Here is a 144,179-nt window from a genome sequence, read left to right as displayed (position 1 = left end):
ATTTAGTCATGTCCGACTCTTCATGACCCCATGGACCAGAGCACGCCAGGCACCCCTGTCTTCCGCTGCCACCCGCAGCTTGGTCAGACTCATGTTTGTCACTTCAAGAACACTGTCCAACCATCTCATCCTCTGTCGTTCCCTTCTCCTTGTGCTTTCCATCTTTCCCAACATCAGGGTCTTTTCCAGGGAGTCTTCTCTTCTCATGAGGTGGCCAAAGTATTGGAGCCTCAGCTTCAGGATCTGTCCTTCCAGTGAGCACCCAGGGCTAATTTCCTTAAGAATGGATGCGTTTGATCTTCTTGCAGTCCATGGGACTCTCAAGAGTCTCCTCCAGCACCATAATTCAAAAGCATCAATTCTTCGGCGATCAGCCTTCTTTATGGTCCAGCTGTGGATAGATGGATAGTGTCATTATATAGTTTGGTCACTAGGTGGCACTGGACTGAGTAGTGTCTGGGTGGAGTCAGGAGTTTCCTGTGCTTGTTCTGCTCTTTTTGGAGAGAGACAATAAAGTTCTCATCTAGCTTCTTGGTTAGTGTGTCCTCTAAGTGTTCCATAGGGATTGAACCTAGAAGATACAAAATAATCTGCTCTTCCAGCGAGCAATGTCCCTTCCTATATGAACTGTGTGCAAGAGAAGCAATGGAGACTAATTCCCAGGATTTATTCATATAGATTGTAGAATAATAGAGTATATTTATACATAACTCAGATGGTTGCAGTGAATTAGCAGGAGCGTCCTGTGGAGCATAAGAAACCCACAACGTAGACTCTAGTCCAGCAAAGTTTATGTCATAATAAATGTAAGGAGCTTCAAGACTTCTAGTTGCTGTCATTGGCTAGAATTATAGGATTGGTGGTGCTGGGGAAAACTGACCATCCTCTGCCAAAACTGTATAGAATCATAGAGTTGGAAGAGACCACAAGGGCCATCGAGTCCAACCCCCTGCCAAGCAGGAAACACCATCAGAGCACTCCTGACATATGGTTGTCAAGCCTCTGCTTAAAGACCTCCAAAGAAGGAGACTCCACCACACTCCTTGGCAGCAAATTCCACTGTCAAACAGCTCTTACTGTCAGGAAGTTCTTCCTAATGTTTAGGTGGAATCTTCTTTCTTGTAGTTTGGATCCATTGCTCTGTGTCCGCTTCTCTGGAGCAGCAAAAAACAACCTTTCTCCCTCCTCTATGTGACATCCTTTTATATATTTGAACATGGCTATCATATCACCCCTTAACCTCCTCTTCTCCAGGCTAAACATGCCCAGCTCCCTTAGCCGTTCCTCATAAGGCATCGTTTCCAGGCCTTTGACCATTTTGGTTGCCCTCCTCTGGACACGTTCCAGTTTGTCAGTGTCCTTCTTGAACTGTGGTGCCCAGAACTGGACACAGTACTCCAGGTGAGGTCTGACCAGAGCAGAATACAGTGGCACTATTACTTCCCTTGATCTAGATGCTATACTCCTATTGATGCAGCCCAGAATTGCATTGGCTTTTTTAGCTGCCGCGTCACACTGTTGTAATTCAAGATGAGGAGAACTGCTCTTTTGGATTATGAACAATCTCAGTTTCTAATATACGGTACCTCTTAACCTTTGCTGTGTAGATAATTCCTCGCAAAGGTCTGTGAAACTCATTACATCTTTTTTTGTTGAGACATCACAGCAAGCTTCTTTGACTTGACTTGATCCCACCAGTTCGAGAAAGGAAGGCTTTCCAGACCTTATCTTTAAAGTGGCTTCTTTACAAATCCCCAGCTAATGCCTTAAAATACAAGAACAAGAGTGGTGAACAATGTGTGTCTTAGCCAATGCAGAGAAAAGCCTTATGAGAAAACACAGTTAAGAGCATTATATACTACTTGTGGGTGTGGGGGGAAAACCTCTTCAGAATCTGTCAGTAGAAAGAAAAGGTTCTGGTCTTATAGGAAAGCAATCAAAAACACCATTTACAGGTGACACTCATGTGAACTTCTGTATAATTCCTACCCTGAATTCCTTATAAAGATGCCCACAAGATGACCAATACTCCACATTGATATGGTGAACATTGGCTTGGATCTTAAGGTAAGCTAACTCAAGGAGGCTCGTGAAAGGAAAGTTAATATTAGGCAGGCACCTTCACTACGCATGCCAAAATGTTTATATTTCAACAAGTCCATCCAGAAACATATATACTTATTTTTTTTCACATTTGCCAATTTTATCTGTATTTCTATTGAAGATTGTTTTGTTATTTATTTGTTATTTATTGATATTATTATTATTATTATTATTATTATTATTATTATTATTATTTATACCCCACCCATCTGGCTGGGCTTCCCCAGCCACTCTGGGCGGCTTCCAAAAAAATATTAAAATACTGTAATACATCAAACATTAAAAGCTTCTAAAAATCTGGTAGTTGTTGTTCTCTTTGACATCTGGTAGGAGGGCGTTCCACAGGGCAGGTGCCACTACCGAGAAGGCCCTCTGCCTGGTTCCCTGTAACTCAGCTTCTCGCAGTGAGGGAACTGCCAGAAGGCCCTCGGCGCTGGACCTCAGTGTCCGGGTAGAATGATGGGGGTGGAGACGCTCCTTCAGATATACTGGACTGAGGCCATTTAGGGCTTTAAAGGTCAGCACCAACACTTTGAATTGTGCTCAGAAACGTACTGGGAGCCAATGTAGGTCTTTCAAGACTGGTGTTATATGGTCTCGGCGGCCGCTCCCAGTCACCAGTCTGGCTGCCGCATTCTGGATTAGTTGTAGTTTCCGGGTCACCTTCAAAGGTAGCCCCACGTAGAGTGCATTGCAGTAGTCCAAGCGGGAGATAACCAGAGCATGCACCACTCTGGCGAGAGTGGGGTCTGGCAGGTAGGGTCTCATCCTGCATACCAATGCATAGGGTCAGTCTGAGGAGTTTGAGGCGGTGCATGTTTTAGTACAAAGCACCTAGAGCAGAGATATCTCGTAATCAAAAAGATTATTTCGCTGTTGCTTCATGTGTGAAGGGTGGTATAGAAATTTAATAAATAAATAAATGCTGGCTCCACTGAAGTGTGTTATTGTCATGCGGAGGAAAAACTTAAACACGTTGCAAGATTCCCAAACAGTGGACCAGAGGCCATTGTACTTCATCCAGCAGAGCTTTAGTGCTACTGAAGGCAAATGAGCATAATGGTCACAACTCCAATACATTCAGGATTGGCACTGTCCATAAGAAATCCAGTTGCAGTAGACTTAACTTAAACGTAAAGGGACCCCTGACCATTAGGTCCAGTCGTTACCGACTCTGGGGTTGCGGCGCTCATCTTGCTTATTGGCTGAGGGAGCCGGTGTTTGTCTGCAGGCAGCTTCTGGGTCATGTGGCCAGCATGACTAAGGTACTTCTGGCAAACCAGAGCAGCGCACAGAAACACCGTTTACCTTCCCGCCGGAGCGGTACCTATTTATCTACTTGCACTATGACGTGCTTTCGAACTGCTAGGTTGGCAGAAGCTGGGACCAAACAACAGGAGCTCACCCCGTCGCGGGGATTCGAACCACCGACCTTCTGATTGGCAAGTCCTAGGCTCTGTGGTTTAACCCACAGCGCCACCCATGTCCCTAACTTAAACTTACAGTAACTTATAATAAGACTAAAACCTTGACACTAAGCAATACAGAACATCACACCAGAGCAAAGAGATAGAAAGAGCAAGTGTGAATACGCAGGCTCTTTCTGGCCTTACTATTATAGCCAGCATTACCTTGACAGAAAGAGATAACAGAACCAGTTTAGACCAGCTGTAGTCAGCTTCCCCGAAAAAATAACCCAAACATCAGAAACCTTCTGCTGGTTTCTTTCACACAGAAACCTTCCAGAACCCTCTTGATCTAAGCAGAACAAGAAAGATCACTGCACATCAGATCAATACTTTCTGCACTAAGAAATGCAAACTGCCAGTTACATGAGTAAGAGGAGCCAACAGTGAACTGTGACATACTGTAAACTCCTCTGAATAAGTGTTCTATGTTTATTTTAACAGACTGACAAAAATGGATAGACTCTCCGGGTTGCCTTATTGTTTCTCTCTCCAAGTGCCAAGCTATAGCTGGCATCCAGGTGTTGCAAACAGTTCCTACATATTTTACAGGGGCTCACCAGGTAGGTGGCCTGCCTACCAGTCAAAGGGAATTCAACAGCCATAAGATGAAGAGTGCCCATTCTGTGTAAACTCTCATGCTTCCTATTCCTCAGGCAGTGGTAGAAAGCTCTGAGCAACCTTGGCAGAGTGATTTGCCTTCGGAGAAAGAGTGCCCAGGGGACTTTTGCCGCTTTTGATTGAACTGTTTATCTGCAAACCTTCGAGCTGATCAGGTGCAAAGAAGCAGGCATGTTCGAAGTTTCATAGCAGAAAGCATGCGTCCATCACCATCTGTGTGTTATTGAATACCATAAACACTTTTTTTGATGTATAAGGGTTTATGCATGCAGATAAAAGGGGTGTTCTGGTTTATTTTGAGTGTGTTTGTCTTGCACCTGCTACTAGTTAAGCATGTGAGAGGGAGTCAGCCAGTGGCGTAGCGTGGGGGTGCAGGGGGGCCAGCTGCACCGGGCGCAACATCTGGGGGGGGCGCGCTCGCACTCGCAGCTCTCTGCCCCTACCTGGCTCACTCACTCTCTCTCACTGCAGTGCTGGCTGTGCGAATCCGAGCCGAGCCACCGGGTTGCCGCCCACTGTGGAGGGGGGGTGCCAGGCGTGTGGTGCGGTGCGGAGAGAGAGCGAGGGACTATCTGGGGGAGGGACAGTGCAGCGGGGGGTGCAAATTACTTGCCTTACCCCGGGTGCTGACAACCCACGCTATGCCACTGGAGTCAGCAAACATGTGAGAGTGACTCAGCACAATCTTAAGTCTGAAGCAAGTTTGCTGTTGACCCCGGCCCTTGGCTAGAGTCTAGTCTGTGTTGGAACCCTGCAAGGATGCCGCTGGAAGGACTGTACTGTCATACCTCAGGTTACAGCCGCTTCAGGTTGCATTTTTTCGGGTTGCGAACCGCCAAAACCTGGAAGTACCGTAACGGGTTACTTCTGGGTTTCGGCGGTCGTGCATGCCATGCGCAGAAGCGCCGAATCGTGCTTTGCACATGCGCAGAAGCACTGAATCACAAACCATGCGCGCGCAGATGCAGGTTGCGAACACTGCGGGTTGCGATCACGCACGGATCGCGTTCGCAACCCGAGCATCCGCTGTATATTACAACTGTATGTAACCTATAAGCTGTGGGGCTGCTTTCTGCTATCAGTAAAGGCACTGACCCTACCTAGAACTGTCTGGTGTTTTTCTGTTCCATTGCCACACTTCACTGGCGTGTTGAAGAGGAAATGTGCAAACACCCCGAGATTGAGAGCATGCTTAACTGATTTGCAGAAACAAGCCCACAGGCAGAAGGTATTAGTCCCCCAAACATGAGTCTGGAGCACTTTCTCTGGACAAAGCTGCTTTTAAACCCCTCCTTTGGCAGGCGGCAGGGACTTGTTTTTCCATGTGCTCAGAACAGCCAACTGTTATTTAGTGTGTCCATGGTCTACTCGTGAGACGCTGCCAATCTAGGGATTAGATTTTGGTTACAATAACACAGCTGCACTCACTGCAATATAACCTACCTTCCAAAATATATTATGGTAGATGGAAGCTGCACTTGCTAGCATGGTAATGAACTGTCTTGCAGCAGCAAAAATCACTACTGCAGGAAGGCGATTGCTCCACCTTCAGAATAATTATTTCATGTGATGTGAACGATTGGCATATCAGTGAAATCAACTTCTTATTCAAGGCTTCACGAGGGCTACATGTCTGGTGACCCTTTTATTCAACATAAGCCTTAGTTCACAATGTTTTGGAAGAATAAATTCTGATAAACTAACACATAGTGGGTGGCATCTAATAAAGTTTTACTCAGAATAGATCTATTGAAATTAATGGGCCTACCTTAGTCATGTCCATTAATTTCAATGGGTCTACTCTGAGTAAAACTTCATTGAATGCCACCCCATGCTGTGTTCTCTCTCTTGTAGCAGAATTAAGGAATTTGCAGTAAATATTTATAACAAAAGGGGGGGGGAGCAGTAGCTGCACTCAGCATTCCAAAGAACTGCCGAGTATTTCCCAGGACAGACAAAATTATGATTTTTGTTGTTGTTTTTTTGGACACCTCCCTGCATCTTCTTGAAATGGAGAAGCTCAAATCAGTAATTTCGGCCACTGAGAGACTTGTGAGGAAAGTGCCATAAGCAATCTCCGTTGGGCTTTCTCTGTAGATAAAGAGATAGATCAGAATCTGTTGCTACGACCACAGCGTAATGTGGACACCTGCTTAGCTTGGTTAACACACAAAACCTATTGGTCATGGTAATTTGAATTCAATTAAACTGCCTCCATTCCTAGTCCTTCAGGGAATCTGCCTGTTTTGAAAGCTTTTAGCTCACTAGATCGCTTAATCACAGACCATCTGCATACTCTGCCTGAAGTAGAATGCCTTCCATATCATCACAGAAATAATCACAACAAACTAGATTTCTAAATGTAACAAGGGCTCTTGCTCTCTCAGGGGTGTGTGGGTTTAAAGCACACATCACTACTCAAAATAGACCAGGGGTCAGCAATCTTTTTCAGGCATGGGCCAGTCCACCGTCCCTTAGACCATGTGGTGGGCTGGACTATATGGGGGGGGGGGTAAACGAATTCTTATGTCCCACAAATAACCCAGAGATGCATTTTAAATAAAAGCACACATTCTACTCATGTAAAAACACCAGGCAGGCCCCACAAATAACCCAGAGATGCATTTGAAATAAATGGACACATTCTACTCAAGTAATAACACGCTGATTCCCGGACCGTCCACAGGCCGGATTGAGAAGGCGATTGGGCCGCATCCGGCCCCCAGGCCTTAGGTTGCCTACCCCTGAAATAGACCACGTCCCCTGGAAATCACCTCAACTTGGGGGAAAGAGGGAAATGAGACATTACAAGCTGGTTGCAGCTTGGCTCCAATTTCATCTTTCTCTCTTAAAGCACATACCAGAAAGCATTTTGAGGGAACAATTTACAGGTGAAAGGAGGGGCCTAATCCTTTCCTCACCTGCCCTGGCAAATGCCTCTGGTTGTAAAATCCAGTGATGTGACCTCATTTAATGCCACAGGTACCTGAGAGCAGCAGGATCTGGCTTTCTTTTACACCTGGATGATGTGCCAAGTAGAACACAGCCTACGTGCTCGGTCCATGCCTTTCAATTCAAAATTATATGTGCATAAAATAAAAACCACTATATAGAATGGTAAGGGACCATAATGACCATTAGGTATTGGGGGTTAATTCTCAGCTCCTTATTTAATTATTGCTGTACTTCATATTGATCAGGGTAGTGAAAGGGGGAACAAGTAAGGGGTTAAAAGGGTAGAAAACTCACTGTATACCGCGACGAAGTTCAAATTCTTGGCTCTTATTCCAGCGATTAGACACTTAGAAATCATAGGTAGTTATGAACTAGGCTAAGGTCAAGGAGCCAAGTTCAAAGTCTGCTGGTCGATCCACACAAGAGAAGCAAAAAACCTGAAGGTCAGGAAGGGAGGTTCAGGGTCAATCCAAGTAGCCAAGTCCAAAGTCCCACAGTCAGGATACAGTCCAGAGTCAAACCCAAAGCAATCTTGTGGAGGTCTAGAAGCAGCCAAGGTCTATCAACATGGGCAGTTGAGCCCACACAGCACCTCAGCTCTGCTTCTGTTTTGTCCTTTGCCTGCTGGTTGCAGCTTCTGGGCTTGATGAGGCAGGTGACCCTCACCTGTGGTGAGCCTACTCCAGCTAAGGAATCACCACCCAGAGCTAGCGAGCCACACCTGGCAGGCTAGGGAGATGGGCTGTCTCAGCCTGTCTCAGCCTCCTGGAATACCATTGCCTACTGCTCCCTACGCCCCAGAGCCCACCACGTTTGTGGAGGCAGGGGTCCCTCTGGCTCTGGTGATGGGCCCTGCCACTCTTGTTCCTCTGCACTGACCCTCACCACCTCATCATCCTCTATCACCCCATGAGTACTTCCCTATCCCCAGCTTGCCCCAGTGTGTCCCAGTCCCGGCTACACCCCTTACTGGGATCCTCTTCCTCCTCCCTGTTGCTCTTCCGGTTCACGACAAGTGCCAGCATATCTGAAATGATATGTCACCTTTTATATAGCCAACCGATCACTGTGTTCTGTAAGGGGAGGGCCTCCTGCAGATACCACCCTATCTTCTGAGGAAAAGCAGTATATAAATGAAAAGCGTCCTTTAGTGTGACAGCATCTACCCTTTGGAACTCCCTCCCACTTGATTGTCAGACAGGCATCATCTGTGTTGTCTTTGTGGTGCCTACCTTTCTAAGTGAAGGCTTTCATCACAGTTAGTATTTGTGTCGAATTTAACATCATTTTGATCTATGAAATTGCTTCATTGGGTTTTTCATGCTCCGCTGTGGATGTTTTTATGGTCTTTACTCTTTGTCGTGAAATTGTTTTGAGATGCTTGATAGGAGGCGGTTCATAAATGAAATAAATAAAATAAATAACACATTTCTGGAATAAGTGTCTTAAGGAGTGCCAATAAACTGTTCATATTTACCAGGTACCCAGTAAAGAACACTCCACGGCAGGTGATTTATATAAGATTTGGGACAAAATCCAGATGCTTGAACTAAGCAATACAGAAGCCTGTTTCTTGGCAAATGCCCTTATGACCATCTGGCAGAAGCTGCTGCTGCAAAGGAGATGCTGGCCTTGACAGAGCATTGATATAACTCGTTGTGATTGTTTCTGTGCTCTTGATGAAACAGGGACTGTTATTTTACAAGGTTTCCCTCTCCCCACTTGATTAGATGACCACAGATGAAGTGAATCCCATCAGAAACCTGAAGCTTTTCTTTCAGGGATTAAAGGGACAGAAGTTCCAAACAAGATGATTAAGGACTCAGTTGCATTAGTCAAAAAAATAGTGTTTTGAATGGGTTATAAACATGTAACACCAGGTGGCGCTGGAGAGCACACACAAAAACTAAGCAATTTTCCATAGCGTTTTTTCTTTAGTTATAACGATTTAATTTCTGACTTATTTATAGTGGGGGTTTTCCTGTGTGTAGATCCACCCTAAGTTGTTTGTGTATGTTACAGCTGCAGTTAGGACTCTCTAGTGGGGAAAGAAGCAGAAATTCCCCACTAAAGAAGAATGGATAAGTAAGGTGATGGATTATGCAGAATTGGCAGAGTTGATTGCTAAAATAAGAGAGAACTAATAACGAAAGTTTTGTTGAAGAATTGAAACCCTTTTCAGATTATTTAAAGAAATATTATATAACTAACACGTGGTCAGGATTTGAGCTATGAGCAACAGAATGGATTAAAGATTCTAATAGGTTTGTTAAGGTTTAAGAGATAGAAGATGGGGTGCAGCACTGGGAAAGAAACAAAAACCCCATGGGAAAGGGGGTGGGAAGTCGGGAAAAGGTTTTTGTTATGTATCGAAATTCCTGTGTGAAATTTTGGAAAACTTAATTTAAAAAACTTCACATGCAGAGAAATTACCGTATTTTTTGCTCTATAAGACTCCCTTTTTCCCTCCTAAAAAGTAAGGGGAAATGTGTGTGCGTCTTATGGGGTGAATGCAGGCTGCGCAGCTGTCCCAGAAGCCAGAACAGCAAGAGGGATTGCTGCTTTCACTGTGAAACGATCCCTCTTGCTGTTCTGGCTTCTGAGATTCAGAATATTTTTTTTCTTGTTTTCCTCCTCCAAAAACTAGGTGCGTCTTGTGGTCCGGTGCGTCTTATAGAGCGGAAAATACGGTAAGTGAATCCCGTCAGGCCCTTTGCTCTCTGGTGACAAAGTCTTATCTCCATGATTAACTAAAACCTGTGTAATTGCAGCATTGCGAGAAAACGTACAACTTCAATTAGGACAGAATCAGTGTCAAACAACACTGCCCACTAATTGGCCACCAGAGTCTATCCCGGGCCAGACTTGAACCTGAGTCCATGAATCCCAAAATGAAAGGCCTCAAGCACTTGAAACAAAAGAAGAATTCTCACTAGCTTTGTTGTTTGTTTTTATAGCATTTCCCTCTTCCCGAGCCTCCAGATTTAGGGTGACCTAATGTACAGGCAGCAGTATCTGTATGCCCCCCACCCCACCCCTCAGGATGAATCAAACTCATGACCTCTGGCACCAGAAAGACCAGTCCCTGTTCTGCGAGAGCAACAGCTTTAGCAACACACTCCATAGAGAGAAGCAATTAATTAGCAGAACAGATGGGAGATTCAGACTAAGTAGCTAGGGCCACACAAGGTCATCTCCCAGTGGAACGGACTCAGCCTTTTACCCTTCTGAGATAAAATGAACTCTTTACAGGCTTCTGTGCGTAGATCATTCAGAGAAGGCTCTTGAGAGCTAAAAAGGCACACACCAAATTCTGCACACACTTCTACACCTCAACAGCCACTCAGCTGATGTTACAAAGGCCAATTGGGTGGACTCCCTTGTGTATGCTCTCTTCTTCTTCTTCTTCTTCTTCTTCTTCTTCTTCTTCTTCTTCTCAGCAATTTCAGAAAAATTAACTAATCCATTCCATAGTTAGAAGTACCTTTGAAACATAAGTTATTGTGAAAGGATGTTTCAGATCTAGATCATTTCTACAAGTTTGTTGCCCCATCTCATAAAGCATAAAGTAAAGGGAAAAACAGAGTCCAGACTGCATGGATAGAAGAGGAAGAGGAAGAGGAAGAGGAAGAGGAAGAAGAAGAAGAAGAAGAAGAAGAAGAAGAAGAAGAAGAAGAAGAAGAAGACGACCCATTGGCACCTGCTCTACAGCAGGTGAATGACCCTGGGATCTACAGATGAAGGGTGAGAGCTGGACCATAAAGAAGGCTGATGGCTGAAGAATTGATGCTTTTGAATTATGGTGCTGGAGGAGACTCTTGAGAGTCCCATGGACTGCAAGAAGATCAAACCTATCCATTCTGAAGGAAATCAGATCCTGAAGCTGAGACTCCAATACTTTGGCCACCTCATGAGAAGAGAAGACTCCCTGGAAAAGACCCTGATGTTGGGAAAGATGGAAGGCACAAGGAGAAGGGGACGACAGAGGACGAGATGGTTGGATAGTGTTCTCGAAGCTACCAGCATGAGTTTGACCAAACTGCGGGAAGCAGTGGAAGACAGGAGTGCCTGGCATGCTCTGGTCCATGGGGTCACGAAGAGTCGGACACGACTAAACAACAACAAGCCTAGATCTGCTCGATGCAAAGTTTGTCAGCTTTTCGCGAGTCTTTGTCCTACTACTGAGGCTGAACAGCCCAGTGAGTGTTTGGCTCCAAGCCCAAGGTCACCCAGCAGCTGCATGTGGAAGAGCGGGGAAGTGAACCCAGTTCACCGGATTACGAGTCCACCGCTCTTAACCACTACACCATGCTGGAAGCCAACACTAAGTTAACGGGACTTCTTTGTCTTAGAAAGTGGTGGGGCATCTATGTACCTACAGATCTTCTTGGATTATAAATCCCATAAACCCTGGCCACTGACCAAAGGTATCCCACTCTGGTAAAAAGTTAGCCCTGTTTGCCTAGAGAGGATTTCATTTTACTTTTATTTTATTTTTTAAAGCATTCTGAAGATTTGATGGATATTATGTTTGGAGAGCTGTTTACCACAGCCTCACATTTTGAACTCCAAAATGCAAAACTAGTAACAGTTACAGCCGCTTCCCTGTTTGTGAATCCCATATGGCTCAGCCTCATCAACGACCATATGGCGGCAGCAAGATCTGCTGTCCAAAAGCTGCCATGGGATGCCTTGCAGGTTAGTTATGGTCCTTCTTTTTAAAAATTAAATAATTATTATAACAGTATTCCTGTCAGGTGGCAGTGACCTGCCTCTGAGAGTCTCCATCTGGATGTCAACATGTTCCGGCCTTTTAATTCCCGAGGCTTGTAAAGTAAATTAAATTTTACATGTAGTTTTCATCCCTATTGTATGCATATATTCAACAAAGGCCTCTCTTCTGAGACCAGGAAACATTCTCAGGGATGCAGCCTCATCGACCAAGACATTTCTTTGTTTTAAAAGCTATTTTGTGATCTTCCAAGTCTGCCACATTGCATTCAAGCTTCTCAGGCACCAGCCCCCCACCCCCCAAAAATAAAGAGGCAGTTTTAATTAAAAAGAACCGCATGGATACACATTATGCAGCCCAAAGAATCCCCCTTCATGGTTATATTTGTTTTCCTGTTACAGCCAGTTAAAATTAAATTAATAGGAATTGGCAGTTTTTAATTTTAATTTATTGGTTATATTTTTATCTCCTCACCTTTCCCGCATACCCCTAAGGTTCAGTCATCCGCCACTAGGGACCGAGACTTTACTGTGGCCGGCCCTGTGGAACTCCCTGCCACTAGAAGTTCGGCAGCAACCACCCCTCCCTCCCTTCAGATGTCTTTTGAAAACTTTATGTGTTCAGACAAGCCTTCCTTTACAACATGGTTACTTTTCTTTAAATGTATCACTATTTATTGATATTGTTGTTTTATTGACATTTTTAGAGGTGTTTTTCTGGATCTTTTCTCGATTTTATATGCTGTTCTCCACCTTGCTATATTTTTGAAATTAAAGTATATTATAAGTTCATAAATGAAATAAAGGATTTGGATGTGGCGTACAGTCATTACTCCATTTTGTCGTGACAACAGCCCTGTGAGGTGGAGCGATAATGACTGGCCCAAAGGAGCTAGCACAAAATGTACAAAAATGTATCAAACAAATGTTGGAAATGTGAGGACTGTAAGGGGTCATTTTATTATATGTGGTGGACCTGCAGGAAGGCAAAGGCCTTTGGGGACATGATCTATAATGAAATTAAGGGGGGGAGAATTAAAAGTGACTTTTCCCAAGAGCCCAGAATCTTTCCTGCTGGGGATACTGAACAGCAAAATCCCAAAAGAATCCTCAACGGTATTTCTGTATGTGACTAGAAAAGGATGCACAGAAATGGAAGGAGGACACCCTCAAAGGAAGAAGAATGGTCGATGGAAATCTTGGCATAAGCAGAGATGGCAAAACTGACAGCACTGATGAAAGATACAAATGTAGAACCTTTTAAAGAAGACCGGAAACCCTTTCTTGTCTATATGAAGAGTTACGTCCCTTATGCGAAGACCACAGTGGGGTTGGAAGTGTAAGAAAATAGCAGGACATATTAAGAAACGTGCTCAAGAGGATGAAATTAGATCAGACCGGAGCTTAAAGCTCAATTGTATGTAATTTGGGTTATAAACATCAATGTCAGGTGAGCGGGAAGTCACGAGTTTTGTTGAACTGGAATATAACCGTTGAGTAACACATGTAACTTTCTATATGGAAAAAAGAATAAAATATTATTATTTTGAAAGAACCCTAACATTAGGAGGCAAATAACATAGAGAAGTGGGACGCGGGTGGCGCTGTGGGTAAAAGCCTCAGCGCCTAGGGCTTGCCGATCGAAAGGTCGGCGGTTCGAATCCCCGCGGCAGGGTGCACTCCCATTGTTTGGTCCCAGCGCCTGCCAACCTAGCAGTTCGAAAGCACCTCCGGGTGCAAGTAGATAAATAGGGACCGCTTACTGGCGGGAAGGTAAACGGCGTTTCCGTGTGCAGCTTTGTCACGCTGGCCCCGTGACCCGGAAGTGTCTCCGGACAGCACTGGCCCCCAGCCTCTTAAGTGAGATGGGCGCACAACCCTAGAGTCTGTCAAGACTGGCCCGTACAGGCAGGGGTACCTTTACATTTTAACATAGATAAATGAAGAACCTAGACAATATGTGACAGAAAGCAGGAAAGACACTTTGGAGTCTCTCTCTCTCTCTCTCTCTCTCTCTCTCTCTCTCACACACACACACACACACACACCCCTCTATATGAATTCATGCCTGAGGGCTGTCTAAAACCCATGCAGGACAACAATACGATGCTACTGCCACGAAAAGATAAGTTCTTGCAACACATGTACATTGTTAGGAGGTGAAGGCCTCGAATCCATTACAGCAAAGTGCTATTGTCCAGGCCTGTCAGGCGCTGGCAGCTGAGTAATTATTTGGAGGACAACAGAGCCTGCTTCAGACAAAAGCCATATAGGCAGAGCGGTGTTCTCGCAGTGCTGGCTGTCGTCTCATTCTAGCCTCATTCATTTCACAGGCATTGGCATGAATGTCCATTCAAGGTATGGCTGCTGGCCTAAAGCATTCTCGGAAAGAAACCGACAGCAGGGGACGTCAAGGGGTTAGAACCGAAGGCGGAACGAATGTTGGGGAAAGCGTGCTAAAAACAGGCTTTCGGTCGGCATTGCTAAGCTTTTGCACCGGTTTGGCAGCTGACGTCTCAGAGCATCGACACTTTGCACCATAATCCTAAAGTAACATTCTCGCCTGGCCAAAAGATAGGCGAACCTGTTTGCTTGCCTGCGTCCACCAGCTCCACTTTGCTTTCTCCTGAATTGTATTCGGCCTGCAGGCTACAGCCAGCGTTTTGCAGAGAAGCGACAACCACCTGATTACATGGCTACAAAACCGACATAGAAACATTGTCCCTATTTGACTGTTTTCTCCAACAGCAGCCAACTGGTTCAATAAAGGACAACATTTTTCGGAGAAAATGCAACTTACATTGTACAGTGGTACCTCGGGTTAAGAACTTAATTTGTCCGGAGGTTCATTCTTTTTTTCTTTTTTTTAAATAATATTTATTAGAAGTTTTATAGTTACAAAAAAAAAGTATGAGAGGGGAAAAAAGCAATAAAAAATTTAACAAACAATACATCGAAAATAAAAAGAAAGAACAATACATCAAAACAACAAGAAAAAACAAAAACATTTAAAAAACACATCCAATTTCCATATCTTTATCTTTCATTTACTTATTTCCTCGACTTCCTCACACCTCCCTTTTTTGTATTCTAGTTCAAATTAGCTAATTCAGCAAATCCTTTCCCTCTTTCTCAATTTTTTGTTCTATAATTTATCTTAACACAATCTAACTTTAAACTTTCCACTTTAGCCCATTAACAATCAGTTTTTGCTTAATTCTTTATAACATTTCTGCTAAAACCATATAACTTCATTCCAGTATTCTTCTAACATTCACCGGAGGTTCATTCTTAATCTGAAACTGTTCTTAACCTGAGGTACCACTTTAGCTAATGGGGCCTCCCGCCACCGCTGCGCAATTTCTGTTCCAATCCTGAAGCAAAGTTCTTCACCCGAGGTACTATTTTTGGGTTAGAGGAGTCTGTAACCTGAAGCGTCTGTAAGCCAAGGTACCACTGTATTCTTAAAGTATCTAGACCTCATGACCTGTCTCAAGAGGAAAAGGAACACTTTTTGGAAGACTGTCGGTTGCTTAACCCTCAAGCCAGCAGTGGCGTAGCGTGGGGGGTGCGGGGGGGCCGGCCGCACTGGGCGCAACATGGGGGGGGGGCGCTCGCACTCGCAGCTCTCTGCCCCTACCTGGCTCAATCACTCTCTCTCACTGCAGTGCTGGCTGTGCGAATCCGATCCGAGCCGCCGGGTCGCCGCCCACTGTGGAGGGGAGGGTGCCAGGCATGCGGTGCGGTGCGGAGAGAGAGCGAGGGACTATCTGGGGGAGGGACAGTGCAGCGAGGGGGGGCGCAAATTACTTGCCTTGCCCCGGGTTAGGGGGTGCAAATTACTTGCCTTGCCCCGGGTGCTGACAACCCACGCTACGCCACTGCAAGCCAGAGGCACTTTTAGGGTAGTGCGACTGGTTTGGGCCACCAGAGGGAGCCACAACAATGCTGTAGGAGAGAGCGCAAGAGGCACGCTGAATTTTAGTGTCGCACAGGGCACCGCTGAAATTTGAGAGCCTGGAGTTTGCCACTGCTCCAGCTTAGCCTGCCAGTGTAAAATATGGAAATGGTTCCTGGAATCTCCAAGCAGGGCTGGGAATGCCCCTTGTTTGGAACCATGGAGAGCATAGCTGTCAACTTTCAAATTTGAAAATAAGGAATCAGCAGCCTCACCTATCCCAGGGACAGTCTACGGGATATCTAACAATCCGGGGTAGCAGCGGGAAGCAGCGGGAAATGGCGCTGGAATAAGGTAATTTAGCGCAAAAAAGGGAAGGTTGACAGCTATGATGGAGAGCCTGCTACCAGTCAATAATAATAATAATAATAATAATAATAATAATACACCGCCCATCTGGCTGAGTTTCCCCAGCCACTCTGGGCAGCTTACAGCACATATAAAAACACAGGAAAACTTCAAACATTAAAAACTTCCCGATACAGTCAGTGTGGACAATACTGAGCTATGTGGAACCAAGCATGAAGAATCTCGCAAAACCTTGTCTTAGGCCCTTTCCTGCCAGCCTCACGCTGCAACAGGGAGGAAAATGTCTGTCTTTCCCCCTTTGGGGCGGGGGGTCAATCAGTTTTTCTCAATATTGCTTGCTGGACTAGGAGGAGAAAAAGGCCTTCCATTTACTTTCAGACGTTTTCGCTCTTCTCCCTCCGTCATGGCGGCTGTGCCTGAAGGTCTTTGCAAGGCGTGGGGACGCTTCTTCAGTCCAAGGGCCGCACTCGCTTCTGGGAAACCTTTTGAGGGCCACGTGCCTGGGGTGGGTGGGGCCAAGAGGCATAGGTGCCAGGTAGTCCTGGTGAGGCCCGTCAACAGCTGTGGGGAGGCCTGACAGGACCCACCACTATGAGCCCCAGCCCCTAGGGAATCAGCCCCATCCCAATGTACAGTAGTACCTTGGTTCTCAAACTTAATCCGTTCCAGAGGTCCGTTCCAAAACCAAAGCGTTCCCAATACCAAGGCGCGCTTTCCCATAGAAAGTAATGCAAAACGGATTAATCCGTTCCAGGCTTTTAAAAACAACCACTAAAATAGCAATTTAACATGAATTTTGCTATCTAATGAGACCACAGATCCATAAAATGAAAGCAATAATCAATGTACTGTACTAGGCTTTGGGGGAAAGTGAACATCATAACCATTCGGAGAGTTTCCATGAAATGCTAGAGAGAAAGTAGAGTTTTCTCCCCGGAAATCAAAATGGGAGCCGCATTCATAAACACTAAGCCTACGATAGAAAAGCAATTTCAGCCTCAGAAATACCCAGCTAGAAAAGCAAGTTTTCTTTTCCTTTGTCAAGGGCTCCATCTGCCGGACGTAACAGAGAACTGAGAGTGAACTGCACCAGCAAGAAACCATCAGATAAATCGAGACATAAAGGTAAAGGTAAAGGTACCCCTGCCCGTACGGGCCAGTCTTGCCAGACTCTAGGGTTGTGCGCTCATCTCACTCTAGAGGCCGGGAGCCAGCGCTGTCCGCAGACACTTCCGGGTCACGTGGCCAGCGTGACAAGCTGCATCTGGCGAGCCAGCACAGCACACAGAACACTGTTTACCTTCCCGCTAGTAAGCGGTCCCTATTTATCTACTTGCACCCGAAGGTGCTTTCGAACTGCTAGGTTGGCAGGCGCTGGGACCGAGCAACGGGAGCGCACCCCGCCGCGGGGATTTGAACCGCTGACCTTTCAATCGGCAAGTCCGAGGTGCTGAGGCTTTAACCCACAGCACCACCCGCGTCCCCTAATCAAGAGCTAGCCTTCACCAATAGCAAGGGCAATCGCTGTGCTACAACTCCTACTCTGACCACTTATCCTTGTCCCACCACCAGTCCCTGGACTCTGAGCCTTCTTCCCTTCGGGTTTCCCCAGCTAGTGCCTGACACCATTCCTCTGTGCCCAGCCAAACCTTGACAACTGATACAGAATAAGTGGGAGAAAATGGCAAGTGTGCATGAAGTGTGTGGGGGGGGGGAGCGGTTCAGGGTCTGTCTTCCTGGATCTGGCCCCCTTTTGTTCTAGACCTTGGTATTCAGAAACATTTATCTAGAATCACAGAATTGTAGCGTTGGAAGGGACAAGCAGGATCATCTAGTTTCAACCCCCTGCAATGCAGGAATCTTTTGCCCACTACCCTGTGATTAAGAGACACATCCTCTACCTTCAGAGCTATCCTTCATTAACAGGACAGTAATCAAAGCAACAGGGACGCGGGTGGCGCTGCGGGTTAAACCACTGAGCCTAGGACTTGCCGATCAGAAGGTCGGCGGTTCGAATCCCCGCGACGGGGTGAGCTCCCGTTGCTCGGTCCCTGCTCCTGCCCACCTAGCATCACGAAAGCACGTCAAGTGCAAGTAGATAAATAGGTACCGCTCTGCCAGGAAGGTAGACGGCGTTTCCGTGCGCTGCTCTGGTTCGCCAGAAGCGGCTTAGTCATGCTGGCCACATGACCTGGAAGCTGTATGACGGCTCCCTCGGCCAGTAAAGCGAGATGAGCGCCACAACCCCAGAGTCGGCCACGACTGGACCTAATGGTCAGGGGTCCCTTTACCTTTACCAATCAAAGCAACAGGGACGTGGGTGGCGCTGTGGGTTAAACCACACAGCCTAGGACTTGCTGATCAGAAGGTCGGCGGTTCGAATCCCCGCGACGGGGTGAGCTCCCGTTGCTCAGTCCCTGCTCCTGCCAACCTAGCAGTTCGAAAGCACGTCAAAGTGCAAGTAGATAAATAGGTACCGCTCCAGTGGGAAGGTAGACGGCGTTTCCGTGCGCTGCTCTGGTTCGCCAGAAGCGGCTTAGTCATGCTGGCCACATGACCCGGAAGCTGTACGCCGGCTCCCTCAGCCAATAAAGTGAGATGAGCGCCGCAACCCCAGAGTCAGCCACAACTAGATCTAATGGTCAGGGGTCCCTTTACCTTTTTAATCAAAGCAACACTGAAGCCTCTCTCATTTTCTAGCAGTTTTCTTTCTAGCTTTGGTCCATTCTCCCAAGTGTTCCTTTTCTATCCATCACCAAACATCCAAATACAGCATCCAGCAAATTATACGTTTCAGAGCCAGAAGAACTTCTATATCACATGCTGCTCCTTTTGTCTGGCATACCAGCCCTTTGAGAATTAAAAGTGACAATCTTGCAGGCACTTAGAAATAAATGTCAATGGAATTATTGCTCGGCTGAATCTTTATTCATTTATTTATGTGATAGGGCAGTGGCAGTTTTATTTTTGATAAAGCGGGGTTGTCTTCCCCTCTCCCTACCTCACATTTAGGAAGCAATAATCTCCAAGGAGTAATGCCAGGGTTATTAAGAGTGTTTACGCAGAACCACCCTTTTCCCCAAAGCCCGCACAGCAAGAACTGGCAAATGGCAACTGGAATCTTAACCGTGCAAAAGAAAACATTCTTTTATCTCACCCGCTAAAGACTCGTTTCAGTTGTTTACAGCATCGATTAACGCCAGAAATTAATGGCGTCATGGGGAAAAGAAAAGGCCACTTGCCTAATTACTTAGACTTTGATCTCTTCTGCTTGGTGTTGTCAATTGTCTTCAGATGCCTCTTCAAATTTATATTTTAAAGTGCAGTAATAATACATCATACCAAAGTGCTTACTTGTGAATGTCTGCCATGGTTCATATATTTGCTAGAGCGGGGGGGGGGGGGCATCGTTGCACTCTCCCCTCCACCATTCAGATCCAAATGTGGAAGAAGAATGGCCCCTGTTATTTCAGTCTGTAGGTAGCATTTTTGAGCACAGTGCGGCACATTAAAACATGAGAAAGTGGGGGGTTTAATTAGGGATGTGCGTGCATCAAATTCGGCTGAATGCTGAATCCAGAACCAGGCCAATTCAGGGGAATCTTGGCTTCAGCCAGGTTGGTGGAAACATCCCTGGATCAACCCTGTTGTATCAGGAGTCGTAGAGCAACTCCAGGAATGTCAGGGAGAGCAGCATGTTGGGTGGGAAGAAGCTTTGGCTGCCCAACATTCACACACGCAGACAAACTGAGAAAGATTGGGGGAAACTGCAGGATTAACTGTGATCACCATCATTGTGTCTGGGGCTTCCTCTTCTGCCTTTTACAGAAACCTAGTGCACAGTCTAAACCACTGAGCCTCTTGGGCTTGCCGATCAGAAGGTCAGCGGTTTGAATCCCCGCGACAGGGTGAGCTCCCGTTATTTGGTCCCAGCTCCTGCCATCCTAGCAGTTTGAAAGCACGTCAAAGTGCAAGTAGATAAATAGGTACCACTCCGGCGGGGAGGTAAACAGCGTTTCCGTGGGCTGCTCTGGTTTTGCCAGAAGTGGCTTAGTCATACTGGCCACATGACCCGGAAAAACTGTCTGCGGACAAACGTCAGCTCCCTTGGCCTGTAAAGCGAGATGAGCGCCGCAACCCCAGAGTCGTCTGCAACTGGACTTAACTGCCAGGGGTCCTTTACCTTTTTAGCGCACAGAAATTAAGCAAGAAAAGCTTGATCTGGTTATCTTATGTGTAGCAGGATCTTGTTAAAGGCACAGAAGCAGAGCCAGTAGATGCTAACCCATGCCACCTAATTTACAGACTACTGCATGGTTAATCCTTGAGATTTTGCACCTCTCCAAAGATTGAGGTGTGGTTGTCAGCTAAAAATAGAATACCAGAAATGCACATCAAAATGCTTATTTTTAGAAATGCATTATGAGACTATATACTTTTAGAATTCATGTTTTGTCGTTAGAAAACAAGTTTAGCACAAAAGATGCAGAAACAGGACAGAATAGATTTATAAAGGAGCATGTGCAAAATTGACACAGTCTGAAAACAGACTGATGTGTCCACCCCAGTGTCAAAACTGTCAAAGAAGCATGCCTGCTGAGTTTCATTAACCAAGGGCTTGTTTGATTCCCTCCCGTTTCTTTTAATCAAAAGTGGAGCTTCTGTAACCATCAGCATTAATGATTATACTACTTTCTCTTTGCAGGGAGCAAAGAGACTGGTGGGACAGCTTTATATCAAGGTTCAAAACCCCACTCTTGAGTACATAGTCAAGATTGTTAGTGCAGTCCTATAAATCAGGGCAAAGAACTGTGGGATTGCTGTCCTGTTTGTTTGTTTGTTTGTTTGTTTGTTTGCTTGCTTGCTTGTTTGTTTGTTTGTTTGTTAAATTTGTATGCCACACTTCATCTGTTAGATCTGAGGGAGGTTCACAAAAACAAAAAAGCACAGAATTAGACCCACAAGACCTCTCCATTTGGCCCACCAAACCATTTCATCCAGATCACGTCCACATGTTTTACACCTGATGTCATATGAACAGCCTGCTGGATCAGGCCAATGGCCCATCTAGGCCAGCATCCTGTTTCCACAGTGGCCAACCAGGTGCCAGTGGGAAGCCCACAAGAGAAGAGGAGTTTGGATTTGATATCCCGCTTTATCCCTACCCTAAGGAGTCTCAAAGCGGCTAACATTCTCCTTTCCCTTCCTCCCCCACAACAAACACTCTGTGAGGTGAGAGGGGCTGAGAGACTTCAGAGAAGTGTGACTGGCCCAAGGTCACCCAGCAGCTGCATGTGGAGGAGCGGGGAAGCGAACCCGGTTCACCAGGTTACGAGTCTACCACTCTTAACCACTACACCACACTGGCTCTCAACACAAGAGCACTCCCCACTCCTGTTATTTCCAGTAACTGTAGGGCTGCCATACGTCTGGATCTTCCCAGACATTACTGGGATTTCAAAGGTGGAATTGATATCTCGGGGGTGGGGTCCGAAAGGTAGTGCTTTGTCCAGGATCTTAGGCAAGTCAAATGAAAAATCACAGGTTTTGTTAAAAATCACAGGCTGTTGTTTTTTTAAAAAAAAATCTACAATTTTGGTGGTTTCCTTAGAAAAAGCTGAACAATTTTGGGGTGTTCCTAAAAAATAAAAAAGAGGCTCAGCACCCCTAAGCAACTGGTAATATGTGGCACAAGATGTGGGGATCAGACAAAAGCAGGTTTGCAGAGATCACCAGGCAGTGGTGCCATAAGATACCACTCTGGAAAGGGATTGTTGCAAAGGACAATCTAGTGAACCTTTGTGAACCTGGCTAGTGGAAGGGTGGTGGAGATAACAGCCTGGCCGACCTACCAGATCCAAGACTACAGCCCTGCTATATGTGTTTATGCAAATGTTGTGTTCACTGGAGCTTATGCTCAAGTAAATGTGCAGAGAATTGCACCCTAAAAAAAGAGTGTATTTTAAGAACCTTTATTGACTGGCAGTCTCCGTTGATAAGAGTGACTATACTTACTATGACAACGACAGTGCTACTGAGAAATTATCCCATCTGATCTGAAACCTTCTTTGAGAGGTGTCGCAACTGAGCCTGTAGAAATTCTTTTTCACAGCAAAAGACTAAGTTTTATAAATTGCTTCAATGGTTCAGAAGCGTCTAAAGCCGAGATTTGTGTCTTCACCAAAGCAAGCTTGCTACCCTCCTGTTTAGCTGAATCCTCCTTTCAATTATGAAAAGGTGGTCGCCACCAGCTCATACATTTTTAGACCCAGTCTTAACATCCAAATTGTTGCACTGTTCTGTGCGTTTTAGAAGGGGGAGCAAAAACAACATATTGCATTGTGAAATCGCCCTGCTCAGGGTTCCAGACAGCCACACTATTTTCCAAGATAATCCGTTCCGCCAGCACCTTCCCCATCTGACAGTCCACATTCTGTAGCCTCATTGCGACAGTCTGGAAACCCCTCTCTACAAATTAGGGTTTCCCCCCCAAGGTTTCTGTACTTCTACAAACCTCAGGGTTCTCTTAAGACTGCCACTACTCTGTTGTGCATAAATGGCCTTTTTGCTACACTCAGAGAATGAGCTCACTAGCTAGGCAGAGTTAGCAGGGGCTTCAGGAATCAAGAGAAGCATTGGCTGGCTGGCTGGCTTCATGGTTTTCTCCCCGTGATTTTTGCTTAGCGTTCACACACACATCACAACGTGGGGAAAACCAGCTCAGCTCTCCCCGGCTGCAGGGACCAGCGAATCACAAGAGCAGGCGCCAGCAAAAACGAGGGGTGCAGACAACTTGGAACTGCAAGCAGTGGTGTAGTCGTAATTTTTGAGGAGCAGAAGCCTGCTATAACAGAACCCACTAATATACCCCGAAATGGTTGGATATATGATCCCACAGAAAGAGAAAACAGTGTGCGGCATAATATATATTTATCAGGATCAAGTCACATGACTTTTTTCTATGCTAATCTGACGCAATATATAGTAAAACATGAAAGCCCCATTATCACCTCACTCACTTCCCAGAGCTAAGGGTTCTTCTGTTGTAACAGATTTTACATATGTATAGTTAATTCATTAAAAATATATATATATATACGTTTTAAGTGGGCCTTATTTTTATCTGTAAGCCACCTTGAGCCCTGCCAAGGTAAAAGGCAGGATATAAATAAATATATTACAATAATATTCAGTTGCCCTGGCCCTTCGGCAGGTGGTATCATTCCAGCTTAGCAGTGTTCAATTTGGATAAAAAAGTCTTATTATTTTTCAAAGTACGTGAATAGCAGATCTATTCACATGCATGGCATTGCCACTGCCAGTTATACCATGCCCACTTGTTACAGCTGGTAATGAAGGTGGCTCCCTGTTACTTGCCTTAAATTGAGAGTCTCAAACCTGTTAAAGAGGGCAGGATCACATCCAAATTAGAGACAGAATGAGCACGTAGGCAAGGCAAACGAAGGGCTGTGCAAAAGGACAGAGTCAGGTTTAGCTCTGGTTCCTTAAGTCTTTTGTCTGCCTAGTTCCGCCAGGAGTTAAACAGCCCAAGAGAATGGCAGAGTCCTTTCTGGGCTGCCGGTGATACAAAGCACATTAGTCAATAATTGATTATACGAAAAGTCTTTTCCTCCTCTGCGCTATGAAAAGTCTCAATAGGGTGCTTCTTGAAGGACAACAGAATGCAGCTTGAGATCCAGACTGGCTGCAGCCCTGAACATGAGAACGTGCATTCGGCTTGCACAACTATGCCCTTTCAAAATTACCATGGCACAAAGCCGCCCACATCCTTGGATCATTCACAGGTCTGAGAACTTTCATAAGCAGCTGAACTCTGCAGCAGACATCTAATCCACACTTAATTAAGGCAAGGCAGCTAGGAATCCTCTCTTAATACTGGAAGCAGAATTTCCATTTCAGGTCCATCCTAGCTTTCAAAGCTTTATTCCCCCACAGAGCAGGCATGGAAAATACACCATCACAAAAATCTCGTTCTTTATATTCTTGCTATACGAAGATGGGGCCGTTATCAGCTGTAAATTATCTTGTTTAGTCGTTCCACTTTCATAACCCAGGGTGAATAATTCTCTCTCCTCCCAGTCCTTTGCGTGACCAGGCAGCGACAGCCCCAGTCCCCAGGGATCATAAGAACGGAATAAAGACTGGCAACGTGTTATGGAATTAAAATTAGGCCACAACTTTTATTAAACTTCCGAATGTAGGAAGACCTTGGCTTAGGCCTTGGGTGTGTACCCCTCCCAGCCCCCCAGCTGGGGGAACTGGGGAACATCAGGGTGAATGGGATATGGCGGTGCCCTGTGAGACACGTGAACCTCCAAATAACAACACTGACAGGCAGGCCAGCCCGTTTGCCATTAAGTTCCCTGGTAACTGTAGCACCGCGTGAGACCCCGCAAAGGGCACCCATAATGTAAAGTGTGAGTGCTCATTAAAGGTAAAGGTAAAGGTACCTCTGCCCGTACGGGCCAGTCTTGACAGACTCTAGGGTTGTGCGCCCATCTCACTTAAGAGGCCGGGGGCCAGCGCTGTCCGGAGACACTTCCGGGTCACGGGGCCAGCGTGACATCGCTGCTCTGGCGAGCCAGAGTCGCACACGAAAACGCCGTTTACCTTCCCGCTAGTAAGCGGTCCCTATTTATCTACTTGCACCCGGGAGTGCTTTCGAACTGCTAGGTTGACAGGCGCTGGGACTGAGCAGCGGGAGCGCACCCCGCCGCGGGGATTCAAGCCGCCAACCTTTCAATCGGCAAGCCCTAGGCGCTGAGGCTTTTACCCACAGCGCCACCCGGTCCCTCATTATAGATGTGCAAAATGCTGATACTTTGTGCAGACCTTCAGGGGCCACACTTAAAAGTTTTTTGCATGAAGGACAAAACTTACACGTCTTGATGGAAAAAAGTCACTTTGGCAATGCCTACTAATCAAGCGGAACCTTTTTTTATGCAGAAATAGCCAAGTATGTGAAGTCCCATTAATAGCTTTCTGAAACAAAAGCTTAGAAGCAGCATTAGTCTAGATAAACTGACACGGAATGCCGCTTGCGGGCCAAATAGACCATTGTCTGTATGTTTTCAAGATAAGCAAATATGGCTGTTTCATCATGGAAAACAGGTGTTTTTCATTCTTAACTAAGATGAGGGGTAGAGTTTAATTTTGGCACCAAAAGGAACACTCGGTGTATGGAGCTATCTCTCCTCTGCTTTAAGTTCATAGAATCATAGAATCCTAGAGTTGGAAGAGACCACAAGGGCCATCGAGTCCAACCCCCTGCCAAGCAGGAAACACCATCAGAGCACTCCTGACATATGGTTGTCAAGCCTCTGCTTAAAGACCTCCAAAGAAGGAGACTCCACCACACTCCTTGGCAGCAAATTCCACTGTCGAACAGCTCTTACTGTCAGGAGGTTCTTCCTAATGTGGTTTTTTTTTTTTTTTTCCTGACTCAAACCCTTTTTTATATAAAAAAAGCAATGTAATGAGTGGAATCACAAGAGGTGCGTGGATCAGATGCGACTCCAGAGAGGCTGAAGATCAACCTGGCTCTCTCACGCTGTCTCTCTCTCTCTCACACGCACACAGACACACACACCTGTGGGGCAGAACGTCAGCCCAGCGCCCCCAACTGGCTGGGCTGTTGCATTGTTTGGGAAAGAACTGTCCTTTTGGCTCATCACTTAAGTGCCTGGGAATCCCCAGAATCAATAAATACAGTGCCCCGCATGGTCCACCCGTCTCCGGGACCCAGAGAGATGCAGTCACCCCCCCCCCCGGAGCTCCCGGCCGGTGTGGGGTGGGCCCAGTCCATAGAGGGAGGCTGCATCAGTGGGAGATGTCTCCCTCCAGCCCGCCGCAGCAGGGGGCCTGACCCCCACATAGGGGGACGGTGCTGTCCCGGGTCTGCCCCTCCATGTCCATGTCGAGAAGGGTCTGCCGGGCCCCCTTGGCGGGCTCACCCAGCGAGGAAGAGGAGGGCCCCCCCCTGCGTCCGGACAAAGGAGACCAGCTTCCAGGGGTCGATGCGGTGGTGCCCTGGTGCCAGGCGAGGCCGGGGGGCAAAGGCCAGGGTCCGGGGGCGCTCCACCTGCGACAGGGAGGCGTTGGGGTGCTCTGTGGCCTTGCGGTGGGCTGGGACTTAGGTGGAATCTTCTTTCTTGTAGTTTGGATCCATTGCTCCGTGTCCGCTTCTCTGGAGCAGCAGAAAACAACCTTTCTCCCTCCTCTATGTGACATCCTTTTATATATTTGAACATGGCTATCATATCACCCCTTAACCTCCTCTTCTCCAGGCTAAACATGCCCAGCTCCCTTAGCCGTTCCTCATAAGGCATCGTTTCCAGGCCTTTGACCATTTTGGTTGCCCTCCTCTGGACACGTTCCAGTTTGTCAGTGTCCTTCTTGAACTGTGGTGCCCAGAACTGGACACAGTACTCCAGGTGAGGTCTGACCAGAGCAGAATACAGTGGCACTATTACTTCATATTTCTTCTAGGTTGAGCTGGTACAAGTATTGAGCTGGGCTGGCAAGTTCCTGGAAAGATGGAGCAGGTAACTAAAATCAGGGAGGGGTGAATATTCACCCACACACGCTTTTCAATGCACTAAAGCAAACTCCCTGTGTACTCTATTTTGGACATGACTACGTCAGGCACATGAAGAACAAGCCTAGCTCTACAGGTCAGGCTTCCCAAACTGTGGTCTGCAGATCACCAGTAGTCCATAAACCCGATTCATTTGGTCCACAGTGTGTCTCTAAAAATACAATTAAAAACCATACAGCATCTACAACAGAGAGGAAAGAAATATTAAGTGGTCTGCCAAGCCTCTAAGCATTTTTCAAGTGGTCCATGGGGAGAAATGCCTGGGAACCACTGATCTAGCTTGTTTGTGAGAAGTGTGAACTGTCCCATTCTCAAAGTTCAAACATCAAAATCTAGTGGAAAGTATTTATACTGTTAATTATCATTCATGTTTTTAATTCCATTGCTAGAAGTAATCAGGAATGTACCGTATTTTTCGCTCTATAAGATGCACCAGACCACAAGACGCACCTAGCTTTTGGAGGAGGAAAACAAGAAAAAAAAATTCTGAATCTCAGAAGCCAGAACAGCAAGAGGGATCGCTGCGCAGTGAAGGCAGCAATCCCTCTTGCTGTTCTGGCTTCTGTGATAGCTGCGCAGCCTGCATTCGCTCCATAAGATGCACACACATTTCCCCTTACTTTTTAGAAGAGAAAAAGTGAGTCTTATAGAGCAAAAAATACGGTAAATCCATGTTGGCTTGATTAAGACCCATAGCATTTACAACTCTACTATACACAGCATCCTTCCTCAAAGTTCCCAAAATGAGCTTTCCCCACCGGAGGCTATTCCGTAAAGAGAGAGAGAGAGAAGACTGTTTAACAGACAGACACCACCAAGGAAGATATTCCTGAGTTTTTGTTTAATTTTTCAGGGTTACAATCTAGAACAGTAAAAACAAGGGATGAAAAGTTAGAGAGACAAAAAGAGTGCTGGCAAATTTGCAGCGGAGACCTGGCAACAGGCTTTGATTCCTCCCACCCCGTGAAACTGAAGATGGAGAAGGAACAAAGGTGAAGCTCTGGATGAGTTGTGTCGCAATCAGCCACTTCTATGCTCCGTATGAATTTCCATCCATTTCCATGCTCTAGCTGAATCTACCCATGTGGACCTGTTTCCTTTGTAAGTAGTAACCAGAGTTGCTGGGGAAATTGGAACTTTGTTCTGGAAACATGAAAAATTGGTTTCTCTAGAGTGAACATCAATTTGATTGATTGATTGATTGATTTGATTGATTGGTCAGTCTTCTTATTTCTCCCTGCATATCACAACATTATCAGGGATACAGACAGTCAAAACCAGGGACGGCTCAATACATTTTGGCACCTGAGGTGAAAAACAAAATGGCGTCATCCTGCCCACCTGGGAGGTAAAGGTGAGCAAAGTTCTACAAGGGAACAAGCGGGGAATAAATATCTACATCAGGAACAAAAGGGGGAGGGAAGATCTGTATTGAGGAAAAGCGAGGGAATCAACTCAACCTTACTCAAAGTGGGAATCAAAGGCCTTAATGGGGGAGAAAGGGGCCTGCTCTGAATCACACCAGGCAGGTACAGACCCCAGAAGGCAGCCCCTGGTATTTCCTCCATAGTGGTGGGAAGAGATCTCCTATTTACTGAGGCCACTTCTATTCATCAGATTCAGCCTCCAAAGACCATGCTGCAGCCATCTGCTGCCCTGCAGATACTGCCATCTGAGGCAGTTGCTTCCCTTTGCCTCATAGGTGGGCTGGCCCTGGTCATAATTCAGTTAAAGGTAGAAGCTGGAGCCTGACGTGAAGGAGAAAGAAGCGAGTGAGCAGGGCAGGGCAGATGGCAAACTTCCCAGCAATTTTACCGAATCCGGCAGCCCCAGTGGCTTTAGATGCTAATGTTGCAAACCCCCGGGGCTGGAATGTATGCAACCTCAGAATTTAAAGTTTCCTGGTTGAAGTGACAGACTCACTGCTAAAGTTGAAGCAGGAAATACTCGTATTGTTTTTTCTCTCATGGGCTGTACAGAGCAACAACTTAAATATGATGTTCCAAAGAAAGTATGAGAAATTAAAGATTTGAATTGCATAATATTGGAAATAGAAATATCTGTTGCAGCATAGATTTGTGGACTGACTGTGTTTGATACCATATCTAAAAGAAAAGGAATCTGGTTCTTATATGTTCCAACACTTCACTATTTATAAGGGGATAAAATTTCTTAGGCTATGAAAATAATTCACATCCTATTAGCACAATATCCTATTAACTTTTCTCATATTTTCTATTAACGTGCCCAGAATATTATATTTTTATGCGTGTGTATTTGTGTATATCTATATATATCTATATATATCTAAATACACTTGAAACAAGGTTCCCCCATACACAACACGTACAGGGAGAACCATCCCAGTCCGTCAACAGTAAAGGATACGAATGCTTTAAATCTACAAAGAAAAATATAACACCAAGGCTGAATTCAATAGCCAGGATCCAAAGAACACGCAGCTCATTCTAGATTCCAAGGCAGCTTTTTGCTTATGATTCTCAAACAGCCCATTGTGCCCCGTGGCAGGCCTGGGAAACTGGATCTAGCTGAAGGCAGGGTCCTTAATAACCAAGTCACTGACAGGTGGGCAGGGAATTTCAAAGAAAGGAACTAAGAGTGCTCTCTACATGAGCTCCCAATGCTTCGTTTATAGCCTGGTTTGAATTCAAGCCAGAGATACAAAGGAACAATGTCCCTGCAAAGGAAGAATTGAGAGCACACTCCCCTTATTTGTCTTCCTTTTCGCCATAGCTTCTGCTTTAGCCGAGTTTCCTGCGTTACAGGGGAGTGGACTCCCTAAAAACTCCACATCCTACAATGGTATTATTGTAGTTGCTGCTTGAACTCGCCCTTGCCTGACATCATATACAACATCAGACCAGGGGAAGGTGGTCGTGGTTTTGCTCCAAAAAACCTGGTAGGTTAAGCTCTGAAGCCTGGCAGATCTAACTAGACCAGAAAGCCGGAGGTTCCCTATCACTGCCCCTAGGCCAGCTGCCTTTGTAAATCGAGGACACTTTCCAAAAGGAAATACAGTGGTACCTTGGAAGTTGAAGGGAATCCATTACAGAAGTCCATTCAACTTCTAAAGTGTTTGGAAAGCAAGGCAGGGCTTATGATTGGCTGCAGGAAACTCCTGCAGCCAATCGGAAGCCACATTGGCCGTTCAGGTTCCAAAGAATGTTTGCAAACCAGAACAGTCACTTCCGGGTTTGCGCTGTTCGGGAGCCCAAATGTTCAAGTCGCAAGGCGTTCGTCAACCAAGGTACGACTGTACTAACATTTACTCTTTTAGGTAAAAAAATGCCATTGGGCACACACATTCACAAGTCCTCATGCACACTTAAAAGTAGTTCTTAGGATCCTGACCAGTATGTAAACTTATTAAAACATGTGGACGGATTACAAACAGAACCAATATTATCCATTTAAGTTAACAGTTCAACAAGGACTTTGCAGGTAGCATTTTCAAAGTGAGTTGTATTTAAAATATGCCTCCACCACCACGACGTGGTGTCTTAACTCCAAAGAAAAGGTGCAGGTGTAGAAGTTGGAAGCATTCAGAGAACTAGATGAACATTAAGGCAGCCTTTTGGTGCACACAGACGTACCAAAAAGAAAACAAGAACAAAAATCGCATTTTCATGGGCCAGAAACTGAAGAAGTTGCCTCAACCGGAGTCAGACCCACAGTGCAGCTAGCTCAGTACTGAACACAATGACTACCAGGAGATGCTCTGGGTTGGACCTGGTACCTCCTGCGTCCAAAGTAGATGCTCTACCATGAAGCTATGACCAGCCCAGCTTCCTTCTGCATCTGGAGAGCCAGTGACAAATGTGCTAACCAGAAAACTGAAGGCCAATTCAGTCCTCCGCCAAAATATTTCAAGGTTGGGTTCCCAAGGTTGCTCAAACAGGCTGTTCACCACCACTCCTGCCCCAAGTATTTTTTTTAAAAAAACAGCTGTAGAAAGAAGGAAGTGGGCCACATAACATCACAGGAAACTAGCCAATCAGTTTGGGGGCACAGCAGGCTTTGTCTTCATACAGGAATAATGGATTTCCCCTGAGCTCAGTCCTTAAGAGTATATGATAAGTGTGCTTTTACAGTGGGCTCATTAAGTACACCTGGGTGCACCTTTTACGAGTCTTTGTTGCTAGCTTCAGCCTTGCGCTGGCTCAGAAAGTGGCGTTCAAGATTGATGGTCACCTCCCTCTGGAGGTTCCTGCTGCTGTTTTTCCCCGCTGTGTGGATCCACAGGTGCTGAAGAACTTGCTGGGCGGTGTAGCGCTTCTGGGGGTCAATCACAAGGAGTCTGCTGATCAGGTCCTTTGCAGCTGTCGGGGGCAAGAACAAAGCAGTGAGCGTGAGTTGTTTGGAAGAAACTGGAGAAATGGGGAGACAGTTAACAGTCAGTATATTATAATAATAATAATTTATTATTTGTACCCCGCCCATCTGGCTGGGTCTCCCCAGCCACTCTGGGTGGCTTACAACAAAGATTAAAAATACATTAAAATGTCACACATTAAAAACTTCCATGAACAGGGCTGTCTTTAGATGTCTTCTAAATGTCAGGTACCGGTAGTTGTTTATCTCTTTGACATCTGATGGGAGGGCGTTCCACAGGGCGGGCGCCACTACCAAGAAGGCCCTCTGCCTGGTTCCCTGTAGCTTTGCTTCTTGTAGTGAGGGAAACAGCCAGAAGGCCCTCGGCACTGGACCTCAGTGTCCGGGCAGAATGATGGGGGTGGAGACCAGTAGGTCTAATTCAGGCATCCCCAAACTCGGCCCTCCAGATGTTTTGGGACGACAACTCCCATTATCCCTAGCTAGCTAACAGGACCAGTGGTCAGGGATGATGGGAGTTGTCGTCCCAAAACAGCTGGAGGGCCGAGCTTGGGGATGCCTGGTCTAATTCATCAAAATATTCAACAGATACGGTGGCTTCAAACTCTACCAGACTTGCAGGCAGATCATAGGAGAGGCTTTTGCTGCCCATGGCAATGTTAAGAGTAGTTCTCGAGGCAATTTTAAATACAGCATTTTCTTATCAGATCTAACCAAACTCATAACGCTAAAGTTTAATGGTATGTGCCAAAAAGACCAATGAAACTAAATTCTGCACTTCTCGAGAAAGACGGAGGCCAACAACATAAATCACAGAACTCTCCAACACACACAGTCCTGGCTATCAACTCCCCAGTCTGCTTTTAGGAAACTTACCAGCCGAAATGTTGTCCCAGTATGGTGAGAGGAATTCATAATGCCCAAGTTGTATGATTCGAAACAGCTCCTCTTGATCTCTTTCATGACTCCGGAAGGGGGGGAATCCACAAAGCAAAATATAGAGTATAATGCCAGTGGCCCACATGTCCACTTCTAGTCCATAGCCTATGGGAGCAGAAAGATAAATCCAGAATCTTTAACATATGCAACTAGTTTATAAGGAACAGCCGCTTTCATTAAAAAATGTAAACGAAATATTGGAGTAAAATGAAAAATTTCATTTCAAATGGCAGAGAGATTACACTGTGCACATACATGCCTAGTTAGACGTAAGCTACATTGGTCTTCAATGGGACTTACTCAAATGTAAGGGTGCACAGTTGTCAGGGACTGGGCAGAGGAGGAATGACCCTTCCAGGGAGGAGGAAGAGGAAGACAGTATAGATTTACAACAGGGGTTTGAGGGAGGTGGCAGCTCAGAGGCAGATGAGGGGGAAAGCTGGGCAATCATGGGAGAGCCAGAGCAACACCTGGCTGGCACGTTGTCATTCGAAAGCATTCCAGACCCTCCATCTCCCAGAACCTGGCAAGCCTTGAAAGTAGGAGAGCAAAGAGCTCAAAGACAGAGGGCACGTAGCAGCACCCGTAGAGGCAGTGATGATGATGACAAATGAGGAAGAGGGAGAGACGGGGGGTGGAGATTCACTCAGGACAACGCCATTATCCAAGAGGCTGGGTTTTTATCCAAGAGGCTGGGTTCTATAGCCTCTCTCTGTAAAGACTGAAGTAAAAAAGGACGGTAAGAAACTTTTATTGTCTTTATACTTTCCTGGCCAACCAGCCGGGAGCCGATGACAGCATCCTGACAATAGTAGTGCAGTCTGTGTGTGTCTTAATCTTTTTAAGCTTGGGAATCCCCATTAAACTTTCTCTAGCTTTTCTATCAACTCCCATTCCCGGGACAGCACCAATAAGAAGAAGAGGAGGAGTTTGGACTTGATATCCCACTTTATCACTACCCGAAGGAGTCTCAGAGCGGCTAGCAATCCCCCACAACAAACACTCTGTGAGGTGAGTGAGGCTGAGAGACTTCAGAGAAGTGTGACTTAGCCCAAGGTCACCCAGCAGCTGCATGTGGAGGAGCGGGGACGCGAACCCGGTTCACCAGTTTACGAGTCCACCGCTCTTAACCACTACACCACCACACCACACAATGACCTGTTCTATAAGTAAACATGCACAAAAATTGTGTGCAAACAATCTGCTGGTGCTATATTGAAAGATTCACTAATACCAACACCACCTTTAGCAAAGAAATAGGATGTGCAGGGAATCATCGTAAGAATAAGCAGCAGTTTTTTAAGCTCTCTTTTTTCCAAATCACATTAGGATGATGGAGCAGTCAGGGTGTGCTGTCACTTCCCCGGAAAGGGGGGGGGGGGGAATCCAGTGACTGCATTCTTCCAAGATGCAATCCACCCTGGACTTTGCTAGAAAGCAAGAAAGGTATGACCTGCTTCAGGTTTCTACCCTTTCTTAGAACATCACAACCTAAGCTTTCATACTACAAAGCCAAGAGGGAAGATTGCCCTACAGCTTACAGAGCAGTGGTTTTCAAACAGATTTTCAAAAGAAACCCAGCATGGCCTGCCCATCAAATCTAACAGTATTAAGGATCTGAATATGGAGAACTGGGATACATAAAAAGGTAAAAAGAAGTTAGTGGTGATCCCAATATCCTAGAGCATGTTTATCTGCCCTGTACAAGCTCTCATCCAGAAGACAGCAAACTGCTGGGGGAAAAAATATATTTCTTGTTCAATACTGCCTCTAACAAGTATTTGAATCATAGGACAATGCACTAGGTTGCTTGGAGCATATTAAAAGAGTTAAACTTTATATTCACCAGTCTCAGCCAGTATTTCAGGAGCAACGTAAGTTGGAGTTCCACACACGGTGAATATGGGTTTGGTCACCTGTTTTGCAAGGCCAAAATCGGCTAGTTTCAATGTGGTAGTTTTGTCTGGATTACGCTGGACCTGTGCAGAAACGGAAAAAAAAATTCAGAACAAGCTGCACCTTAAGAATATAAGAAAACAAATAACTTTCGCCTTAACACAAACTTAACACGGGCATTCCAAATGAAGAGCAACATTTATTTCTACATGACATGCAGGTGGGAAAAAGCACATCATATATAGCTAGCTGTCACTTGTGAGTTTTGCCTTGCCACATACTGCGATGTCATGAAGTGGTTATAAATATCTTTGCTGGTTCACAAAAAGTCCACAGATACGATTCCCCCCTGCCCATTTATTATTATTATTATTATTATTATTATTATTATTATTATTAACACTGACCCTGTAGTTTAAGTAAGCGACTATACTTCATCAGGCCTTTCCAAGCGGGGGTTTTAATACCTTGGACAGTGTTCTGGAGCAATGATCATAGCTTAGTCCTACATAGGAAAGCTTTGTATATGAAAAGGTCCCAGATTCAGTCTCTGGACTCCAGATAAAAAGCATATTGGAGAGAACATCTCCCTAGGATTCTGTGGAGATTAATTTCAGTCAGAGTAGGCTATAATGAGCTGCTAGATGAATCATTTGTACAAGGTAGGCCCTTGTAACTGTTATGAGAATTTTAACATCTTATATATAAAATAGATATTCATAAATGTACTAAGCAAACACAAATATGTAAACCACCTGTCTGAAACCCACAGAAAAGTCCTGAAACCATTTTCTCTCTCCCAAAATGACCTCAAATATTTCTCTGCAAGGTCGAAGGAAATGGGAAATCTCCCCATTGTCTCTTTCACAAATCCTGTCTTAAGGGCACATTTAAGATATGAATAGGGTGTGAGCCTGTGACCTGGATTCAGAACTGAGTAACAAAAGAGTGGCCAAAACCCAGATAATGCAATCAGGTAACTTGCCAGACAGTAGATAAACAATGCACTCAGATTTCTGTTGTAGACCGCCTTTTCTGTGATGTAGGTATGATGTATCGGGGGGTCTTGGGCTACCCCCCTTCTGTGATGGATGGATGGATGATGTTTCTGGGGGTGGTGTTGGACTCCAGGGCAGGCAATTAAAAATGTCTATATAAGGGCTTGTGCGCATGGCTTGGGGTTCCTCCTCCTCTCTCCTGTGCGTGGGGGATCACCCTGTTGCAACAGTTAATAAAGATCAGGCTTACTAGCTGCTTTGCTTCTCAATATTCTCTGGTTGGTCTTGTGTTATTTTCTCCTACCGATAGAGAACCTACAAAAGGACTCTATATGGGCTCTTGGGTATCCCATAAGGGAAAAGGAGCAGGTTTTTTTACTTATATCATAACTATATCTCAAATGACAGAATTATATTCCAAATTACAGTATGAATTTATGTGCAAGTCTTTACAGTAACCTGGTTAGCAGGTCACTAGTGATTTCAGGGAAAGAACAAGTGCCCACGGCTGCACACTTCAAATCTTTGCATTTCTCTATGCTGTATCTCTTTACAACACAAGATGGCAATACTACATTATTATTTCAAAACATTTGCAGGAACTAGACTCCCTCTATATTCCCAGGCCTGCATAAAACCAATGGAACAGCACAAAGCCTTGTCAATACAGTGGTACCTCGGGTTACAAACGCTTCAGGTTACATACGCTTCAGGTTACAGACTCAGAAATAGTACCTCGGGTTAAGAACTTTGCTTCAGGATGAGAACAGAAATCATGCTCCGGTGGCGCGGCGGCGGCAGGAGGCCCCATTAGCTAAAGTGGTGCTTCAGGTTAAGAACAGTTTCAGGTTAAGAACAGACCTCCAGAACGAATTAAGTTCTTAACCTGAGGTACCACTGTATTCTTTTCTCTATAACCGCTTAAGCTTTTATTAGCACCTAGGTGTAATCTCCATTTCCAAGCTTGCTATTGTCAAAGAAGCTGAAGTGTGCTTATGTAATGCAAATTAATCTCAAGTGTGGAAGGTGGTGGATTCTCCTTCCTTGGAGGATTTTAAGCAGAGGTGGCCATCTGTCCTGGATGAATTTAGTTGAATTTCCTGCATTGCAGGGGGTGGGTCTAGACGACCCTCAGGGTTCCCTTCCAACTCTACATTTCTATGATTCTATAACTGGCAATGTGTTTCATCCTTTGCATTCTCTTTTGCACAATTTTGCGTGGGCAAGGGGCTGAAATGCTATGCAAAAGCATTATCAGAACGATTATTAATCAGGTGGTGTCGGGTGATTCAAATTCAAAGGAAGAATCAGGCAATCTAGACGGAAGGAGGGACTTTAACTAGCAAATATATTCATATAACGGAGAGAAGAACTACAGGCAAATGCCTCATCAGAAACAACTGGTTCCACTTGTCAACCTCTGCCCATCTACCCACATATCCATGCCCACTCCCATCACGGATGGACTTCAAATACCTAGGCCTTCCCAGTTCTACACCAAGGGTGCTTTTTCTGGGATGAGGCAGGCTGCTGGTGGTGGTCCTTGCCTCCTGTCTTCCTTTTCCTGGTCGCCAACCGCACATCCATCTTCGCTGCTAATCACTAGAAAGGCCCCACCACCTCAATTTACCTATGTGGCTGTTTTCAGCAGAGGGGAGGGAGAAGCCAGCCTAGACGAGAGCTGGAGACTACCAGAATCTGCCTGCTCTGTCTCCTGTCACAACAAACAGTTAAATCAACACTTCTTAACTCAGATGCATCAAGTATGTGTTTTGGATATGGGACGTTCAGGTTTCTGGTTCGCTAGGAAGGTTTTCTGTCCGAGGGAGGCTATAAATCTGCTATTTATTGTTTTAGCTTCCTTGAATTTTCAAGCCTGGGTACAGAAAATCAATCTCAGAGAAAGGGGGTGGAAGAAGAAGTACGGCTGCGAGTTTGAGAGGAGATATGTGGGAGGAAAAGAGATGTAATCACTGAACTTCAGTATCACAGACTAAAAAGAAAGAGACAAAAACAAATGAGGTACCAGTACATAAGGTATCTGTTCTAGTCAGTATATTTTTCCTTGCAAGAACGAGCTATTCTCTTATGAAACCTGTGGATTTTTCGTTAAAGAACAAAAGCAAAGCCAGGGAGCCACACAAAAGCTGTTTAATGTGCCTATTTACCTTTAAGTTAAACCTTTAAACACCACCAAGGGCCTTCTAGTGGTTCCCTCACTGCAAGAAGGGCCTTCTGAGTAGTGGCACCCACCTTGTGGAACGCCCACCCATCAGATGTCAAGGAGATGAATAACTGCATAACTTTTGGAAGACATCTGATGGCAGCCCTGTAGAGGGAAGCTTTTTAATGTATGTTTTATGTTTCTATATACAGTGGAACCTCTACTTACCACCATAATCTGTTCCAGCGGCTCGTCCTTTAGGTGAAATGGGTCGCTGGTAGAAGCGCCGTTATGCGCCTGAGCAGATGGCGGCAGCTGTTTCTGCGCGTGCGTGTATCGCGGCAAACCTGGTATTTACTTCCGGGTTTGCCACAGTTCACGACTTGGATCGGGCCCAAGTAGAGACAGCCGTAAGTAGAGGTTCTATGCAAGTAGAGGTTCTACTGTATGTTGGAAGCCGCCCAGAGTGACCGGGCAACCCAGTTAGATGGGCAAGGTACAAACAATAAAATCGTTGTTGTTGATGTTGTTGTTCTTTAAATTTCTATGTTGCCCTTCATCAGAGGATGGCAGGGTGATTTACAATATAAGAACACAAATACCGTATTTTTTGCTCTGTAAGACTCACTTTTTCCCTCCTAAAAAGTAAGGGGAAATGTGTGTGCGTCTTATGGAGTGAATGCAGGCTGCGCAGCTATCCCAGAAGCCAGAACAGCAAGAGGGATTGCTGCTTTCACTGCGCAGCGATCCCTCTTGCTGTTCTGGCTTCTGGGATTCAGAATATTTTTTTTCTTGTTTTCCTTCTCCAAAAACTAGGTGTGTCTTGTGGTCTGGTGCGTCTTACAGAGCGAAAAACACGGTATATGTAATATGGTAACAAACAAAAACTGTACCCCCAGCATCTAGTATAGCTAGGCAAGACCTAGAATAATGTGCTCTGAGGGAGTCTTCACATTATAGGGCCTGAAGACTTAAGAATCTCTCCATATGTGCACAAACTAGAGAGAACCACAGCTGGTCAGAAGCTCCATGCAGCATATACCCATATCAAACAGGTATTTATAGCAAGCTTGTAATAACTTGCCTGACTAACAGAGAAAGGTACAAGTTACCTACCAATGAGAGGGCACAGAGGAGGTTTTGTATACTGAAAGAGGGTTGATTATTGTTAATTTTCAAGGTGTCACTATAGCTGACACTAATTAGCAACAGAAGCATGGATAGGCAGGCCAGTAAGGGTTTTGTGGGATAGTAGTTTTTGTGGACTTATTTGCAAGGGTGGTTTATAAGCACTGCACATTGCATTTTTAGTACCATCAACGTACAACTCTGAGTGCAAAATGGTGTCAGTTGTGTCCCAAGCAAGGATATTAGAAGTTATTCTGCGGCTCTCATTCCAGAAATAGCATCCTAACGTTCACACCCTACAGTGTATATCCATTTCCTGAAAATTAGTATTTTTGTCCAAAAAGAGCATACCCAACAAGTACAACCCCTCGGTTGTATTATTATTATTATTGATTGCTTGATTGAATTTATATACCACCCTAGACCCAGAGGTCTCAGGGCGGTTCACAGAACTAAATCAGAATATAATACCACAAAATATATAATCAAAATAAAAACAACAACCCCATAGACACCGCCCCGCCCCCCTCCCAGCACATTTCCCAATACTTACCAGAAGATTTTCTGGCTTAAGATCTCTGTGGACAATGTTCTTGCCGTGAATATAGACGAGAGCTTCGCACAGATCAGTTATCATGAGAGCAGCATCACGTTCTGTGAATTTCACACTCTCGATTATGGCATCAAACAGGTCCCCACCGGGAACGTACTCCAAGATTAAGTATATTTCTGCATTGGTTTCAAATACTTCAATCAAACTGACAATGTTTGGATGGGAAAGGCTCCTTATGATCAGTATTTCATTTTCAAGCATGTCTTCCTTCCCTTTCAGCTTGGACTTATCGATGATTTTCATAGCATAGTTCTGATTAGTGCTGCGGTGATGACACTCCATCACAACAGCAAAGTTCCCGTCTCCAATGGTTCTGCCAATCTCATAGCTCTTCTCCACATCTGCTCTGCTTGAGACATCATGTCTCAGCTTCGCGTCACTGGCCCTACGCGTCTTGTTAATCTCTTTGATGACTTTATGTTCTTCCTCCTTTTCATGCCTAATCAGTTCACCCTCACTATGACCTGCTTTGTCTTCTCCTCCATTAGCTTCCTCCTTCGGTTTCCGTACCTCTTCCCTATTCCCCTGAATCTTCAATGGCTTTTCAGTATCTGTCCGAGAACCCTTGATCAACCAACAGCTTTGGTTCACCCTAGAACATTTCCGGTGCTCCTTCTTCAATTCATAGGCATCTCCTACTATGGTACGCTGACTTTCAATGGGTTTCATCTTTCCCAGTTCTTCATCATGATTCTTATGGCTTTCCAGAGTTTGCTCTCTGTCAACGCTCCTTTTTTGCTTCTCCGAGTCTTTTTTGGCGTGGCTGAGAGGGGCTGTCCAGGTACTTTGACAAGCAGCATCGTTCCATGTAATTTTGCCCTCTTCCGCGGAGCTTTCTGACAATTTCCTGCAATTTCTCAATTTCACTGGCCTTTCTACATGATATCTCTGACACGTTCTCATACTCAAGTCCCTGCTCTCAAATGGAAGATCAGCCTGTCTTTCCTTCTGCAATTTTTGCCTGAGTTCCCTTTCTCTTTGGCACTTTTCACACCTCACCATCATGTCCGAACTCTTTTCTGCTTCACTTTCAAGGCATTTCTCTTGATTAAAATATCTCTCGCATTCTCTCGCTTTTCTAGATGGCTTTGCATCTTGCTCTTCATTCCAGTTATCTCTGACCCACCTCTTTTTGGTCCTCACCTTCTCCTCTTGCCTGACCTTGGTCTGAACTTTCACTTCATGCCTATTAATTAGTTTAGGAGATATGGCATCCAGACAGTTCTTGGCAGCTATGGGCTCAAGGCTCTTTTCCAGTTTGGAAGACTTTTCATACAGCCTGTTTTTGGGTTTCTGAGTTTGTTCCCAGTTTTGTGTGGTTCCGGTGCGGGGTGCATAGGGGTTGTCAGGGAAAAGCTCTTGGATAGCAGCCTCCAGGTTCTTCGGGGTTAGCTGTTCCTTTCCCATAGCTATAAAGGCATCGCCTTCTCTAAAGAAGTCAGAAACGCTTCGGATTTCCCTTCCCTTCAAATTATACAGTTTTCTCACGCGGTCATTCTTCCAGCGTGGAAACCCAAGGGCTTCTGAGATGTCAGCGATCAGTTGTTCAAATGTCTGGACAGATCGGCGATTTAGGAGCAGCGTTATCTTCCTCACTGTGTGCCCACAAGGTTTTACGACAGTGACAATCCTCGGCTTCACTGGGCTGTTCTCGGAATGAATTGTGTGGAAACCAGTCCGGGAATTAATAAACGGGGAGCTGAAACAGTTTGTACCAAAGAACGGCTTCCCAAAACTTCCACGGCCAATTGGTGGGCAAGTGCCTTGTAGTCTTCTCTCCGTTATGCAGTTTAAAGAGTGGTCAAAAAATCCTCGAGGTTCTGCAAAAAAAAAAAGAAAGCTGTTCAACTTTTGTTCCCCATGAACTTCTAGCGAACATTTTCTGCAAGTTGGGTGGGCCTAATACACAAACTCTAAGACTGCTAACTGTTCACTGATCCCTATTAGCATATTCATATCACTTAACATGTCCCTTTATATCAGGAATACGTTTGCCCAGTTTGGAACCCCAATTTTCAAGGGAGATATTGACATGTGTTGTCTCGCACCCAAAATAGACTGTGAGGCATTTGAATGGCACAGAGAGATCCAAAATATGTATTAGAAAGCCAACGGTGTGAATTTAAAGTCTATTTCCAAGTGTTTGTGCCATGTTGAGCTTGGTGGGTTTTTTGGCTAACTGTCATTGGAATATTTTCCGGTGGAGAAAAACACACTATAAAACCAAGTACCATGGATCTGAACAAACAAAAGTTGTCCACGGAGGACTTTTGGAACACTTGTAAGTTAAAACCCAGTGGCCACAACACGGCAATTGGAAGTTTAGGGAAACAAAACAAGTAAACACACATTTCAGTACCCTGTTCTACTTTTTAAGGCTATTGGTGGGAGGCAGCCCTCGAGACCTGCTGATTTTTCCCCAGCAGCCTACATCAATATAGAAAAGATATTTCTCCCAAGAAAAGGAGTCAATTCAAACAAAGCATCCGCTCCCAAAATAAAAGGCAGGAAGGGAATTCAAACTCTTCTAAAATAGAAACCAGCATGTTTTTGGATTTCAAAGAATGTCATCTCTAACTCAGAAGTTCTTACAGACAAGGTCACTGCAAATATCACAATCCCCTCTATGGAAACAACGCAAAGAAAAGTGATAAAGCCATTTTTCTACCACAGCATGACTTTGGTGCTGCAATAAAAATACAACTTAGTCATTCTGGCCTATGATTTATAAAAGTGCTATTTTTCTAGAAAAAGAGGTGCTGGAAATCCCTTGTTCTTTTATAATGGCAATGGCACCTACCTGAGAGGGGCCGGAACTGAGTTTCAGCAAGTTCTGGCTAAAAAAAGCCCCGGCTATAAGCATATAGAGTAGTTCTTCCAACTCCAGAGATACTATAGTTGTAAAGTTAGGACCTGAACCTGGACCAACTGATTGCTTCCAGTCATTTCTCTCCTTTCCTAATCTAGTGGAAACTCTTGCCCTCCAACAGTCAACAGGCTAGCTACATATACAACTGAAACACCCATTATTTGAGCTGGAAGCACCGAGTGCCTCTGAAACCCCAGTCCTTAATAACCTTTGACAACGTCCTAAGTCAATAACATCTTTACATTGAACCTTAATGGACAAGACAGCTTGACCTCAATGAAAAGAGAGACGATTGGTCAAATGGAATATCAGGCACCTGGAAAGCAATGCTAGCATCCATGAGATTGATCTCTCTGGGTATCAGGCTGGGCCTTATGCAGCGAAGAGTCATATTCAGAGCTTACCAAACCCCACAATGGCTTTCCCAAAAAGATATGAAGCACAGGCAATGTTGCCCATGTGCTACCCACTTAGAGATCACATGTGGTCCTGCCCTAAAATTACAGACTTTGGGGCAGAGACTGTCAGCCATTTTAATATATCTCAGACAAATATCTGAGGTTCGAGGACATCAATATCTTGTGAAATTATATTCCAAACCTATGGAACCTGATGGAGGGACAAAAGGCCACTATGGTGGATAAGCATTCCGGCACTGGAAAAAACAATCATCCTCTTCAATTGCACAGTGATCAGAGACTATGACTACCCTAGCTCCATACGAGAAAGTAACTTTTCAAAAATGGAACCAGGAAGGGAAATTCTTATACAGTGGTACTTCGGGTTACAGACGCTTCAGGTTACAGACACTTCAGGTTACAAACTCTGCTAACCCAGAAATAGTACCTCGTGTTAAGAACTTTGCTTCAGGATGAGAACAGAAATTGTGTGGTGGCGGTGTGGCGGCAGCAGGAGGCCCCATTAGGTAAAGTGGTGCCTCAGGTTAAGAACAGTTTCAGGTTAAGAATGGACCTCCAGAATGAATTAAGTTCTTAACCCGAGGTACCACTGTATATGATATATTTACATAAGGTTGCATAAAAGGTGTTCTGTTAAATTGTGATTGCCAACTGAGGGTCCCCAAACCTCTTGTTTCAGTATATTAAAAATGTAAATTCTAAAAATTGATGCTGTGAAGGACTATGTAATTGGTCAAACCTGCCAAACAGGTCTTCGTTTGTTATGTAAAAAAAAAGTGGCCAAGCACAAGAGACTTAGGGACGTGGGACCTAATGGTCAGGGGTCCCTTTACCTTTGCCTTTTACAAGAGACTTGTTGGAGACCCTTCTGGCGGGGAGAGCAATTTGGAAATTGGCTGTAGAATGTGCAAACTCAGTGTCTGCTTGAAAGAAGAAGTTTAAATTAAGCTGAGAGAAGACATACAGAAAAAGGTGGACTGTTTTATGCAATGATCCTACAGGAGCTTGTGGTTTCACTCAGAATTTGAAGAGGGAGCAGTGAATTTAGGGCACTTGCTTGTGTTAAGTGGTATATATTCCCCTATGCTCAGCCTGTATATATATGTGTATATAAATCACCAACACAAACACTAGCAAGTCTCCTCCAGTGACCTCGTTCCAAGGGAATAGGACCTGCGTACACTGTGCCCCTTGAGTTCTCATCATTTGGAGAACTGGGACACATGCAAAATATTATGAACCCAGCTGTATGTCAGTATTAGTCCTGATCAGAACACACTCCCATTTAAAAGGGCTAAGGACAAAGGTTTAAGAACATTGCCCATGTGGGTAATGCTACATTTTCACAATAGCACACACACAAAAACCAGTAGCCTCTTTGTTTGTAAAGATATATCTGAGAGTGTTTCTGTAATGCCTGGAGACGTTTGAAGCCAGGGAAGTCTGTGTAACTTTGCTTGAGAGATACATTGACTGGTTTAATAAATAAATTATTTGAATGTAAGTTGTTGAACACACTGCTCTACAGGGAGGGTGAGGTTTTACTGTCTCTCATAAATCATTGCCCCTACATATGACTAAAAGAATAAATGGTGTCAAGCAGCAAAACCTATGGAATAGATGATGCAAAATCAGAAAATTCAAGCAAATCCATGTGTGCGTTTTACATTAGCTGCAGAATTTGGCTTCTCTTCCCAAACGAAATTTGTTAGTGTACTGTATATGTTTTTTGTTGAGGGGGATACATGCAAAAAACCTAAGAACTCGTGAACATGGTTCTCAAAGGAGGAATACTTTATCCCTCACAGTCTAGGCATAACACCCGTTATTTGAATTACATACCCCAACTTTAATATGTGCTAAGTCAATACATGAACCCTCCTCAGATTTTCAGTGTAGTCTGAACAAAAGTGCATGGGCTGGAGAAGAGGAATGTGGCAGCAAGACTCCACCTCACACCTAAGCATGTAAATTTAAAAATCTGAAGAGAACCTGTGAGCACACAAGTCAATGCAAGTAGGGACCTCTATACACAATTGGGAGCTCTGACTTTCACCAAGTTCCCAATTACAGTGGTACCTCGGGTTAAGTACTTAATTCGTTCCGGAGGTCCGTACTTAACCTGAAACTGTTCTTAACCTGAAGCACCACTTTAGCTAATGGGGCCTCCTGCTCCTGCTGTGCTGTTCAGGCTGCAAGACTGTCCCCACTTGCCTTCAAATAAGACACATGGAAATTCACGGGACTCACTTCTGAGTAAGACATAGGCAGAATTATATTGTCAAAGGGAGACCATCTGGCTTTGAGTGAACAACTTTGAGTGAACAATCTCTTTGCCCTGGAAGAAAGTGATATGCCAAACTATATTGGGTGCACAATATTTTCTAATACAGTGGTACCTTGGGTTAAGTACTTAGTTCGTTCTGGAGGTCTGTTCTTAACCTGAAACTGTTCTTAACCTGAAGCACCACTTTAGCTAATGGGGCCTCCTGCTCCTGCTGTGCTGCCAGAACACGATTTCTGTTCTTATCCTGAAGCAAAGTTCTTAACCTGAAGCACTATTTCTGGGTTAGCAGAGTCTGTAACCTGAAGCGTATGTAACCTGAAGCGTATGCAACCCGAGGTACCACTGTACGCAGAGAAGTCCGAATGTACAGTCTTAGGGGTGAAGCTTCTTCATCCTGCGTGTTCATTGTATGTATGTTAAAAGGTCCCAAAGAGGGCCTTATATTTAGGCCAAAAATACCAGTTCACCTAGGCTTGCCAACGTTTCTCACAAAGAGTATAAAAAGTTTGAAAGACATACCCAACAGACAGAGGAAGCCTTACAAACAGGAAGACACTCTGGGCATTGCCTTCATGACTTATCTGAACCACTTGAGACTCCTGCTCAAATACACGCAAAAATTCTACCAGGTACTGGGGTGCCATTGGGGGGACCGGGGAGGCCGAGGCACCCCAAAAAATTCAAGCGGGGGGGGGCAGGTCCCGCATAGCTGCGGTAGGCCCTCCAAGCAGTTCCCATCGGGCCTTCCTGTGGCCACAATGGACCCTGCTGGTCCCCCTTCCAATGCATGACATCACACATGTGCAACAAGCCCCCCAAAAGTTGGGTGGAACCCAGCACATGTGCTGGGGCACAAGGATAACTATTTTGAGCCCGACATGCCATTTTGTTTTTAAAACAGTGAAGCCAGTCCTTTATATTCCTGCTCCAATTCATTGAAGGTGGGGTCAGGGGAAGAGAGGCTTTGTTAGATTCAGAGGTGGGGAGGGGGAATTTCTATTACTAATAGTTTCTCAAGTAGAAAAACCCTTCAAAACACATTCTTATTATGCAGAAGGCCTTTGAAAGACCATAGCTACCAAAAACTACGTTTGAATTTATGTCACCAGTGATCCATTATTTATTTCATTATCATGCAAAAGACCTTTCATCGGCTAATTTACGAGGCTGATGACTAAATTGCAACTGCCTTTGATTCTTGCCCCTTCCCCAACTAAAGTCAGTGCATTTAATCCCAACGATACTAAAATTATAGTACACAAAGGTATGCACTGTGACAGACCCTCAAATCACTGCATACAAGTATGTGTAAAAGCAGGCTAAAGGAAGGACACACTGGCATATGTATGCCTCAGCTGAGCACAGTTCAGAACAGCCCTTTGTACGACATGGCTCCCTTGCGTAAACGTACACAGGTTTGCAATGCGCAAGTAGCCATTATCTGTAAGGTGTAACTTGAGTCTTTTAGAACTGTATTGGCTTCGATCTCTTGTTCCTTAAAGTAAATTATTCACAACGGCAACTTGCAAGGCCAATGTACACTGTGCGTGCACGAGACTGTACAGAAAGGGGGAGCAAAGAAGGCAGGGCACTACACAGCAAGTGTATTGAATTAGTCAGATGGAAACAAAATGTGACCACAGGCATCCTTTTACAGCACGTGAATTTCACACTGGCATTGTTTACCGGCACCTTGGAAATGGAATCCTGCCTTCTTACCCCAGGTCAGCAAGCAGAAATAAAAGCCAGCAATGAGGGATTTAAGGAAGCAGAAATTAAGGTTTTAAATTTTTAAATTTAATATAAAATTATTAAAATGGAGGGAAATGCACACAGGAGCAAATCTGAGAGCTCAAATATACTTTTATCCATCTAAGAATGCCCTATTTAGTATGCAGATACAGAATTAGTACAACTGGCTTTGCGGTGGCTTGTGAACACAACCAAGACATCAAGATTTCACGCAATGTGGGGCTTCCCACCTAACCCACAGTTTTCCAAGATCCAATTTAAGATAGAGACTTCCCTGCATGTATTTACTTACCTAAGCTAACCATTCTGCAATGGATAAATCCAGATTTGTCCAGGGTCTGGAAGGAGAGGGAAACCATCTGTGTTGAGAGCTTGAGAGGTTGCTAGTATAACCTGAGACTAACTCCTGTCTGAAGAAGAGTTCATTGTAACCTGAACCTGCCAAAACAGTTCAATTCACTGCTTCAGTCTTGTCTCTTGTAGCTCTGTACCAATTTAATGCTGGGTGTCAATCAAATTTAAGAAACCGCAGCAGACCAGAGAGTTGCATCCACTTCCTTAACTGTGATTAAAGCAGAAGGTGGAAGCGCATCTGCTCTAACTGTGGTTAAGGCTGCCCAAGGGCAAATGCAGATGTACCAATTTGCCACATGGCTGATGCTGCAGAGCAAAATCCCATCTTTAGCCTTCCTCTCTGTCCTGTATATTTCAGCAGACATCTCCTCGGTCTGCAATAAAGTCTAGACTACATTTACATTTTATGTTATTACTGAAACAGGAAAGCATAACTGAATGTTACAAATGCTAGAAATAAGCCAATATTTAAACCTTTCAACACACACACGGACGCACACACACCCATGTGCAACACTAATCTGAAATATTATTAAACTTCTAATCTGAAAACCTGGTTCTTTAAAGACAACTCTACTCACAAGACTCTATAGTTCAGGGAATATACCTCCTCTGCTCTTTTATCATGTGTCCTGGATCGCTAATGCAGATGACCAGTTTACAAGTGGTTAACCCCCAAGCCTTGAGCACTTTTCAGAATGCAAGTGAGGCAGGGGAAAAACTCACGTGACCAAGCAAATTCCATGGTTGCCAGACTGCTTACAGTGGTACCTCAGGTTACATACGCTTCAGGTTACAGTGTCCGCTAACCCAGAAATAGTGCTTCAGGTTAAGAACTTTGCTTCAGGATGAGAACAGAAATCGTGCTCCGGCGGCATAGCAGGAGGCCCCATTAGCTAAAGTGGTGCTTCAGGTTAAGAACAGTTTCACGTTAAGTACGGACCTCCGGAACGAATTAAGTACTTAACCCGAGGTACCACTGTATTTTGGCCACAAGCTTGCTGCGTAACCAGTATAGCTCAAAATCCTTGTTTAAGAATCTTAGGGTGGAAATTTGATCTGCACAGGTAGTGAACATGTGATTCTGCGGCCCATTCAAGATTTCTTGTTAAGAGAGTCCCAACTACATCACCCTTAAGAGACCAAAGCAAGGCATTCTTGTAATACCTGCTGAGAACCGAAGTGTAACTCCCAAAATAAATTTGTTTCTAAGTGGACTAAGTGGTTAAATACTGGAGATACAGATCAAACACCGCTAACAAGGCAGCTTACAAAGGGAAATCAATGTTATGCATTAACTTGCAAAGCGGTCTTAATACGCCCCCAGATCTATCAGCTCCTTATGCCCTGAACAAGACCGACTTAATTTTATACGACCAGGACAAGTAATTGATCATTTCTGCAGGGTGAACAGATTTTATCTAGATCCATAGAGACAGTCTGAATAAAAACATCTGCCAATATTGAAAACAGGCTTTAACGTTAACATATTTTTACACAAAAAGAACACGTTTGTTAAACAGAAATATTCATATTATAAGAAAACTATAGATTGTGCCTTCTACCCAAACAGATGACATTTTCCAGTTTTAAGGGCTTTTCAGCGGCAGCCCCTCAACGATGGAATGCGTCCCATAGCGAAGTTCCCCAACTGTTGCCTTCTTAGCACTAAGCTAAGATTCTTCTGTTCTCCAGGGTCTTTTAAGAACTGGATTCTGAAGTTCCCATGATACAGCTGGCAGTTTTGATGTACACATTTCATAGGTGTTCTTCGCCAGATTTAGGATAGTGAAAGTGGTTCGCACACAAAGGGCACCAAGCCAAGGAGGTGCAAAATAATAAAATAAAATAAAAAACAACACCTATATTTATCTGGGTACCTATCGATATGATCCTTTTTAAAAGCAACTGGACCAAAAGGAATTGTTGTGAAAATAAGAAATATTGGTGGGGGAGGCAGGACATGCCAAATTTTGTCTTCTCAGGACGCCATATTACCAAAGTCTGTCCCTGCGGGCGTTTTCAGTTCTGTGCTGTACACAGTATTATACTGAGCTTGTTTTATTGTGCTGGGTTTGTATCTATCTCTTAACTTTGTGGTTTTATTGTTGCTAGACCTCAGAATTCTGCAAATAAGCTGCTTGAGTGACAGATCATTTTCACAAGGATTACTGAAAGCCTCCTTTATGCGTATAGGTAATTGCTCACATTAGCGCCATAATTGGACTAAATAAAATTATACTAGGGACAGAAGGAAGTCAGGAAATGTTCTATTTTAATTTACAGTGAAGCAAATTATTCCTAGGTAAGATAAACAACTTTCAGACACCACAGACTGTATATAATTCAATATACTATTTAAGTAAAGGGAACACAGAAAGCCTGCCTTGAGTCAGACTGCCTCTCTGGCTTCGGGGCTTTGGGTTTTTTTTGTTAAAACAGGAGCAGGTTCTAAGTGAGTCTGTTCAACACCCTGCATTGTTCTATGGCTAATTACATTTAAAGGTTGATATAGACCACCCCTCAAGGGATACAAAAATTATTCAGAGATCACAAATGTTAAGTGAGAGATGGGGGGGCGCTAAGTGGCATAATCTTGCTCTTGTGACGCCAGTGGCAGTCAGTTTGTGATTTTATTTTTATTTTATTTTACTGACTTCCATAATTTTCTATTACGTTGGTGGCAGTTAGCAAGAAACAAGCACAAAGTCTGTTGAGTTAAAATGCCCAGGTTAAGCAAAATGCAGAGAACCAACGGGCCCCAATTGCTGTGCCAATAGCACGTTCTAGCAATCACATTCATTCCTCAGTGTTTGCAGAATATGGCTACATATGCATATGCAGAAAGGCACAAGCCCTTACTTCATATTTATTTATACCTTTAATCATAAGGTGTGGGGAAAGACCCCATAACGGAGAACATATTGTGCATGCAATACATTTGGTTTCCGTCATCTCCGGGTAGAGTGGAGACAGACAAGATGCTGGAGTTGGTACTAGGCATCATTCTAAACCTAGCACCTGTTTGGCTTATCTCTGCACATCTAAGGTAATGGCCAAGCCACCACTATTTATTCTGAAAGCTTTCCTCCACTTTTTTATCAGCCCTTGTAAACAAGGTCAGATGCTAGTTAAGGCACAGTTATTTTGGAATAGGATGCATGGGATGCTCCTTCTGAGGTACAGTGGTGCCTTGCAAGACGAAATTAATCCGTTCTGCGAGTCTCTTCGTCTTGCGGTTTTTTCGTCTTGCGAAGCACGGCTATTAGCGGCTTAGCGGCTATTAGGGGCTTAGCGGCTATTAACAGCTTAGCGGCTTAGCGGCTATTAACGGCTTAGCGGCTTTAAGAAAAAGGAAACAAACTCGCAAGACGTTTTGTCTAGCGAAGCAAGCCCATAGGGAAATTCGTCTTGCGGAACGACTCAAAAAACGGAAAACTCTTTCGTCTAGCGAGTTTTTCGTCTTGCGGGGCACCACTGTAATTTGGTCATTCACTCTGCACTCAGCTCTCACGTGTGGCTCTTAGAAGCTGTCAGCATGCGACAGTGGTCACATCCTGGGAACGGCTTCCACTGGCCAGCTAAACCAGGTGAGCGTAGCCGATGGGTCTCAAACCCTTGGTGAGTCAGGGACTTTCCCTGAATGCAAAGACAGGCTCTGGAGAATGAACAGACCAAGAGGGTTCAATGGTCAAGAAGGTGGTTTCTGCACGTTATAGAGGGAAGTGAGGGGCAGGTGGGGCTCATCAACCTGGGAAGGGAGTCCATCTAGGAGAAGGAAAACTCTGATCCTAAGCCTCCGCTGCCTTGTGGGATATATTTGGGAGGAGAAGAAGAGGCTAAGGTGAAAGTAAAGGGACCCCTGACCATTAGGTCCAGTCACGGACGACTCTGGGGTTGTGGCGCTCATCTCGCTTTATTGGCCGAGGGAGCCGGCGTACAGCTTCCAGGTCATGTGGCCAGCATGACTAAGCCGCTTCTGGCGAACCAGAGGAAACGCTGTTTACCTTTCCGTCCGAGCAGTACCTATTTATCTACTTGCACTGGTGTGCTTTCGAACTGCTAGGTTGGCAGGAGCTGGGACAGAGCAGCGGGAGCTCACTCCATCATGAGGATTCGAACCGCCAACCTTCCAATCGGCAAGCCCAAAGAGGCTAAGTGATTTAGACCACAGCACCTCCCTAAAGTCTATAGGAGCAGTACAATGTCTCACTGAGCTGCTCTTTAAATAGTACTATGCTCTGAAGAAGGTATTTTATGGCTTCTTTGCTCTTGGATATGGAGCACACACACAAAAAGAATCATAGAATTGTAGAGTTAGCAGGGACCCTGAGGATCAGGGACCCCTGACCATTAGGTCCAGTCGTGGCCGACTCTGGGATTGCGTCGCTCGTCTTGTTTTACTGGCCGAGGGAGCCGGCGTACAGCTTCCGGGTCATGTGGCCAGCATGACTAAGCCACTTCAGGCGAAACCAGAGCAGCACACGGAAACACCGTTTACCTTCCCGCCGGAGCGGTACCTATTTATCTACTTGCACTTTGACGTGCTTTCAAACTGCTAGGTTGGCAGGAGCAGGGACCGAGCAACGGGAGTTCACCCAATCACGGGGATTCGAACCGCCAACTTTCTGATCAGCAAGTCCTAGGCTCTGTGGTTTAACCCACAGCGCCATCCGCGTCCCAACACAGACAGATGCCAACAACAAATTTTGGAATAAGAGATCATGTAAAAAGCCATCTGCAAACTGATCTACTACAACTTCTTTTTCTTCAGATTTCCCTCTGTCTGCCTCAACAAATCTCAAGCACCCTCCTACTCAATCCATTATGAGTGAATTGCCATTCCTTGCATAGCTTTTTCTGAGAACAAAAAAGGAATGTGTTGGTATATTTGAAAAGGCAAGTACCTTGCTGAGAGAGGGGGGGCAGGGAGAGAGAGAGAGAGGTGAAAACAGTGGCAACTCCCACCAACAAAAGCAGGACACAAAGTAAATATCCGGGCTTGTAACTAGAAATTGAGTTGACTGGGTCATCAAACTTCAGTGCAAAACAGCAAGGGTAATTTTTTTATATTTAAAGGTAATTTTTAGACTCACAGCTGTCCATGGAGGCACAGGTCAAATCTGTATCCAGGGCAGCTGTTTACCAGCTCCATCTGGTACATAGGCTGAGACCCTACTTGCCCGCGGACTGTCTCCCCAGAGTGGTGCATGCTCTGGTTATCTCCCGCTTGGACTACTGCAATGCGCTCTACGTGGGGCTACCTTTGAAGGTGACCCGGAAACTACAACTAATCCAGAATGCGGCAGCCAGACTGGTGACTGGGAGCGGCTGCCAAGACCATATAACACCGGTCTTGAAAGACCTACATCGGCTCCCAATACGTTTCCGAGCACAATTCAAAGTGTTCGTGCTGACCTTTAAAGCCCTAAACGGCCTTGGTCCAGTATATCTGAAGGAGCGTCTCCACCCCCATCGTTCTGCCCGGACACTGAGGTCCAGCTCCGAGGGCCTTCTGGTGGTTCCCTCACTGCGAGAGGCCAAGTTACAGGGAACCAGGCAGAGGGCCTTCTCGGTAGTGGCACCCGCCCTGTGGAATGCCCTCCCATCAGATGTCAAAGCGATAAACAACTACCTGACATTCAGAAGACATCTGAAGGCAGCCCTGTTCAGGGAAGTTTTTAATATGAGACATTTTAGTTTATTTTTCATCTCTGTTGGAAGCCGCCCAGAGTGGCTGGGGAAACCCAGCCAGATGGGCGGGGTACAAATAATAAATTATTATTATATTATTATTATTATTAAACATTTTGATTCAAAACCACTTTAAACCATTGCTAATCATCCCAGTCTTTTCACATGCATCAGAAACAGCCAGGAACAATGGGGTGGCCAACTGCCTTGAGTGTCCGGTCATTTGTTCTTCCAGAAACATAAGAACAAGACACCCCCCCCCCCCTGAAATCAAAAGGAAGAGACCTAGACCACCTCTAAGCTTGGAGTCTAGGGGTGGAACCCCAAAGCTTTCCACCCCTTCAAGCTACAACTGAAGCTCATTATACAGTCGCAAAAGTGGATCATTTCTAAGATTCTGATAAGTTTGTGGACTCTAATCCACAAAAAACCTATGCCATACAACAGTTCTTCTTTGTTGTTAATTGAACTGTCTCAAGAGAAAGGACTCCATCTGACTGAACCAGAATCCGTCTTCCTGTCCCACATGCCAATTTCTTCTTCCATTTGTTCTAACCATAGTTTCAAGTGGTGATTGATAAGGCAGCTATGGTCAGTTCCCAAGCCCAAGTCTTGGTTTACACTGCTATTTCAAACCATGGTTTCAAATTGCGTTTTGAAGACTAACACTAATTACTGTTTGTCCAATTCAGCTATTATGGCATTGTTAAAAGAAAACCCAGAAGGGGGAAGCACCCAGTGGTGTAGCGTGGGGGGTGCAGGGGGGGCCGGCCGCACTGGGCGCAACATCTGGGGGGGGGGGGGCGCTCGCACTCGCAGCTCTCTGCCCCTACCTGGCTCATTCACTCTCTCTCACTGCAGTGCTGGCTGTGCGAATCCGATCCGAGCCACCGGGTCGCCGCCCACTGTGGAGGGGAGGGTGCCAGGCGTGCGGTGCAGTGCGGAGAGAGAGCGAGGGACTATCTGGGGGAGAGATAGCGAGGGACTATCTGGGGGAGGGACAGTGCAGCGGGGGGGGGCGCAAATTACTTGCCTTGCCCCGGGTGCTGACAACCCACGCTACGCCACTGGAAGCACCAAACCATTATTAGCTTGATGGATCATAACATAGACCCTGAATACAGCCACATCTCTCTCTTGTGGCGAGGAACCCATCCCTTGCTAATTGGCACTATACTTAAATTTTAACATGACACCAAAGTAAATTTCCATAGTTCCTCTTATTATTAAGTACACATTTCTTGTAATGGACTGAAAGAGGATAGCTTTTAGAAAGGAGATGTCTTTCTAAAAAGGGAGCATTTTCCCCCTTTAACTCATAGCTCTGAAGTCAAGAGCAAAAATATTCGCACAGCATAAACACCATATTAAAAGGAAGCATATTAACTGTTCACATTGGTTCTTTCAGGGTGACATCTATCGAATAATGAAAAAGTTATGCATTTCTTTATGAAGTGTTCGACGGAAATAAAAGACTCATGTTAACTATCCGCCCACTGCACTAACACAATCCATGCAGCTTGATTCTTTAATGTTCAGGCATCTATTTATAATATTTTAAGCTTCCACCCTCTCCCTACGTCACAGTATCGAGCTTAGCATGTATACACCATACGCACAAGTTGCTAAGGGGCAACTGGCTCCAAAAGAGAGATTCCTTATCGACTTTTGGAGGACTATGGCAGAAACTAAAACACAACGTTGTCAGCGTTGAGAGATCCAGGCAGAAGTTCTGCAGGCTAAGGCTGCTCGCTCCCAGACTGCACATCGTAGCCGCCTTCCCTTTCCCTTTGGTCCCTGTGTACTCCTTTCCAGTCATTCAACATTTAAAACCTAGGCAACCTGAAAGCGAAAGCCAAAACTAACAACCTAAGCTTCTTCCAAAGGCAGATATGCATGACTGACAAAATACACAGCTGGAGCTCTAGCACCTTCACAAAGTCTGCTGTTTGCTTGTTTCTCAAGCAACTAGAACTCATTCATCTTATGCAGAGTGGAAATATGCCCCCTCCTTCCCCTCCAAAAATGACTGTAGAGTCCCAAACCTGTTCTCATTTAAGTAAACTATGGCATTTTCTGTTCTCATTTGAAACTACTGAATTTTAGAAGTCATGCTTTAAAAACATAAAAATGATTATTTTCAGCAGAATTGAAACCAGTGTTAGAAATATGAAAGCTAGGAGCTAAATGGCACCTTAAACCTAGGTTATGGGCGCAACAAGGGAATGTCTAGGCACACTTTTTAATATCAAAAATATAAATCTGAAAATGAATGAACTGCAGCTAAAATATTATGTTCATTTTCCACGTAGTCTAGTCCTTCCCCTGCCCACGCCCTTTATATTCTTAAGAGGGTCTCTTCTCCAGTCTTCAGAGAGTAGCTAGAAGTGGACAGGCAGAAAAAGGTCCTCCTTTCCTTCCACTCTGCAGTTTTAATCTGAAATCTTAGCCGCAGTGCTGCGCCCAGAACTCAGAAACTGCTTGTGCAAATTCTCTGTCGCAAAATGCACCTAGAACAATGGGAGTTTCAAACACTGATTGAAACATCAAGATAGCCTTGATTTTCCCTATAACGCTAAAACAACTTGGATTTTTGAAAGGTTTGGTTGTTTTTCCAATCCACCAAATTCCTGCAAATTGAATGACACCTGTCTGAGTTTTATCAAAAGTCTTTGCTTTGTTCTTTCTTAACAAAAAAGGATGGATAGCAGTATGCACTCAACCAACAGTATACACAAACCAGATTCTATTTTTCCTACAATAAATTATTTGCTCATTTGCTAAAAGGGTTGTTAACATGAACTCCAATGAACTCCCATCACAGGCCATGGGAATGTGTACCATGAAGACAAGCCAAAACAACTTTTTTTAAAAAGTTGTTTTTCATAAGTGTTTTTTTTGTAGAACACATCAATACAGTGGTCCAATTCTCATATCACAATAAAACATACAGTCGTTTGCAAATTCACATTAAAAGGTATTTAAAATCTATGTGTTCGCCCGCCCTGCTAAAAAGTTCTCACTCTGCTCTTCTCCCAAAACCTGGCTTGTGATGTCTGAACCCTGGCTCATGGTTTGTTTCTCTTCAAGCTACAAGCAGTAAACCAAGAACAAACTGCTGGTTACCAGTCATGGTTTGCTTAGAGAGAAACAAACCATGAGTCAAGGTTTAGATATCACAAGAAGTCAGAGTGGCTGTTTCTTGGTGACACAGCAAGAAGGGAGGACTAGAGTGAGAACTTCTGAGCAGCATTTACTAGCACTAGGCACATTCATATTAAAATAATAACTTTAAACTGTAGTTTAATGTGACATGTGAACTGGGCCAAGTGTCCCTGGCTCAGATTTGCCACACACAAAAAAGAGTTTTAATACAGCTGTTGAATTCAAAACTAGGCAAATGAGAATACTGCAATGTTTTTCACTGAATGCAAACTTAACTAAAAAAAAAAAAAAGTCTCTAATATTCACCTCATTCTCCTACCACAATTATTTCACCCTCCACAGCTATAGCCGACTTCAAGATTCTCTATTAAGAATCATTAAGAAGCACAAAGCTGAACACAACCACCATCATCAATATCCATTTTAACATGCAAGCAGCTGGAGGCAACATAAAAAGGACCAGCCTCTTCACCACTTTGCTGATAGATCCATGAGATATATCCATCCCACACAAACTACATTCACTATCCTGAAAAGATGGAGACCTAGGCCTGCATTTCTGACAGAAACAGTCCCTGCCCTTCACATGAGAACAACTTTGCCACCAATGCAATGGCTTTCAGGCAATGACCCTCTAATGAGAAATAAACTCTATTTTACTGTATTTTTTGTTTCTATGGAAGCCGCCCAGAGTGGCTGGGGAAACCCAGCCAGATGGGCGGGGTACAAATAAATAATAATAATAATAATAATAATTAGACAGAGCAGGATCCTGCAGCAAGCTCTGATTTGTGCCTCTCCCAGCCTATACCTAGTTAGTAAGGTTGAATATTCCCAAACAAAGGGTCCTCATTGATTCACACTTTGCAGAAGGGCCATCGCTTAGTAACAGAGCATCTGCTTGGCAGGTAGAAGGTCAGCCATTGTAGAAAGGGCCTGCCAGTGTTGCTAGGTAGATCAAGGCAGCGTCTTATCAAGATTGGGCAAGTAGCATAGTTTGGAGGGGAAGAGCTTCCTGGCTTCAACAAGTCTTAGAAATTTTACCTTATCCTGCGCCTATCACCTGGAAGCAGAATAAGCAGCAGGTAGAGAAACAGTGACCCAAAAAAACAGCAGCCACATAGTCTACTGATGCATTTTAAATTTTTATAAAGCAGGAAAACATATAAAGGATCTCCATAACACTTAATTTGTGTAAAGCGACTCCTGAGAGTGGAATCTGGCGCAACAAGAGATGTGGCTTTCTGGAACTGGCAAGACTCATCTGGTCTGGCATCCTTTTGCAAAAATCCCAACAGGTGGCGCTACCCCTATCGGCCATTAAGTCACCGAGGGACCACAAAGTCCATCTTCTGCCCATGCTCCTAATTTTGACAACTACTGTATCTGATCATCCACTAACAGCCACCTGGGGAAGAAAGTCAGAGTTATGAACCGACATGCTTTCAAGAATCAGGGAGCACTGGGAAGGTTCTTTTGTTCCTCCTATCCCAGGATACTAGAGATCCCAGGACCAAAAAGATAGAAAACTTTTTTCCAATACCCATCCCAGCCAATGAAAGGAAGCGGACATTTAGTTCACATCACAATTTGCTGTTGTTGCTGCTGTTTTGCAACTGCACCATACTTTTCACGGGCAATAAATGGAGAAATGACAGCAGGACAGTGTGCTCACTTCTTGCTAGCACAGGAGTCAACTTGTGGGGGCCAAGGTCCCTTTACCCCCCCCAATAAAATATTTGAGGGGGCTACCCGCCCCCCAAGTTGATGGGCATTGCCATTCAAATAGTGTGTGTGTGCTGCATCATGCAATCGATTATGCCCCAACCCCCAATACTCTATTCAAGCTGACACTCCTGCTAGCTAGCTATCCCACGTTGGGCAAAAATATTCGTCCACTGGAGGGGGTTGGACTAGATGACCCTTGTGGGTCCTTCCAACTCTACAATTCTCTGATTCTGTTAACTACAGTGGTACCTCGGGTTACAGACGCTTCAGGTTACAGACTCCACTAACCTAGAAATAGTACCTCGGGTTAAGAACTTTGCTTCAGGATGAGAACAGAAATCACGCAGCAGCGGCATAGCGGAAGCGGGAGGCCCCATTAGCTAAAGTGGTACCTCAGGTTAAGAACAGTTTCAGGTTAAGAACGGACCTCCGGAACGAAATAAGTTCTTAACCCGAGGTCCCTCTGTATTGTGGTACCGCCTGCATTGAAACAAGCTCTGCCCAGGATAGAAATCAGTCGATACCCAGCTAGGCATTGCCTTTTCCGGAGAAGATTCTCCCAGTGACTCAGAAGACAGCCTTACATACTGGATCGTTTCTCACCAGCGGATCTACCGGGTATTCCCCCACCTGCTGAAACCAAGGATCCTCTTTTTAAAAAAAACCTCCACCACGCACCTCCCCCCCACCTGAGGTAACACAGAATGAGGGCAGATAAATGTGGGGGTGTCAATAAGGAGGCTGATAAGGGGGGTATGGGGTAAAGAGTAGAAGAGGGTAGTAGGAGGGGTGGGGTTCGGGGTAGAGGGGAGGAGGAGAGTGGGGTAGGGTGGGGTTAGCAGGAGGGGTGGGTGGGGGTAAGGTGGGGTAGGAGGAGAGGTGGGGTAGGGTGAGGGTAGAGGGTAAGAGGGGGTGGAGGTAGGGGTAGGGGTGGGGGTAGGACAGGGGGTGGAGGTAGGATGGGGGTGGAGGGTAGGAGGAAGTGTGGGGTAAGGGATAGGGTGCGGGTAGAGGGCAGAGGAGGGGTGGGGTGGGGGTAGTCTGGGTAGAGAGGGGGGGGTAGAGTGGGGTCTCCAAGGGATCCTGCGCGGGCGGGCGAGGCTTTCACACGTTTCCCCTCGTCACGTTTCCCTCTCCCGTCTCAAGTTGGGGCAGCCAAACTCCCGCCGAGGGGAGCGCGCGAAAAACTCACGCAGCAGATATAAAACCGGGAGAGGGGGAGGCTGGCAAAGGAAACGGGGCGCGGGGGGGGGGTCCCATAGGGGCGGGGAGGCAAAGGGGTCGCCCCCGCTGCCCTGCTGAGGAAACGGGGCGCGGGGGGCGTTTTTTCCCGCGGCGCGAGGCGGGCAGCACTCACCGGGATGGTGGCGGGCGCAGGGGCAGCCGCAGGAGGGCGCCGGCCCGGCGGCGGGGCGCAAGGGGGGCGGCGGCGCGGCGGCAGGCATGGTCCCCTCCGTCGCTCTCCTCCTCCTCCGTCTCCTCGCGCTCTGGCGGCAGACGCGGGCACGAGATGGCGAGGCGGCGCCTCTTCCGCCCAGAGGGCTGCGCCGTTCCCCGCGGAGGCGGCGCCCCGCCCGGCGGCGTCGGTTTCCCGGGAGGCTGCCTGGCTGCCTCCTGCCGCTCTCTGCCTTCGACGCCCGGCTCCGAAATCTCACCCAGCCTCTCGCTGGGGTTCTTTGCGCAGGATGCTGTCGCCACCCTGCCGGAATTCCAACAGGTGAAGCTTTCCTCCTCTGGCATCGCCAGGAAAAGCTGCCCTTCTGCACCTGTTGAATGTCTGCCTGCCTACCGCGCAGGCACACACCCAGATTGCAGCAGCGCTCCAAGGCACTCAGCATAGCCCCGTCGGCACAGCAGGAGACTCTTAATCTCCAGGTCGTGGGTTCGAGCCCGACGGTGGACAATAAATTCCGACACAGGAGGTCGGTGTTTCCCAAATTTGGGTCTCCGGCTGCTTGGGGACTACAACTCCCATCATCCCTAGCTAGCAGAAGCATGATGGGAATTGACAGCGGGAGACCCAAGTTTGGGAAGCCCTGATGACTCTTGTGGCCCCTTTATGAATGTGCCCAAGTAAGACTGTGAATGTAACCAGTGATGAATAATTTCGAGCAGTAGGGTTGCTGTCGTTTCCTTTCCGTTCCTGTCGCTTGGGTCCTCAACAGCTTGTGTGGCAGGCAGAAATTAAACAGGTCTGAAGCACAGCTTTTCCCAGTGCCTGAGCGACTGAGCTGTTTGCTTTCAGGAGCAACTGTTCCTATTTCCCTTATTCCCTTTCATGGGAGTAGCACTATGACAACCCTGTGTTTTGAGCCATTGCTCGGCCAGGCAGTCTTATTTTAATGCCAAGACTCAATATCACCTAGCTCCTGGGACACAGTTCACCTTACAGCATTTCCACCTTGTGACTGGCCAATAATTAATTTGAAACATCTCTCACCTGCCCTTCAACAAAACATACTCCAGGGCTGTGTGAAATAATATAGACAATGCATTAACTAACAGTTAACAATAAAACACTTAAAATTAGCAACAGCTGGTAAAATTAAAGGCAGCTGGTAAAAACTGCACAGTCGACTGAGACAGACCCTGGTGCTGAAATGAGTGTGATATAAATGCCAGGTGTACTCCTTGGACGAAAGCAATCCAAAGCTGAGGTGCCACCACTGAAAAGTCCACTCCTTTATGATTGCATCGTGGCACACGTCTGAGTTGGCCGGCGCTTGAAGCAGCAGGACTTCAGTGGCATATCTTCAGACATGGGCAGGTCGGTCTAGTCTCCCCACCATTGTGCAACTTACTATTAAGTTGCTGCGAACTTAACTTCTTGGTTGTCTGCCTGTCGTGTTGCCAACATGGCAAACACAGCAGAGCGGGAAGACCCCGTGCTTTTTCTTCCCCCTTGCCCTCTTATTTTTCTGTAGCTGCCCTGCCATTTTGAAATGCCAGACTCAAAGACTCACAGAACACCTCAGAAATCCTCTATGGTGAATATGAGTGAATAAAATAAACCTTTTTCTGATGAAAAGTGCTTGCTTGCATTTGACCTATAGGCAAGCACTTCAGGGCCGGTCCTCTTAGTAGGCAGAGTCAAGCAGCTGCCTCAGGCACTGGATTTTGGGTGTCACGAATGGGCAGCAAATGGTTGGTTATTTAATTTCCTGTTGCTTTGTTTTGACTACTATGGAGGTGTAAGGTTGTTGTTTCCCTCCCTCAAATGTCAAAATGACTGGACTGACGTTGAGTACTAGGCCCACGGACTCGCACGGGTGTTGTGCTGTTCCGTCTCAAGAAGCGGCAAAATGGCTTGACCCGGCTTGGGTGATGAAAGGACCTTAAACTTCGCCCGTCCATCAGTTTAATCTGGCTAAAAATCTGTGAATTGTACAGCCTGAGTGGCAGATGATGGTAAGGGGGGTTCAAGCCTTATTCTCCACCACCCTGCTGTTTCTCCCTCACTTAGATCTCACCCCTTTCTGAAGCCACAATCCAGGACTGGAGGAAAATAGAGCTCCATAAATAACAGACTCAGGGACTAGTCACGGGTCCAGTTGCCATACAGCACCTCCACGTTTCCAAAGTTCCACGTTTTCAAAACTCTTCACCTCTTCACAATTTTAAAAGGAGAAAAGTTTTTTTTAATTTTTTTAAAAGCATTTTCAATTGCCACTTGTAAAATGTGAGCATTTTCCTGCAGCACTGAGAGACCTGTCCAGCTTCTAATGAGCAGAGGCTGGTTAGCAATGATGGCCAGGCATTAACATTTTTAAAATTTGCTTTGTAATTTACCCAGCAGTTAATTAGAACTTAAATAAATACCCATCTGTGTACATTAAGGCCCTGTTTCATGTTGCTATCAAGAGGCAGCCGAAGACATGTTAGAGACTGAAGTAGAAAATCCAGCTTTTATTTAGCCTGTGTACACGATATACCTTTAAAGCATTTGAAATTCTGTTCCTTGGAGAATTATCTGTCTTTTACCTCTCACCGAATTACGATTTCCAGCAACCCTTAACAAACTACAGTGCCCAGGATTCTTTGAGGGTAAGAATGTGTTTTGAATGTGCTTTAAATGAATATTATAAACACCATTCTGCAACCACAAAAGGGTTTCTAGGGCAGCTAAATTGCACAATCAATAGTGGCAAATAGATTAAACTGTTTCTATTTGATACTTCAAAAAGAATCTGCTCCCTGTGGTGGGTTGCCTCCCCTGCCTAATGGCAAGGCTGGCCCTGGTGTTGTTTGACCTACATAGTTACTATAGCAATCGTCTGCCTCTGTTTCTCTATGCAGCATCTCAGGGTCACTTCATTGCTCTCCTTCTAAGGATGACTAATGATAACACTGTTACTCCCCCCCATTCTGTACAATACAGTCAAACAAGGAGTGTTGCACTGTATTGCCATGCAGAATGAAATTGCCACCAGATTGAAAATACCCGGTATTTTTGTTAGTCTGGCTACTTTTGGAGGGGACAGAAATGCGGGGAAGGCAGTAATTTCATCTCCCACTAAAATGGAGACGGGGAATGAAATATACTCGGAGTCGAGAGTGGATTTCAAGTTCCCCCAGAATGCCTGCTTTATATACATTATTTACACAATGGGCCCCACGTGATTGGCTAATTCCGGGATTCTCCTGTAGGCCAATCAGGTTGCGGATTCACTTCCACCTGGAGCTGGATTGGGTGGCTCCTGTGGACCAATCAGACTGCTGCATTCTGGATCCTATTGTCCTAGGACCAATCAGACTGATGCATTTTGGATCCTATTCAACTCAGTACGTAACAGGGAACATGTGGCCTGCAGATGTTGCTAGAGCTCAGCTCCCATCATTCCTGAGCTTAGGCTGTGCCAGCTTGGGGTGATGGAAGTTGGGAGTCCCTCAACATCTAGGCAAGCACAAGTTCCCCAGCCCTGCTGTAGAATGGCCACAAAAAGTTAGAAGGGTTCAAACAGAATGGCATGGGATGGGGCAAGCCCTTTGTCAACGCTGTTACTGAGCCATAACCTCAATACTGGAAGACCGAAATGTGGCAACAGAACTGAGCTGAACAAATGAACCTGTGCTCTGGAGAGCCACCGTAATCCCTCCTCCACTCTGTTTTCAGCCTGCCTATTGCAAATAGTTGTTCCAAAACAGAGCGGGGAAAGCAGCTTGCAGAGATCAAGCCTACAGACTCAGCACGGGCCAAATGGTTTGGTTTGTTTGATTTGTTTACAAAATATAGTACTGCCGTCTATGTGTGCAAGATGCAACTTTAAAGCTAGCCCATTTAATTTTTGCAGCTCCTGGGAGGTACCATCTGCCCTGCTGATCAGCAGACACCTGACACATAATACAATATAAAAATAAAAGGGGTTGTTTTGTCTGTTATATTAGCTTCAGTAGTAAACCAATTTATACGCAGTTATGGCATTAAAAAAAACACAGAAGGGAATTTCATTGCTATACAAATTCTTCTGGTGCAATATTTTTGCACCAGAGTTGCAATGTGATATCAGTGCCTGCCAGCTCTAATCCTCCTTGGTACTATAGTATTGATCCTACCAATAGCAAGGTGCCTGGCAGAGATGCCACACTGGGCGCTATAGAGATTTTATGAATCATATAATCTTGTTCAGAGTGCATTGACTCTGCTGCTTTTCAACAAGCTGTCCTGTGCTTCAATCACCTCACTGGTCCTGAATTACCGCCAGCTGAAAAGGATTGATCTAACACCTATTCAGATATTATTCTGTTCAAACAACTTGAAAAATGTTGCCCTCCCCCACCTCAGTCTGCCCCATTGGCACCTGCTCTACAGCAGGTGAATGACCCTGGGATCTACAGATGAAGGGTGAGAGCTGGACCAAAAAGAAGGCTGATGGCTGAAGAATTGATGCTTTTGAATTATGATGCTGGAGGAGACTCTTGAGAGTCCCATGGACTGCAAGAAGATCAAACCTATCCATCCTGAAGGAAATCAGCCCTGAGTGCTCACTGGAAGGACAGATCCTGAAGCTGAGGCTCCAATACTTTGGCCACCTCATGAGAAGAGAAGACTCCCTGGAAAAGACCCTGATGTTGGGCAAGTTGGAGGGCACAAGGAGAAGGGGACGACAGAGGACGAGGTGGTTGGACGGTGCTCTCGAAGCTACGAGTATGAATTTGACCAAACTGTGCGAGGCAGTGGAAGACAGGAGTGCCTGGCGTGCTCTGGTCCATGGGGTCATGAAGAGTCAGACACGACTAAATGACTAAACAACAACAACAATGGCATTAAACATAGGAGTCAGCCCAGGGCTGGCTCATGACATTCCTGTGTCCTTTAAAGATAAAATAATGCTTGAATAGCGTTGTGGATGTTTGCAGACTAGGCAGCGGCAAAACTCTGCCATGAGAGAATCCCTTGCAGAGACAGACAGTCGGGTTGTACATCCACAACAGGGACCAGGGGAGGAATGACCCCTGGGAGAAGCATGGAGAGAAGAAACACCCTCGTTCATCTGAAGCAGCACGACTGGAAGCCTTCATCTGCCCCAGCTGCAACAAAACATGTCTCTTCCATATCTACATCCACAGTAGGCGCTGCGACCTTCCAACAGTGTGATTCACTCCCAAAGACGCACTCCTCCGTTGTCTCCCGAGACAGATGGATACCAAGAAGTCCCATATATGGCGGAAACCGATTTCAATGTATTCATAACATGAGGGGTGGGGTCCTAAATTCCCCTGCGTAGACTGTTTGGTAAGTCGTACATGTAATTTTGAAGTAGTGCATGGGAAAGCTTTTTAATTAAACTGCAGCCAACAATCGGAAACTCACAAGGGACTAGCAGCTTGATCTGATAATTAGAGTGGAAGCACACATTACTTGAGCAAACATGTATTCCCAAGCTCATGTTTGTAAAGGTAAACACAGACGAGGAGGCAAAAGGAACATTTATAGGGAAGAATAAGGAAAAGGGATGGGTACTTAATCCCTCTGGTACCCACCAATCCTGCTCTGTAAATGCACTCCCCCCCCACCTAGGCCTCTTCTTCTCTGCCAAACTTCTTCTCATTTTAGAGCCTGGATGTTAAAAAGGCTTATTAAACATGGCCCAGGGAGGGCATTTTCCAGTGAGAAGTTGTGGTCATGAGAAGGGTTAAGCCGCCTCTTCCTCCTGGCTGACGGAGTACAATTCAGTCGCCGCGTTGTGCAGCCCTTGCCTGGTGACAAATGAAGAACCAGACCAAAACCAGACATTCTCTGGCAAAACGAAATCTCTTACAATGCAATCTGCGTCACGTTTGCTCAGAATTAAGTCCCACTGTGTTCAGTGAGGTGTGCTCTCTAGTCAGAGCGTCTAGGAATGCAGCGTGACACATCCAATGTTGTCGTCGCCGCTTGTTACCTAAAGGGACCCCAGATTTTGAAACCCAAACATATACGGTATACATTATACCATAGGGGCAAAGTGACATTTATATAAAATGTTAACAAGAGTGGGGGATCTTATTTCTTATCTGAAGGGCCACTGGTGGTGCAAACCACCAACTGTTTTCTTTTTGTGAGTGAGTGGCCTGGGGGATGTTTTTGAAAACATGGATCAAGTAGGCTGTTCGCTGGCCTGACCTGGCCTGGCCTGATTAATCTCCCACTGGGTAAGTGAGAGCTTTGAAAGTGCAGATTGTGCAGCTGGCAGCCTCCTGCCAGAGGAGAGCTTAACGGCCAAAGCATACCCTCCAACATTTCTCCAGTGAAAATAGGGACATCCTATTCAATAATAATAATAATAATCTGCTCATCTGACTGGGTTGCCCCAGCCACTCAGGGAAGCTTCCAACATATATTAAAACATAATAAAACATTTTTAAAAACCTTCCCTGTACAGAGCTGCCCCCTAAAGGTTGTACAGTTACTTATCTCCTTGGCTCGGGGGGGGGGGTGTCACATAACTCCATACCCTCCAACACTTCTCCAATGAAAATAGGGGCATCCTAAGGAAAAGGGATGCGGGTGGTGCTGTGGGTTAAACCACAGAGCCTAGGACTTGCCGATCAGAAGGTTGGCGGTTCAAATCCCCACGACAGGGCGAGCTCCCGTTGCTCGGTCCCAGCTCCTGCCAACCTAGCAGTTCGAAAGCACGTCAAAGTGCAAGTAGATAAATAGGTACCGCTCCGGCGGGAAGGTAAACGGCATTTCCGTGTGCTGCTCTGGTTCACCAGAAGCGGCTTAGTCATGCTGGCCACATGACCCGGAAGCTGTACGCCGGCTCCCTTGGCCAATAAAGCGAGATGAGCGCCGCAACCCCAGAGTCGGTCACGACTGGACCTAATGGTCAGGGGTCCCTTTACCTTTACTTTAAGGAAAAGCAGGACATTCTGGGATCAAATCAGAAACCAGGACAGCTTCCGTAAATCTGGGAGTGTCCCTGGAAAATAGGGACACTCGGGGCATCTGCCAAAGCAGTGGTGTAGCGTGGGTTGTCAGCACCCGGGGCCGTGTGGAACAGTATCTGCATCACTCAAAAGATCATAGCCACAGAAATAGAAACAGGAGGAGCTACCTACGATAGAAGAATGGAGAACCAAAATGATGGACTATGCAGAACTGGATAGAATGACAGGAAGGATCCGGAATCAACGAGATCAAAGATTTACAGAAGATTGGGAAAAGTTTATCCAATATTTGCAAAAACTGAGTGATAGTCAGATTACGTTTGTATGTTTTAAGGAAGCTCTGTGATGGGAAAATGTGAAAATACGTATTAAAAACGAACTGAAGTTAACAGCATTAATAACAATGGGTAGAAATGTGTAAAAAGTAATAAAGTGAAGGAATTGCAGACAATTTGAGGGAAGTCAAAAAGAGAAGCAAGATGTAATTAAGATGTTTGGAGTGTGTAATTTTGTTTTTGTATTTGAAAAGCAATAAAAATATAATATAAAAAAACCCCAAAAGATCGTAGCCACAGAGATAAGGAAAGAAGAGTCGTTCTGTTGTCTGGAGAGAGCACTTCTGGTTCACATGGAGAAACCGTTTTGAATGGAGCCCAGCAACAGAAGCATGCAGCTCTATGGGGGGAGCACCGGGTGTTGAAATTTTGTGCCTCTAACAATTTTGCTCTTGGGGCAACCGCCCCTGTGGCCCCCCATGCTTTGCCACTTGGCCAAAGGACTAAACAGCTGGTTTGTGGCCTGGAGATTCCCTGCCCCTGGTTTCAAAAGACCTAACCATAAAACAATATTCTTGGGTGAAACAGGACCAGAGCCTCTGCAACAGATAGGCGTTTGGCAGGGGGCAGTATGTGGAAGCTGTGTTCTCCTATCAGCCACCACGGCTACATCTCCAATTTTGCCATCAGTCAAAGGTGGAGTGTGATGGAAGTTAACTACTTATTCCAGATACACAATTCCAGAGCAATGGCCTAAGGGAGCCAGCGACTGTTGGGTGGTTTAGAAAGGGCAATGGTTCTTACTCTGCTTACATAAAAGAGAAGGTGTAACAAAATAATTGCCTAGCATCCGAAACAATGCCTGAAGAACACTCAAATATCATACATACAGTAATGTTATGCTTCCAGCACTGATATACATTGCAACAATAGCACACTTCATAAAAGCAAGAACAGTTGCACAGCAACAGCACGGCTCCCAAATAACTATGTTGTAAGAGTTGGGGGTCGGAGGGGGGGGGGGTAATGGTGCCAGAATGACTGCAAATTTTCCTTGATAATCACTGGGAAAATGTCAGCCAGATCGTAAGTTAGGGTCCAAAAAGGCTAGAAAATTGTAAAAGAAAGTAAGTCATTCTTCTTTTCTCCTCCCCTTTCCACCTGAGTAAGGGGCAAACTAGGCATGCGTGGAAAAATTAATAACAGCATATTCAGAGGCAGACTACATTTTTGGAGAGAAAATGCAAAGAGGAAGCTGGGGAAAACAACAACACTTTTTTGCTGTTGATGACCCTCTTTGGAGAGCTGAGAATTTTCTGCTGCCGTATTTAAGCTGTGTGCTTCCATTTATGTTCACCCTGTATATTTGTAAAATATTACTAAATAGTTACACTTTACAAATGCTATAAAATGCCAGAAGCTTCCAGTGGCTTCCTTCCAAAGGAAGCCAAACAGGAATAAACATGCCTGGAACTTCTCACTACTCTGAGAAGTCGTGGGTTACAATACACTGGTATCTCAGGTTACAGACGCTTTAGGTTACAAACACTTCAGGTTACAGACTCCGCTAACCCAGAAATAGTACCTCAGGTTAAGAACTTTACCTCAGGATGAGAACAGATATCGTGTGGCAGCAGTAGGAGGCCCCATTAGCTAAAGTGGTACCTCAGGTTAAGAAGAGTTTCAGGTTAAGAACAGATCTCCGGAACGAATTAAGTTCTTTTTTTTTAATAATAATAATTTTTATTAATTTACAACAAAAACAAATCATACAATAATTTCACATCCAATTTTTCACAAAATCTTTCTTTTCTGGACTTCCTTCAGCTTTTCTGTAAATCTTTCATAGTCATTATTAATTTACGCATTTCTTAGGTTTGTATTGTCATTATTTGAACCTTTCTTTTTCTATTCCCTTTTAACAATACCTCTCGCGTTTCACAGTGCTTTTTTAAATCCCTCTAGCGTTATTTATACTCTCCAGATATTCCACAAATTTTCCCCAGTCTTCTGTGAACTTTTGGTCTCTTAAGTATCTAATCTTCCCAGTCATTTTATCCAACTCAGCATAGTCTAGCAGCTTCCTTCTCCATTCTTCCATTGTCGCTATTTCCTGTTGTTCGGAACAAATTAAGTTCTTAACCAGAGGTACCACTGTATGTTCAGAGTACAATCTCTGTCACATGGACCAACAAAAGATACGCACTCATCAGGCTGTAGCAGAAGTAGTGCAACATGCAGTGAGGCACCCCAGAAGAAGCATCGGTTGTACAACAGGTGTGGGGGAGAGGAACTATGGAAATCAATACAGTGGTGCCTCGCAAGACGAAAAGAATCCGTTCCATGAGTCTCTTCGTCTAGCGGTTTTTTCGTCTTGCGAAGCAAGCCCATTAGCGGATTAGCGCTATTAGCGGTTTAGCGGCTATTAGCGGCTATTAAAGGTTTAAGGGATTAGCGGATTAGCTGCTAAAAGGCTATTAGCAGCTTAGTGCCTTAGAAAAAGGGGGTGAGGAGCGGAAAAAAACCCCCAGGAATCGCAAGACATTTTCGTCTTGCGAAGCAAGCCCATAGCAAATTCGTTTTGCGAAGCACCTCCAAAACGGAAAACCCTTTCGTCTAGCGGGTTTTCCATCTTGCGAGGCATTCGTCTTGTGGGGCACCACTGTATGTTGCCTTCATCCTAACATTGAGACCCAACTCACCAGATTCAGTAGGTGTTTCTTCGCATGATCAAATCCCAGAGTGTAGGCCAAGTGACTTCAGGGTCCAGGTACAGTGGTACCTCGGGTTACATACGCTTCAGGTTATATATGCTTCAGGTTACAGACTCCGCTAACCCAGAAATATTAATTACCTCGGGTTAAGAACTTTGCTTCAGGATGAGAACAGAAATTGTGAAGCAGCGGCACAGCGGCAGCAGGAGGCCCCATTAGCTAAAGTGGTACCTCGGATTAAGAACAGTTTCAGGTTAAGAACAGACCTCTAGAACGAATTAAGTTCTTAATCTGAGGTACCACTGTACTTCCTTACCAGGAGATACCTATCCAGAAACCATTGTGCTTGTGCATGTCTTCCTCAACTGAATGCTTGCTCTGAAAAATAAGACTCATTGGCTCAAATTACAGACACAAAGAGTTGGAAGGGACCCTGAGGATCATTCTAGTCCAATCGGACTAGAATATCGAGTTGTCCTATACGGGGATCAAACCCACAACCTTGGCATTATCAGCACCAGGCTTTAACCAACTGAGCTATCTACCCTAACCTGGCCAGATGTAGCAGAGGGCAAGACTCTTGCACATTTAATATTCATTCAGGTGAGAGAAATTATCAGCACAGGCCCCCATGTGGTGGAACGCTCTGTCACAAGAGACTAGGGCCTTGCAGGGCCTGCAAGACGGAGCTGTTTCACCTGGCCTTCGGCTTAGACTCACTCTGACCCCTTATATGGGATTTGGTATATAAATTTTCCCTTGGCTTTTTTGCTGGTCCATGTAGGACCAGCATGGATAGCTGGCCTCGGGTGAATATCTGATGTTTCCTCCCTTTATGGTCTTGATTTATGGGCTCCTACTAAAATGAGGCTGCTTTTTAAGCTGTATTTTAAGACGTATTTTAATTAACTGTTTGTTTGTTTGTTTGTTTGTTTGTTGTTGTTTCCCTATTACGTTTTATTTCTAATTCATATTTCGTGTTAGCCACCCTGAGCCCGGCCTTGGCAGGGGAGGGCAGGGTATAAATAAAAAAGTATTATTATTATTATTATTATTATTATTATTATTATTATTATTCTACCCAACTATTAAAGGGACAGAAGCCCTGCCCCCTTTTGCATTCGCTTAGATCTTCTAATAATGACATCATCGATTAGACTGAGATCCTATATACCAAGAGCAAACTTCGGTCTCCAAATGTACCGTATTTTTCGCTCTATAAGACGCACCAGACCACATGACGCATCTAGTTTTTTGAGGAGGAAAACAAGAAAAAAAATATTCTGAATCTCAGAAGCCAGAACAGCAAGAGGGATTGCTGCACAGTGACAGCAGCAATCCCTCTTGCTGTTCTGGGTTCTGGGATAGCTGCGCAGCCTGCATTTGCTCCATAAGACACACACACATTTCCCCTTACCTTTTAGGAGGGAAAAAGTGAGTCTTATAGAGCAAAAAATACGGTAATTCAAATAACACCAACACAAGAGAGGGAGGTATCTCCAAGGTTTGCAGAAATACAAAATATTTTAGGGAAAAGCAAAACGTTAGAGATGGCAAAAACAGCACAATGAGGACCAAGCATCCTCAGCTGTCACAGAATAGTGGCTGACTCTCTCTTTTTTTTGGGGGGGGGGGGGAGAAGGGGATGCAATGAAAAGAAGGCATGGGCCCCTGGAACCCTGAACCGGTAGAATCTGCACTATAACTTTTTGTTGCAGGTCCCACTTGTAGAATATCTGTCAACTTTGAAATACAATCATTTGGAAAGGTTAAAGATTTAGCACCTGACCCTGCCACAAGTTTTAAACTAATTAATCCATAGGAGCAGAAGATAATTAGAAACCAAAGTGTAGCAGGGGTATCTTGATGGGCGGTCGTTTTTAAATCAACTGTGGCAGAAGCTGGAGAATTCTCAATAGATACATTATTATTTTTTAATGGCAAATGTGTCATCTCACAATTGCATGTCAAAAGTAAAATGAGTAGAAATTATGACTGCCTGGCATTCTATGCTCTTTTGCACCATAGATTTTATTATGTGTGATTTGTGTTGAGCTGCAATTATGGCCGCTGTGTTGACCCCTGTCTTTAGGCTGCACACTGAGAGATATGTACCTCATGAAGTATGGCTCACAATACGCTGCAAACCACAATTATAATAATTTGCATGGGTTGAGTGCTATGCCTTTTAATTAAAGCTACCAAAAAACACTGTTTTTATCCTGTTCCGATGAATGAATCATTTTTTGCAACATTGTCTATATACGTGTAAAGAAAGGCAGGCAGGTACTGAGCTTATCAAATCCAGAAAAAATATCTCCCACTTATTAATGAAGTAAATATTTGTTTGGGAGAAGTGAATTCAAAATCAAAAGCTGGATCAAACCAAAGGCTTTTCTAGCTGTGGATCCCTTCCAGTTGGGATTCAGGCCTCATCATGGGACTGAAACTGCCTTGGTCGCGCTGGTTGATGATCTCCGGCGAGCTAGGGACAAAGGTGAGAGTTGTTTCCTAGTTCTGCTGGATCTCTCAGCGGCCTTTGATACAATTGACCATAACATCCTTCTGGACCGTCTTGAGGGGCTGGGAGCTGGGGGTACTGTTATACAGTGGTTTCGCTCCTTCCTGGGCCGTGTTCAGAAAGTGGTGGTGGGGAATGAGTGTTCAGACCCCTGGGCCCTCACTTGTGGGGTACCTCAGGGTTCCGTCCTCTCCCCCATGCTTTTTAACATCTATATGAAGCCGCTGGGAGAGATCATCAGGGGGTTTGGACTGGGTGTCCATCAATATGCAGATGATACCCAGCTCTACCTCTCTTTCAAATCAGAACCAGTGAAGGCGGTGAAGGTCCTGTGTGAGTGCCTGGAGGTGGTTGGAGGATGGATGGTGGCTAATGGATTGAGGCTGAATCCTGACAAGACAGAAGTACTGTTTTGGGGGGACAGGGGGCGGGCTGGTGTGGAGGACTCCCTGGTCCTGAATGGGGTAACTGTGCCCTTGAAGGACCAGGTGCGCAGCCTGGGAGTCATTTTGGACTCTCAGCTGTCCATGGAGGCACAGGTCAATTCTGTATCCAGGGCAGCTGTCTACCAACTCCACCTGGTACGCAGGCTGAGACCCTACCTGCCTGCGGACTGTCTCACCAGAGGGGTGCATGCTCTAGTTATCTCCCGCCTTGACTACTGCAATGCGCTCTACGTGGGGCTACCTTTGAAGGTGACCCGGAAACTACAACTAATCCAGAATGCGGCAACTAGACTGGTGACTGGGAGCGGCCGCAGAGACCACATAACACTGGTCTTGAAAGACCTACATTGGCTCCCAGTACTTTTCCGAGCACAATTCAAAGTGCTGGTGTTGACCTTTAAAGCCCTAAATGGCCTCGGCCCAGTATACCTGAAGGAGCGTCTCCACCCCCATCGTTCTGCCCAGACGCTGAGGTCCAGCACCGAGGTCCTTCTGGCGGTTCCCTCATTGCGAGAAGCAAAGCTACAGGGAACCAGGCAGAGGGCTTTCTCTGTAGTGGCGCCCACCCTGTGGAACGCCCTCCCATCAGATGTCAAAGCGATAAACAACTACCTGACATTCAGAAGACATCTTAAGGCAGCCCTATTCAGGGAAGTTTTTAATGTGTGATATTTTAGTGTATTTTTGGTTTCTGTGGAAGCCGCCCAGAGTGGCTGGGGAAACCCAGCCAGATGGGCGGGGTACAAATAATAAATTATTATTATTATTATTATTATTATTATTATTATTATTATTAGCTGTGCTCTCTCTGGTAACTTGCAGACAGGAATATTGCAATGCATTCTATATAGTGCTGCTCTCGTTACTATGGCATGTATTCCTGTGTTTTTATATTGTAAACTGCCCTGTGATCCTCGGAGGAAGGGCGGTATAGAACTTTAATTAATGAAATAATAATAAATAAATAAAGTTCCACCAGCAAGATGACAAACACACCTGTGTTTCCTTCAGCATCCAGTAATCAGAGAGAGTGCTCCTGTACATTTAAGCACAATTACGATCTATTGAAGCTAACCAGTGTTGTGCAGAACTAGAAATTCTTCTGTCCACTTGATAAGGGAGGGTCTTCTGAACTGATGCACCTGGATTGTGGAACAGGTTGCCTAGGAAGAAGTGCCTGGCTCCTTTACTGCCTGCCTTTTGACAGGCAATAGAAGCAATTACCGTATTTTTTGCTCTATAAGACTCACCTTTTCCCTCCTTAAAAGTAAGGGGAAATGTGTGTGCGTCTTATGGAGCGAATGCAGGCTGCACAGCTATCCCAGAAGCCAGAACAGCAAGAGGAATCGCTGCTTTCGCTGCACAGTGATCCCTCTTGTTGTTCTGGCTTCTGAGATTCAGAATATTTTTGTTGTTGTTGTTTTCCTCCTCCAAAAACTAGGTGCATCTTATGGTCTGGTGCGTCTTATAGGGCAAAAAATATGGTAGGTACAAAAAGCAAATTCCTAATTTGTCCTGGTGGGTGTCTCCACCCCAATTAATCATTGGTTTTTATTTAATGATTTGTAATGCTTATTCTGAGCAGACTAAAGGATTAGGGTAGCCGGATGCAAAAGAAATTGGGGTTTCCACACCATCAGTAGTTGTGAAAAAGGAGGAATAGCTGCTGCAGCTGCTGAAAATGTTGTGGTCTGCTTGGAAGAATCAACACACTAAAAGCTTCTTTGTCTGAATGGGTCAGACACTACCAAAATATTCAGAAAATAAAAACTCCACCTGAAGTATGTAAGAATTGTCTTTTTGAATCACAGGAGAACCAGCATGATGTAGAGTTAGTTGTCTCCAACTGAGTTCTACTCAGAGTAAACCATTGAAATTAATGGACCCAAGTTAGTAACGCCCATAGGTCTACTCTGGGTAGAACTAACTTTGGATGCAACCCTTTGTTTTGGACTGAGAGACTTGAGTCCAAATCGATACCCAGACATGAGTATCACTAGTCCAGCATGTTGATTCTGACAATGTATTGCATCTAAGCATCCAAAAAGGGCATCAAAGCTGGTAGTCCCTCCCGTGTTGGTTGCCCTCACCACCTTGGATGCACACCTGCACAAAGATCTTCTATTTATAGCTATCCTGCCTAATAAAATTAAGGAGAGCATTATCTACAGAGTTACAATAACATAGAGGGCACACTGAGTTTTGGACAACCAGGAGTCTCAAATAACCAAAGCTCAGATGACAGCCGTTGCACTACTAACTTAGTGGAAAAAGCTGTTTACCCATGTTTTATTTATATAAACCAAGTAACAAACTCTCAGTAAGATTTATTATTTATAATGCAATGGTATACACAGACAACTCTCAGTTTCATTAAAGAATATCATGGCATTTGGGGTCTTTCTAGAAGCATTTTCTCCTGAAGGCTAAGAAATTTCAGTCAACTTGACACAAAACTAGATTTTTAGGAGTTATGCAGCTGTCCCATTGATGTTGAAACAATAAGATGTATTTGTAGGGCTTACAGACTGCATACAGGTGAGGCTATGTACACATTTAATTGCTGCATATCTGTTTACTTACTGCTCTGAGGTAGATGATCAAACATCTCATGGGAGATATTGTTTTTCAGAGTTATTGATGTTTGCCCTGCAAACATAACAAAATGCTATTACAGCACAGACTCTTATGCAGCGTATTTATAATGAACAGGATTCAGTTGGTTTAATCACCCCCAAAAAATGAATGCATGCTTCTCCTTGGCATTCAGTCTGCTAGACCAATTCTCGTTTAGTCTCACTTACCTTCAGTAAAACTGAGAATTAACAGACTCAGTATTTTATTTGCTTTGGACGATCGCTGCCAGCTAAATCAAATAAGAAACAGGGCTCCATAATAATAATGCTCAATGTGACTTTCATTTCAGGGCAGAGCTAGTGTAGCTAAGAGCTATGAACCACAGAGTATCTAGTGCTTTCCACAGTAAGGCATTTTTGAATTGTCTAGGCCAGGCATAGGCCAACTCGGCCCTCCAGATGTTTGGGGACTACAATTCCCATCATCCCTGACCACTGGTCCTGTTAGCTAGGGATGATGGGGGTTGTAGTCCCAAAACATCTGGAGGGCCGAGTTTGGGGATGCCTGGCCTAGGCACTGTTCTCCTGCAATTTGCTGAAAGTGAAATTAACTGGGTGTTTCCACAAGGTGCCGAATAATGGTGATATATTCTCCAGAAACTTCCCAGAAACCAAACCCTTCAAAGGAAAGAACAGGGAACACTGGAAGGCAAGAGGTTGTCTGTCTGGGTTCTCTGTTATTATTGAGTGCAGGAATTACGTACACTCTGAAGAAGTGTGAGAAACCAACCCCTTCATATCTGACCTAGCTATTCATTTGCTTGGTGCCCTTTGATCAGGAATCTGTGGCCCTAAATGTTGTTGTAGTTCAGTTCCTATCAGCCAAAGCCAGTGTGACCAATATTTAGGGAGAATGGGCAATGCTATCCACCAGCTACTGAAGCAGGAGCAAATTTTGGTAACCTCTTGTAATATGGCACCCGGTGCAAGGCCAAAATTTGGCGCCCCCAGATGAATCTTCTCAATTGTGGATCTTCTCAATTTTGTGCCCCCTCGGCTCAGCTCCCTGTGCGTGGGAACTGCCAAAACCACCCTAGATCTGGTGCTGTCCGTAGGCCTCCCAGGTATCAAATACCCGCCTTAGGGCTCAGTTCCTTACCCAAAACATGGGAATAAAATAGGCCAACCTTAAAGGGTTGATTTTAAAGATGACTGAAATCATGCCTTGCAAGTACCGTATTTTTCGCTCTATAAGACACACCAGACCACAAGACGCACCTAGTTTTTGGAGGAGGAAAACAAGAAAACAAGTATTCTGAATCTCAGAAGCCAGAACAGCAAGAGGGATCGCTGCGCAGTGAAAGCAGCAATCCCTCTTGCTGTTCTGGCTTCTGCGATAGCTGCACAGCCTGCATTCGCTCCATAAGACGCACACACATTTCCCCTTACTTTTTAGGAGGGAAAAAGTGAGTCTTATAGAGCAAAAAATACGGTACTTTATGGTTTTAAAGCATTTCACATGTACAACCTATTTCAAATGCTAAGGATCATTCATAGGAATAGGCAAAATTCCCAGCCTAGGTGGGTTCAAGCTGTCCCAGGTATTTAGCACAGGACATCCAGTTCTGGTAGGTGGATGGGGGAGAAGAATTATCTCATGCCATGAGGAATTAGGAAAACAACCTAATTAATCCATCATTGCCTCAGGTTTGCCTTTTAACTGCAGGAGGTAGTTAAGTACTAAAGTAATCTCACCTACAAGAGGGCAAAAAAGAAACTCAGGAAATGCCTCTTTGGGGAAGAAGAATGTAGAAGAAATGTATTTATCCTCTCACAGGCAAAGTCGCTAGGCTGGATTCTCACCTGCCTGATTCCTGGCTTGGTTTGTGCTGACACAGATGTCAGGAAAATAACTTTGGGATGTGTGCCCACAAACAAGCAGCTGGGAGAAAAAGCAAACAAGATGTTATGCACAGGTGATGGGTACAAAAAAAGGTTACATAAGGAACTCCTCCCTGACCCCACGAGACACCAGCAGAGAAGAGGGACTGTGCAAGACTTCTGTCTAGAACAAAGCACAAACTTGTGTGCATATAGTAAACCCCTAAAGAAACAGGAAACGGCATTAAACAATGACAGGTAATAGCAAACACTGAAGATTTTGCCGCCTCTTTATACAATTAGCAGCTCAGCATAATCTTTACTAATATATATAGTATTAATAGTAACAAGTTCAGGAATGGGGAGCTTGTGGGGAACTCATTTTATGTCAGGTGGACAGAAAATGAGGAATGGTCAGTTTCGAGAGTAATAATAATAATAATAATAATAATAATAATAATAATACATGCATTAAACCCCAAAGAAGGGCAGTACTCATTCAAGGGCCTCTCACCAATTAGGTACTGAAGATAAATTTCATGATTTGCATAAGCCAAGGAGAAAGAGTTGACAAGACTTATGGGGAACATGATAGCGATTAGCAGAATCTGTATTTTGTCTTCAATCCCACAAGCTACCTGCTATGCGGTTGATTTCCCACCTCGGCCAATCACTTCCAAGTATACTTCTTTAGTTTGCCACCATAGAAATGATCCCTCTCTTCTTCCACCAAAGGTCAAATTTTTCTTGCTAAATAATGAAATGCCTCGATTTACATTTGCCTGCCTGCCTTTGATCCAGGTGATGTGGCTGCTGTTCCACTCGCCTCCAGGTCCAGGGACTGTTGCTGGTTGTCGCTGCACCTCCTTAATAAACAATTTAAAATCCCTAACATATGGGGATTTGTTTATTTATTTATTTAATGAATTTATATACCCGCCCCCCATATACCCGAAGGTCTCAGGGTGGTTCACAGAACAAAAATGCTCTGTGAGGAATAAGAAAAGCACTCCCACAGATGTGCAAAAAGCATGGATTAATCCTTAACTAGTGAAGAGTTAAAAGTGGCAACTCTCATTTCCATTGGGGGGGGAGGAACGCAAGAGAAAACTGAAGGGATTACATGATGTTTACTTCAGCACACACGAGTCCACATTAACCTCTTTTCCAAATTTAGGCACACCCCGGGGAAAATAAATTCTGCAGAAGTACATTTCTAAAGGGCATCCTCTTTGATGCACAACGTTATCCCAAAAAAAGAGGGAGTCACGCAGCAGCCTTCTCAGGTCTCTCTCGGCCTCAGGCACATAAACTGAGGACATGTGGGTTGTTGCTGCTTGAGTCCATTTCAATGCGGAACATTAGGATTCATTTCACCAGAGTGCGCAGGCCCCGCCACCGACTTTCTATAATAAATCTGTTTTATTATCTACAGAGAAGGGGGCCCTTCTTAGAAAAGAAAAATAACTGATATTGCCAGTGCCCCCAAATAACTCTTGAGGGCTGTATTTGCTCATGAGCTTGGGGAAGAGGGAGGACAGAGAAAAGGTCAGAAGAATGTTAATTTGCAGTGCACATTATATAACAAAGAGCAATTTGTCTTATTATACAGAAAATCATACTGCATTGAAAAATATTGCCGGCATCATTCTGACATGGCAAACAAATCCAGAAATTTGGAGCATCGTGCAACTTTTTTAACATATCAATTTTGGGAGTGGGGGAGGGAAGCAATCACAAAGTGGCACAAATTCTCCATTATTATGTTATTGCTCATCAGTCATATTGATATATGACTAGATAGCCAAGGGCAGAGGACTCAGATTTGCATTCAGGCTGTTTTACCATTAAGGCCAAACTAGAAGTGTCATGAGAATTGCTTGAATGCAATAAACGTGCAATTTTTAAAAAATGTAAAAAGGATGAGAGGAAGTCTGATCATAGAGAATGGAGATGAGGGCTTTAACTCTCTCAGTCCCTGACCCCACACCCCACAAATAATCCTGACTTTAAAAAATAGTTTATCCACTGCTTTCCAGTATACCTGAAGGAGTGTCTCCACCCCCATCGTTCTGCCCGGACACTGAGGTCCAGCGCCGAGGGCCTTCTGGAGGTTCCCTCGCTGCGGGAAGTGAGGTTACAGGGAACCAGGCAGAGGGCCTTCTCGGTAGTGGCACCTGCCCTGTGGAACGCCCTCCCACCAGATGTCAAAGAGAACAACAACTACCAGACTTTTAGAAGTCTTCTGAAGGCAGCCCTGTTTAGGGAAGCTTTTCATGTTTAATAGGTTATTGTATTTTAATATTCTGTTGGAAGCCGCCCAGAGTGGCTGGGGAAACCCAGCCAGATGGGTGGAGTAATAATAATAATAATAATAATAATAATAATAATAATAATAATAATAATAAATTATTTTCAATAAAAATATGTGCCAGAACTCACTATGAAGCTGTTACAATAAGTCACTGGGCGACTCGGAGCAGTCCTGAACAGATGCTGGTTTGACACATGGACATCTTAGGTAAAGGTAAAGGGACCCCTGACCATTAGGTCCAGTCGTGGACGACTCTGGGGTTGTGACGCTCATCTCGCTTTACTGGCCAAGGGAGCCAGCATTTGTCCACAGACAGCATCTGGGTCATGTTGGCCACTATGCCAACTATTAGCATGACTAGGCCACTTCTGGCGAACCAGAGCAGCACACGGAAACGCCGTTTACCTTCCCGCCAGAATGGTACCTATTTATCTACATGCACTTTGAGGTGCTTTCGAACTGCTAGGTTGGCAGGAGCAGGGACTGAGCAACGGGAGCTCACCCCGTCGCAGGGATCCGAACCGCCGACCTTCTGATCGGCAAGCCCTAGGCTCTGTGGTTTAACCCACAGCATACAAGTTATGTTGACACAAAACCACACACACACACTACATAAGTAGAAGAACAGAAGCATAACCACCCCACCCACCATTCCCCCTCCCCCTTTTTTCCTTCCTAATTGTTTAAACCAATTCATGAACCAAGAACTTGTACATTGACCACTAACAATGAAACATATGTTATAGATATTTTCCAGGATTTATTGTGCCATTTTTGTGATATACAAATGACATGTGGGGGGGTGGGGGAACCAACCATTTTTGCTAATTTCATTTACTATTTCTTAAAGAAAAAAATGGCTAAATGTTCTTTTTAAAGTCAATGAGGGGGGGCTCATTGGGTTTTTCAAGAACTCGGCTCAGAGCAAGCCAGCAAACTACTGCACAGTACTTAAATTCACCTTACATTCGATAGGTACCAATGGACACAGATCTTCGTTTAGACTGGTGGAGAGAAAGTGCAGGATGTTCTGAGAAGAACTCCACAAAACCAAAGCACCCAGTTTTATGAGGCGTTTCCCCTTCCTTAAAAAAACAACAAAACCAAATCACCACCGCTACAAAATCAGTGTTTTGAGTGCTGTTGCCAAAAAAATTGCAGAAGGAAAGTTTATCTGCACAGACTTAGGAAACCCATTTCTAATCCCTTTCTGTTTATTAGGAATAGCCCCCCCTTCCCCCATGCCATGGAGAATTCGTCATTAGGCCAGGAGCCTGGGGACTCTTCCTTTGCTACCATGGCAACTTATCTGCATCATCTACAATGCCCTGTGGATAGTCTTCCTCAAGTCCTAGTTTCAGCGAAAAACAGGGAGTCAAGATAACTCTAGTCATCTGTCTTTCCCATTAATACAAGTCGCATTCGGAGGGAGGGGAGGCTGAAGAGGATCAAAATCGACAACAAATTTGTCAAGAAGCATTATGTTTAGGGGGGAAAGAAGCCTTTTAGCTAAGGCTCTGCAGGATTCCCTATATGCACAAGTACAACACAACTATAGATTTTTCTTCCTTTGAAAAAGGCTCATGAAAGGGTCTCCCTCCGCAAAGCTCTCAAACGAAACGGTGCCGGCCAGCTTGTTCAAACATCTCTGGCCGTTCAAAGTCACACAGAGAAATGGGCCCGTTTCTTAGCTACAGAACTGAAATGGTAGCTCCACAGGAAGGCCGTCAGAGATCATGAAGCACTTTCTTCCCTGCTGGTTTAAGAAGTCCAAATTTGGGTTTCTGTAGACATGTGGCGGTATTTGCAACCATTTTGTCTCACTCACTTCCCCCATTTTATTCAAGACCCATGAATTGGAGGGAGAGAGAGAGGCCTGTTTTGTCCACTGGCTTAAATGGAGGCAGAGTACAGTGGTACCTCGGGTTACATACGCTTCAGGTTACATATGCTTCAGGTTACAGACTCCGCTAACCCAGAAATAGTACCTCAGGTTAAGAACTTTGCTTCAGGATGGGAACAGAAATCGTGCAGCAGTGGCACGGCGGCAGCGGGAGGCCCCATTAGCTAAAGTGGTGCTTCAGGTTAAGAACAGTTTCAGGTTAAGAACGGACCTCCGGAACGAATTAAGTACTCTTAACCCGAGGTACCACTGTAGTTAAAAGTAGATGGCAGACGTTTTCTTCTCAGGTCATCCTATTAAGAATGTCACCTGACCTTAAAATGACATTTGTCACAGCTGATGGCCCACAGCAGGCCATCTGCAAACCGGCAGTCCAGTCCAAGAGCAATCAATCCCTTTTCCACTGGGTGGAGAGAAGAAGAGAGGGAGCCAGGGGTGTCTCCACACACTCTTGGCTTTGGCCATGCCCACAGTCACCATGAGGCCCATGGCAGATCACTCCTAAATGTATGTGGCCCTCGATTTTAAGAAAACGTTGCCCAGCCTTGAGCTAAGAGAGGCAGCTGCTTGAGGCTGTGCTTGCAGACCCTCCAAGTGTCCCTATTTTCCAGGGGAAAGTTCTGGATTTAAAGAAACCGTCCCAGTTTCTGATCTGACCCCAGAATGTCCAGCTTTCTCTAGGATGTTCCTATTTTCATTGGAGAAATGTTGGAAGGTATGTGACCCTTGAGTCAAGGAGATAAGTAACTATACAACCTTTAGAAGAGATCTGAAAGCAGCCCTGTAGTGGGAAGCTTATAAAAAAATAATAATTAAATGTTCTATTACGCTTTTATATGTGTTGGAAGCTGCCCAGAGGGGCTGGGGCAACCCAGTCAGATGGCCGTGGTATAAATAATCAAATTATTATTTTATTATGGTGGAATAGGTTATTCCTATTTTCATCGGCAAAATGTTGGGGGGTAGGCAGCTGGACTGTGGCCTTGAGGTTTCCTGCCCTTGCTTTAAAAAGACCTAGATATACAATAGTTAGCAGGTAGCAAGGTGCACGTGGGGGGGACTACCCTGAGCCCCCTAACCTTGCCTGCTGCCCTCAGTCCTAGCAGCAAGAGTCAAGAGCCAGTCATGTCAGCTTCTGTATGCTCAGTGGGAGACAGGCGCAAGAGAGATGCCACCTTGTCCTCTGCCTCTCAGTCGACCTGACCAATGGACCTTATTTGACCATCAAGAGCCACCATTTCCCACTAAGAATTCAAGGGGTCATGACTGTCGAGATTGCCGGTAAAGCCTGAGGTTTTCCCTGTGGTAGTTCTTTGAACCACAGGACTGCTTTGACCAAAGCTATTGGATCAAATGAAACAAATGTTGTTGTTTAGTGGTTTAGTCGTGTCCGACTCTTCATGACCTCATGGACCAGAGCACGCCAAGCACTCCTGTCTTCCACTGCCTCCCGCAGTTTGGTCAGATTCATGTTAGTAGCTTCGAGAACACTGTCCAACCATCTCGTCCTCTGTCATCCCCTTCTCCTTGTGCCCTCCATCTTTCCCAACATCAGGGTCTTTTCCAGGGAGTCTTCTCTTCTCATGAGGTGGCCAAAGTATTGGAGCCTCAGCTTCAGGATCTGTCCTTCCAGTGAGCACTCAGGGCTGATTTCCTTAAGAATGGAAAGGTTTGACCCAAATACAGAGAGTTTATCGCACTTCAGGTGGATCACTTGCACAGGATATCATGGCCCATGGCCATCTTTCTTTCTTCAGGTAGGATTCAAATGTGTAATTAACAGCATATTGAACAGCAAATGTGGGAATTTTCCCAGCATAGAGATGAAGCACCAAGATGTGCGATCCTACGCACATTTAACACTGACCTGCTTCTGAGTGCAGACCCCTATTTCATTTCGTATGATAATATGGTTTATGCTCTACACAGCAAAGCCGCTCAGTAAACTTCAGTTAAATGAGTCTTTTTCTCATTGTGCAGTTGGGTTTTTAAAATTCATCCTTTTGTGCTCCTAATTTGTCATAAGTGCACACACCCCCTTGCAGGAGCAGCAACAAAAGACCAGAATGATGACATAATAGATTCTGAACTCCCTCCTCCATCCTCTAGCGAGAGAGATTTGTTTTCTTCCTTAAGAATAAGCTGGCTGGTTAAAAATGAGAGACGAGAGATGATATTGAGCTCTCCTCCACAACCACCCACACACATAGTTGGTTTTAATCACAGATGAATGGGCTTGCTGCAATGCTGCATGTTTGTGTAAGAAGAAATGGCTTCCTAGTAGCTGTAATAAAATAAGCCCTCATACCTTGTAAGGTGGGATAGGCTGCAAGGCAATGTTTGTAACTCATTGACTGCCACCATGACACCGGAGTACTAAATCTGGACACTTGGAATGCCCAATCTGTAGAGGTTTTTTATATTTTATTTTAAAGGGAGGAGCCAGAAAAAAAAATGCACTCCAGTGTTAGTGTTAAGACAGGGCAGTGAGCTGTTGGTGAGATCACTGAAATAAAAACTTATTAATCAACTCTAGGTTTCTGATTTAAAATGCTTCATTAACTGATTCAGGAGAAATCGGCAGCTGTGCAGAAACAAAAGCAAACCATATTCGCTAACTAGCGCTTACACTTGATGTAGATCCTAAAACGATTTTCAAAAACCTATGTATGAAAGCATCGTATCCTGTTGTGCACAAATGGCACTGTTCTCCTTCTAGAAGGGAAAACACTCAAAGAGCTTCATTAACGTGTGAATCCAAAATTCCAGATCCCCCCAAACTGATGTCAAACTTTACTGCTAGTTTCATGCCATTTTGTGCTGCCCCCCCACAACTGAGTAATTGACAGAGAAAATTGGGGTCACAAGTTAATGCCAAAAAAATCCAGCCTTGTCCAATGGACTCTAAACAGGTGCCAAAGTTTTGAGCTCATTTTGTGCTGCAAACCCGACGCTTTGTGCCACCCCAAAATCCAATCTTGTCTGATTGATTGCAAACTGCTGCCAAAGTGTTGTGCTAGTTTGGTGCCGTTTTGTTAATGAAGTCCAAGCAAAGCTTCTCCAGCCAAAAAGACAAAGACATGCCCATTCAAGGGTTTCCACTTTCATGCATACACACTGGTCATGATACTTAACACGTTGAGAGCATGCACACATAATATGTGCAGAAATTAGCATACTGTGCAAAGGCAAAATTCACATTATTGCTCCACCCACTTTTGCTTCTGACCGCACCCACCACCGGCATGCGGCCCCCAGCAGGTTGCTTAGAAAAGAATGTGGCCCCCAGTTCCTCCCTCCAGTCCTGGGGTACCATGCCACCCAACCCTGGTTTGTGGTTTGGTTTTGGGCTTAGAGTTTCTGTTGGTCTGGAGGAGAAAGACCATAAGCCTGGGTTTGGATGGCATGCCAAGCCAAATCATGGCTTCACTCTGAGCAACAACACAATAAAAGGAGAACTGGGTGCCACCCTCTCCTCTCTAGGAACCCACACATTTGCATTTAGTCATGGTTTGGCTTGCATTACACGTAAACCATCTCATTGCTGAGCTGCTGATGAGGTTCATCTGATGCTTCTGCTAAATGTGGAAGGGGCTGCAGTAGCAAGTGCTGCTTCACACAGCCACACACCCCAGCCAAACAGCTTTGCCAGTCATGCCATAGTGACCTCTAAATGGACTAACTCACTTGGCTGCTGTTGCTTGTTTTATGTGATCTGCACTGGTTTCTGATTAGTTTCCACATTTGAAGCACTTAAGTATTTTACTCTTTTTTAAAAAGTAATATTTATTGCTTTTTGCACAATTTAAACATTGCAAAACCAAAAGAACAAAAACAGAAAAATAAAAGCCAAAACAATACAATAAAAGAAAAAAAAGAAAAAGCACTACATAACACTAAACACATAACCAAACAAAGCAATTTAAAACACTCAAACACTTTCAATGTCTTTCATTCACTTGTTTCACCGACCTCCTCACACCTCCCTTTTTGTATTCTACTTCTGACAAATGTTTCAGCAATTCCTTTCCATCTCCCTCTGTTATCTGTCAAATAATTATCTTAACACATTCTAACCTTATTTTACTTTTAAAATTCCATTAATCTATTTATACTTAAATCCTTATAACATTTCTACTGAAGCCATATAACTTCATTCCAACATTTTAACATTCATTAATTTTGCAGTATTTCTGTAAATAATCTTTAAATTTTCTCCAGTCTTCTTCCACCAACTCCTCTCCCTGGTCTCGGATTCTGCCAGTCATTTCTGCCAGTTCCATGTAGTCCATCAACTTCATCTGCCATTACTCATTTAAAAACCTTTATAATAAACCACCTTTCAAAATGATACTCTGCGCAAAGGCAGCTTTCAAATAAAAATTCTAAAACATTTCATTTCTACCCCTCTCCCCCCCCCACAAAAAAACCACACTCCTGTGTATCATAATACAAAGAGAAAGAATAGAATTATTTGCAGATGAAGTGATTGTTGTAGATCCCATTCCTTTGGGTGACATTCCTGTAGTACATTTTAAAAGAGTGTTGCTTGAAAAAATTATTTGAAACTGGCATTATTGCATACACATCCTCAACCCCAGTGGCCCCCAAACTATGTTTTGGGTTCCTTAGATGGAAGGTGATTGTTGACAAGAGCTGCTCAGTGCGAAGAGTACTAACAGCAGACAAAATTCCCTCAAAGGAAGCTTGCACTGACCTCTACTGATCTCTTGGAATAATTAAACTGGGGAGAATATTTTTCCCCTTGTAATTGATGTCAGAGATGGGCAGACTTCAAGCTCACTTTTTTTACTAGGACCCCTGATATCCACCAACCTGAGCCAAGCCAAACATACCATTAGAATCAAATAGTTCTGAGATCAGGAAACAGTTTTTTTAAAAAATCAGAATTCAATTGAACTTACCATATTTTTTGCTCTACAAGACTCACTTTTTCCCTCCTAAAAAGTAAGGGGAAATGTGTGTGTGTCTTATGGAGCGAATGCAAGCTGCGCAGCTATCCCAGAAGCCAAAACAGCAAGAGGGATTGCTGCTTTCACTGCGCAGCGATCCCTCTTGCTGTTCTGGCTTCTGATATTCAGAATATTTTTTTTCTTGTTTTCCTCCTCCAAAAACTAGGTGCGTCTTGTGGTCTGGTGCGTCTTATAGAGCGAAAAATACGGGTAAGTATTTCTACACCAGCACCTGTTCTTTATGCCCCCCACCCTTGGCACACTTTCTTCATTTCAGCAGAATAACTGGGAAGGGGGCAAAAAGCAATGCTGTTGTTTCCAAGTTGGGAGTCAGAAATCCTCATGACAGACTTCAAGCCACCCACGCCTCTCTAAAACTGATTTTACAACCTCTGTAGAAAAAAGGCACGAGTCAGTTATAAACACCAATATTTGTTTTGTTTTCTAAAATAGTACAATGCTGTATTTTATTTTCTTGAATTGCAAAAGTATAAAAAACCCCTTTAAAATGCATATAAACCATAATGAAACTCTAGAGAAAGATTATCTTTTTTGACACTTGTAGGAGAACAGTTGATGTCAAAGTAAGTTTGCAAGAAAAATGAGCACTCTTGTTATTCCTTGCAGTTTCCAGGAGACACGAGGAAAGGAGAAACAAGGCTGAGCTTCACAAATCCGCAGCTGCTTCTCGCTTGCATAAGGTATTTTTGAACATTCTGCAAAAGTTAAAATTCTATGAAACTAAAAACAAAAACAAAAAACCTCTCCTGTTGTTGAGGATGTTCCTAGCCCAGCTTGTAGGCACATATTTAAAAATGGAAAACAAAGAAGATGAGAACGGAAGGGGAAGGAATATTCTCTCTCCCTCCACTCCCAACTGCTTATGCATTGGCTTTGAAAGGTAGAATGACACATGTAACAATGGCAGGAGTCTTCAAAAGCTGGACTTTTGCCAAGCAACTGCAAAGTAGCAGAGGGAAGGTGCAATTTTAAAGGGGGCAGCAGGAAACGTTTCCCCCTTAATGCAACCAATATCCATCTAGGACACTGGTGGTGGTAGGGGAGTGTTACAGGGGAAAGTAGGAGACGAGCCAAAAAACCTAAGCATCTACCCCTCCTACCACTTCTGAGTTGAACTGTGTCCTCTCCCAACCACTCTATGTACCAGCAGGGACATGGGACTCCCTGCCAAATATGTTGCACCAGATTCCTGTTGTGGAATTGACTCTATTCTACTTAAAGCTTCTTTGAAGTACTTAAAAAACCCCCAACCCTAAATTACTAAAACCTTCTATCCAAGTTACCATGAGGGGGGAACCTCTGTTGACAGGTTTCACCTTCCAATTTAATTGGTGTTTTCACATTTCAATACTCAAGTTATAAAATGTAAACAAAATACAACTCAAATCAAGGGAGGAATAAACCTCAGCTTAAAAAAAAATTAATTATTTTCTTCTTCTCTTCATCATCTTTCTTGAGGGCTTCTTGGGGTGCAGCTCTTCAAAAGTGTCCTCTTCGCATTTCACTTCACTGTCCAAGTCTTTGTCATGGTCAAACTCTAAAAGAGGAAAGAGGAAGAATTGTTCAATTTTAAAGACAAAACAATGTGCCAAGGAATACTTACTCAGCTGCATCCTAGCAGGGGAAAAGTTTTGTGGAGTCCCACAGTCTTGTTGTTCACTTTGTCATTGGCAAGTACGCCAGGATGGCTTAAATTTCTATTGTATCTAAAACCTTTTTCAACATATGTAAGCCTTAAGCCATCAAAAGGAGGTAAAACTTGCACTCGTTAGATGTCACTTATGAAATATCCCCTTGTACATGCAAGTTTAAACTTGTGGAAAAATGCTGCTAGAACTTTATGGGTCCCCCCCCCCCTTCTTCACTTATGAAGCTGCTGGATCTCATCTTGTTTCTTCTCTGGTCGCTTAGCCCTCATTCCATGAGTTGCTCTGTGACAATGCATGAAAGATATACTTTCCAATTACTGTATCACCTAACTGAGAAGAGCCAGCTGAATTTTTGTCGTGCAGCTAATAAAAGGTCCATGAACCTCTGTCCGAAAATAAAAGTGAGGATCCTAATCTCCTTTCTCAGCAAGTTCATCTTGACCCTGATTCAGAAAACACACAATTTGGGGTAGGGTGGCGGAAGGGTTGTGTGTGAAAATAATCCAACTTCAATAGGACACCTTGAAGTTGATGCTTCTGTTTAAATGCCTTACTGCAGTGGTTTTCAACTAGTGTGCTGTGGCACCCTGGGGTGCCTTGAATAATGGTCAGGGGTGCCATGGGCAACACTGGCCTCTGTCCCTCTTTCCTTCCCTCCCTCTTGATGCCCTCTTGATGCCCTCTTGCCTCCCAAAGGCTTGTATAGCTGTTTGTATAGCTATATACAAAGTTTGTATAGCTGGCTACAAGCTCTGTAAGTGAATGGTGCCTCTGGAGCTGGCCAGGGGGTGCTGGTTGCCAGGGGCTGAGGTGGCAAGCAAGTGGGCGAGGGAGTCCAGCCAGCATGCCAGCCCTTGCTCTTGGGAACGGGCAGACAAGTCCCAGGCCCCTGTGGGGCAGTGTGAGGAGGCACCTCTCTTTGGGGCAAGGGTGGCAGCTCAGAGACCAGGGGCGGCAGCAGCAGCTGCCCAGAGGACTCCCAAGGAGAGGAGAGGAGGCCGAGGGAACACTCCCCAAGAGAGGGTGTTCAAAAAAAGGGTGAGGGACTGCCAGCTCAGCAGGCAAGGGGTGACATAACAGGGCTCCTGAGCCCCACAGGGGAGCTGCAGGAAGAATATAGTTGCTCAAGGGAGCCGTAGACTCAAAAAGGTTGAAAACCTCCGCCTTACTTAATGGCCCATGTGTCAATTCTAATTGCCAAAAGGAGGAGAAAGAAAATTCCCCTTCCCTTCAGCAGTTAAGCAAGAAAGGAAAAATTTAGTCAAGGAAAGCTCCTGACCTAGCAATAAGGCTGCATACATACTGAATCCACTATCTCAAATTACAAGTTCCACGCTAAGTAACTGAATGGGCTGCCAGCATGGTATATGACTATTCTTACAAGCCACAGTACTGCTCACTTCTAAACAATACACGCTTCAGTTTTAACAGATGTAACATTATATAGTGAGCTGCGTGTACTTAAAATTTAAAACGTACCTTCCTCCTTTAGTAGGCGGGACTCCGTTTCCTTCAGCCAATTAGAAGCTTTGTCTACATTAGAATTCAAATTGCTAGCCAACTTGGACATGGTTTCTTCAGCTAAAACATAAAACAAAAAGATGTAACCAATTAGGATCGTGGGTGTAATGGGAAGGGGTAACACCCCATTTAACACTTATTATCGGAATGTAGAAACAATGGAAATTTGGGACAAGGGGTGGGCAGGAAACCACTACTTTCATCTGAAAAGGCAAGCCATTATTTAACAGTATATGTGCATGATGGCTGGTTCCTTATGAAGTGCTAGGCATTAGATCTAACACTTCATTACTGGAGTGGACTGTTGCTGTTGAAAAATCACATCTGCAAAGTGTGGGTCCTGCCAGAATGCTTATACAGTGGTGCCCCGCAAGACGAATGCCTCGCAAGACGGAAAACCCACTAGACGAAAGGGTTTTCCGTTTTCCGATGTGCTTCACAGGACGAATTTCCCTATGGGCTTGCTTTGCAAGACGAAAATGTCTTGCGAGTCTTGAGATTTTTTTTTCGCTCCCCACCCCCTTTTTCTAAGCCGCTAAACCGCTAATAGCCTTTTAGCAGCTAATCCGCTTATCAGCTAAGCCTTTAATAGCGCTAATCCGCTAATAGGGTTGCTTCGCAAGACGAAAAAACCACTAGACGAAGAGACTCGCAGAACGAATTAATTTCGTCTTGCGAGGCACCACTGTATTCACTAAATAATTTTGATGAATGACATTTCAGTATCATTCCCTGCAAAGGAAAACTTTCCCTGACTGCTGAGATGATAGACGTTGAAACAACTGAAATGCCTTACCATCAGCCCAAGCCTTTCTCCTATAGATGTCCTCCACCATATCAGAAATCTTCTTAATAGCCACTTGGATTCTACTTTGCATGTGGTTAGACTGCTCATTGGATGCAAAGTGGCCTTTGATGCACGTGTTATCGGCAATACTTTCCATCACATCCATCCCCTTTCGGATTAATGGCTCCACATTAATTCTGAAAAACTCAAAATACCTCTGGTAAGAGGCAAAATTATTTCCATGTTCGTCCAGCATGATGTGATTTTCAAACGTTTCACCAGCGGCAAAAATTTCATTTCTGTCCATGTTCTCTTCCCAGTCTGCCTCCGTTGGTGTTGTCACTTCTGTGGGTTCTTTTTCAGAAGGTTCTGTCTGAGCAGCAAAGTTTGCAGGCCTTTGGAGAAATTTGACTCCACAAAGGTCACACTGTGTTGGGTCAACGTCTGCTTTTTTGAAGACTCCCAGTGCCATGTCCGGGGATTCTTGCTTCGAAGAGGAAATCCTTTTCCATCTAACGCAACAGTAGACAAACAGGAAAAGGCCCCGCAGCTTCCGCTTGGCAGAAGCTTTTTGCTGTTGCTTCTGCTGCCTTATCGATGCTATATTGGCTAATGGGTCTTCTCTCTCTTCGATGTACATGTCCTTTTCAAGATCTATTTCTGCCTCTTCGAAATTCCTTGCCTGGCTGAGATATGCAAATCTGTCCAAGTCGGCAACCTCAAAGTAGATACCCCTGACAGGTTTGTTGTTCTCATACTTAGTAACCCTCGTTCCTTTAGGATCCCACCTCCAACAACAGTCCGCTAAATACTCCGTATCTCGACAAAGCAGCAGCTCCTTGAGGCCATCAACTACTTCTTTAACACTGGAAGGCTCACTCATCAGATCCACAATCTTAATCAATCTTTCGGGCACTTTGGAAGGGTAGTCCCTTTTCAGTTCTGCAAGGAATTCTCGGAGGGTGGGGAAAATTTTGGCTAAACGATCTTGATATTTCCAACCAAGCACCTGATCAGCATTCACCAACATCACTAAGCAAAGCACCACAGTGCGCTCAGCTTCCCCAGACATGATGAAGGCAAGGTCACCAAAAGCATCAAAGAGTACATTGAAGTTTTCATACCCACACAGAACATTGGCTAAATATCTCAGGTGAAGCTTAAATTTCTCTATGGCTTGCTTTGTGTCCTGTGGCTTATACTCTTGTATGACAGAAAAGGTGAAGGCGTCTTTACATCGGTCCCCTCTTGCGAATAAATAGTCCCAGTAATGGAAGAGGGCAATATAACTCTTGGGGAGGCAGAGAGTCATGGTTTTGCAGAGGCGCATGAGGACAGCACAACACAGGATGAACTGAAATTCCAGCAAAGCCACAGTGTTTCCTATGCTTGGAATTAAAGGGTCAACGCATTTCTTCACCAAGACATTCATGAAACGATAAAACAACCACCTGCACTGCTCAAGGTTTCTGTGAATGTAGAGCTGGTCCATGGAGTCCTGCAAGAGTCTGATGAAACACAAGTATGTGCTTTCAGCATTCCCTGCATATTTATCAGGTAGCAGCATGCCATATCTGCCCTCTACGCCTTTGGATCTCCCTCTTCCCCTTTCATCTGCCATCTTCAGTTCTCTATTATAGTCATCTTCTTCTTTGAAAAGGAGTCTATCAAACTCTTCGGGGTAAGTGGAAGTAAAGGCAAAGACCTGCATCATTCTCAGCCACAGATCCGTCGATTCTCTCCTGTTCTGGGCCGTCTCGTTTCTAAATTCAGACCGGATGCATTCTCTCAGAACCGCCCTGCAAGGATTAGAATTTTTATGGCTAAAGCGATAATGGCTCAGGATCTGTTTGCATACCACTGGATTTTCAGACACCATCCTCAGGTGGAAATGCTTGGGAAATATTGCATTGATAAGAGATTTGCACAGTGCATACTTATCAGCGGTCAATAGCTCATCAATGGCATTGGGTTCATGAAGCAAATCTTTTGGGAACACTTGCTTGGCTTCTAACAGAAGCCCATTTATTGCAGCCAGGTGCATTTTACACTGAAATATAGATTTTATCTCGTGACGTGACAGGGAGCTATGGAAGTCCTCACAGGTTTCGTCCTCACAGTTCAAGCCGGCAATAAACTTTGTGCAAATATTTGGGAAGCTCAGACCATGTAAATGGTGAATAATGGCAGTAAGCCTATTCAACAAATGTTTATTCAGTGCAAATTTCACCTCTTCCAGACTTACACTGAGCTTATCACTTGTTCTCTTTTCTCTCTGTTTGTAACTCTCGGACAAATGCTCTAGAATACAGCCGGCTTCGTTCTGGGAGACCTGACAACTTTTCCCGTCTATCAGCACAATTCCAAAGTATTCAAAACACGACTTCACCATTTCCTTCTCGGCGTTGGTGCCTGCTTTTTTGAAAGCCGTGACCAGATTTAGAAGGGCTTCGATTCCATAGGATGTTAATCCCAAGATGGCCTCACTCTTGACATCACAGCTTGTTGCGCCAAACAGAGCTTCCACAGCACCAGCATTGTGATTCACACGCAAAAACATTCCAAAGGCCTTCTGCAACATATAGAAGTCTTTTTCTAAAAGTCCAATCAAATAGGTAGCCTCTGCGCTACCAGACTTTTGGTCTGTTCGCTGAAACAGATCTAAGGCTTCGCTCAAGATGTCTCTCACGTTCTCCACCTTACAAATGCCTGCCACACTAAGGCGGGCCGCAGCAAGCAGACACGATGCTCGGAACTCTTTTTGGTTAGTGAGCTTGGCTGCTTCCAGTACAAAGCCATGTTGCATCATCAGCTTTGCGGCTTCTTCATCTTTGCCTTCCCTCTTCAAGAGGTCAGCAGCTTCAGCAAAGCATTTGTGCGTTTTCAAAAACACAAGCTGGTCTTCGGTGTCAAGGTGAGACAGCACCTCCTTCATTTCACTCATCTTGTTTGTGCGCAGGTACTTGGCAGCGGCTTCCAAATAAAACTGGTTTGCTGTGTATGAAAGTTTGGAAACTGGCAGTCCTTCTTTTCTCATCATCTTTTGATATCTGAAACAGACATATACAAGTAAACTTCAACAGGGAATTGGAAGTAGATGCACAACTTAACATCCAGTAAGATGTTATCTAACACTGCTATAAGTTGTTCTGGAGACTCAGAGCTTAATGTGAAGTTGAGCCAGGTCTCAATATTTCGGATTTCCCTTTCTTCATAATACTGGTGTTTGGTTTTATTGTTGGTGTATATTTCATATTATGGTTTATAGTCTGGTTATATGTCATGGCATTTGGCTAGTACAATCAGCTCATTGGTTGAGTGACTGAATGATTTTCAAAGCTGATTTTTTTAAAAAAAGTACTGGGCACTGTTTCTTTTTTAAAAAAAAATCAGCACTTTTATTTTTCTATAAGATCTTTGTATATGCACTGTAGAAACGGCTTAAACCAGGGGTCAGCAAACTTTTTCAGCAGGGGGCCGGTCCACTGTCCCTCAGACCTTGTGGGGGGCCAGACTATATTTTGGAAAAAAAAAATGAATTCCTATGCCCCACAAATAACTCAGAGATGCATTTTAAATAAAAGGACACATTCTACTCATGTAAAAACATGCTGATTTCTGGACCATCCACAGGCCAGATTGAGAAGGCGCTTGGGCCAGATCCGGCCCCCAGGCCTTAGTTTGCCTACCCATGGCTTAAACTATCTTTTCCAAGTAAAGTATTAACATTTTCATAGGCTATTTAGATATGTGGTTCTCAACGGCATGCATTGCAACCCAAGGACACAAATCAGCAATCTTTTCATAAAACTGGCAAGGCAGAAGAAATGCTATTTTTTTAATGAAACAGGTTCTTGAAATACAGACCTTTCAACAGATTTTGCTGCTTCTTCATACAGCTCCTCATGGCAACACATTTTAAGCGCTAGATCAAACTCTTGCATCTGCTCAAAACATCTGTATGCATCTTTGTAGTATTGTCCTCTTTTATAGTAATATGCCGCTTCTTTCACCTGTACGATGATGACACCACATGGATGCTTACATCAAGCATACAATAGCTGGCAACACCTCTCTAATTCTAGCAAATAGGGCTAGATTGACTGCAAGATGAAACAACTTGCTTATGTTAAGAGGCTATCATCAAACATCAGATAGGAGTTTAGTTATCACCTGGAGTTCACTCAAGCACCACATATTTCAAGTGAATAAATACACATTCAGCAGCAAGTCACCAAGTCTACCACGGCAAATATAAAGAAAATCAAATCAGGTTCATGCGTGTGTGACAAATTTCTCCCTTTTAACACTTCTCACAATAGAAAGGAAATTGATTTGCCTGTCCTCATCACACAACACAAAAAGGCCAGCTTAAAATATTTACTGGTTCCTAGACTTTCCAGACACTCTCTCTCCCACCCCCCACCACCATTTTCTTCTCCATGGCTGACCTCAATTAAGTCTCACCCACTTACCTAAAATTAAGGCTTCATACATATCCACACAAGGCCCATATCCACACAACACACATATTCTGTAGGGGCAACCAGGTGTACACCAAGCTAGCTTTCATTTCTGCCTACTGACTATGCAAAAGTGAAGTAATATGAACAACAGAAAATATGAAATAAGAAACCTTTTGCATGCATACTAGCTGTGGGATAAAATATACTGACCCAAACAGCTCTCCTGAGTCAAATGTCACTTCCATTAACTGTTAAAATAGCTCTCAATGCAATGCTTTGATGAGCAGACATAAATCAACTTGGATTTCTTACTCTCCCACAGTGAAATACTAAAGAGCCCCCCCCCCCCAAAAAACTGGAAAATGAAAGATAAAGAAGTGGGGAAACCACATTTACCTTTCCTAATTTTTCATAAAGTTGTGCACAAAGCTGGTACTCTTTGGCATGGATTAGACATTTGAGAGCCAAATTTGGTTCATCGCATTCTAGATAAGTTTTAGCCAGTTCCATATATTCCATTTGCTTCTCTCTGTTTATATATAGAGAGAGACAGAAATAAAACAAAGCAATCACATTTTGAAAAATAGGCAGCCAATTGATTCAAGGTATTTCATTCCATTAGCTATTCTAAAACATTAACAAGCTGAGACAGAAACAGATTCCAACACGCGCTCTTCATGCAGGAAAGAAATATAATAAACAGTGACTTCACTGCTCTAAAAGGGACCTCAAGTCTTCTTTTTGAATCAAGCCATGGTCTATGTTACATCCATCACAACTGGAAGCAAAAAGGAGTAAAGTAGTTATGCCAAATTTGTTCCACTGGCTTTAAAAGGAAGCTCTAGATATGGAAAGGCCAGTCAGGAGAAAGTCTGATGGAGAAAGTATGTGGAATGATAATTGTACGAAGCAGAGGTGGTAGTGGCATCCTAAAGAGCTGGGTGTGCACCCTAGAGGAAGGCAAGATATTTACTTTTTATAGCCTCTAAGATAGGAAGCATAAAACTGACACAGATTCCCTATCACCGCCATGCCAGTTCACAAGTCACAGCAAGCCACAAATAATGATTTACCACGAATACACAGATTGTTCTTGTGACTCTCTACTAGCAAGTTCAAAGAACAAAGCAAGACTGATCCCTGAGCTGCAAATCATGGTTTGCTTGGACCAAAATTAAACAACTAATCTCTGGTTCAAATTAACATTAAACCAAGGATTATGGCAGGCATAGGTAAACTCAGCCCTCCAGATGTTTTGGGACTACAATTCCCATCATCCCTGACCACTGGTCCTGTTAGCTAGGGATGATGGGAGTTGTAGTCCCAAAACATCTGGAGGGCCGAGTTTGCCTATGCCTGGATTATGGTTTGCTGCTTCTATGTGCTTAAGTTGGGGAAGGCAGGGTTTGCTGTAAACCAGCGTTTACGGTGATGCATCAACCGACTTTTAACCAAAAACTTTCAAGCAGATTTATGTTTTTTACATTTAGAAGACACTTACCTGGGGTTCATTTTCTTTGACTGTACTTTAAGCACAGCGTCATGTGCCAAGGCTAGTTTTTCCTTCTCGGTTGCTCCTCCTTTTTGATAGCATTTAGCAGCCACCTGAAACAGGAAAACAACATTTATCTAGAGCACTGGTTGTTTCACAGAGAAGCAGTGAAACTCACTTATTTGAATGGCAGACAACAGACCAAGTAGGCTTGCTAATTGTTGGGTATTTTGTTTGTTTTTAATGATCTCTTGCTCCTGTGCCTGTAACAGTATCTTGACCTGCCGCTATTTCAGATATCAATGCTTCTCCAAAAAGCAGCACTCCTAGAAGGCTTCACAAAGTGCCCGGACAGATGCTTGTAGGAAGCCCACAAGCGGATCATTGCCCTTCTTCACTGTTGCTGCCCACCGCCACCCCCAAAACAAAACTCAACATGGAGCTTCCATCTAGTCATCATAGCAAATAGCCGCGGATAGACCTTCCCGCCATGAATTATCTGTTGAAAACCATCTAAGTGGTTTTCAACCATCTAAGTCTTGAGGCGATGAGCACACATTGACTTAGCAGAGTCAATAACAGCAGAGCTAGGCTTGAGGTGTGAGTACTAAGCTACTTTTATTATATACAAATCAGGACAAAGGAAACCAAGGCTCCTCTCTCTCTCTTCTTCCTCGGAGAGAAGGAATACTACAGTACAACAGAGCGGAACAGTGTAAAAACGACATCCGCTCCCATGACTCCATCAGTGATGGAATGTAAACACAGACATGTGATGAAACAATCCCACATATCTGCACAACGGGGGAACGGAATTCCAACACTAAGCAGGTATCACTCTTCACATCTTGCAGCAGTGAACTTCACGTTAATCATAAACTGCAGAAAGATGCAGAATCAGAGTTGAGAAAGGATTTGAAAGGTCATTTGGCTCATCCTACGATTCAAGAGCCACTGCTGCTACAACATCCATGAGAGGTGGCCATCCAGTCTCTACTTAAAAACCTCTAAGGAAAGATAGTCCACCATATTGTGAGGCCATCTGCTTCACTCTCAATCCAAACATTTGCCCAACCTTGGCTTAAGGCTTAAGCTGTAAATTGCAACATGCAATTAGTGAGTGTGCAAAGAAATAGAGCAACAAACTACGACAGAGTTAGATCCAAGGAAGTGTAAATGGAAGGAAAATAGCAACAAGCCCTGTTCCACAAACGTTGGCACAACAGCTTGATTTGGAGTTCACTCAGTGCTTTATGTAGCAGGGCAGGCTTCTACAGCAAAGAAGAACAGCATCTTTGAATTTAGTTTCATTTCTTTGCACACAACTCTGTAACCATTGCCCTTTCATAAACATAAGCTGCCTTCTGCATCTGGAAAAGCACAACTGGATCCATTCCTAAATGCACATGCAAACCTCTCAAGAACATTGGTTAAAAAAAATTCTTAATATAAAATCCAAACTGCAAACAAAAAAGAAAAGAGTTACAAAACACACTGCTATATATATAGAAAAGCACACCCAATACAGTGGTGCCCCGCAAGACGAATGCCTCGCAAGACGGAAAACCCGCTAGACGAAAGGGTTTTCCGTTTTCAGAGGGGCTTCGCAGGACGAATTTCTCTATGGGCTTGCTTCGCAAGACGAAAATGTCTTGTGATTCTTGAGGGTTTTTTTCGCTCCCCACCCCCTTTTTCTAAGGCGCTAAGCTGCTAATAGCCTTTTAGCAGCTAATCCGCTAATCCCTTAACCCTTTAATAGCCGCTAATAGCCGCTAAACCGCTAATAGCGCTAATCTGCTAATAGGGTTGCTTTGCAAGACGAAAAAACCGCTAGACGAAGAGACTCGCGGAACGGATTAATTTCGTCTTGCGAGGCACCACTGTATTTCAAGTGTACCAAAGGTAACCCAAAACAAGTTGAACATGCTCTATAGCATTTGGTTAATTAAATGCTGGGTTAAAAAACAAAAGCAGCACTGGATCTAGCCTTAATTCTTAAGCATTTCTCAAAATTGTGCCAATTCAGCTATGACACACTGGTACATGACAACAAAGACAAAATGTGAAATTAGTTCCACAATTATCGGTCTACTTGCTATATAGTTTTCACTGAGTGACACTTTACCAATGAAAGCAACAAAAACAAGCCTTTGTGTTGCACTGCAAAAAAGGGAAAAAAACACCATTTTAAGTACATCAAACATCAACAGGGCATACAGACTTAAACACAGCGACTCAACAGGATTTGCACGTGTGTTCCCGGTTGTGAATTAGAGGGACCACATCCATGACATTTTGCCATTCCTCGTCTGCAAAATTATTGAAAAGCATTAAAAAAATACTCAATTAAATGAGGTTCTGCCGCCCCCCCTAGCAGAAGCCTGCCCCCCCCCCCCAAAGCTCTACAGGTACATGGGCTAGCATAATTCTAATCTGTATTGTTATTTGTTTGTTTGTAATTTCACTTCTATGTTTCATTGCCAGAGTTACTGTATTTTTCCTAAAATGCCCTCCCTTTTCAGCAAGTCTGTGAATTTACCTTCCAACACTGATGCTTTGCATAATATTCTCCTTGCGCAATCCATTCTTCTGGAGTTGAGGTTTTAACAAACATGCTGTCATCGAAATCTAGGAGGCAAAACAAGGATGGAAGGAATTGTTGCTCTCCTGGTATACCCCACAGAGAAACCTACGGTCTGCAAATAAAAACATCCTGAAGGTCCCAGGCCTCAGAGAGGTTAGGCTGGCCTCAACTAGAGCCAGAGCTTTCTCAGCTGTGGCACCAATCTGGTGGAACGCTCTGTCACAAGGGACTAGGGCCCTGCGGGACTTGACATCTTTCCGCAGGGCCTGTAAGACAGAGCTGTTCCACCAGGCCTTTGGTCAGGGCGCAGCCTGACCCCCTCCTCTGGCAATCTGCACACGGTCTTGCTTGCTGGTTGCCATCAATTTGTTTTTGATTGATTTTATGGTGAAAAGTTTTTAGAATGTTGGATTGTTTTGATTGTTTGTTAGCCGCCCTGAGCCCAGCTTTGGCTGGGGAGAGCGGGGTATAAATAAAATTTATTATTATTATTTATTATTATTTATTATTATTATTATTAAAATTCTTAATTCAGTCATCTGAGCAGTTCTCTTGACTGTAAGCCTGCTTTGGGGTGGAGAAAATGGGAGGGTGGTTCCCCAACTCACATCCCCTTCTCAAAATGGCCCTCTGACAAAGCTAACTGTTGACCACAGATATAAATGTTCTTGGATATGTGACAACCTTAGCCAATGCTTTCCTAGTATGTTGCAGTCAGCTGTGAGTTGGTTCCAAGGAACTCTTGAAGAGACAAAGATAAGAAGAAACCAGAGATATATTAGACACATCTTTTTAAGTCAGACTTCCCCAACCTGCCAAATGTTGTGGAATTACAACTTCCATCATCCCTGACCTTTGGCCATATTGGTTGGGGCGGATGGATGCTGCAGTTAAAAACAGGAAGGCTGTTTTTAAGCTCATTAAACTAGCCCTAACATTACTGAAGTCATTGGGAATTTCCTAAAATGTAGGCGATAAAAACATTTAAGCATAAATTTCTCCTTCCTTAATTATTTGCACCTTCTATGCTAAAATCAAATGTTGATTATGAGACAGTCTAGTTTGCAGAATTTTGTAGCATAGACCTTACCTTTATCTTCCTCTGTTTTGACAACCTGAACGAGTTTTCGCTTGATGAAATATCGAAACGCAGGTGCACGCCTGTCACTGTTTTCGTCAAAGATCCACAGATTGACTCTGGCCCTTGTAATAGCAGTATATAACTGCTTTAGCTCTCCATTAAGCATCTAGGAATACAATTATGTTCAAAAGACTATCATAAAGAGCAGTGCTGCAGCTAAATACATTTGGACTAATGTTTCATCAAGAGAAATCAAACTCTAGGACACCATGTTTGAAGACACAGATATCAAAATAAATTTACTAGTGCAACCTAACATGCCATTAGACTGCCAAGCCAAGTGTGGCCTTTGGTTTAAACTCGCCTGTTTGGAATTCACTGCTTGTTTATAATACAATTATTTTCCCAGAAGTCTGAGAAATCAGCAGGTAATTTGGTGTGCATGTTCAAAACCTCATTACGGGCTTCAAGTTCACATATTAACTTGCCTGCCCAGGAAAGAAGGGCAATATATTGCAATGTTGTAGTTCTCTTGGACGCTAAGATACTTAAGTGAAACTTGGAATGTACTTTTATAAGCACAATTTGTATCCAATTTAAGACAATGGATGAAAGTTTAAAAATGCATTACAATGAAATATCTTCAGTTAGTCCTCAAAGATTGGGATGTCAACTATTTAGAGATTCATATGTATTCTTTATTTATTCTCCAGGCTGATTAAAAGACAAAACGGAAACAATTACTTATTTAAAAATAGGTTCAAAAATAGGGACATGATGATTGCTTCCGGTTTTATTTTGTAATCACCTTGTACATTTCTGGATTCAGAACAGGAAGTTTTCTTTGAGCATCAGCAAATTTCTCCAAGGGCGTTTCAATGACCATTTTGGTTTCTTCAGGTAAAGGAGAGGGAGGTTTGAAAGAAGAAATTATTTTCCATTCTTTGTAAGCCTGGGGGGGGGGGGGAGAGAAAAAACCATAGCTATAATAGCACTACTGCACCCAGAAAGCTGTAACTAAGTTTTCAATTTTACTCGCGTTTGAAGTCAACCTCAGAAAGCAAAACAATCTTCAAATCAGTGAGCAAAAGCACACAGTGCAAGGAAACAAAGAAACCCTCTGTCTCGGGCAAAAATCCCTTATCCAATCCCAGATATGAAAATGACTCTGGCTATAATCTAAGTGGAACTTGTTTGTCAAGTGTTCCCAATACAATTTACTTGGGGTCAATGTCTTCACTGGTCCTGAATATATTCTATAAATTAAGATGTGCTGATATTGCAAAAAACAACAACATTTAGTACAAACAAGCACATGTGATGGAAAACAAACCAGCAGATAAAAGAACATACTGTTATTAGCAGGAACAAAGGATGACAACTCAACCTAGCCTATTTGAGTTGTTCAGCTCTCCCCTAAAGAGAAATGAATGATATCCAGTCTCTCTATCTCTCTATTTTTTTACATACCTCTGAATCTGTGAAAAAGTTGTAAAGGAGTACATCATCAAATTCCAAGCCTTTTGCTTCGTAAATTGTTAGCACAAGAGCTAAACTAAGTTCCTCAGGGATCTTTTCCTTTGCTATTTCATTTGCTACAAGAATCACCTACAATCAAAATGGGAGACATTAGATCACCAAAACCACAGCAACCCATGAAAATAATGCAACAAGTAGAAAGTTGCCTGAAGTTGAATCGAGGTCTTCAGATTCTGGTGATTGATAAGCCTAGACAGATCCTATCACTGAGAAGAATGGCCTCATTTAGGTGCCTAGGTTACTGTAGTTATCCAGGAACAGTTTCCACACCTCCATCTGAAATTAGGGCTGTGGACTTTTCTTGAAGATTCAGACCTGGTGCCCATAATTTACAAGTGCAATGTATTCTGATGCTCCCAAACAAATAAACAAGAAAAACAAGTGGTCTTCTCTATTAATACAGACATGCTTAGTTTTATTAACATTCTGAAAAGCTGTTCAAAGAACTCAAGACAGCACACTGTCATTTACAATAGCGAAAACAGCAACGTTCTGCTCTGGTACAGAACATTATATGCTGAGAAAAGCCTACCTGATGCGCTCCAAACTCTATCGGCTGTGTTTTTCTTTTGTTGCCTCTCAGCAGAATTGCCAGATCGCTGACACTGCAAGATTCCAAGACGGTGGGTTTGGGCCCATCAAAGAGGCCTGAATCCCTAGGAAGACGATCAAAGGATTCTGGGAAATAGTACTGAAGCAAGTCAACAACTCCCGAGGCCAAGTGGAGAATACCTGCAAATGATAATGAGCAGGTAGAATTGACCTACTAAATCTGTCTCTCGGGTGGGAAACAAAATAAAAGGGTAACCGAAAGAACAATATTAATCTTGAAAAGTTAGCAAATGCCTAGCTCAAAACCGCAGCTGGGACACAAAGCTGTTTTACAGCTATGGCTTAAAAGCTGCTTCATTGAGGGTGGCCATATGAGGGGACAGAGAAGGGCAGAACATGGTTGAGTCATATATCCTCCTTCCACATTTCTGATAAACTCGCTTTAGACCCTAAGGAACCAACCCAAACTGGTGCCAGGGCCCAATCCTGCAGCAGCTGTGAGAATCAGTCACCAAAAGCCTCAACAGTTCTGTGAGAAGTCATGTGGGATTGATTTGGGTTACATCTACGCCATACATTTAAAACAGTATTATACTACTTCAACAGTCATGAAGAATCTTTGTTAAGATTAAGGGTGCTGGCAACTGTTGCTCTGTGATGTCAGCACCCTTAAAAAAACAAACCTATAGTCCTCAGGATTCTCCATGACTATTAAAATAGTGCTTTAAATGCATGTTGTCTGTGTGATCTTGGACTGGGGCCAACTTCCAGATCAGCCATGGCTTTACTGGGAGCAATGATTCTCCACCTCTTTTCTCCATTCAAGAAATGTCATAATCACAAGCCCACATCAGAGAACTGTTGCAATGATGGGTGAGAGAAATCACACAGGTGAAACGGCAGAGTTGCAGGAAAATCCTCTATGAAGCAGTGCTTCAGTATAAGACTGCAAAGGATATCTGTACAAGCTAAAATAAATTCTCATTCAGCCTGGAAATTATCGTTTTCATTCTAGATCAGTGGTTCTCAGTTAGCCAAGTACTGTGGACCCTGTTTTTCAAAAGCCAAGCCATACACCCCTTACTTTTAAAAATGATATTTTTATGGAAGTTTTTGTTATGTGAATGGTGTCACAGGCCCTCTGGGTGACTTGCACAAACTGCTTGGGGTCCACAGACCACCAATTGGGAACCACTGTTCTAGGTTGTTCAACCTGAATACTTTAAAGGAACTTTAGCTTAATGGAGTACAGCTATCCTCTCTTTTAAACCTCTGTCACCTCAGCCCACCCCATGTAATGTATGTATATAGATTTAAGATTTTGATACCTGAATGAGATCTGTAGTTCTGATAAAGCTGGTATATCCTTTTTGGTTTTCTAACAATACTCTGTTTCTCGTCAGCAGAGCTTTTGCTGGCATAGTGGAAAAGTGATTTCAAGTCACTGAAACGAAAAGCAACTCCTTGCATAATGCTCTGTGCTGTATCGCCAGTCAGGAACATCGCATTCGGGTCATCAATGCATTTCATTAACAATGCTAGCTCTGCCTGGGTGAAATCCTGAATTTCGTCCCCATAAAGCTCATGGATGCACCATGGTAGATCACTGAGCTTTAAGAGTCTTTGAGACAATTTGTGCAAGACATCTTCTTCATCAAAATAATTTCCTTGTGATCTTATTTGTTGGTAAAGGCTGAAGAGCTGATAAATTTCGCTACGGTCTTCTTTGAAGTTTGGGGACCTCTTCCGTCCTAGTTTTTTGTATTCCTCTTCTGTAAGTATGCCTTGGTGGCTGCTTAAAGCCTCAAAAGACCCTTTCAAGAAAGATTTTATTTCTTTCCAAACTAATGCTGGGTTGTAGGGACATTTGCCTTTTACCATTTTGGGCCAGATTTCATTAGCAAATATACTGTAAGTCACAAAGACTCGAGGATCACTCTCTCTAATATGGACTTCTGCCACCTTTTCATCCTCATCATAATCTACATCAACGTCTTCCTCTTCCTCCTGCCAATTTGAGATGGCGAGATCTTCTTTAGTAGACCATCCAGCAATGGTGCGCTTAAGACTTCCGTCTTCATTTCTCAGAAAAAATGGTTCAGGCATAGAGGCATCAAGGAGCAGCAGCAATTGTCTGGATGTGAGGAAGAGAGGAAAGTTTTCGTCTTTAACATCCTGAAGTCGGTGAACATTTGGTTCAAGGGGCTTGAAATGACTAGTTGCCTTTGAAGACTTGCTAAGCTCTATGAAGTTCCTCTGAACTTCTTGGCACAGAACATGGTTTTTAGTAACAAAGATCTGATGCAAGTGTTCCAGTTTGTCAGTTTCTTCTGCAGCGTGTTCCTCATCAGAGTCATACTGTAAATTCATTTCTGGATCTCCTAGATTTGAACCCTGTTCATCTTCATCCTGCTCTTGCTCATCTGTACTTAGAGATGTTTCCAGTTCAGATGAATCAGTGGGGTCGCTGCCATCTTGCTTTTCACTATCTTCCTCCTCAGTGCTGTTTTCAAAATGCGTATTAAATTTCAACCTGTGCCACATCTGTCTGACCAGCAAGGGACCTCCTGCCAACTCTGCTTTCTCCCAGTAAGAATAAAACTTTTTCCAAAGCCTGTACAAGCAACAAGTAGTCTTCCCAGTTCCGCTCCGTCCAATTAAGATGATTGGCTCCAACGGTCTGGGGTTCAAGTCAATGACTGCGTATTCCAACTCGCCCACTCTGAAGGGGTATTCAACAGCAGTGGTCATGTCACTGATGATATTAAGTGCCATGTTAGTACTGAAACTGTGAAATTTCATGATGTTGTATTCCGTTTCCACCGCACTAGCTGGGGGAAAGTATTCAGGCAGGACACGATCTTTTAACTTTTCTGGCTTCGTATCTTCAACATATATGCGAGGAATGCGCTTTTGTATATTCAAGTTAGAAGAAATCGGAGTTGCGTTGATACCTTTAAGCTTTTTCCTCAAAATACAGGACAGCCCACGATTGTATGCTTTACATATCTTTTCAACAGCAGGGTCAACGGTGGCACGGTCAGCAGCACGGTCGATAGCGCGGTCAATGGCTCGGTTGAGTTTGCAGTGATCAAGCTCAATGTCCCATATCCTAATGATTTCTGTGTAAACCCTCCCAGTTTTTTCTGTGGGATGTGTGGAATTCTCATTCTCTATTATCTTTTCCGCAGCCTCGCTACAGCGAGGAGAAAAGTCTATGGCAAGCTCCCAAAGCAGCCTGGCCCCTTTGTCCAACTTCGCCTCGTAGAGCCGAATGCCACCTTTCAAATGTTTCAGCCTCTTTTGTAAACCTTGAGTCCATTCACCGTTTCCTAGCTGCTGAATTGCCAATACTACTTTCTTCTTCATATGGTGAGGGAAGCTTTTGTCTCCTAATTTCTTAAGCACCTCAGAGGTGCACTCAATTTCCCATGTCATATTATCAAAGTCCTGAGGGCACGTCTCAATTTCCTGAAGCTGTTGATTGACTTCGGCGTCTTCTTCCTCTTCTGCTTTGGCCTCCTCAAGCTCATTCTGCGCCTTCTCCCCCAATTCATCTTGGTCTGGGCAAGCATTATAAGCCTCATGGGCACATGGCTGCCGATATTCACTCTTGTCATCTGCAATCCTAGTCATGGAAGGTGGCTGCTTTGGTACTTCGGATGCCACTGAGTTCTCCTTTGTTGAGACTTCATTCAGTGCGAGTTTTTGGATTAACTGTGTGATTGCTTGTACAAGGCAATCTCGCAGAGTCAATGGCTTATTGGTATCTCTTTGAACTCCAGCAACTTCTGCCTCTTCCTCTTCATGGGAAACAGCACATAGATTACGTTCTGTGTCTGACGGGAGTTCTTCAGGTGGCATTTTGGATGAGCGTGCAGCTGAATTTGGGAGCTCTGACTTGCCGCAAGCCGAAGTGGATTTCGGTATTTTAGTTTGATGCCCTGATGCGTCATGTCGGGACCTCTTCTTGTTTTCAGCCACAGCTTCATTCCAAGCTATAAGCATCGGATCCGTTTTTTTAATTCTGTGACGCACATCTCTGCCAGATTTATTTTTTAAATTCAAGTTAATTTCAAACTTTGCAAGCAAGCCCAACATTTTCTTAACATGCTTTGTTAGGCTTTTCTGAAAAATAATGTGCATGACTGTGTCCCCATTCTTGTCTCGCCTATTGGGACTAAGATACGAAAATCTGGATGGATCTGAATTGTACAGTTCTAGAAGGTGACTCAATAAGTGTAACCCATTCTCGTCTAGAGAGAGAAAAAAACCAAAATATACAAAATTAAGTTTTGTATTTCCACTCACACAAGCCACAGTAATATTTTACATTAAAGTTGATCCTTTTTATTCCTACTGTACAATGCTCAAAGTGGTTCATAACCATCTCTGTTTCCATCCTTCAAGTTAACTTACTTCTAATGAGCTGCTGCCTACCAGAAACAATAAAAATTTCCTGGGCTGAGAGAAAGCTATGGAGGGCAGATATTTCATCCCAAGTGGAAGGAATTCTCCACAGCCTTGGAACAAGTTCAGAGTTCTGCAATCTCTTGATCTAGGGAGGGTTAGGTGACTTTTTCTTTTTAATCCTTTTGACCCACCTTAAGGAATATTTCTTCCTTTTTGGAAGGGGGTGGGGTGGAAGAATAGAAAGGGTGCTTCAAGAGCTGCACTCTGCATACAGGTTGTCCCCATTTTACTCCCATCTGTCATCACCAGCGTATAGATTCTCCATACAATGCTATGGTTCATTTGTTCCTAATTAACTTGGCTAAATCTCTTGGCTCTGTTGAATTTTATACTTAATTGTTCAGGTAAAGCTTCCAAACGAGGTAGCTGTACTCTAAGACAGAACAGAAAGGAGAATAAAAAGTGCCACGTTGTGTTCTTTGATATTTGAAAGAACTAACGAATATAACCTTCTGCCAACCTAGCAGTTCGAAAGCATGTCAAAGTGCAAGTAGATAAATAGGTACCGCTCCAGTGGGAAGGTAAACGGCATTTCCATGCACTGCTCTGGTTCACCAGAAGTGGTTTAGTCATGCTGGCCACATGACCCGGAAGCTGTATACCGGCTCCCTTGGCCAATAAAGCGAGATGAGTGCCGCAACCCCAGAGTCGGCCACGACTGGACCTAATGGTCAGGAGTCCCTTTACCTGTACCTAACGAATATTACACATGATGCAGGAAGTTTCATTTGTTCATGGAACCCCAAGTTGCCCATTTCAACTAGCAGCAAACTCTCTGGGTTCTTTGGCAAAGCTTCTTCTTACGATTTGCCACCCACAATGCTTCCAAGCAGAAATCGTGGGGGGCAGTATGGGGTAGTGGTTAGAGTGGTGGACAAAGACCTAGGAAACCAGGGTTCAGATCCTTGGCTCAGCCATACAGCTCACTGATGACCTTGGGCCAGCCACTGCCTCTCAGCTTAATCTCCCACACAGGGTCATTGTGGGGATAAAAATGGGGAGGGGGAAGAACTGTGCATGCCTCCTGGAGCTTCTCGGATAATAATAATAATAATAATAATAATAATAATAATAATAATAATAATAATTTATTTGTACCCGCCTGTAATGGTTCTAGGGGTTGCTCGTGCGTAAACCGGCGCCACACCTGGGTGGGTTGCCTGAGTGAACCCTTCTGTCTGGACAGCCACTCGCCCGTGGCTGTCTCAATCGCTGGCAGAATCCATCAGTGGGTGTTTCTTGAACTTCTTCCAGCATAAAAGTTCTTTGACACCTAGTCTTCGCCTACTCTCCCTGCGCGGAAGCCTTCTGCGCAGGGAGGGTGTGGGCAGCGGAGGACCCGTGCTCTCCCCGCTGGTTCCCGGCGAAGAGTCTTGGAGCCACCTCGCCGATTCCCCCATCTGCCCCCCTCCTCCACTGGTGCTACGCTGATTTCCTTCCCCAGAAGATGTGCTGCTTCTCTCCCTCCCTGGACGCTCTCCGGAATCCCTCTGGAGCCCTCCCTCTCCTTCTGGCTCTGATGGCAGTTCCCTGACACCGCCCATCTGGCTGGGTTTCTGGCTGGATGAAAGGTGGAGTATAATTGGAATAATAATTAAATAAATATGGACTCTACATTGAGCTATGGAACATTCCCATCCCCTTCCTGGTGGTTTTGCGCACCACGCCACTGACTTTGCAATAGTGAGCGGATGGCAGGAGAAGCTGCCGTCAACATGGTTGATGAAGGTTATAAACTATTTCAATAAACCACCACCCACAAAAATACCAAGTCAAAGTCCTTACCTTTCTTATCAAAATAAATGGACAGCGCAGCATGTAAAGGGGTATCGCCTTCTGCCATGGATATATGGCGTGGATTTGCACCAGAGCTCAGGAGCACACATGCCAGCTCAAAATCATTGCTCTTTAAACATTTCTGAAGCGGTTTTTCATGGCTTGCTCTACTCCCCTCAGGTGACGCTTTGGAAAATGATATTATAAATACCAACATTACAAGCGCATGCTACCAGGGATCGGGGGAAACAGCAGCTAAATTTCAACAGTTCTAGGAAGGGCACAATGCATCTGCAGAAGCTTGTGAGATTAACAACAAGGATTTCGCTACGACTGCATGCAAGCTGCCCTTGGTCTACTAGCATTTAGGTTGGAGGGGGAGAATGAGATGAAAGGGCGGCTTTCATAGCGCAGCCCCATGATAAACAGGGCAGAGGTATGGAAGGCATAATGGGAGCCTCGCTCTTAAGCTTAAGGCAGGTTTAATAAAAATGCGGCTCCCTTCTACGATTGGATTGAAGACGTACACAAACTCGCAACATATGAACAACGTGCATATAAACGCAGACTTGCTATGGACAGACTCAATGCTATTTGGAATCCACTCTTACAAATACTGTAATAGGTTAAGATCTGGTGAAGTGCAATACAGTGGTACCTCAGGATAAGTACTTAATTCGTCCCGGAGGTCCGTTCTTAACCTGAAACTGTTCTTAACCTGAAGCACCACTTTAGCTAATGGGGCCTCCCGCTGCTGCCGCGCCGCCGGAGCCCGATTTCTGTTCTCATCCTGAAGCAAAGCTCTTAACCTGAAGCACTATTTCTGGGTTAGCAGAGTCTGTAACCTGAAGCGTATGTAACTTGAGGTACCATTGTAACAATTTATACAGTTTTGGGTCCCCCCCCCTTCCCCCTTTATTCTCCTTTATACACGGGTTCTGTTTCTCTGTTTCTTTCTCAAAACAGCTCAAAAGCAAAGTTTATTTCCATGGGGGCGGTGTGGGTTCTTAGCGCTCTGTACCACAGTAATTCCTAGCTTCTTAATGTTCCTGCAGCCATCTACAATCAAGTTAAACCCAAGGGTGGGTATATCAAGCTTGCAACTGAGTTAGCAGTACCAAAGCAGCTCATAGCGTTACAATTCAATATCGCTTGATTGTATCTCACACCACCAAGCCTCTGCCACCAATTTTGCTTGGTCACCCTCTGCTCATGTAAAGCGCCATCTTATTATGCAACACAACACCACAGCTTTTCCACGCCACAGTTCAGCAGGCAGAAAAAGCTATTTTTAGTTACAATCATACCTTGGTTTTCAGACAGCCTAGTTCTCAAACGTTTTGGCTCCCGAACGATCAAAACCTGGAAGTGACTGTTTTCGAACGTTCTTTTGGAAGCCGAACGTCCGATGTGGGTTCCGCAGCTTCTGATTGGCTGCAGGAGCTTCCTGCAGCCAATCAGAAGCCGCACTTTGGTTTTCAAAGGCTTTGGAAGTCAAACGGACTTCTGGAACGGACTCTGTTTGACTTCCAACGTACAACTATATATTTTTTTTAAAAGGCAGAAGAGATAGACTGGCATTAGTTTAACTCAAGAACGAAGAGCTATTCAGATCTTCAAAGAAAGTTTGGTATCTGTGAATACTCACCTCCCCTCTGGATCAAGCATCTCACGAGATGCAGCCGTCGCCCATCTGACCTTTCCATGTCTTTCAAGACAGTGCCAATGTCAACGTCTGACAGATTGCAGTTCTTAATAAGGCCATCTCCCAATGTCATATTCCCTGTGGTTTTTCGGGTCAGCAGCAGCATAACTTCATGCCACCTTTGCTTCTCCAGCAACAGCTTTATGAAGCTGCTGGCACACGCAGGAGGAATGTCACAAACTATTTCTTCAGGAATTTCTGAAAGTAGTCAAAATAAGGCTGCCGTTACGCCCAGCAAAGTTACAAGATCTTTGAAATACACTTGACTAAAAAAACAAATTCCTTGGCACTTCGGATTTGATTATTGCATGTGTAGAGGCGAGCAACCCGTTTCACACAACCAACACCTCTTGAAGCCACTCCATGGTTTCGTTCCATCCAAGTCCCTTCATTCTCATTTGTTTCCCTTCTTATTTTTCCTAGCTTTTTAAAATGCCTTTTCTTCCCTATGATGTAGTTTTCAGAACAGTTAAAAGAGGCAGTATTTTACCCACTTTTTCCCTAGTTGTATGGAAGTTTCCCTCCAACTCTGCTGGCATGTACAGTGTGCTGCGTTTGTGGAGCACACTAAAGACAGAGGTACAGTGGACCCTCTGGATACGAATGTAATGCGTTCCAGGGGTTCGTACGTACCCCAAAAAATCAGCAAGTAGAGGCGCCGCTTCTGCGCATGCACGTGCGGCTAAACCCTGAAGAATACACTTCTGGGTTTGCAGCATTCACAACCCGAAGGTAACGTAACCCAAGAGTCCACTGCAAATTACTTTAACCCGCTTTCCAGGAAAGTAGTCCGGGGGGGGAGGGCAGCAAGTGATATACAGTGGTGCCTCGCAAGACGAAAAGAATCCGTTCCGCGAGTCTCTTCGTCTTGCGGTTTTTTTCGTCTTGCGAAGCAAGCCCATTAGCGGCTTAGCGGATTAGCGCTATTAGCGGCTTAGCGGATCAGCTGATAAGCGGCTTAGCGGATCAGCTAATAAGCGGCTTAGCGGATCAGCTGATAAGCGGCTTAGCGGCTTGGGAAAAAGGGGGGGGGAGGAAAAAAACCCCGCAGGAACTCGCAAGATATTTTCGTCTTGCAAAGCAAGCCCATAGCAAATTCATTTTGCGAAGCACCTCCAAAATGGAAAACCCTTTCGTCTAGCGGGTTTTCCGTCTTGCGAGGCATTCGTCTTGCAGGGCACCACTGTATGTATCTCTTCTAGATACTCACTGAATCAAACCTAATCAAACCCAGTGGGGCTTATTTCTGAGGAGGCCTGGATGGAAACTGGAAATTCTAATCTGATTTAGACATGGTGAAATTTTTCGTTGTTCTAGAAAAATCCAAAACACTTTCACCTTTTGCTCTGTCCGTAATATGTCACAACTTCTATCTTATTTAAATGCCAACTGAATACGTTGGCATACAAAGACTGCCGCTGATTGCCCTCCTCAAAACACTTAACACAGCTGTGCATTATTAAAAAAGCTACAAACCTAGGGAAGAAAAAACTGAACTCCCCGTAAACCTGCAAAATAGCCAATGTGACGTTTCAGTTCTCAATTTATTTAAGACAGGAAGAAGGCAATGAAAATACATCATTGTTTCCCTTTTGTTTCTCAGAAAGATTCCATTGGTGTCTCCTATTTGCTACAAACCGTAGATCACAAACTAGCACTAGGGTACATCAAACTTTCTGGCAAGCACTGAAAGGCTTCTAAGTGAGGCAGGAGCTACACCCCCCGACAACAAGTGTTTTTCTTTTGTTAATCCAACGATGTGATACAATTCTCTATGTTCCTTGACTCAGTTGGTTACCTTTCACAGAAAATCAGTTTACACAGCACATTAAAATATCCAACTGGACAACTTTTGCCGCCTAGAGGACAATATAAATGCTTTGCAATTAAGACTTTCTATCTGATATGCTGATCCCGCCGAAGACTGAAAGTGGACATGCATCAGGAATGCAGCTGTCAGTTTGGGGTTTTGTGGAGCACATCAGGACAGGAAAACAAAGCAGTTAAAATGGATTAGTAAATATTCAGCCTTCAGAACGTTCAAGTAGATAGCAAGCAGAGGATTGTATTTCAAATTGCTCCTATGTAAAATATCCCCCGGTGTGCTAATTTCCTACATATAGCAGCGGGGTGCAAGGGGCGGCAAGGCTTGGAACAACTGCCAAAATTGGCTATTTAGATGAAGCACATGAATGCTCAAGTTCTAAAAATATTAAGCAGTGGAGGATTGGTCTTTACAGCAAACATTTTACTTGGTTTCCAAGTCATCCTTGCGTTTCGGAAATGATTCAAACAGGTCCTTGGCATATATCAATTATTGAGAATGAAACATATTTACCTCTTATTGAATTCAGCAGGTTCAGAAGCCTCTGAACTTTCTCATGCCTCAATACACCGATGTTATGCACTCTGTTTTCCGAACGACAAAACCTCACAAACTGCTCAAAAGCATCATGAAGCAAGGCTACGCTGTCTGCCGGGCCTGTGCATTCAGTCTGCTCTGTGGGGAACAACATTGAAAACCTTTCTGAGACATTTTCTCTTTCCTTTTCCGATGGGAACAGAGCTCATGGATCTGCAATCCATGATAAGGGGGTATGAAGGGGAAAAATCAATAGTAAAGTGGCCCAACATTTCTGCTTCCAATAGCCATATATTTCCCAAAGGCCAGTGGTTTTCAAAGTTTCCCGTCATCCAAAACCTTCTGCTGTAACCATCTTGAAAGAGGCAGCTGTGACAATACCTCATGCATATAATCATGCTTATAAAATCATGCCATTAAAAAGGGTTACATCTTTTAATTGCTATGCCATGGGACTGTTGTTGTTTTTCTCTTCAGAAACACATCAAGTTAATGTGCTTTGGAAATCCTGTAGAAAATTCTAGGAAACATTCTTGGATAACTCTTTCTGTTGGACACATAACTCTCTTGTGTTGGCTATAGATAGTTGTGATTTATGGAAGTGAGAGCTGGACCATAAAGAAGGCTGATCGCCGAAGAATTGATGCTTTTGAATTATGGTGCTGGAGGAGACTCTTGAGAGTCTCATGGACTGCAAGAAGACCAAACCTATCCATTCTTAAGGAAATCAGCCCTGAGTGCTCACTGGAAGGACAGATCCTGAAGCTGAGGCGCCAATACTTTGGCCACCTCATGAGAAGAGAAGACTCCCTGGAAAAAACCCTGATGTTGGGAAAGATGGAGAGCACAAGGAGAAAGGGACGACAGAGGATGAGATGGTAGTTCTTGAAACTACCAACTTGAGTTTGACCAAACTGTGGGAGGCAGTGGAAGATAGGAGTACCCTGTGTGCTCTGGTCCATGGGGTCAAGAAGAGTCGGACATGACTAAACAACAAATACAGTGGTACCTCTAGTTACGAACTTAATTCGTTCCGGAGGTCCGTTCTTAACCTGAAACTGTTCTTAACTAGGTGTGCTTTTGCTCTTGCTGCTGCACCGCTGGCACATGATTTCCGTTCCCATCCTGGGGCAAAGTTCTCAACTCAAGGTAACTCTTCCAGGTTAGCAGAGTTTGTAACCTGAGGCGTTTGTAACTCGAGGTACCACTGTAGATAGTTGTTGGGCCTCAGCACTGGGCCCATAACCAAAGAGCATGCCCTGGAATAGGACTGAAGGACATGTCCCTCTCTAGAAGTTTTTAGACTCCAATCTGCCCCAGCCAGTGCTCAGAGATGACGGGAGTCTTGAAAAATCTGGAGGGCCATCCCTGCCCTAGAATACACCCCCAACACTTCTCAGCCGTTGTGAATTGTAGGAGTGAGCAAGATTCTTTCAGAGAAGAGTGTCTGGCATCTTCTCTCTGAAGATGACCTGAGAAGTTTCAGAGGAATTCTAGAGTTTCCTAAAAGAGCTTTAGGGGAAAGCTCCAACACTAGCACATAACAACACACAATTATATGTATCAACCAAAACAACGTCGCCATGCAGCCCTGTCACTCAACTGGTGAGATATTATTAGTACAGTAGCAGGCACACAAGCCCAAAGGACTGCACAAATCTCCTCGGCCTATGTATGCTTGTCTCACCTCTGCACCGGTACTGAGAGCTGTCATAGTGTAGCAGCTTTGGGTTTCCAGTATCAAAGCCCAGTTTCAAAGCTTTGGCGACAAAAACACTTTGCAAAAACCTAACAGGAAACCATGGTTGGGGTGGGCAGTTGGGACATGGATGAACACAGAGATGGAGAGGAGCAGAATGATCATTACCTCCAGTCCCTGAATAATGGTTAAGTGTTATGTCTACAGCAGGGTTTCCAGCTGTTTTTGGACTACAGTTCCCATCATCCCTGACTACTGGTCCTGCTAGGTATGAATGATGGGAGTTGTAGTCCAACAGATGGGAGCCCCAACCTAGAAAACAAAGAGGCCACTTTTGCCAAGTGTGGGTTATTACTGAATTGAACAAGCAGGCCTGCCTCTGAAGTACCTGGTGACTCATTCCGGCGTAGATTAAATCTTTCCATGTGCTTGCTGATTATATCTATAACCCTGAACTTCTTGTGTTTTTTCAAGATATCCATAGCAGACCTTGACTGGGCATCACAGATCTTTGGATCCACCCCAGCGTTCAGAAGCATCACCACATTTTCTATCAGATCTGAAATACAAAACAAATAAAAGGAGTCTGCAATATTCTTGACTTGAATCACAACAGGCTTCACGTCATGAGTTCAGCTTTGTGATTTGACACTTGCAGGAAGGAAGAACCTCTGAGAAGTGGGTGGCGCTCGTATGCAGCAGTTCTGAAACTGGTCCAAAGAGCAAACAATGAGTAACTGATTGCAGCAATCCATGCTTGCCAGAAACATCAAAACACACCACTCATTCATCTACGCCGGGTCTGTCACACAGGGAAAAGAGGATAACAAAAACTGCAAAAAGTTCTCAGGTCACCAATTTGGGCTGCGAAATATATGGTGGAGGATTCACATTTTGGGTGCCCACTAGACTGTTTTTTTGTTTTTTTTTAAAGAGGAATATAGGTGCATTTTTCAAATGGAACAGATAGATGCTTAGTTTCTCCCCTTCAATCTCAAAAAGGATTGCAAGACAGGAAGCCAACAACACACCTGCTTCCCCCACTCCTTAGTGCAAAGCAATACAAATCGTTATTTCAAAAATACTGGGAGCACAAAATTATTGCTTTTCAATGGGGGCTCCAATCTTATAGAACTCCTAGGTTTAGATGGCCCCACTGATTCTGGGATCTTCTACGCCCAGAGCCATTGTTCTATTAATTAAATACAGTCCTTCCTGAGCATGTCTTTATCCCATTATTCATTCCCTTTCTGCGACAGCAGTGAATTTATTACTCATATTATTCCAACTTTTCAGTCACCCAAGTGGCTCTGGGAAAATCTCTTCCATTAACACGATGATGCTTACTACTGCCAACCCACCTACCTAGGAGTAAGCCCCACTGGACTCAATGGAGCTTATTTCTGAGTAGATCTACCCAGGATGGCACTGCAAATGAATCAGAAGCCTGCTCTGGATGCTGGAACAGACACTTGTTTTCCCACTGCCACCTCGTGGGCAAAATAAAATGTGCAGAAACTATCATGCTACAATTCTATGAGAATATGTCCACTAGAGATGGTCCCAAGGAAAGCCAATTCCTAGTTTGATTATTCTGTTCAAAATGCAGCAACACAAAAGCCGGTCTCTGTTAAAAGCACAATGTTAGCCACAGTTAGCCCTTTCTAGGGTTTCTGTAAAAAGAATAGGAGAACAAGAATTAAACTAGCAAGATAGTGTATTGTCCAAAAACCAGGTTACCTAAACACGCACACATACACTTACACACAAACTTACTTTTCATAGGATAGCCAGCTGAATGAGATGCTACAACGTGGAGAACTGTGGCCCCCTCTTCATTTTGCTGGTTGATAAGATCCTTCAGTTCAGGCTTATAATTCAATAACCATCTGAAAAGGTAGTTTCCATCTAAATAATTAAAAAGAAGAAAAGCATATGCCATCAATTGAAGGGGAAGGCTGTGTTTAACTTTTCCAGAATATATAAAAAGGATAGGAAAGTATCTTTGCAATATACCGTATTTTTTGCTCTATAAGACTCACTTTTTCCCTCCTAAAAAGTAAGGGGAAATGTGTGTGCGTCTTATGGAGCGAATGCAGGCTGCGCAGCTATCCCAGAAGCCAGAACAGCAAGAGGGATTGCTGCTTTCACTGCACAGCGATCCCTCTTGCTGTTCTGGCTTCTGAGATTCAGAATATTTTTCTTTTTCTTTTTCTTGTTTTCCTCCTCCAAAAACTAGATGCGTCTTGTGGTCTGGTGCGTCTTACAGAGCGAAAAATACGGTAGTTCATTTTCCCTGCTTGACTTTATCTAGTCTAGTTGGTGTATAGCAAAGAACCTTGCAGGGCAGGGATGGCCAATGTTCTTGGCACACGCAGCACAAATCAAGTCCAGAATATGAAATGGTGCCACTCTAGTTTGACGGTACAGTATTTTTACAGCTCCTCCCTGCCTTGGCGTTAGTTTTCTCTTTAAGTCCAGTTTACAGATACTCTAATATACTTAGCAGGGGAAAATACCAGACTTTATAACATAGCTACTTCTATGCTGCCCCCAAGAAGTGTCCCCCCGTCCAAAGGCTGGGCAGCCTATATTGTAGGTCAGACTTGAATAATGCCATCTCTCACCATTTTCATGGGACCATAGCACCATTCAGGACATTATTTATTTTGATTTTTTTTTAAAAGCACTTACTTGCTTTGATACAAAGCATGATGATAGCATGAAGAGGATAGGTTCCAACACTTCTTATATCTGCTCCAAGGGAGACAAGCCACTCCACCAGTTTGGGCACCCTTTCCATTTTTTCATACTGGCCAAAGAGAACATATTTCTGGTTCAAGAGAAACAAAGAATAAATGTTTAAGGCTCTGGTCACTTGGTGCACATAAAATCTCGATCCTCCATCATCACTGTATTATGATAAAATCCCCACCATGTAGAAATGCTGATGATTAGGCAGCATAACTTGGATACAAGTTTTATTTCTGTTGACAGTAGTATTTTATTTAAGCACCACGTTTGCCTTAAATAAACAAACTAAAACCCTGTTATCCACGTCCACCCACAATTAAGGGAAACCAGACAAGTCTGTTAAAGCAAGCTAGTAATGGATTTGGGTTGTTGTTTTTTAAGTTTGCTGGACTGCATGCAGGCTCCTCTTACACCCTTTAGTTTGTACAACATATATTCGTTACCTATGTTATCTGCCATTCATGCAAGCCCTCTGGTAAAATCCATTTCCTAATTCCATTCACCCAGGCCCCAGTAAAGGATTTCTACTGGAAGATTTCGACAAACCTCAAACAGCTCTCTTAGTGATAAATTGGTCACTTGCAGATTCCTTGGCAACCGGTCTTTCTCAGCAGTCAACACTAGGCAAGACTAGGGAGTGAGGGAAAAGATTTTTTAGTTAGAACTTCAAATGCATGTAGACCTCACGTCTTTTTCAGATCACAGCGACACCTGGTGCTTTTGCTAACAAGAACAATTCTTTGAACCTATGGAAAGCGTGAAAAGGAAATACAGTGGTGCCTCGCAAGACGAAATTAATTCGTTCTGCGAGTTTTTTCGTCTTGTGAATTTTTCGTCTTGCGAAGCACGGTTTCCCATAGGAAATGCATTGACGGTTTCCCATAGGAATGCATTGATGGTTTTAAGAAAAAGGTGCAAGACGTTTTTGTCTTGCGAAGCAAGCCCATAGGGAAATTCGTCTTGCGAAGCAACTCAAAAAACAAAAAACTCTTTCGTCTTGCGAGGCATTCGTCTTGTGAGTTTTTCGTCTTGAGAGGCATTCGTCTTGCGAGGCACCACTGTATATCTGGCTGTATTCTGATTCTATTTTCTCTGTCTAGGTGCTACTGTTAGTGAATAAACACCAATACCTTAAAATTTTGCTTTTCCGGAATCACCAAAGATTACACCTTGTTACTGTTGAATGAGACGGAAGTGTTCACTTGTTGGGGGAAGGAAGGGACAACTGAATTCAGTATTGCTTCCTCAGAGATTATTGGCATCAGTAGAAAGGTGAGAGTTAAGAACCACCACATGTGTATTAGCTGAGCAGCGGGTATTTGCTTCTTTTTGCTGATCAACACAGGTTACTATTGCATCAGGCTGCAAGAATGTAATTACCTAAACATCCATGAAACAGCGTTGGAAGTAAAGAAAGTGCTTTTGGCTGCACTATGACCTGCCAACATGGAGAAAACTGCAGTGGTTGTCCTTTCCTGCTCATGCTACTGGCTTAGCTGCTGAGAGCTAAACCAGTTTGGTTTACTGTTCTGTATGAATCTGGCCTCGTCATTGGGCCTCACTTCAACAAGCCACCAAGTTTTGTCCTTGGCTTGCCATTGTGGTTTGTTTGGAGTGAGATAGACCACAAGACAATGCTCAGACATAACATGAAGCCAAGCCATGGCTGAGCTCCCAGTAGCATGGCAGCAGGAGCAGGGAACGACTGCAATGGCTGTGCTTTTCTCCCAATGCTTGCCTATTCACAGCAAGCCATAGTCTGGCTTACTGTAACCTACATGGTCTGTCTCTCTTTTTCCTTCTTTAAAAGGTGCGAGCAAAAATAATGAACACTACACCAAAAACTGTGCTAAGCTTACAAATTAAGGAAGCACACCTACAATTCACGTCAGCTTATCCCAATTCTAAGTTGGGCTATGCAATCACAGGGCTGAAACGTCGAAGCAGACAGATTCCAGAACCTGCGATCACCTACTGTCATACAGGTTTTGAAAAGCCAGCCTGAGCTCAGGAGAAAAAAAGATGTCATTATTTACAACGATAAGATGCCTACCTGCCACAGTCCTTTTCTGGCCAGCTTTTCAATCACTTGTTGCCAAATTGGTGGCGTGAAATTATCGCTCACAATTTTTTTACAGACGGATAATAAATGTGGGGTAATAGTCCTTTCATCTAGAAGAAGAAGAAGAGTTTGGATTTGATATCCCGCCTTTCACTCCCTTTAAGGAGTCTCAAAGCGGCTAACATTCTCCTTTCCCTTCCTCCCCCACAACAAACACTCTGTGAGGTGAGTGGGGCTGAGAGACTTCAAAGAAGTGTGACTGGCCCAAGGTCACCCAGCAGCTGCATGTGGAGGAGCGGAGACGCGAACCCGGTTCCCCAGATTACGAGACTACCGCTCTTAACCACTACACCACACTGGCTCTCATCTAAAGGGGGGCTCCCTTCAGCTGGTCTATACAAGCAACAGAATGAGGTAGGAAGTTGATGGCAGAATGTTGTAGTGGTAGAATGGGCTGCATCATTTCAGCCTGCAGGTTTCCAATGCACCAAAATTTATACAAATAGAAAACTAACGCAGTCGGCGGGGGGTAATTTCGTTCTTTTCCTGCTCTTGGCTTTCTGTCTGTAATGAGTTTTCAACATAGGGAAGCGCTGAAAAACAATGTCACCCGCCTGCAGATATAGCAGGGGGCAATGCCAAATGTGCAGAATCTGGGCATAGGGATTGGAGCACAGGTTCCTTCTTATCCCCACCACGTCATGCAAAGAGAACCACCAGACATCGTGCGCCTGAAAGCGCACTGCAAGCATGGTTCTTCCATCTGCTCCCTGAAGCCGCTTCTACGCGGCTAACTCCCTCGCTGGGTCAGAGCAAAGATCTTGCCGTTTTAACCTAGCATTGCAGACATTTTACCCACCAGCCCGAGGTCACAAATCCATTTTGCAAAGGTTACACTATAATGATGATTGTGGACAATGACCTGGTTTGCACATCATTGTAAGCAATACTCTGAAACACATTATAAATGACTGCGAATGAGAAGCCCGCTGCTGCCCGCTGCTCAGTTATGACGCACTAAGCCTGTAAAAAAACACACACCATGGATTGGCTGGCTTAGTGCAGGGTGCAAACCAGTGCAGTGGTTTGTTTATCTCTGAACAAAACACAAGAAGCAGCCAAGTTTCTTTCTTGGTCTATTGCTTATAGCTTATTTGGAGAGAAATAAACTACAAGAGTTGGTTTGCACATCCACTCCAGAGTTTGTTACTCAGCTCAGCAAAGGGAGTAGTGAACCACTTGCATGCTGCTCATTCATAGTTTCTTTCAGACTACGGTTTACTGTGATTTGCAAATGAGGCCATTCATTTCAGGCACTCACCAGCCATCAGCTGCCCCTATCCTGTCCTAATTGTGACAGTTTAATGAAGACAAAATCTCACGTTATCACTTACCGTTAACGCTGGAGAAGATACCGACTATAAAATCAGAAATTTGAGCCACATCTGATGAACCATGGAGATAGTCTAAACCTTGATAAAACGTTTTAACAGCATCAAGAGGCCGTCTCAATTTAATCAGGGAGTAGCCAGCTCTATAGTACCCCTAAGAAAGAAAGAAAGAAAGAAAGAAAGATCCCAAGAGTCAGTCTTTCACTTCAGGAATATATGTGAAGGCTAACAGACATTTAATAGCAACATTTCAATATAAGAACAGAATAACCTAGCAGTAAATACATTTAAAATGGAAGGTTGAAACACTTTTGCACCAAATACAATGGGCACTAGTCAACTATGTTTTACTCAGAATATATACTCAGATATTAACGAACATGATAAAATTAAACATTCATTTGGTTTATTATGGCCTTCTCAACTATGGGAGGGTAATTGCTTTTGTTTCTTCCTATGGTGTGGCTTTTCTTAACTTGGATACAAATCTTATTTCTGTTGTCAGTAATATTTTATTTAAGCACCATGTTTTTTGTGTTTTTATATTGCAAACCATCCTGTGAGCCTCGGATGAAGGGCGGTGCAGAAATTAAATAAATAAATTTCTGAACGGGAACGCTGTTCTGAGCCAACAGCTGCTCCGCAAATAAGTTGATGTTCATATTAAGTAAAAGTGACTTGCAAGCCAAAACGTGGAGCTTCCGAACACAACAAAATTTAACAAGCAAATGCAAATCCAAAGTTCTTCGAGCTTTAAGCTCCTTTAATGTCAATGCTCAATCCTTGCATTTCCGGACTTGAAATCTCTCTGTCAAACCACATATTGCTTCAAAATATCTTATATTCCGAACTCTTAATCCTTATTTTATCTTTTAATTAAAAAACAACAACCCTGCAACCTAGGCTTAGAGAATCATAGAACTATAGAGTTGTAAGGGCCAGAGCCGTCTTTCCTATTGGGTTTACTGACGCGCTGCGCCAGGGCATCGGCCTCTCAGGGGCGCCCCAGCGAGCTTTGCTGGGCTTTGCCGGCAGCCTCCCCTTTCCCTCCTCCACGTCCACCAGCTGCTCCCCTCAACCATATGGCTGGAGGATGTGCAACTTCCTTCCCAAGCCCCCACGGGAGGAGAGCAATCCCCGCAGAGGCTTGGGAAAAGGTCAACAACTCTAGGAAACGGGGTGGGAGACGGATCTTTACACCACGGCGCCGGGTATGCTTAAGACGGCCCTGGTAAGGGACTCTCAGGGTCATCTTGCACGAATCTCACCCATGAGAGATGGCCACTCAGCCTCTGCGTAGACTAGAGAATACCTTAACGTAAGCTGGATCCCACTGGAGGCTCTGTCTTGCTGAGAAGAAGGCTTCTCTCCATTTATTTAAGTTGTAAAAGGCATTTGATCGGTTGCAGAGTAAAACTGCCACATCTCGCCGTTGGGAAAGGCTAAAAGATGAGAATGTTAAATGTGGTTGCGTCAAGAGAAACAGCTTTATAGTTTTACAGAACACATGAACGGATTCCCGCCCCCCTTCCTCTACACAGAAAGAGAGGGGGGGGATTGTTATACCTTATGCATTCCCTTTATTAAATCCCAACAGAACACTGCTATGAAAAGTTGAATAAAGAGTGTAAGGAAAACGGCAAATAATTACTGCAAAGATCACAGATAACTTGGTGGCTGGAATCCAAGGTCAGTAGCTTCACAGAAGGAAAGCTCAAGTCTAGAAGCTAGCACTAGAAAGCTCACAGTTCTCTAAGAAACAGCTTACCTTACTGCTTTGTGTAAATAGACCAGTATGTTTAGTGCTTCGTCATACTTTCTGATGGCAAGAGCATAGTTTCCATTTTTGAAGTCTTGATTCCCTTGCACTTTCAAGAACTCGGCGTAACTATTGGGGTCCCCAAAGCTGAAGGGATCCATTCTGACAAAGAGAGGAAATAAATATGCTTTGAGAGACAGCGCAAAATATTTCCCTTACCCCACAGCACGAGAGCATTTTCAGTTACTTAACCAACACCGCATATATTTAAACACCAATAAAGTGCTTCTACCATCAATGATAAGCTGAAGTATTATCAGGATTATCTAGACCAGCGTTTCCCAAACTTGGGTCTCCAGCTGTTTTTGGACTGCAACTCCCATCCTCCCTGAACACTGGTCCTGCTAGCTAGGGATGATGGAGACCAAAACAGGCTAGAGACCCAAGTTTGGAAAACACTGGCTCTAGATCAAATCAAATCAAATATCTTTAATACGGTCAGTGACCAGAAAGCAATTTATAAAAATATGACATTAAAAGTAGTATTATGCTACAAATGACAGTAGAAATATGGCCAATTCACAGAATTGGTACTTATATTTATGACCAAGTTTCGATTTTTAAGGTTTTAAAATTCAATTCAGGTGTCACTACTGTTTATTATCATTTCTTCGATGTTTGCAATTTGAACTCCGTTGTTGACAACATTGCTTGTCTTATTCTTGTTGCAATGTAACAGTACTTTGCCACGGACCTGTTAATTTCGGGCTCTTTGTCAGCTAAGAGGTGTCTGATATAGGTGTCGTCTGTACTACAAGGTATTTTCCTCAGAATCAGTTCAATCAGCTCTTTTCTTGAGTCTCGATATAATGGGCAGTATAAGATGACATGCCCAATGGTTTCGATTTTGTTGCTGTTACAGGGACATAATCTTTGTTCGATCGGTATTTTATTGTATCTTCCCTCTAGAAGAGCTGAAGGGAGAGCGTTAAAGCGGGCCCTGGAAAATGCCCATCGGTGTTTAGTGTTGTCTAGAACTTTGAGATAGTTTGCTAGATGGGGTCTTTGGGAATTGTATAGAGGTTTATAAGTTATCGGAAGTTGATTAAAGTCATTTTGGACTTCAATATCCCTGAGTCTTTCTTTGATTATGTTCTTGGCCCTTCCCCTTTCTAAACTTAATAAATACTCTGGGAGAGACCATATGTGGCCAGTTTTCTGAGAGTGCCCTTCAACCAACTAGATTGGAATTTGTCAAGAAGCATCAGGGAAAGTAGTCCAACATAAAAGGACACAAGGCGTCACAGGAAGGAAGCCTTTTGTAGCAGGAGCTGAGGAGAAACCTGCCCTCTCCAACTTTGGTTTGTTTTCGCCTCTTATCGCATCTTTTTTCTACCGCCACTGCCCGAATTATTAAGGGGGTGGGAGGAGGAAACGTTTTATAAATACAATTTTAGAGGTCAAAAAGTTTGGCACATAAGAAAAATCCCGAAGTCCATATTAATGTAATACCTTTATTAACCCAAACAAAATATCACAAAGTAACGTGCAACCCTTTGGGCTCTGCAGAACGCTCCAGACAGATGGGAAGCAAAGCAAGAAGATGGGGCAGGGAGACTCAAAATGCCTATCTGGTGATAAAACCTTTATCCCTGTCTGCGTCTTGTAAGGTTCTTAAGACTTAAGGGAGAGAGGAAGTCGCAGGCAATGATATGAGGCCCTTTAGGTGCTATGCAAGTTGGTTGCTGCGAATGAGAAGAGTAACAATGCGGTAAATCCCCCATCTCTGGGGCTACAAAGTTAACAGCTATTGCCCAGCTCTGCCTTCATCCTTAAGCAAAGCACAGAGAGTCCTCCATAGTTTCCTTCCTGTTTTTGAGCTAAGGCAATCTTCATATTAGCAAAGGTGAAAATTAATATTAGACAGTTTGCCAAGTCAAAAGAAACCAACGAGGACAACTGCGCCTAGCAGTTGAATGAAATGTTTCCTTGGAAAATAAAGCCCTGCCCTCAGGTGGTATAACAAGCCTCTTACTTCAGTTTAGGATTCTGCTGTTAAAACAACCAAATTCATTATTTTCCTATCACAACCAGTCTTTTCCTTGCTGCCACCTCTGTAGCGCCTAAAAGACCTACCTGCTCTCTCCTCAAGACTCTTAGAAGATGCAGACATACCATATTTTTTGCTCTATAAGACTCCCTTTTTCCCTCCTAAAAAGTAAGGGGAAATGTGTGTGCGTCTTATGGAGCGAATGCAGGCTGCGCAGCTATCCCAGACGCCGGAACAGCAAGAGGGATTGCTGCTTTCACTGCACAGCGATCCCTCTTGCTGTTCTGGCTTCTGAGATTCAGAATATTTTTTTTTCTTGTTTTCCTCCTCCAAAAACTAGGTGCGTCTTGTGGTCTGGTGCGTCTTATAGAGCAAAAAATACGGTAAATGCACATTCCCCCCCCACACACACCTTTTTCCTTCCCTACTTTTTTGCTGTGTTTACCATCTAGTCTGATAAAGAGTTCCAGAGTACTCAAAAGACTGGATGCTATTTTGCAATATTTTGGTTGGCCTAGTAAAGGGATTGCCTTAATATGGACTTTAGAGATGAAACATTGGTGTAAAGGGGGCGGGGGGAGAGAGAGAGAAAACTCTGTCCTTTTTTTTGCAGCAAAACACTGAATTTGGCTCCAACAGACTCCCTCACACTGCACAAGGAACTGGAAAACAATTTCTAAATTCAAAAAAATATCAATTTTGCCTAGTGAGCATATAAACAGTGACCAAAACATCCAGAACCACTCCAAAATAAACAAAAAAGCGATTAAAAATAACTGACAAAAGGTGAAAAATGGTAAGTATTCATTTACAAGTGAAAGCATGATACAAAATAAGCACAATGTATAAAAATGAGTGCATGGATAAATAAACAACGTAATTACAATGGGGCTACTACAAGAACTAAATAAGATATAAGGCTTTGTATTAGCTGCTTCAAGTACGCAAGAAAGCCATTATTTTCTTAGCACCCTCTTCCTCCAGTCCAGTTAAAAGCAATAGCACTAAAAAGAAATTTTAAAAATCTGCATTATAAAGGTAATTAAAAAATACAGGAAAAATTAAATGGGATTTAGCATATATGTGTGTCCCTAATATTGGGATAGACTCAGGGACTTTAGGGAATAATGCGTCCATATATGCCAGACCTGCTGCGGACGATTGGTTTCCACTACAAGACTCCTGAGCAAAAATAATCCACAAGGATTAGAAAAATCAAAAGCTGATCAAAGAAGGAAAAACGCTAAGAAAAGCCAACATCTATGAGGCCACTTCAAAAGCACAGGCCTAGTCTTCAACTAGGATCTTCATCCAAGAAAATCAAACATATCCATTCTTAAGGAAATCAGCCCTGAGCGCTAACTGGAAGGACAGATCCTGAAGCTGAGGCTCCAATACTTTGGCCACCTCATGAGAAGACTCCCTGGAAAAGGTTCTGATGTTGGGAAAGATGGAGGGCACAAGGAGAAGGGGACGGCAGAGGACGAGTTGGTGGGACAGTGTTCTCAAAGCTACCAGAGTTTGACCAAACTTCAGGAGGCAGTGGAAGACAGAAGTGCCTGGCATGCTCTGGTCCATGGGGTCATGAAGAGTCGGACACCACTAAACGATTAAACAGCAACAGTCTTCAACACCCCCAAGCCAGCTTGCCTCCATGGAACTGACTAAGGCCATAGCAAGAAAAATATCAATGGAGAAACACAAATGTGAGCTAAGAGTTGTAAGAGAACATCCAGAGAGAGAGAGAGAGAGAGAGAGAAGCAATCAGAGTCTTTGTCTTTGAAGTCTTTGTTTTTACGTATTTCCCATAATACAACTCTTCTCATTTCAAATCTCCAGCTACGCTCCAAATTGTTCTCTTTTGTAACACTCCTGCACAATTTTAACCCTCATCAAAATGAGTCATTCTTAAATTTATGGCTTCCACCAACATTCTCTACCTTCTCTGGTTCTTCTTCACTTTCATCCCGAAATCTTCCTTATCAAAACCACAACACAAATTCCACCCAGTCTCGGAATAATGACCTCGAAACCATCTGCTTTCTAGCTAAGATTGTTCCCTCCTTTCTCGGACTAATTGCCCAAAACAAAGGCTTCTCTCTCTCTCTCAACAGAGACAAAAATGTTGGCTAAGGAAAAATAATAATATTCTAACTCAATTAACATATCGTATAAGGTACACACTTGGACAGTTATCAGTTAAGAGGGGAATATATTATATTACTCACCACCACAGGCTTGTAGTGCCCAGTTCAAATATTATACCCCTCTTTTCACCCCACATAATTTATAATTGGGATGTTTTTCCTGCTTCCCATTTAACCAGAGATATATTGTAACTTAAACTCTGAACAGGAAGCACGTAAAATCAAAAGGGATCCAAAGATGCAAATGCATCAAAGTAATAAGACAAAGGAAACATTTGTGTAAAGGGTAAGAGAGATACATATTCTCCTGTTTCTTATTTTGAATTAAAATGGAGAGTAATCAGAATTTGCTCCTCCAGAGACCCCTTTGGTGCTCTTCTCAGAGAACTGTCAACCACACAGACACAAGTCAAAGTACCGCAAGTTATAGGGCTCATCTCTCTGTTTATCTCTTTAAAAAATAATAATAATTATGATGTTAAGTTTTATACATTTCAATAATTTTACAACCATTTTAACATTTCAAAACTCGACTTCCTTTCCCCTTTCTGCTGTTCCTTAAATTTATGTTTTATATTTTCTGCATATGCCAAATTAACTCAATTTACTGATTTATTCATCTACTTTAAATATACACTCTTATAAAACTGCAAGTTATTACAATAATCCTGCCAATGTTCTTATCGGTTTACAGTTCATTGGTAAATATTCAATAAACCATTTGCATTATTTTATAAAAAGTGTGCTATCTTGATTTCTTATTTTTCTGGTGAGTTTCGCCATGTCTCTTTGTTTACCTCAAAGCCTGTAGGGTAGGAATATAATAATAATAAATTTTATTTATACCCTGCCCTCCCCAGCCAAGACTGGGCTCAGGGTGACTAACAACCAATAATAAAAATAAGTTGATTAAAATACAACATTAAAACATTAAGATGCAGCCTCTTCACAGGAGGAGAAAGGAAAAAAGAAAGAGGGGGAGGGAATCAAATTGACTCCAAGCCAAAGACCAGGCGGAACAGCTCTGTCTTACAGGCCCTGCGGAAAGAAATCAGATCCCGCAGGGCCCTGGTCTTATGAGACAGAGTGTTCCACCAGGCTGGAGCCAGTGTTGAAAAGGCCCTAGCTCTGGCTGAGGCTAATCTAACTTCCTTAGGGCCCGGGACCTCTAGGGTGTTGCTGTTTATGGACCTTGAGGCTCTCCGTGGGGCATACCAGGAGAGGCAGTCCCGTAGGTACGAGGGTCCTAGGCCATGAAGGCCTTTAAAGGTCAAAACCAGCACCTTAAATCTGACCCTGTATTCCACCGGGAGCCAGGGCAGCGTGAAAAGCACTGAGTGAATATGCTCCCATGGCAGGGACCCCGTGAGGAGCCTTGCTGCAGCATTCTGTGCCCACTGGAGTTTCTGGGACAGCTTCAAGGGCAGCCCTGCGTAGAGCAAATTACAGTAGTCAAGGATCTCATGGTGCAACGATAACATCATTTCCACTCCTTCAGCCTTCAGCATCTGCAAGTTGATCATCACAGATTCCTGAAACCATACTTTGGTGCATACAGTACGCGGAACTGCTCCCTGTGCCCAGCACCACAGAATCCAGAACGGAAGGACCTAAAAGCACCTGTGGTCTCAACTGTGATATACAACAGGTTTTTTCAATAGGGAGGTGTGGGACCATGATGCCCCTTTGCACAGAATGGGCATCACTCTCCACTACTGGTGCAGGATGGCAAATGTGAAGTTCAGCAGCGAAGGTGCTCATGATGCCAACCCAACTTTAACTGAAAAAGGCTCTCCTTAGGACTAGCTGTCGAAGGTGCATGGAAAAATCAGTCTGTCTTGGGAGCTACATAGAAAGAGGTTGCTAAAATACCAGACACCCAAAATATAATGAAATGGTTGCTAGATTTATTTTTGTTTGTTCCCAGCAAATCAAGGGGAGGACAATCTAAATATCGTACTTTCAGGATTTATCGTAACAGAATGTCAGGCTGGAAAGCTATCAGAAACTTACGTAAATCACCTTGCTAAAAAGTGCACAGTTGGGGGGGGGGTGTTTTGCCAGCATACAAGAAGAAATATCACTGGCCCACCCGTCTGGGCTTACCTATGCTAGTTATTTGTGGCTTAAACATGGAGGGGAGCCTTTGTAAAGTTTCCCTGCCTGTCTGAACCAGCTCTAACAATGGTAAAACAATAATCTCTCTGCTTAATAAGCCAATATACGAACAAGCATTTTCTTTACAAGCCACAATTAAACTAGGAAGCCTGTAATTAAACAGTGTTTCCATATTGTCCAAACCAAGAAACTATGGATACCAACTTCAGAACAAGCCACGCTATTAAAGGAAGGCTCGAAGTTGTGTATAATATCATGGCTTGTTCCAAAGCTGGCAACTATAGTTTCCAGCCTTGAATGGAAGGCTTTCTGGTTTGGTTGCTCATACCACAAAGGGACAAAAGCCTAGCTCGTTTCTCAGCTTATCAAGACGACATACGTTCATCTGGTTATGGCCTTGGTCACCACAGGTTGTCAGGCCAGTGGCTATTTACATGCCTGCTTCAAACTCTCAAATATGGAAATTAAAGTTCATTTGTGAGTTCAAGGAGGACCCTTGCAGATATTCCATTATCCTCTGGGAAACGGATGGGAGAACACAATTTGCCACTAAAGGCTGGACAAGAAGGAGACAGAGGCAGGAGAACTGTGAGTGGAGATGAAGATGATGAGAGTTTATGGAGCTGGCTGATCTCACCGGGAGAATCCGCGACCAGAAAGAAGAGGAACACCAAGAAGATTGGAAGAAATTTAAAGACTATTTGAATAAATATTGCAATATTAAAGATACGTAACCACTTGAAAGAACTAAAGAACTAAGAGGAACACCAAGAAGATTGGAAGAAATTTAAAGACTATTTGAATAAATATTGCAATATTAAAGATATGTAACCACTTGAAAGAACTAATTAGGCCTAGGATTAAATTAGGATTAAATAAATAAATAAGAAAAAGTACAATAAGGAAAGTTAGGAAATTTGATTATGACTGCAATATTGTTTTATGAAATAATGATATTGGAAACTGCTACATTTAATTACAAGGGAATTCAGATGGAAGAGATTAGAGGAAGTCAAGTAATATGTTTATGAAGATGGATCTTAATTAACTAATTAGGTTTTAGTTTATGTGGTGATCTATGGGAAGTTTGGAGTATTTTATGTTTCATATTCTTTCTTTTTCTTATTATTGTTTATTCTCTTTTTTGTTATGCTTTTGTATGAAAATTAATAAATATTATTGTGAAGGGGGAAAAAGAAGTGCGGGAGGAGGGGCACTCTTTTTTCATCCTTGGGAGCCCCTGGCAAACTCACCAAACCTACTGCACCCGGAACCGGGTGTGGAGAGGGCAGCTGACTGTTTAATGGGACTCCATCCACCCCGGGGCTTGCCCATAAAAAGCAAACCTAGAGGGGAAACTAGGGTGATGCCCGCAGCATCCCTTCTCCTAGCGGTACTTTTTGTGGCTGTAGTGAGACCCTAGGTGAGAATTAGGGTGGGAAGGTGGAGTCCGGGTGAAAGCAGGAAGCTGAGAGGAAGGTTGCTTCCAAAGCCAAAAGAACCGATATTTGTTGATACGTATTAGCAACGCAGTCATGCAACTTTTTCATATGTTGCCTGTACAGTGGTACCTCTGGTTGCAAACTTAATTCGTTCTGGAGGTCCATTCTTAACCTGGGTACCACTTTAGCCAATGGGGCCTCCTGCTGCCACCGTTGCGTGATTTCTGTTCCTGGGGCAAAGTTCTTTTTTTAAAAAAAATATTTTTAGTAGCAATTTCAGCATAACAAAATTTCAAAACATATCAGATTCATTATTTTCCCCCTTGCCCCCCCCCATTAAACCCTCCCTCCTCCCAGAGACTTCCCTCAACTCCTCTCTCTGATTTCTCAGCACATATTATTCTCTGCATGTTATAAAATTAAACATATCCTTACATTATCTATCTACCATGTTATCAACCAATAAATTTGTGTATGTTTACTCAAAACCTGCCAAGGAGTCCAGTTCATTTTGTTGTCCTTTTAGATAATTTGTAAATTTGTAAATTTGTAATAAGCTCCCATTCTTCCTTAAAGTCACAGTTGTCCAGGAAGAATGGATGAAATTTAAAGACTATTTAGTTAAATATGTCAAGTTAAATTAATTGGAAAAGCTTGCAAATACCAGATAGGCTTAGGATTTAGATATGTAATGTGATGAATTAATATGTTTAATGCTGAATCGGAAAGAAAGAAAGATGTTAAGTGTTTAAGTCAACTTTATAAGAACTTAGGTTTTGGAAAACCGTTAAAATGATATACACTGAAATTCAACCAGGGGGATATGAGGAAGTCACTTAACGATACAGTGGTGCCCCGCAAGACGAATGCCTCGCAAGACGGAAAACCCGCTAGACGAAAGGGTTTTCCGTTTTGGAGGTGCTTCGCAGGACGAATTTCTCTATGGGCTTGCTTCGCAAGACGAAAATGTCTTGCGATTCCTGGGGGTTTTTTTCCGCTCCCCACCCCCTTTTTCTAAGGCACTAAACTGCTAATAGCCTTTTAGCAGCTAATCCGCTAATCCCTTAAGCCTTTAATAGCCGCTAATAGCCACTAAACCGCTAATAGCGCTAATAGCGCTAATCCGCTAATGGGCTTGCTTTGCAAGACGAAAAAACCGCTAGACGAAGAGACTCACGGAACGGATTCTTTTCGTCTTGCGAGGCACCACTGTATTACTAAGTTTGGTTTAAATACGGTTGAGATTTATGTTTGGTTGTTTATTTGTCTTCAAAAACTTTCTGGAAAATTAATTTTAAAAATTGAAAAAGAAAAAGAAATAAAGTCACAAGTTGTCCTTGTCCCGCAATTTGTATGTCAATTTAGCAAGCTCTGCGTAGCTCATCAATTTTTCTTGCCACTGTTCTTTCATTGGGATTTCCTCCTTCTTCCATCCTTGTGCTATCAAGACTCTTGCCGCTGTTGTAGCACAACCTGGGGCAAAGTTCTTAACCCTTAAAAATCTCCCTCCTGTGCTTCAAGCAAACCTACAACCATTCTCTTTCTCCAGTTGGACACGAGATCAGATCAGAAGAACCTTCATTTGCAACAGCCACTAACCACAGCAACAAAATAAAATATACTGAAGATAGAGGCAAAAACTTAACTAGACAAAATACATTTTGAGGGAGTTGGACACTACACATTTTGGAGGAGAGAGAGAGCAAGACTTCACTTTTTCTAAGCCTTGCACTGGCAAATGACAGTATCTGCATCCTATTTGCAACCAATGCATTCTGAACTGACAAAGTTCGGTGAGGATTTTACCACACACCCTTTCCAAACATTTGAACTGTTGAATAGTGGGTAGACATAGCAGACGACACAGCGATTCTTCCAAAGCAGCTCTTTATTTGTAAGCTGGACAGAACTGAACAGCAAACAGCTCAGCCGGCCTGCTTTTATAGGCAGCCAGCTGTCAACAATGTAGCAACAACAACCCAGGGTTTCCCCCTTAAAATAACTGACATGGACCTGAGTGAAAACTATATACACGATACTCCTGGTGGCCAGGGTGAGAACTTCAATACATAACATGAACCATTTCCATTACACTCTTAGGACAGAGCAGAAGTCTGGACTAGATGTACTGAGACACACTGCTCTAGCATTTGAGGTTTTGCAAAATATTAATTCATCAAGCAACCCACCTAAGTTAAAATACAAAATGACAACTGCCCACAGTCCTCATAAGGCAGCCGTAAGGTCAGGGGCAAGAAAGAGCTTCCACTACCCTTCCGAGGAGAAAATAACAACAACATATACTGCCCCTTATCCCCTTCAACAGAAGATTAGTAGGAAATGAGTAATGTGAAGGTCCTTTCCACATGGCGTCTAAACAAAATTCATCTATGTGATCCAAAGTTTTCCATTTGGATGTTGCTAGTGTCATTCAATTTATTTTATATTTGTGATCCTGAGGGGGCTTCTCCATAGCTCAAACCCAAGCAGAGCCCAATAAAAGATACACGTTTATCTGCTTCAGAAAACAAGTTGCTTGGCCTGAATTTCACCAGGAGCCGCAACGAGGACATACCGTCCAACATTTCTCCAACGAAAATAGGGATGTCCCATAACATAATAATTTTATTATTTACATCTTACTGAGTTGCCCCAGCCACTCTGGGCAGTGTGCAACATATAGAGAAACATAATAAAACATGAAACATTTTTTTTTTTAACTTCCCTATACAGGATTGCCTTCAGATGGTTTGGGTGGGGGGGTGGATACCCCCCCATACCCTCCAACAATTTCTCCAGTGAAAATAGGCACAACCTAAGGAAAAGCGGGACATTCCGGGATCAAATCAGAAACAGGTACGGCTTCTCTAAATCAGGGACGTCCCTGAAAAATAGGGACACTTGGACAGTCTGTGAGGAAGCAGATCGCGCCCTCTGTTCACCACATCCATGATTATATTGTCACTCTGATGTGCTTGTTTACACACAATTATGCATTTTACTCTGGCAGGCTTTTGTTCAGTTGCTTTACTTTTATTTTTAACTGTACAACCCTCTCCGAAGGAGGATTTGAAAAATATTTCAGATGAACCAGCGCCAATATAATTATGTGCCAGGGTAATGCAAATTCTGTATGAAGAAAAACTGGAATATAATTTAAGAAAACCTGCACAAACAGGATCCAAAGAACAGTACCAGCCATTTATGTGGACCTTTGCCACATTTCTCAACCAACAGCCCTTCACGCTACATGGAAACTGAGATGTTCAAAAGCAGCTTGAGACACAGCAGTTCTTTATCTTACACAAGACATTCTGCTACTGCTAGTTATAGAAAACAGCTATGCAATGTGAATTAAGTGCTACAGTAATCTTGCTCAACCCCACTCTGTCTTTGGAGATTTATTGGTTAGCCCTTATTTACCCACAAATTCAAATGAAAGCAGGGGCTAGCAGAAAGCTGAAACTTCTGTCCTGTTCAGCCATCCCACATAGAATTTGTGTGAGAATCTTAAGGGGCGGGAAGGAAAACATAAAAGCACCCAGGGCATAGTCAAAACTTCCTTCTGGGCATGGACTGATGTAAGAAGTAGCAAAAAATGAAGTTGCAAGAACATGAAAGTGGCTCACTTACAATATCAGGAAAATCATAAAACACAACAGGAATACACTGAATTGCAATTAGGTCTAACAGAGACAATACAGATATAGCGGCAGTTAAAAAAAACATATTAAATCTTGATCACTAAAATATAACCGAAAATTGTCATTTAAAACCTTAATCATTTTAGTAGTACAGCTTGTTTTATGGCAGTCGCACAGAATTTGGCCACCTTTAGCGTGATCTCTAGATCCTTGTCCTCTACCAGGAGTTTTAGACATTGAAGTTTGGGCCCATTTGGAGATTTTTGCACAACAGGAGTGATAAATACCGAGCGTATATCCCCGTAGAAACGGCAGTGTAACAAGACATGAGAGAGGGTTTCTACCTCCATCAAGCCACAGGGGCAGACTCGTTCCACGTATGGTTTACCCTCGAATCTGCCCTGCAATAAGGCAGATGGCAGCACGTTGAATCTGGCGAGGGTAAATGACCGTCTGTATTTGGGTCTTTGTAATTTTGAGAAATAATTTGCTGGGGTAAATCCTCTCCCACTATCTTTTATTGCTGGGTGTTTATTCACATGAAAGCAATGTTTATTCACATAAGAAATGTTTGTCTGGAATAATTTTCTTACATTCTGGAAGCATTGTTTTTTAAAAGAAATACATTTTCATAAGTCACCTGTATATTAAGGGAACTTGATATTTCACAGTATAAAGCAGTTAACACTGGTTCGCTTCAAGCTTGATGGTTGACTAAAAGGTCAATATGGTAGACGGCTTCTGGACAGTGCTATTGCACTTTAAACTAAAGCAGTAAAGACAACCGTAACATTTTTCAAAATGCCCTTGCTTTAGATAAGAAAGAATCTGCCTGCAAACAACAAGTAGGAACAAAACTGTACGGTTTTGCACTTCCATGCCAAAACTTAGATAATATTCAATCCCTGGAGGATCCAGCGAATGGTTACTAACATTGTTTGGCCTGACGGCTTGTTTTCCAATGCAGATTTTTACTGCTTAGTTATTGGCAACATTTTTTTTTCTGCGGTAATGCCAAGGATTCCCAGTTGCTTCTATACGGGAACACATTGCTAATGCAATTATTAAAGAGCTAAACTAACTTGGTCTAAAAGAAGCCAACTCTCCAAACATGCACTCTAGTTTTTCAGTTTTTATAATGGTGCTATAAAATGCAAATAAAAAAATTCCAAGTTCATCTCTGCTTGAAGAAAGGCTGTTCCAAATTCAAAACCAAAGCCCTTGAGAAAAACATATCTTAAACAGGATTGACTGTCCTAAACAGTCAATCTTTTTTGGAAACAGCTTTACTTACAAATATTTAAAAGTTGCCAGAAAGTTTCAGGTAATTGTTCTGCGTGCAAGAAAAGCAGAGTGGGTTTTTTAAAATGTTGACTTGATAACAATCACACCACTACTATTTCTAGGCTGGTTAAAATTTCCGCTATTAAAATAAATGTATACAATCTTTTCTTCTTTGGAAGTCATACTTTGCATTTGCAAAACACGGCCCAGCCAACATTCAAAGGAATTCAAGGATGGGGGAAAGGGAACAACTTCTGTAACATGCCTTACGATTTCAGAAAGGAGGGTTCAGGGAAGCAAACCTCTTGCAAAATCTAAAGAGAAAGGAGAAGTTGCCTCTCTGCCCTGTTTTCCTCAAGGAAGAGCGTATGACATGCAATGGAATTGGCGATGCAGGTAACATTTAATTTCTAACGGACATGGTACAGACTAGAGACAGAATAATGTGGAACTGTATCTTTATATACCAGCATGAGTTTGACCAAACTACCATCATCATCATCATCAACCTTTTATTCGACCGTCAGTCAGAAAAAGAAACATTTGTCAGTACACAGTTAAAAACATAGAAAAAGATTTTAAAACTTAACCAACACTAAAATGGGTTAAACAGATAACCCCATAGACCAAACTACCAGCATGAGCCTGACCAAACTGCGGGAGGCAGTGGAAGACAGAAGTGCCTGGCGTGCTCTGGTCCATGGGGTCACGAAGAGTTGGACATGACTAAACAACAACAGCATATCTTTAATGACCACTTCATGCGTCTCATAAAATGAGCTCTGGCCTACAGTAAACGTGACAGCCTTTTCAAAAGACACCAGATTCCATGCTAGTTTTCAAAATGCCCTGCATCCTTCTTTGAAAACTGCATTTAGCGTGCTAGCAACTTCTCAGTTCTCAACAGACTTTCAATGCCCCCTCCCCAACAAAGGCCAACTCAGAGGCTTCACAAAGTTGCACAGAAACCAACTACTGTGGATAGTGTAAAAGGGGCACTTCATTTTTCCTTGACCAGCTTCTGGTAGTTTGCAAGCACGAGGGTTGGTTGAAGCTCTCATACTTATTTTTTTATTTGCAGGAAAACTATTCTGAAATAGCCAAGCCGCCAACATTAGTCAATTGGGTCAGACATCACCACCAACGTTTATGTTCATTTTCCTACGAAGGATGTGTACACACTTCCTTTTACTCTGGTTTTCGAGAGCAGTCTACACAAGTGGAACCGAAATACTGTTTCAATGCATACTCCTCCAAACCAGTTTCAATCCAAGTTGAAAGAAAGAGCAGCCTAGGTCTGAAGAGGACATGTTCTCTCAAGTGTGATCCTGTAACAATACCCAGATCTGCTCTCTCACAGTGTGTGCCTTTCCAAGCAGGAGGCAAAAAAATATCTAACCCGGGCAGTGCTGGAAGTTATGTTTCTTACAACCTACGCTGGCGATCAGTGAGGCAACTGCCAGCCACTTTTCTGCAAGGCAAGGCAAGGGCCTAATCTTTCGCTCGCCGGATTATGTTGGACTCCAATTCCCATCAGTCCTGGCCAGTGGTCCTGGATGATGGGAGTTGTAGTCCAACAAATATGTGAAAAGCAGCAGGTTTTAGCCACTCCAGCCCTGCAGAAACACCCAAAGAAACCTGTGGGACCATGCCTGGTTCCTTTGGTCCGCTTGTTTGCTTGCCCTCTAGTTACACTTAAAACCCGACTTAATTTCCCTGCCGCCCATGACTCACACAGCTGTTGGCTGTTCATTTCCGCACAGAAATTAAACCAATTACCAGGGAGCTCCAGGAAACTTAATCTCGAAAAGGATTGCACCCTGAGGCTCAGCTCTTACGCGAATCCTGCAACCCAAGGAAACGCAAACCCCAAACATTTCTCCCACCCTAACAATGGCCGTGCAGGATTAGGGTTTACGTGGCAAAAAATTAAAAGGTGACGAGGGGCGAGGGGGAAGCCATGCAAACCAATTGCTTCCATTGCCCCGGGACAACACACCCGCGCAAGGAAACGCTGCTTTCGATTTGGGGCTGGTTCGTTTGCTAAACACAAAACATGCCCCGCGCGCGCATGCATATACATACGTTTATGCAAAACGACGCGCCTCTCCTTCCTTTCTTCCTGGACTGGAAGTAACCCGGCGGCCCCCCAGGCAAGGCGGCGCAAGGCGCTCCTCGCTGCTTTAAGGCGCGCCTCGCGCCCGGCCAAAGCTGGAGCTGCTGCCGCCGCTCAGCTGCTGCGCATCAGCAAAGCCAGCCATCCTGAGAAGGCGCGCGCGGGTGGGAGCAGAAAAAGCGCAAGCCGCGGGCCAGCCCCGCCCCCGCGACGTCATTTCGGGGAAAGGGGCGCTTCCTCGCAGAGGCAGCGTGTTTCCTTTCGGCGAAAGCGAAAGCGAATATGAAGCTTTTCCCAGTTCAGCCGACGCTTCTCCGCCTTCCAGCGCAGCGCCTGGGAGCTGGGTGCACAGCTGTCAACTTATGGATTTGAAAATAAGGGACCAGCAGCCTCGGAAATAAGGGATCAGCAGCCCAAATAAGGGGTTTTGCTTAGCTTATACAGAAATCAGGCACTGATGGAGCCTTGCTGCTTTTGCTGCGACTGACTGTGTTTTGCAGGGGGTCGGACAAGATGATCCTAAGGGTCAACAACTCCGACCAAAGAAGAGTGGCAGACAAAACTGATGAACGACGTCGAGATGGCAAAGCTTCCAGGCAGAATTAGAAACCAGGAAGAGGTCCTCTTTAATAAAGAATGGGGAAAGTTTATAATTTAGTTGAAAAGCTATTGTAAAGAGTTATATACATCTGTAGGATTGACAGAAAACTTGTCATAAAAATTTGAACTGTGGCTGGACAAATGATTTATAAAAATAGAGTTATGAAAGGGGTGCAGAGGGGGAAATCACTACATTAAGATGCTGCACTGGTTGGAGGGGATGCTAAGCAGCACGTTGGGGCTGCTGCCGTCCTGGCGCGAGGAGTTCCATCGGCCCTTCCCCACCCAAGAGAGGGGGAGAGAGACTCTCGCCCATGCTGCCCGCGAGCCCGGCATGAGGCGGTTGCGGCGCCATGGCGGCCGCTGTAGTGCCACCCTTCTGCATTCCTCCCCATCCCCTCCTCTTCCTCCTCCCTCAGGCCGCCTCCTCAACCGCTGCCACTGCTGCTGCCTCCAGCTTCCCCTGGCAGCATGGTGGAAGTCTCTCAAGAGAGGGGCTGCCTGCCCGCCCGCCGCCACCCGTCTCCTCACAACGCGCCCCTGAGGGGGAAAAGGGAGAGACGGAAACACGGCAGCTTGTGCGCGCGCTCTCTCTTGCGGCGGAGGACCCCGAGCCGCTGCTTCCCTCCCTAGGCGGGCGAGCATGAAACCCGGAAAATTTAAAGGACATCATCAATAAGGGACAGCAGCAGGGCACAGCGCTGGGATAAGGGAGTTTCCTGCCAAATAAGGGACAGTTGACAGCTATGGCTGGGTGTAAAAAATCGGTTTCTAGTCTGACCTTCCACCCTGTCTTTTGCCTGTCTCTCTCGTCCAGGGTTCCCTGTCTCAGAAGCAAATTGCATTACTGTATAGGACACAAGAGAGATTTTTCACCTCTGGGAGAAACTTTGGGGAAGCAAAATCTACAGCATGTTGATGTTCTTTGAAGGAGAACTATCTGAAAGTGATTCTCAGGTGGTCTCTAACTCTGAGTTGGCTTGCTAAGATTTCCAGGGCAGAATCAGACAGGTGCTGGAAGTGTAAAGAGCTGGAGGGAATGTTCTTTCATATGTGATGGACATGCAAAAGAATATTGGGAAATGATTTATAATGAATTGGAAAAAAGGTTTAAAATTACTTTGCCAAAAAAGCAAAACCCCAGAGTCCTTTCTGTTGGGGATAACCCAGACTGAAATCCGCAGGTGTCAGAAAAGATTATTTATATATGCAACAACTGCGGCCCCTCCTTTGTTAGTCCCCAAATGGAAAAAGAGTGAGGTCCCAACGAAAGAAGATTGGCAACTTAAGTTTGCAGAATATGCACAACCTGTAGACTTAACATATAGAATAAGAGAACCAGAAGAACATATGTTTAAAGAAAATTAGGAAATGTTTATTGAGTATATGGAAAATAACTACAGCTGAAAACGCTGTCAGCGTTAAGAAACATTCAACAGTGTAAATAATCTGTGATGGATGTAATAATGAAAAACTGGTATAGTTGTTGTAAAATATGCAGAGATATAAGATATGCAAAATGAACCATGGAAAGAGAAGAAGGGAAGTCACTGATATTTTAAGTCTGTATAATGTTTATTTGAAATTGTAAAACAAATTTTAATAAAACACCCACCCACACACGTATAAATTGCATTATAAGGTTTATATAATTAGGGCAAACGTCATAAGGCAGCCTGCAAAAGCCACGCAGAAGCAATTTAAGGCAAAATTTAGCCCCCTTTAAAATGGGGAGGGGGCACTGGATAAAAATGGATGAAATGTGGATCTGATTAAAAGCTGATATGAGAGTCTTTAAAAAAATTATTAGGGTGATGGAAGAGTGCCTCTGGCCCTCAATATCAATTAGGCCCAACATGGATCCCCCCATTTGACTGTTATTGACTAAACCATGCCTACCTGCCCTACACAGGTATTTAACTTTTTATTAAAATCAGAAACCTAAAGTGATCGTCACTGGCAAGAAGCCCCTCTGCTGTGGGGGTGTGCTTTCCCTTTTCTCCTGCAGGAAGCAGTTTGGATCCAAACTGCGTTCTCCAAACAGCGCTTTCTTTGCTGAGGCAAAACAGGATGTTTGCAGGTTGGCTCTCTAAGCAGACTTCAAAGGGGCTTTCTGGGATCTCCAATGAATTTAGCAGTTACAGCAAATCCCTTTGCAAAGCACCAATGAGCTCATTTTAAAGGCTATTGCTGTAACCACTGATAGGTTCAGTGACCCCTTTTGAACTCTTGACACCTTTTAATCATAGCTGTCAACTTTTCCCTTTTCTTGCGAGGAATCCTATTCAGGGAATAAGGGAATTTCCCTTAAAAAAGGGAAAACGTTAACAGCTATGCTTTTAATTACTTGATGCCATTACAGTATTAGGAAAGGCGAGTGATCCCTATAAAGTTGGTCTGTGTGGAGTGGGGAAATTAAGTTTTCAACCCATCGTCCGGGTTTGGTTCTCCACCCACATCCTTAGGGGAGCATATTCCATAAGTATAGGACCACCACTTAAACAGACCTTGTCTTTGGTTTCCATAAGCCTAACCACTGTTACTGATGGGTCAGAGAGCTGTCTCCTTCTGAGGAAGCATGTATAGGATTAAGCTGTCCATTGAATTTAAGTCCCACTGATTTCAGTAGAAACTAAATGCAAGTAACTTACTGTGGATCAAATCCAATCACTATTGTAACACCTCATATTTCTGTCCAAACTACTCAAAGATCGACATCCGCAAACTTTGGTATGTTGGAGCCTCAATCTGAAAATCCATTTTTAAATTGTAATTACCTGTAAGTTTTCAATAGATGATATATGCTATTAATGTTTAATTAAAAAAAAAAAGATTTCTGTTTATGTTTTTAGCTGTTCCTATTTTATCTATAAATAAAATAGATAAAATCTATAAATAAAATAGATAAAAATATTTTATCTATTTTACCATGATGCTTTTGAATTATGGTGCTGGAGGAGACTCTTGAGAGTCCCATGGACTGCAAGAAGATCAAACCTATCCATTCTTAAGGAAATCAGCCCTGAGTACTCACTGGAAGGACAGATCGTGAAGCTGAGGCTCCAATACTTTGGCCACATCATGAGAAGAGAAGACTCCCTGGAAAAGACCCTGATGTTGGGAAAGATAGAGGGCACAAGGAGAAGGGGACAACAGAGGACGAGATGGTTGGACAGTGTTCTTGAAGCTACAAACATGAGTCTGACCAAGCTGCGGGAGGCAGTGGAAGACAGGAGTGCCTGGCGTGCTCTGGTCCATGGGGTCACGAAGAATCGGACACGACTAAACAACAAACAACAACATTTTATCTATAAGCTGCCTTGTATCTCTGTTGGGGGGGAAAGGTGGGGTATAAATAAATATTATTATTATTATTATTATTATTATTATTAATGCTCCATATGCCTTCATGCAAAATATCCTTTATGCCTCACACTGGAAATGCAAATTAGAAACATGTTTAGATATCTGTGCACTGGACTGTCCCAAATCCTATCACATATTAATTATTGTTATTTTAGCACTGCTGAATTCAACAAACACCATCATGCATCCATGATGGATCAATGCTGGCTTTGATTGAAAAAAAACCAAACCTGTTAACATATTTGCAAAGCGAAGCAACATCTACTATGGTTTCAAATTGGATGGGGGACCCATATGTTGAGATTCCAGAATTTGGACAAGACGACCGCCCCGTGTCCTTTCCAGCTCAGCAGTTCTGTGATTCTGTGACCAAAACGGATGACAACAGAAATATCCAGCTTGTATCTTTTTGCTGAGATGGAGTAATAGCCTTGGCATTTGGGAGGCTGAAAATAAAAATGTCTGCTTGAAGGGTATTTCAAACACCACCGTAGTGAGAGAAAACCACAACATGGTTTTATTTTGAGAATATACTGATTATGCAATGGATTTACATGGTGTGACCACAGATAAAATGTTCTTTGTCGCATGAGAAATTCTGGGCATGTACTCAAAGGTGGAGAAGTCCCACTCAGGGGCTCTGTTCCAAACAGATATGAAGTGTCAGTTAAATTCAACTCTGGCCCATCTTGAGCTGATACGGCTCATCTTGGATCGAGCCCAGCAGAGTATACATCCAGTGTCCACAACGAAAGGTTGAGGCAGGTATGGTGCTACCTTGCTAGTAGCACATTGCTACATTGAGGGCCAGTGTGGTGTAGTGGTTAAGAGCGGTAGTCTTGTAATCTGGGGAACTGGGTTCGCGTCTCCGCTCCTCCACATGCAGCTGCTGGGTGACCTTGGGCCAGTCACAATTCTTTGAAGTCTCTCAGCCCCACTCACCTCACAGAGTGTTTGTTGTGGGGGAGGAAGGGAAAGGAGAATGTTAGCTGCTTTGAGACTCCTGAAGGGGAGTGAAAGGCGGGATATCAAATCCAAAACTCTTCTTCTTCTTCTATTCTTTATTTCTAAGCTATGCTGAGAGCATGCAAATATACATCTTGTCTCTGTGGGAAGCAGAGACCAACTCCAACAAAGAAGACAGTACAAAAAAACCAGGAAACCAGGAAACGTCACATCCCGTCTCCCTTTCCCGTGGGACTCCAACAGTATCTGGACTGTGGAATGAAAACATAGTCTTGTGACTACCAGCTGCTGCTCAGTGAGGGAAACAGAAACCAGCATGAAGGTCGGGTCCTATTTCTAATCAGTAAAGGGAAAAGGTCGTTCTCTCTGCATTCAAGTCTTTGTCTCCTTTCTCTTGCTTGCAAATATAAGTCTTTGCAGGATGGGAACCTCTGAGGAAATGTAGGGAAATTGAGCTGAAGCACAAGTCCTTCAAGTCGCATGTCCGAGTTAACTGTTCTGATCCCTGCTGTTCTTTTAATCATATTGCACATACTTATTACATCGTACTACCTTGTTTTTAGCAGGCATATAAAACAGCACAGTGAGTGCCTATATTTAACAATGTATTAGCCAGTAGGCATTTGAACACGCCCCTCCATTGCTGAATTCCTTAGTTTATGATGCAGTGACGTTCTGCATAAATGCATTTATATAGTCCACACCTAGATGGTGTTTCTACCCAAATGCTGTATACCGTGAAATGCCTGAGTGACATTTCATGCTGTTTCGCAATGTCACACAAGTGTTTTCAGTAAGTGGTCCCAGTACTCCCCAAAGGAAGAACTGGCCCTAGCAGAGCCACCATCTGGATAGATAGATGATAGATGATATAGATAGATAGATGATAGATAGACGATAGATAGATAGATGCTAGATAGATAGATGCTAGATAGATAGATAGATGATAGATAGATAGATAGATAGATGATAGATAGATAGAAACTTTATTTGCATTAGCTACTAGCCATAGCAATAAGATAAAATATACTGGGGATGGAGCTAAATAGCTAGCTATACTAAATACAGTGGTGCCTCTGGATACGAACAGGATCCATTCCGGAGCCCTGTTCACATCCTGAAGTAAACGTAACGTGACTGTGCGTCTGTGTGTGCGTGGGTCGCGTTTTGCTGCTTCCGCGCATGCGTGTGACATCATTTTTAGCGTCTGCGCATGCGTGAGCGGCGAAACCCGGAAGTAACGGAGCGCCGTGGAGCACAACCCAAAAATACTTAACTTGAAGCTACCTCAACCCAAGGTATGACTGTATATTCCAGAGGTTTACATCAATGCAAATGATGGAAGTGATTCATGATCCTTTAGCCACAGATAAAATATGTGAACCAATAGGCTTTCTGTTGGGGTTTTTTTTATTTCAAACGGAGGGATGCTAAAAAGTTGATCAAATAATATGTATTATTCTAATTGCCTCTGCCAATTGCCTCTGCAAATGTTTTGCGGCAGAAGCAAAAAGAGAAACCTTGTTGATACCCTACGAAACACAAGCCAAGACCTTCTTAGCTTCTCACCATTATAGCAAACCCTTTCAGCAAAGGTTTCTCATCTAGAGGAAACGCTGTATCCTCGATTTCACTTGGTCCATAGGAAATCACTACAGTATATTCAAATGCAGGGTGCGTTACTTCAGGCCACAGTACAGGACAGGAAGTGCTGTTGATGGGTGTAGTATTTCAAGGTACCTTCTCTTTTCCTCTTTCAGTAGCCCTCTCGTTGGCTCAATACGCAGAGCATGAGACTCTTAATCTCAGGTCCATGGGTTCAAACCCTACATTGGGCAACAAGTTCCCTGCATCTCAGGGGTTTGGACTAGAACGACCCTCACCGTGCTTTCCAACTCTATGATTCTACATTAATGGAAACTGGATTGTCAAGAAGAAGAAGAAGAGAAGAAGAGTTTGGATTTGATATCCCGCCTTTCACTCCCTTTTAAGGAGTCTCAAAGCAGCTAACATTCTCCTTTCCCTTCCTCCCCCACAACAAACACTCTGTAAGGTGAGTGGGGCTGAGAGACTTCAGAGAAGTGTGACTGGCCCAAGGTCACCCAGCAGCTGCAGGTGGAGGAGCGGAGACGCGAACCCGGTTCCCCAGATTACGAGACTACCGCTCTTAACCACTACACCACACTGGCTCTCAACTGAAGAATGCTGAAGGAATCCTACTACAGTGGTACCTCGGGTTAAGAACTTAAGTCATTCTGGAGGTCCATTCTTAACCTGAAACTGTTCTTAACCTGAGGTACCACTTTAGCTAATGGGGCCTCCCGTTGCCGCCACGCGATTTCTGTTCTCATCCTGAAGCAAAGTTCTTAACCCAAGGTACTATTTCTGGGTTAGCAGAGTTTGCAACCTGAAGCGTATGTAACCCGAGGTACCACTGTACTACTTGCCAAATAATCCAGGGAGTCTCCCCATCCTTCTGTGACCAGTTCCCTACTGTGATCACTAGGCCTGTGCTGTATTGGTTTATTCAAATAAAGAGTTATCTTCACGGACACCGTGTTTGTGAATCCTGACCTGCACCAGTCTCCAGCAACGGACACCATATAAGAAAGAATGAAGCACATCTACAGTGGTACCTCGGGTTAAGAACTTAATTCGTTCTGAAGGTTCATTCTTAACCTGAAACTGTTCTTAACCTTGAGGTACCACTTTAGCTAATGGGGCCTCCCACTGCCACCGCATGATTTCTGTTCTCATCCTGAAGCAAAGTTCTTAACCCGAGGTACTGTTTCTGGGTTAGCGGAGTCTGTAACCTGAAGCGTCTGTAACCTGAAGTGTCTGTAAGCCGAGGTACCACTGACTATCATTCTGCTTGATCCCAGAGCACGGAGGAGCTGCCTGTGAGAAGGTGTCCCCTTGGCTTTGAACGTGCCCAAATGATGTTGTTTTGGGAACAGAGGGGAGAATCGCACTGCGACATAACAACAGATGCAGTTATCTGGCTTGGAGTGGGAGTGAACCAAACAGGATGAGTCACTATTGTTGCAATGTGGCTTACTTTATTGGGGTAAAGGTTGCCCTTTTATGAGGCAGTATTGTTGCTGTGGGGAAAGTAACAGCCGGAACGGAACCAAAACGGCAATAGCTACTGTTCATCAGATGAAAGGCAAACCTGAACAGCAACAAGCTGTTCCTCAAACCTATGTAGAAGAAAATTAGAAACAGCAATGCCCCCTTTCCGTTTGAAGCACCTACATTCAAATATAAAATGCACGTTAGGAGTTAGAATCTGAATCTAGGAGTGAGTGCATCAATCAGCTAAAAGTTTTATATGATTAGCCACAGAAGGTTTTTAATCACCGCAAACAAATTGCAGCTATGCTGGCTAAAATGTAAGGAGTAGTAATTACATTGGTACCTCGAGTTAAGAACTTAATTCGTTCTGGAGGTCCGTTCCTAACCTGAAACTGTTCTTAACCTGAGATACCACTTTAGCTAATGGGGCCTCCTGCCGCCGCCGCACGATTTCTGTTCTCATCCTGAAGCAAAGTTCTTAACCTGAGGTACTATTTCTGGATTAGCGGAGTCTGTAACCTGAAGTGTCTGTAACCTGAGGTACCACTGTAATTATTTTTAAAATTATTTTTCTAATATATTTTTTAAATTCCCTTGCCTTCTAA

At 44.0% G+C, this 144,179-nt stretch overlaps 2 protein-coding genes across 3 annotated transcripts; both read right to left on the bottom strand.

Annotated features, from left to right (window-relative positions):
* Positions 1–27,585: 27,585 nt before the first annotated feature.
* DCLK3 (doublecortin like kinase 3) lies at positions 27,586–58,854 on the bottom strand. Of its 2 annotated transcripts, none has more exons than XM_083404836.1 (5): positions 58,478–58,854; positions 38,793–40,672; positions 33,900–34,032; positions 31,991–32,158; positions 27,586–31,101 (listed from the first exon to the last, which is right to left on the bottom strand). In XM_083404836.1, exons 1-5 carry the CDS (start codon positions 58,563–58,565, stop codon positions 30,905–30,907), a joined length of 2,466 nt encoding a protein of 821 aa, XP_083260962.1. In that variant the 5' UTR covers positions 58,566–58,854; the 3' UTR covers positions 27,586–30,904. The 2 variants fall into 2 exon arrangements, with proteins under 2 accessions (XP_083260962.1, XP_083260961.1); XM_083404835.1 differs by lacking the exon at positions 58,478–58,854 and adding an exon at positions 46,472–46,499.
* A 26,655-nt stretch (positions 58,855–85,509) lies between these two features.
* TRANK1 (tetratricopeptide repeat and ankyrin repeat containing 1) lies at positions 85,510–135,924 on the bottom strand. The gene is made up of 24 exons (XM_083404623.1): positions 135,537–135,924; positions 120,776–120,928; positions 120,320–120,449; positions 119,011–119,161; positions 117,608–117,726; positions 116,101–116,184; positions 115,495–115,633; positions 114,577–114,708; positions 113,189–113,359; positions 111,078–111,239; positions 108,683–108,937; positions 107,044–107,220; positions 102,114–105,041; positions 100,766–100,965; positions 100,165–100,302; positions 99,503–99,646; positions 98,704–98,860; positions 97,569–97,657; positions 95,039–95,142; positions 93,934–94,066; positions 92,939–93,084; positions 89,081–92,121; positions 88,243–88,344; positions 85,510–86,651 (listed from the first exon to the last, which is right to left on the bottom strand). The coding sequence occupies exons 2-24, from the start codon at positions 120,925–120,927 to the stop codon at positions 86,539–86,541; spliced, it is 8,967 nt and encodes a 2,988-aa protein (XP_083260749.1). The 5' UTR covers position 120,928; positions 135,537–135,924; the 3' UTR covers positions 85,510–86,538.
* Positions 135,925–144,179: the final 8,255 nt, after the last annotated feature.

The sequence above is a fragment of the Podarcis tiliguerta genome (assembly GCF_965153285.1).
Source record: "Podarcis tiliguerta genome assembly, chromosome: 12".
Lineage (NCBI taxonomy): Eukaryota > Metazoa > Chordata > Lepidosauria > Squamata > Lacertidae > Podarcis > Podarcis tiliguerta.
The sequence above is the reverse complement of the archived record's forward strand: the minus strand, read 5'-3'. Positions and strand labels throughout refer to the sequence as shown.

Excerpts from the sequence above, each read along its gene's own strand:
- DCLK3 (XM_083404836.1), bottom strand. The coding sequence starts at position 58,565 with ATGCCTGCCGCCGCGCCGCCGCCCCCCTTGCGCCCCGCCGCCGGGCCG. Across the intron at positions 40,673-58,477 it reads CTGCGCCCGCCACCATCCCG|AACCTCGAGGATTTTTTGAC; the intron begins GTGAGTGCTGCC and ends TTTTTTTTGCAG. Across the intron at positions 31,102-31,990 it reads CTGGGACAACATTTCGGCTG|CTGCAAAGGACCTGATCAGC; the intron begins GTAAGTTTCCTA and ends TGCCCCCGACAG.
- TRANK1 (XM_083404623.1), bottom strand. The coding sequence starts at position 120,927 with ATGGATCCCTTCAGCTTTGGGGACCCCAATAGTTACGCCGAGTTCTTG. Across the intron at positions 115,634-116,100 it reads CACTAAGAGAGCTGTTTGAG|AAATATGTTCTCTTTGGCCA; the intron begins GTTTGTCGAAAT and ends CTCTTGAACCAG. Across the intron at positions 92,122-92,938 it reads GCAGCAAAATCTGTTGAAAG|ATATCAAAAGATGATGAGAA; the intron begins GTCTGTATTTCA and ends TGTCTGTTTCAG.